General features: G+C 39.9%; 3 protein-coding genes across 7 annotated transcripts; all 3 read left to right on the forward strand.

Annotated features, from left to right (window-relative positions):
• Positions 1-5,532: 5,532 nt before the first annotated feature.
• PKIB (cAMP-dependent protein kinase inhibitor beta) lies at positions 5,533-58,611 on the forward strand. 5 transcript variants are annotated; one of them, XM_079297757.1, is made up of 4 exons: positions 38,697-38,823; positions 38,922-38,999; positions 53,901-54,075; positions 57,746-58,611. In XM_079297757.1, the coding sequence occupies exons 3-4, from the start codon at positions 53,928-53,930 to the stop codon at positions 57,829-57,831; spliced, it is 234 nt and encodes a 77-aa protein (XP_079153883.1). In that variant the 5' UTR covers positions 38,697-38,823; positions 38,922-38,999; positions 53,901-53,927; the 3' UTR covers positions 57,832-58,611. The 5 variants fall into 5 exon arrangements, with proteins under 5 accessions (XP_079153886.1, XP_079153885.1, XP_079153884.1 ...); XM_079297760.1 differs by lacking the exons at positions 38,697-38,823; positions 38,922-38,999 and adding an exon at positions 5,533-5,632; XM_079297759.1 differs by lacking the exons at positions 38,697-38,823; positions 38,922-38,999 and adding an exon at positions 6,240-6,360.
• Positions 58,612-68,945: 10,334 nt separating this feature from the next.
• FABP7 (fatty acid binding protein 7) lies at positions 68,946-72,476 on the forward strand. The gene is made up of 4 exons (XM_079299093.1): positions 68,946-69,146; positions 69,760-69,932; positions 70,570-70,671; positions 72,112-72,476. The coding sequence occupies exons 1-4, from the start codon at positions 69,074-69,076 to the stop codon at positions 72,160-72,162; spliced, it is 399 nt and encodes a 132-aa protein (XP_079155219.1). The 5' UTR covers positions 68,946-69,073; the 3' UTR covers positions 72,163-72,476.
• Positions 72,477-74,678: 2,202 nt separating this feature from the next.
• SMPDL3A (sphingomyelin phosphodiesterase acid like 3A) lies at positions 74,679-87,099 on the forward strand. Its single transcript, XM_079333435.1, has 8 exons — positions 74,679-74,990; positions 76,510-76,723; positions 77,789-77,933; positions 80,621-80,717; positions 81,988-82,166; positions 83,261-83,441; positions 85,315-85,439; positions 86,601-87,099. The coding sequence occupies exons 1-8, from the start codon at positions 74,900-74,902 to the stop codon at positions 86,910-86,912; spliced, it is 1,344 nt and encodes a 447-aa protein (XP_079189561.1). The 5' UTR covers positions 74,679-74,899; the 3' UTR covers positions 86,913-87,099.
• The last annotated feature ends 56,831 nt before the right edge of the window (positions 87,100-143,930 follow it).

Raw genomic sequence — 143,930 nt, forward strand, 5'->3', positions numbered from 1 at the left:
AAAAAAAGAAAATAATCTAAATGAAGGCAACACACAATATGAATATGAAAAGAGAACAGTTTGGAAATGGAAATACAGCACACTTGGAATTAATGTAGACTCTTTCAAGGCCCAGTGTGATTCATGCAGTGCCAACAGGCTGCACAATTTGCATCAGTATCTGTGTTTCAATACAATTTTGTAACCAGGCTATTTAAATCCTCTAGGGCTTTTATGAATTCTTGTGCAAGCCTGGACATGAGGAGGGGCAGGAGGCAGGAACTGGATATCTGCAAGGCACATCTCACATGCAACCTGTCAGGGCCAACTCTGGGCTGAAAAAGCAGCACCTCTGTTCAAACCCTGGCTTTGTCATCATGATACAAACGCACATTTCAGCTGCAGATCCTCTGGGCAATGTAATCTCCTCCCTTCTCCTTAGAGTGCTTTAACTCAAAGTGCATTTAGAGCTGTCAGTTCTGCTCGAGGTCGCAGCAAGACTGTGGCTCAGTGCTGTGTCACAGCCCACGGGATGTCTGCATGTGGAAGTTTCCATGTGTTTTGGATGCATGCATGTAATCAACCTCATGAATCACAAGTGTGATTTTTGCTTCACAGTTGCTTTCAACTTCTGTGGAGTTCACTCTTGTTTTTGCTGGAGGCCAGCATGTTGGAGGCCCTGTCCTGTTTCTGATCAATGTGAGGGTATGATGGCAACAAGAACAAGATGCTGTCATTTAGAGTAATTGTGCTATGCAAACTAGGGAGGGCTCCATGCAGTGCTCATGCTGCAGGTATTTTAATGGAAATATCGGTTAAAAAAAATTAATTAAAAACCTGGTATTCCTAGTGAACACCTTTCCCAACTAACACTCTCCCTGAGAAGATTTCTGAATGTCTCCAGAGTCCGTGCTTTCCTCAAGAAAAGACCATAGGTGTTAAAGCTGCAAGAAGCTGAGACACAGATGACACACTTGCTTTTCTGTTTCTGTGCCCTATTATAAACATTGTTGTTTTGGGTCATTTATTAGAGGTCTCATATATATAAAGAACTGAGGATCTCAATTTTTGCCTTTAATTGCACCTGATAAATATTTCTCCCATATTATTTTTTACCCATTTATGATTTTTGTTTCTACTTATTCTCTAATCATGTGGGCAAAGTGTCATTTAATAATATGTGACATAGAACAAGTACTTATTTTTATTTGTTTCAAACACACTGCCCAAAGGTTTCATTAAGTGACTCTTTTCTTTTTTTTGTGAGACAGAAGTTGAATCTGGATGGCTTTATTTAATATCCTGTGATCAACCTTTAAGTAGTTATTAATCCTTTTAATCTCAAGAAAGTTGAGGCTCCTTATAAAGGTCTTCACAGTTCTTTCCAGAAAGACCTAGACAGAAGTATTAATGAAATTTAAAAGTCTATATGAAGTGGATAATTTACATATGAAGGAGTTTGATGAAGCCTCGGGGAGATGGGAAGAGGCACAGCTTCCTCATAAGAATTATACAATAGAATCATACAATAAGATCACAGAATCATTTAGAATCATTGGAAAAGACCTTTGAGATCATTGAGTCAGCCATTAACCCAGCCATGCCAAGTGCACCACTAAACTGTGTCCCTAAGCATTACATCTCCACATCTTTGAAACATCTCCAGGGATGGGGACACAGCCACTTCCCTGGGCAGCTTCTTCCAATGCTAAATGGCCTTTTTGGTGAAGGAAGTTTTCCTGATATCCAGTCTAAATCTCCTGGTGCAGCTTGAGACCTTTTCCTCTCATCCTACTGCTTGTTTCCTGGGAGAACAGATCAAACTCCACCTGGCTACAGCCTCCTTCCAGGTTGTTGTAGAGAGTGATAAGGTCCCCCCTAGAACCTCCTTTTCTCCAGGCTAAACAACTCCAGCTCCCTCAGCTGCTCCTCACAGGACTTGTGCTCCAGATCTTCAGCAGCTCCAGTGACCTTCTCTGGACTCATTCCAGCACTTAAATGTCATTTTTGTAGTAAAGGGCCCAAAACTGAATACAGAATTTGAGGTGTGGCCTCACCAGTGCTGAGTACAGGGAATAACCACTGCCTTGGTGCTGCTGGCCACACTATTGCTGGTACAAGATGGTACAAGATTAGTTCAGAGTTATTCATATGCCAAGTAATACTTTTTTTAGGTATTTTAAAGTGGATTGTGTCAAATACAAATACCCTCTGGACCCCTTCTCAAGATTTTGTACCTATTTGACTGAGTTCAAAAAGTATTTGGATGGTAAATTTACTTCAAACTTAGTGGGCCAGTTGTTCAATACCTGAACCCTCAAGATACTTCCAGGTGAATAGGACTCAGGCAAGCTGATTTTATTATCCATTTTCCTTATATGAGTTTTTTTTCCTCCTTACAACTATTCAATATGGGATAACTCTGCAGATCTGATTTTTACAAAGAAAGTGAATGGATAATAATGTCTCCAAGCTCTTTGGTAGAGAAACTGCAAATAAAGAGTTGCATTAGCACCCTTTCATGGCCTTTTTTGAGATCCTCCTACTCCTTGGTAATGCCTCAGCTCTGCAGAACTTCCTAGTTCTTGTGGTCTAAGGTTTTATGAGTAACTTTTATACTTGCCTTTAGCAAGTTGTTCTACAAACTCTTCATTTATATTTTTAAGCCTAATTTGTTTAGTTTTAGGATCTGTGTAAGCTCCCTTGTTTGCACATAATTTCCATCTCTGAAAAAATATCTTTTACCTTCAGATAAAATATCTTCTATTTAACTTTGTCATCTTATTTATCAAAGCACTTCTTTTCTTTTCCCCAAGGAATTTTCATTTATTTTGCACCTCTTAGGCTGATGCTTTTAAGGAGTCCAAAGCTTTCTAAAATCAGTGCTCTAGCAGAAGGGAGAGAGTTCAGAAGCCTTTACTGTGGCAGGATTCTGCTCCAGCTTCCAAGGCAGCCTCAGCCTCTGAGACATTGCTACACACCCAGTACCACAGCTGCTCAGGTCCTGTGAAAACCCAACTCAGCAAAGCTCAATCCCCAGGGAAGGGCCACTGGCAGGACATTTTCTATATGGCCCATCCAGTGAGGTGGCCTACAGAGAAGGATGGTGCTCCTGCAGCTCCCCACTGCTCCCCAGGTATAATCCTCTTCCTCTCCTGGCTGTACTGCCAGTGCCCTCTGCAGAGAGCAAAACTGTCATAAAGTCTGAATTGTGGTTTTGTTTCATTTTTACTTCATTTATGTCCTGTTTATCTTAAAAATTTTATATGCCAAGTGGTATATGGAGCATGGTCACAGCAGTAGCAAGGATCTGGGCCACTGACTTCATTCCCTGTCTCCTAGGCACCACAGTAAACCATAATATTCTTCATAAATTTTGCAACTGGAATTCAAAAACAGTCATCTGCATTATTTTCCTCACTGGTTTGTTTCTTGTGATAGCAACATATTTCATTAGAAACATCTTTGGGAATCTAAAACTCCCAACAATATGTCCAATATAATATAAAGAAAGACAGGTTTGGCATAGATACTATTAAAGAACACTACATTTTTTTCTTAGTCCTCCAGATATTTAAAAATATAGAAACTGCACAGGGCCACAACATTAAAAGTTTCTCAGCAAGACTTAAAAATACAAAATCTCTTTTTCAAGTGGCATTGATTTTGCTACAAGAAAGGAGAAAATAAAATAAAGAAATGGCAGTTTATCATAAAGAAATGAAAGAGAAACTTAGTTGTGGCTCTAAGTGGGGAAGCTCCCCATTTCTGTCAAGGCATGCCCACAGCTTTCCACTGCTGAACACCACTGAGGTAACTGATTCACTCCTTGGCAGAGAGGATTTTTCTCAGTGCCACTCTGGGAACATGCACATCCCTGAAGAACTCGTTGTCATGGATAATCCTCTTGCTCACAGGTACCAGTGGTTCCTCCAGGTTTGTGCTGGATCTGATTCAGAGCAGGTGTCTGAAGTGCTCCCCTCCAAACCCACACACGAAATCCCACATACACACAGCATATGCCAGCTGCATCAGGAAAGGTGAGGAGCATCTTCTGCTACCTCAGAACTGCCACTGCCTCAGCCTGAAGGAGTTCACTGGCTGGATTTTCCCTCAAAGATATACAGGTGGGCTAGAAGGATGTCAAGGCTGCACATTACCAAGCTAAGTGCAGGGCAGGACCTTGGCACTGATACCTGTGTATTCTCCTTAGCTCAGGTGTTCTCACACAGACAAAGCCCTGAAGGTGACCAGCACACTGAATTTCACATTCTGCTGGAAAGAGCAGCTGATGAATGTACATCTGTAGCATGGATGCTAGTTTTGTGAGAGAATAACTGCAGGATTGTTCTTCTGAATAAACCTTCCTTGTAATCTGGAAAAGGGAACACACCTAGCAGTTATTTTTGTCATTAAGCTAAAAATAGTAGTCATAAGAGGGTTTTTTGAGAAATCAAGCCATCTGCCCAAATAATGAAATAAATGCAAAGAGACTAATCATTAAAGGAGATACAGCAAATATTCTAAGAAAAATATTTTAGAGGGAGTATTGGCAGGACTCCAAACTACAGCTCGTGTACTTTAAGAGGACATTTAAAAAGATCTGATAAAAATGCAACGTAATCAACCAATTCTAAGCCATCACCTGAGTTATTTGGTATTTAAAGTTCCCATTGTAAATAGGATTACTTTAATAGCATGGCTTAAATAATGTTAAAAATAGATCCTAAGTATTCTAGGTCATGCCAGAAATATGTAAGAAGTAAAACCAAGGGATTTTAGGTTCATGAAAGCCAACCTCATTTTCAAAACGGAATACAATTCTAATCCTCTGTTTCTACTTATTTGCTATCATAAATAAATATGATTAAAAGCTTGACATGGTTTGTAGTGTAAACACTGAAAAACACAGGTAAGATACCCACCTTTGTCTGCATTTGTCCAGTTCTCAGAACATAAATGGAAAATTTCTGAGTGTAAATGGAAAAACCTCACTGCAGATTTTCATTTGGCTCTGTCTGGATCTAGGGAAGCAGCTGGATGAAGTCTCACATATGTATCTATATGTGTATATATAGAGAGATAGATTGCAGTGTGATTTTCAAAACAGTTTAAAGTGATTTCAAAATAGGTAGTCTAGAGTCCTTTTGGTACAATTAAAAAAACAAAAAACAACTAACAAATCTACGCTATGTTCAAAATATCTAGATCTTTTGAAAAGCTTTCAAAGCCAGTTTGGTATAATGTGGTAGAATATGCCTGGAAATGTTAATTTTGTGTTTCCACTGAAACAGTCTTTAAGATAGAGAACTTGCAGAGTTCTTCATCATTTTAAGTGGAAAACAGCAGACACTTCTGATTTCAGGCCAAGGCTGGATTTTTCCAAACTCCTGCATGAAAGCGTGTCCCAGAGGCCAGCAGCCTTGACAGAGGCGTGCAGCTGCACCACGGCCTCTCCCTGTGCGACGTAACAAGGCTCGGAGCCAAAAAGGGTCACATATGGCTGCATCCAGGTGCCAACTTTTTGTCACACGCCCGCTGCTTGCGTCGGGCAGGAGTGGGAGGATGTCCTGTGTCATTTTGCCGGTGCAGTTTGAGGGACTGCGGCCAAAAAAACGGAAAAGTAAAGGGAGTAAAGTCAGCAAGGCTCCAGGTAAGAGCTGTTTTCCCTGTTGTTTTTAGGGCACCGGGACCTGCTCTTCATCAGTTTGCGGGGGACAGCTCTGAGCGGGGTGAGGGACACGGGGGACAGGGACCCTGGGCAGGTGCGTCCCTCCGCGCTGGCTGCAGGGGACGGGGGTGTCCCAGCCGGGTCCCCTCTCCCGGCGGCAGCGCCAGCCCGAGCCAGCCCGCGCCCGGTATTTTGGGGAATGGTGCCCCACGCCCGCCACCTCCACGTCTGGCAGCCCCTGGGGCGCGCCCCCCGCGCTGCTCCCCGCCGGGACGGGCTGCGGGGCCGGGCGCGCCGGGGGGGCGGGCACGGCATCCCGCCGCCTCCGGGCACGGCATCCTGCCACATCCCGGCACAACATCCCGGGGCATCCCGGCACGGCATCCCGGCACAACATCCCGGGGCATCCCGGCACGGCATCCCGCCATAACATCCCGGGGCATCCCGGCACGACCCCCGCCGCATCCCGCAGCCCCCGGGCGCGGCCGCGGCTGCCGGCGCAGCGCGGTCCGAGGGCAGGAGCTCCGGCGCCGGGTGAGGGCGGCGGCGGCGGGCGGGGGAAGCGGGGGCCGGGCGGGGCCGGCTGCCGGGGCTGGATCGGCCGCCGGGGCCGGCTGCCGACAGGGAACATCCCGCAGGAGCGGCGGGGTCGCGGGAGGGGCGGCCCCCGCTGCGCTCACCGCCCGGAGCTCACAACGCCGAGTGCCCAGGTACCGTGCGCGTCCCTCCCGGCTCGGACACCGCTTCGGGCATGGAGGGGAACCGGGAGAAGTTTGGAGCAGGGGGCAGGCGACCCGGCAGCTCCGGGAGAGGAGCGGTGGAGCTGCTGGGGAGGGTGGTCTCGGGGACGCGATGTCCCCTGCCCGACCACCGTGTCCAGGCGTTCTTCGGGATAGGTCACGGGTGATGTGCCGGTACCTTCCTGCCCTGGATGCTTCCGGACTGACCAGGTGTAAAGCTTCTTAGCGCCAGGTATTATTAACCTTTAGGGAAAGCCGCTAATCGGTGTCATACATAGGCTGCCTCTCATCGGGAAGGAAACCGAAATACTTTTTCTCCAGCAGAAGAGCAATCAGAAGTGCGCCAGGTGCGATTTTTAAGCGCGTCTCCTTCCTGAAATTATGTTTATATGGTCGAATTAATCAGTGGTGACAACACGAAGGCTAGAGTAATTTACTGCTTAGGTATATTACAACACATATTTGTAACGTAATCGTTGTGCATGAAGCCCATAATTTTAGTTGCACGGACAAGATAATGAACAACTGACATAATGATAATGAACAACTAAGAAAATGAACAACTAAGCAGTTTGTGGATGCAAATATACTCCTAAAAAATCAGCTAAAATACATCACTGACTTTCAGCTTTCTGTGCTTGCAAGGAATGTCCTTGTACTTAGATCACGCGCGAGGCAGGAATTTTTTTCTTTCTGATTGCCACAAAATTTTGGCAGTAAGGGAATTGTTTCTTAATCCAGTTATAAATAATACTTCTCAGCATTTGTTGAAGTTATTTGTGGACTCTGCAGAGCAGGCAAGTGTTTTTAGTAAAGAGAAAAGTAAAAGAGTATTAAGAATCCCTGAAGCAATAGATAAAATTACTGTCCACCTTTGGAGACATTGTGGTTAGAATTGGTTAATGTGGAATATATATAGGACATACTGACTTACACAGTATAACTTCATAACTTTCTGTATCTAGGAAAAAAAAAATTCTTGATTAAAAAGAAAAGGATCAAAACAGAGACCTTAAAAACAGCAGAAGGAAAGACAATGGCACTTTGTTTACCTTTTCTGACTGAAGAAGTCATGGGGATGAGAATGGTCTGAGTTATAGAGTTTTTTGTTTCAACTTATAATATTCCTTTTGAAGTTTTAAACTTGAATGTTCATGCCATGACGGTTTTGAAATATTACATTGTGGTTGATAGCAAATACTAACATATATAATTTGAAACTGAGCTATAAATACCCATGTAACTTCTAAAAACACACACTTCACTATTAGAGTGAAGGTTTAGTTCTGTACCTTGGTTTTGTATTACACCCTGTTGGAACAGAGACCAATCTCTTCACCTTTCCTTTTCTTTTCTTTTCTTTTCTTTTCTTTTCTTTTCTTTTCTTTTCTTTTCTTTTCTTTTCTTTTCTTTTCTTTTCTTTTCTTTTCTTTTCTTTTCTTTTCTTTTCTTTTCTTTTCTTTTCTTTTCTTTTCTTTTCTTTTTTCTTCTCTTTTCATTAGATGTGTCATGACAGTTACAAACTAAGGCAAAACAGTATAACACATCAGTATGCTATAAAAATATGCATGAACTTCAAAATAATGAGAAATTAAAAATATATTGATGCAAATCATGAATTGCAGAGAACTAGAAACTCAGTCAGGTCATGTTGTTAATCTGTCTGAAAGTGCAGAATTGTTCCTTTGTGTCCATTCACTGACTATCCTGTAAACAAATAATATTTTCTGTTAGTAATCTGATTAGGGTTTTTAATTAGCCTTTCATAATGTAACTGTTTCTTTCAATGTCTAAAACCTGGGATGGAAAATATGTGAAGAATCATTTGTATAGTTATCTCCACCAGCTCAAGAACACGTTCCCCAAACTCCTGCTGGCCTTTTTGCTGTATTTTATTGATTTCTCCTCCTGGTGAAGATGCTTCAGGATCACACTTTGTTCTCTGGGCATGGCTTTCTCTTCACTGCCTTTGGAGGGAAAGTGAGGAAAATTGGTGTGTTCTTTCCACTTCTTGATGTGCCAGGAGCCTCCATGCACTGCAGAGTCTCCCTAGAGTGCACCTTGTTCTCTCTAATAGTTTTGTGAGCAGTGGAAGAATTCAGGATTTTGGATTACTTATTTGCACTCTGTGACATCCAGACTGGCCACTCAGACCCATGGGATCACCCACAGCACTGAAAGGAGAGAATTAAAAAAGTAAATCCAAGTTGTCTGGTAGAAGTATTTAGACAGTCAAACATCTGTGTTAGAATGGATTAAGATTCTGGTGTTTGTGTTTTTACAAGGGAATCATCCAGATTTTCATTGCAGCTAAAAGTATGGCTTAGCAGAAATCCTAGAAAGTTAGAAATGGTGAACTGTTTCTGAAAAACTCCCCAATCTATCTTTCTTCACGTGAAATAATGTCTTCTGTACTTGACTTAAAAATTCTGGTTTTAGAAGTTTTTTCTGTTTCAGATTTATGTTTGTTATTTCTTTCCTTCTGCCCTGACTATATTAATTTCAGCCCAGTTTCCTAAGGAGATGAAGCTGAAACAATAATAATGCTGTCTGACTGATAGCTCCTCTCATTGCCTTGGCGTAATTTTTTTTACCCTTAGGGATTAATTTCTGCCAACATAAACTGAAGAGCAGAGATTTCAAAGTGATGAAATATTACAAACCTCAAGACTTCTGGTGACCAGGAAGATGAGGGAGATGTGGTTGATACCCCCACTGAAGGAAGAGCTGTAGCAAGCATCCAGCTTAACAGACATCAGAAAACTTGTGCAGATGCTACATAGGATGCTGAGCTTTGTAACTTCTGCTGCTCAAGGCTTGGTGATTACATTTTTCAATTTCTTTGCTCCGTGGGAGTGCACAGTTGTGGATGCTTTGGTCGTGCCTTTTTTACTCCATAGTCTTCTCAAAATAAGCTCAATAGGTCTGAGATGTTTCTGATAATGAGTTATGAATGCAGACACTGTCATTCCTCAACTTCATAAGCTGATGTGTTGCTTTCCTTGTCCATAATTTAATGCTTATTGATAGAGGGTTGATAGCCAGTGGTGCAGTATTTTTTTTTTTAATCTTGACTCAGTGCAAACACTGGATTACTGTGGTCACAATAAAACCTAGCTTCTTCCACAATCAGTTTCTCTCAATTGCTTACAAGTTTTTTATTAGACTTTATTAGCTTCTTACTGCTACTGCTGTTTCTTCTGGTTAAGGCTTCATCTGAATGTCCTCTTCTGCTTTCTTCGCACAGCACGATGCTGTAACACTCTCCCCATGTCATGAGAAGGATAATGGAGGAGAAATATGAAAGATTTTGAGAGTTTATCTTGCAAGACCTTTATGAATACATGTGCTTTTGTTGACTTCTAAGTGGTGGTTTTTGTTCTCATTATCTGTTCTATCACACGACTGAGAAGCTGTGTTTACAGGTAATTGCCTATTTTCTCCCTCCTTGTCTTGCCAACATTAATAGCCTCACAATACTTGTCTGTCTTTTCTCTTTCATTATCTCCCTGTAAAATTACTGTGGGTGGGTTTTTTTGAGGTGGTTGGGTTTTGTTGTTTTCTTGGGTTTTTTAATTTTTTTTTTCTTGAGAAAGATTTAATAGTGTATTAAGTTGATTTGCTATCTTTTTTCTTGTTGTAGAAATTGTATCAACTGGCCTTGCTCTCTGAGCATGAATGTACATATATAAATGAAATTGATTTAGTAAAGCACTCACTGGATGATGTTAATTTCTTTGAAAATATTTTTCTGCATTACGTTGCACATAGCTCTCCTCTACATCTTTTACAATTATTTATATACATTAAAGCCTTCATTCCCCACTGAAGAAAGAGCACCACCATGCTTGCATAGCAATTGCATTTGACTTTATTCTCTCATTTGATATTAGCAAGAGAAAGGATGAGATGCACAGTGATGTCTTTTTCTCTGGGAACAAGCATGAATGCTTATGTAGTGTCTTGCCCTGCCTCATCCTCTTGCACTTGGATGGAGCCAAGCATCCTTCCCTGCTGCAAGCACCTGGCCTCCTGGCAGCCCCACACAGCTGTCCCTGTGCTCAGGGACACAGGCTGGGTGCCTCCCAGCTGGTGTCAGAGACAGCTCCCACAGCAGTTTGTCACCAGTGGTTGCATCGCTCCCCGAAATGTGGGATGCAGCATCATGTGTAGGTGCTACCAGTCTGCTTCAGTTCCAAGAGATGGATCTTAAAACCCTGCCAGTGGAAGTGTTTAGGTTGTGCTGTGGTGAAAGATTGGGTAGGACGTGCAGACTTGTGCCCTTACCTTGCCAGAGCAGAGAAGGGCAGTGACATCCTGCAGAGAGGGAGTGTGGCCTCTGCCCGGAGACCAGGGTTGGGCTGGGGTGGGCTGGGGGCAGGAGTCCTTCACATGGTTTAGCTGTGGCTGAGGCAGCTCATCTGGCTACAGCCAAAAAAGCCACTGTCACCAAAGGGAGGTGATGATTTTTCCAGGGCCAGGTTTGCACTGTACATAGGGAGACAGACCTTGGGCAGCCTTTGGCTGTGGAGCTCTGGCCAGATGTACCCAGGCTGAAGCATTTTGACAGGAGGATGTCAGCTGGCTTCCCAGAGCACGAAAAGCACTGAACATACATAGCAGAAGTTTTCTGCATGTCTTTGCTTTTGTACATGGCACATATCTTTCTGTGCTGAACCCAGAGGTCGGGGCAGTTTCTGTGCTGGGTTGTGCTGCAAAGGATGAAGCTCTGAATTAAAAATCTTCTATTTTTTTCTGTCTCTAAGAAGATCTTTTTGCTTCTTCTTTGATTATGCAGTACTAACTACATACATAATAATAACAAAGCTGTCTCTTCTGTCTTTCCCCATCCTGTCCACACATTCCATCCAGCAGAGGAAGGTGAACTGGGTTTACAGTACACAGTGGTGTTTATGCCTGCAGTTCTGAACACCTGCTGAGGCAGAACAGAGGGAATAATTTATACTGTTTTCCAGCCCCCATGGACAAATGGGTAGCCTTTTATTTTAGCCTTTTTCAATTACCTTTGCAACCAATTCACAACATTCTGTTGGAAATACAGAAGTTTGTCCAAAACCAGGAACTGTGATTAGTAATGCAGCTTTGGAGCTTTTGAAATGCCCTTGGAAGATGTGCACCATTCAACACCACATAACTTGGTGTTCTGTCTGTATAAAGTACTGCCCTTTGCTCAGGCTCAACATCCCTTTTAAGTTTCGTTTTACCTCCTTTGGAATCTTGTGTCATTTGTATCCTTTAACTGAGCACCTGACCCATCGATATTTTATATCTTCTTCATTACAAGATACCTCAGTCTTGCTCAGACAGATGCAGAAGCATTGTCAGCTCTTAAATATTTCATACTAACTGATGAAAGTGCTCTGTGGTATTTCACTGAGTGATGACAAAGAGATTGTCATTGGGATGACTCTGTACCCTTCCTCTGCCTCATCAAAAATAGCTTTAGTTCATGGGCAATACAAGGTATGCTTTGTTCATAAGCAATTTCTACCTACAAAGGTGGATTTTATAGTCCTCAATTAAGGGAGTTTCCATTAAATAGAGTTGCTAAGATTTGTCCTGGAAGTATATATGTGGAGACCTTTCTGTGTCTCTTCCGTCTATTGTGGATGAGGTTTGGTTGGGTAAGAGGGCTAAAGCAAGCAGAAGATGGGCAGATGGTATCTAGAAATTCTGTCTCTGAGTGCACAAGCAGTTCTGATAATAGTGTTTGAACTAGAATTTTCCCATAGTAGCAAACAGAAGGACATGGTTTGCCTGAAGTGTACATATTTCTCAGGACTTAGGTTGTGAATAGCATTGTTTGCTTTGGCAGGTGACACAAAAAGGTGTTAAACAATCATATGGCACCTCATCTTGATTTAAGTCCACAATACAGTGGGAGTGCTGAAGATTTTCTGCCATTTGTATTAATAGAAATTTTGAGGACTGGCTTTATAAACTGCTCTGAAGAAAAAGGAAAACCACCCTGGAATGGAGGAGCAGGGCAGAGGTCTGCAATTCTGTTGCCACTTCTTCCCAGGAATGAATGGGATGCTCCTAGAGAGACGACTTGTAATGGGAAGACACTGATTTAGCTGTAACCCTGCCTGTAGCAGAGCCAGGTTTGGACACAGGATTGTGGTTCCCTGGACACAGGGAATCAGATGAGGCTGTGGAGTGTGTCAGCGTAGTTCACCTTTCCTGTTTCCTTGCAAAACAGGATACACTCTCCTCCAGGGACAGAGCCATTTTCTAGAGTATCAAAAGCATGATGGTCATGGCTGGAGCAGTTGCCCCATGAGGAAGGGCTGAGGGCCAGGCTGGCTCAGTGTGGAAGGAGATGGCTCTGGAGGTGGTGAAAGCAGCTCCTGCTACCATGGAGGGGAGGTGGTCAAAAAGTGAGAGCCAAAGACACAGGAGACATCAGCTGGACCAAGCCAGAGGGGTTCAGATGGTGCACGAGGAGAAGAATCCAAGGAAGCAGAGGTATGGGCTGCCCACAGTGACTGTGCCAGTTCTGCTCTGGGCAGTTCCAGCCCCAAGGGAGCACAGCTGTGATCTGACCTTGTGCTGGGCTGGAGCAGGGAATCCTGAGTCCTGCCCTACCTGAGTTGTCCTGTGACCCTGTCATTCCAGCTCAAAGCTGAGCCTCTGAAAAGTTGCTGTGAAGCCTTTGTTAACCATCTATGCATGTAAAACATAACAGGGAAGAGAAACCTTATTTAGCAGACTGAAAGAAGGCCAGTTGACAGTACCTTTAGTAAGAAATAACAAACAGATGCCAACAACAGCATAGTGGTTTGCAGTCCCTGCATAAAGATTTCTTTCTAATATAGTCTGCATTAGATACAGTTAAATTCAGTATTGTAAAACAATTTCTAAGTGTACATGTGATCTGTTTCAAGCTTCAAGTCTAATTTAGTCTGCTGCAGCTTTTGTTCACTTAAGAAAAGCTTTCTCCAAGGCACAATACAGTATAATAAAAATGCAGGGACTTCTGTAAACATGTTTTGCTAAAGCTTTAATGTGATAGTTATGTTCTGTGCTCAGAAATGAAACACTGAGCCTACTGCTTTTTTGGAGATAGGCATCATGTGCAATGGTGTGACTGATGTTTAAAAAAAAGGTCCCTAAGTGAGGATGGGGTTCTTCTAATATGTCTCACTTGTTTTTCTTCTTGGAAAGGTCAGGTATTAGAAATTCTGTTGTTGCTACCCTTCTGATATTTTCTCTAAATTTCTTCTCAGATGAGCTGGATTACAATGAAACCTCTTGGTAACAAAGCCTCCAGAGAAGACAGTCATCGACTAGTCTGTTATTAAGACTGTGAGTTGCTTCTGTTTAACAAAAAAAAAAATACTAAAGAACCATGCCAAAAAGTAAACTACAAGCAATTGCTTCTGCAATAGAGTTTCATTTAAGCAAACATCAAGCAAAAAGCTCCTCTCCATGTTGTCAAAGCTTTTTCATAAGCAATGATTGAACATGTGTTCCCTGAGTAACATAAAAGAGTTGGCATTAAGAAGCCAGTGGCGCTTTCAACCACTTCCCCTCTGTTCCCCATCATTACTCAGAAACTGTCACTAAAAGTGCTTGCTGTTTACCTCAGAGAGCTTAAAAAAGCTGAAAAAGATGACTGTGTGAGGGTTGGAGGAATATTTGTTTTCTTTCCCCTTGAACTTGCATTTGTTTGCTGGAAGAGCTAGAACTGTGGAAGGAATTCAATTGAATAAAAATAATTCTCAACCAATTTCTAATGGAAACAACCTATTATTGATGTGATAGGAAGGTATCCACTTGAACATAGAAGGTGTTTATCATAAGGCATGATGCTTTTAGGAAAAAGCATCACTGAAAAGGCAATGCTGGCTTTTTTTGGTTTCAATTGGTAGTTTTATTATTTACAGTTTGAAGAGAGAATACATGCTGTCCAAGCAGTTCCTTTTATCAATGAATAACTTTTATGTTCCTTCTCTCCTTCTGGATTCTCGTTAGTTACAGGTAGCTGGAAGTAACACTCCAGAGTAAAACAGGATAAATTGGATGGTGTGTTTCTCAAACAGATTTCCCAAGAGACTCAGTGTGTTCTGTTCTGGCAAGTTTTGAAGCTAAAAAAATAAATACTAAGATATTCTAATATTATTATACTAATACATTTAGCTTTACTGAGTATTAAAATTAATTCCAAATGGAAATCTACTTGCTGTAATACCATTTAAGGAGAGACAATTTCTTGGTTTAATTCAACTATGATAAATCACACATCTTAGGTTGGAATTTGAATGTTGTTACAGAAACTTAGCTATCTTGAAGGGATGTAATGAGACATTCAGCTGTTTATTCATTGTGTTAATTGACTAGTTAACAATCCAGCCTTTGTGGAGAGTTAAATTCTGTCATATAAAGGGAGAATGAAAAAAGGTGGAAGCCTCTTTAGTAGCAGCTGGTGGTCTACAGAACATAGAAGAAAGCTGAACAAGTTTATACAGCTGATCAATATTTTATCCTCATGGAGTGATATCCATCTCATGATTCTGGCAACCAAAAAAATAAATTAAAACTTTGCACCTTAATGATTTTAAAAGTTACTTGTTCTTTAGATCTTCGTAAAACCTAGAACCCAAAGTTCTATTGCTTAAAATTAAATAAATACTCTGCAGAAACTGGAAGATGAGATTTAGAGATGCATCTTTCTTTAAAAATGAAGCTTTTTATGGCTTAATGGCTTGATTAGTCCTTACTATAAATATTTTAACTACACAATTTTTCTAGGCATACATTTTGAGAGGGAATGGTTTTGGTTTTGTTTTTTTTTTTAATCTGTACCTTGGCCTCATTTCTGTATCTTTTCAGAATCCAGGAAAAAGCATATAAGATTAGAGGTGAATCAAAGCAAATTTTAAAAAGGCCAATTTTAATTTGAATGGCTCAGTACCTCCCCACCCCCACTTTCACCTCCCAGTGCTGTTCCATTCTATGAAAGCCACCAAAAAGCGGTGATGCCCAGCCCAGGCCTCTCAGAGTGGCTGTCTCTCAGTGCAGGATGAGTGCATGTGTTGCTGCTCTGTTCCTGGCTGAGAGCTGGGGAGCAGAGAACAGCCGGCGACGCCGTCTCCGGGGCAAAGGATGTCTCCCGCCATCCCGTCTTCCTTGCTCAGACTTTCCAGCATTTCGTGGAGGAGGAGGAGCGAGGCTGGCAGCCCAAGCTGCCATCTGACAGGAGTCCCATTTGATGTATGGATGGCAGCAGATCCCTCGGCTGTGGCTGTCATGGGGGGAGGTCCGGCCATCAGGCTTGGGAAAGCAGGAGCCCCTCGGAGGAGAGACGTAATCAGCACTTGACATGAGGCTGTTCCCAAAGTGGGGTATTTGTTCAGATGTCTTACCAGGAGCTGGCAGGGGGATCTGGCTTCCCTCCTCCTGTGCCAGTCTGAGCTGCTCCAGCAAGGCAGCAGGCCCAGTCTATTTATACAACTGAGCCAGAGAGGTGCAGCATAAGACCTCCTTCTGATTTTGGGGCAAAGGCCTTGACAGCAGAACACATAGAGACATGTCCTTTTGTTGGAGCATGTCTTTTTAAGGCTCTGTCTCCCAAGAGAGAATGTAGCATTCAAAAGCATGAGGATAGATGGCTCATCACTAAATGGGATGTGATGAGGGGGAAGATGCTCAGCCTCAGGCAGCATGGGAGCTAAAAACAGCTCAGTGGTGTGGTGAGCTGTGTCTGCACAGTGCCAGCACAGCCAGTGCTGAACCTGGGACAGGCTGGAGATAGTCTGGAAATGTTCAGAGGAGCAAAATCCATGGGGAAAATAGCCCTGAAACTGAGGAAGGAATGTTATGGCATGTTCGTGTCTGGTATCAGTTTGGGAGTTTCAAAGGTTGTTAAGAAAATAAGCATATGGACTGTAAAGAAGTCACATAAGCTTATTTTGGGTGAGGAATAGACATTATGCTGTTCTCCTTTTCCCATCTCTTCAGCAAGTATCTTGGCATGTTTTCTGTAGATTTGTGTCTCTGAATTTAGAGGGGGAGGATGAAGAAGGCAGGGAAGCTGAGGTGAGGAGGAATGGAAGCTGAGAAGAGAGCACTGCTGAGATATGGCAGTTTAGCACCAGTTTGTTTGCAAGTAGAAGATGCAGAAGAGCTGCAGGGATGTGTTATATTGTTAATTATGTTTCAGTGCAGCTCTGGAGTTGTAGATCCTAGAAATGCCACTCTGAACAAATATGGCATTCAGAATTTGCTGGTGAACTGTAACATCTAAAGTGATACTTCTCTAGATAAAAATAGAGCTTAACTTGCTAAACATTCAACAAACACTTATTACAACTCCAATTTGAATGTTTAAACTGTGAACAAAATACCAGGAAACATTCTCTAATAATTATGCTTTCTGGAGGAAATTGTGCTGTCCTTTTCTAAATTAGAAGGACAAAAAAAAACCAGTTAGTTCTTTTTTCCTCAGGTCATGCGGCACTTGGTAATAAGCCATTGTTAAACAGCTTATGAACTGTCTGTGCTTCTCATCTTGGGTGTTGAGTTTACAGGATGTTCATTTGGAAGCCTTGTGAAAGGCAGCCACCACTGGGAGAGGGGGCAGAGCTGAAGTGACAGAGCAGAGAGAGCTTAGGGAAAAAGGTCTGTGGCACATGCAAAAGGGATTGAGGACCCCTGACTGTGCACTTTGACACTAAGCATCAACATTACTGAGCAGAGGACTGAGATAAAAGGTCAGGATGGTTTTGTTTTGTAACCAAAATGGGCAGGATTTAGGTCTGTTGAGGAGAATGGTGGCTGACTAAATTAATGTACCTTGGCAACAGGAGTTGAACCCAGCAGTTGTTAATGTTGTCTCATCTTTATTGGGGCTGTGGCACAGTATTCCAATGCAGGTTACTTTTCTTCTTCAAGGTAGAGGACACTAAATGCCATTTTAAATCTTGGGTAGCTCCATCCTCCATTAAAAAATAAATGTATGCTATAAAAATACCAAGGCTGGAATATTTCCTTTGGTCATAAATGTCCCATAGGAAAACTGATCTGTATTCAACAATTTAATGCTGGGGTTGCTACTGATGCTTGGGTTTAACAGGTTTTATTAAAGTATCTTCATTATTTGGAAGAATAAAACAGTTCAGGTGATTTTGCACAATTTTGCACCACATAAGCAATACTGTTGTGGTCTGGTAAAGACTGTCTTACCTTTGTTTCCACAATTCAGGAAGAGCTGGGATGTTACAGTGTACTGGTGGAACTGCATAACCAGAAAATAAACTGGTAATCAAACACAAATATCTGTAGGAAAGGTCATCTTAGTTATCAGATACATATGCCCTTTTCCCTTCCACCAGCTTGCTGTTTTAATGGCTCTGGGATAGCACAGATTTGTGACTAATCCTTGCTTTGAATCAGCAGTGCCTACTGAGATAATTTAGGAATTGTTCAGAGGTTTAGAGGGATGGATGGTTCAGAATTAAAAAAAAAAAAAAACAACCTAGAAACAAAAAAGCCAAACAGACCAAAAGAGCTTTTCTATTACACCATCAAATCAATTACTTCTAATTCAGAAATTAAGTCATTCTTATTTTTCATAACTTGATCTTGAAGAAGCATTTTTACCATGTAACCCTTGCTTTTTCCTGTGTTTTTTTTTTTTTCCCCTAGGACTGAGTAGTGAGGGCAACTATCCAATCAATCCAGAATGAGATTCAATAAAGCCTAGATGTGTGGGCTCCCAGTGCTATAGGCAGCATAGCAAGTGCCACCTTATCCAAGGATATGAACATCACAGCCTTTGGCCTCACACCTCCACTTGGCTTGGTGGATTTGTGGCCATTTGTGGCCACAATTTCTGCTCCTTGTCAGCCTTTACTTCAGCCTGATGATGAGCCACATCTTGCTGCCAGAGTTGTTTTGTGCCACAGTCTAGGCTGTGGCACCTGGAAGATCCTCTCCACTGTGTGGTTTTGTGCCATGGATGGTTGTGGGGCATCCTGCATTGGAAGTGCTCTTCTGTGGCTGGAGGCCATCCTTCCTTTGGGGATATTTGAGGTAGGAGCAGGTTTTCTCATGAATCTCCAGCTTGTCCCTGCTAAAATGGGGAAACATTACCTTCTGAGTTGTGAGATGAAGCCTTCAAAGCACAGAATAGACAACAGTGTCACCAGGCAGGCTTCTTGAAAGGCTGAGCAGCTCATGTCTTCTAGTGAGGCAAATGAGTGATGTGGCCTGGATTTAGCTGTGCCTACCAGGTGATGATAGCAATTCATTGTGAAATGTTTATGATCCCAGAAACACGTACTGACATGCTGCACAGAGCAAGGGTTCTGTCACTGCACAGACTGGACAATGTTTTTTCACTCAATTAGTTTTTTCCTACAACCCCTGACTCCAGGTCCATTCAACTATTTCAGGTCACTTTGTAAGCAACCTGAAACCACACTCTACTAAATACAGCTTTCCTGGATATGTAGGTTCAGCACATTTTCTTGTTGCATGAAATCTCAGAAAGGCTATTAGTAAATCCTGACTTTGATTTTTCTTTTTAGAGTAGTTTACAATTTCAGATAAAATTCCACTTGCACTGGTAAAGGACTTAGTGTGAACTTGCAGCTCACTCTCTTTTGACTGGGTTATTTTATCTGTGTCAGTTTGTGGTATCTCATACCTGTTTTTCAGCTTCCAGTTCTGTAGCTCAAAGATTAAAATTTTAGGAGAGTAGTTTATTTGTAGAAGTTGCATCCTTTCTATTCATGCAGATATAATTTTCATATGAATATCAAGTATTTTGACAATCAGCTCCCAGATCAAAGCACACATCTCTAAAGAGTCAAGTATTAGCTCATGGAAATCATTGACCATGAAAATTGGGAAGATGGTATAGGACTGGTTAGCTGATAGATCCTAAGAGTATGTGGTAGGAAGAGGATTAGGCAGAAACCCCTGACTGATGGTATTTGGGGCAGAGTAGCTTTTGTGCTACTAACAGACATGATAGTTCTGCTAAATACTTTGTGTCCCCTCTCCTTCATGCTGCCCTGAGAATTCTTTGGAGAAGCAAAACATTACTAAGGACAGACAGAGAAAACTCAGAGCATTTTATGATAATTTGACTATAGACCCTGGACATCCTTCAGTGGGAATGGACATGCTTGAATTTCTGTGCATGAATATTTTTATGATATTGAATAAAACTCTGGAAGGAACTTGGCTGAATGCAGGGAATCTTGAGGCCCTATGCCATATCTCTTCCCTTCTGTGAGATGTATCCTACCCTATTTCTATTTCAAGGGGATTTTATGCAATTGTTTGGAAGCAGTGTGTCCTTGGAAGAACTGTTTAACAGCTCTTGAAAGAACAGTTTCCTTTCTCAGAGGGTATTTTTAGCCAGCTTAGACCCACAGCACATCAAAACCTGAGGAATGGACTACCCAGGACTTGAAGGATAGAGTTTTGTGTTGGTACCTCTGCCCTGTGGAAGTTGAAGGTAAATTAGGGTGAATTTGGTTTCCAGTATATATCAGAACATCTGTCACAAATCATGCCTGGCTACAGTAGCCTCTCAGATGGATCTCTGCAGCACAGTGGTACACTGGCCCTGCTTTTTTTTTTTTTTTTTTTTTTTGAGGTGTCCTCCATACCAAGGGCAAATAAAAAAATCTATAGATCTGCCTGCTTGTTGCTGTAAAGCTGCATGGTTAATTGATGTGTGGCCTAACCTTGTGCTTATACACAGTTTTGACATGTGAACTGTGTTCAGAATAAGCATAAGTGCATTCATCCTTTCCTTCAGTACAGGTGAAGGGAAGAATTCACTCCTGGAATGAACAGAAGAAATGTTGTTGCTGTTCATAACTGATAGAGAGATGGACTCGGAAAAATAGCTGGTAAATTAATATCAGGATTATGTTCACTCCCAGGCTGCTAAAAGCTGCACAGGTAGTCTCCCATCATTTCAGTGTACACCCACAGCAGAGAGAAGAGCAAGAACACCACCACATTACCCCAGGTTTGGTGCCACAGCACACTGAGTCTGGAGGTGACCTTCAGTTCTCATCCACATGATATCCCATATGCCAAAGCTCTCTTCCATTGTTTTACTTCAAGTTTGATCTCTGTGACTCCAAACCTGGAATATCACATGGTCAGCCACAGCCTATGAGGTCAAAGGAAGCATTAGCAGATGCAGTTACAGAGCCTGTCTTTGTGCTGACAGACACGGGTGTTCTTGTGCAGGACACTGCCTGGGGACAAGGCAGAGAAGGTGCAGTGACAATGTGACATGAAATTAGAGAGGGCAGCAGTGTTTGAAGACATTTCCCTTGAAGTTTTTCATCCAAGCTTCAGGCTTATCATTCTGCCATTAATATCAGTTATGCATCTTACTGTTGTTTGCATGGTATATAAATACCATGTTTTCACGACATGTAAAATTGCGTTCCCTTACTGATAGCAGTAAGGAATCTTGCAGAGAAGATTGCAAAGCACTTGTAAAAATCCTGATTATTGAATTAAGTTATAATGAAGTATGCTGAGGTTAGGGCTGGGGTTAAATGATTCCTGCTCTTCTTCTCCTGCTCTTTGCAGAGATGACATTGTTCCAGGGAGGGCTAAAATGTGAAGTTCTAACCCTCATGGAACCCCTTGGGCTCCAGCTGTATCTGGCTTGCACAATGCGAGAATAAAGACTGAAGAAAGCCCTTTTCCACTTCTGCTGCCCCTCTGCATCTCTTTAAGGATCAGATATGATTCATTATCTTCCCTGGGACAGCCTTCCCCTCATGTCCAAATGCCATTCAGCTCTTGGAGAACCCTGGTGTGAAAGCAGATTGCTTTAGTTAAACATTGGCAAGTGACCACATCCTGCAGCTGGGGGTCTGTCTGGGCTTCTGACCCCTTTTGCTTCTTGACAGAGGTTTTAAAAAGGGATTTAGTTTTGGAACTGCTGACTTCAGCTCTCACATCTATGCTTATGGCTTTATTAATGGTAGAGACGTCACATAAACTGTCATCTCCTGCTCTTGACTGCCCAATGTCAGGGTTGTCTCTGGAGATGTCTCTGTAGACAGGAAAGCAGGTGTTGATTCTTTGGGGCATTTGACTTTTAAATTTCCTCATCATCACCTTGCTTTCAAGGGCACTGTTACAGGGTTTGGTTACTTGTGTTGGTGCCCTTTCAGAAGGGCATCCTGCAGCACTGCAGGCTGCCTCTGCAGCCACCAGCCCAGAGTTGCTGGGCTTACAGGGTGATCAGTATGGAAAAAACTGTGTATTCATCTCTTTGTGCACCGTGAAACTTTCCATTTTACCATTCAAGCAGAGTTTAGCCCAAGTGGAGGGCTAACACAATTTCAATAGGAAGATAAAATTTATAATCTTAGATTCTTTTCTGATTGAGCTCTTTCAGTCTTTAGAGTGCTTTTTCATTGTCTAATGCTTCTTTGAAATAATAAAAAAAACCTAAACTGAATGAACAGTTATTAAGATCCTTTCCCATTTCCATCAGAAAGCTGATGATGTCTTATTAGTACAGAATACCCTTGTAATTTTCCACTTTCAGATTCTGCTCTCTACCTCTCCAAAATCACAGTAGAGAGTAGAGTAGAGCATTCTCTCCTTCTTACCATAGGAGTGAATAGTCCTTCCCTTCTGCAGGAGATCATTGTGGGGCTAGTGGGAGGTTATCTCACATGCCAGCTTCTGGAGGTTGAAATCAAAACTGAAAATATTTTTTGTAGTATTCTCTCTGCCAGAAACCAGATGTTCTGCCTTGTCACACAAAGGAATGCTTTAACCAATGTTTAAGAATGACTTGGACTTCTTTTTGGTATGGAAAGGAAGTTTTTCTTTTGCTTAGAACTGAGTTAATGGGGATTTCTTTTGGGGAGTTTGTTTTAGTTTCTATACTTTCATCCAGAACAGTTGGGAACAGTTGAGTTGGTTGTTATCAAATGGGTGTCCAGTGTCTTGTTGCTATGAACATATGAGGGTGCTTCCCACTGTATAGTCTCCATGTGTCCTGTACTCAGCAGCTCATGGGTTACTTCAGTGAAACATAGTATTTTTGTGTGTAATAGTTTTTGATAGATTTTGCTTCCTTCAGGTTTTTTATTGCGTCCTCAGCATTATTGATTAGCTCCTGAACCTCTCACTCAGCTCTTTATATTGAGCACAGTTTTCAAATCCAGGGTAGGTTTGCCACAGATATCCAGAAACTGCTCCCTGAAGCCACCTTCATGACATCAAACAGGTTCTGTATTGGAAACTATATTTGTTGCTTCCAAATTCTGTGAATGTTTGAAATACTAAGATTATGTGTAATGGAAAGCAAACCATAAATCTGTGGAGGTATGTGAATTTGCAGTGTTGGTTTCTGATAGAGATCCTGGCTGAGTGACAGGACATCTGGAATTATTGCACAATCTTCCCAAAGCAATTGCTGCCATATTTCACCTCTCTTTTGGGTGTTACTGTTGTCTCACTGTCTGGTGGGATACTCTCCTTGTCCCTAGCACAGCTGCAGCCCTTGCTTCCTTGTCCACTTCAGGTATGTAGAGGTGCTGCCAGTGCATTGCAGGCTGAGCAGTTTTGAAGGCAAAAGCATTGCTGCTGTGCCTCAGCACACACAAAATAGTGTGAGAAGTGGTGTATGTGCAGTGAACACCCCTCAGATGATCTGTCTATTGATTATACCAGTGCTTTACACTGAGGTGTCCCAGGAGGAAAAAATGAAACAGGAACTAGTTACAGCTCTGGAAGAAACAGGAACTCTGCTCTGTTGAGGAGAGCAGAGTTACTATTGTTGTATTTGAAGATCTGAAGAAAATGTATGTTAACAAACCATCTGAACTTGTGAAACTAATACTTAAAGCCTAATTACAGCAGATTATTTTTACACTCCATCATTTAATTCAAATTCTTAGAGATTTCACATGAAAAGTGCAGATACTCATCAGTTCTGCAAATGTGTAAGTAATTCAGTGTGTACTTACAGCCAAGACTGTTAAGGAAATGTTGCTTAATTAAACCTCATTAATACAGACAGATTTGTTTTTAGAACTTTTTCTGCTGCTCAAAACAATCTTAATTTATTGCTCATTCCTGAATGTTTAGAACAGATTTAGAGTTTTAAATGATTATCAATAAATATTAATTACACTGTGTATGGAAAGTTTTGGGGTTCTTTTCCCTGCATCTGTGAAATTTCTTTTGAAAGTAGTAGGATGACCTTATGCAAGTTGCTGGTGGAGCAAAGAACTGCAGCTGTAAGCAGATTTGGCTTAAGCATAAGATAACCTAACAAGTAGGAATAGATTTTTTTAACCTTGAAAAAGGGACTCATGAAATGTCATTTTTTTACATATTTCACTGCAGATGATGCTTATGGCATAAATTGTTTAGCTTAATAGTTGCAACAATGGGTTCGGAAATTGAATTGACCTCCAATATCTGTTCAGATGTAGAGCCCACCTCTCTTTGTGTATGGGAATGGAAAAAATGTGCAAATTGATAAGCTCCATCCATTTTTGAAAGATAAACTTCTCAAATATGGGTTTACAGTGTGGACATCACGCCTGCCAACGTCCTTCATGTTCAGCAGAGGCTGTGTGAGGAGGATTAAGTCATTGTGCATCCTCTCAGGTTTCAAAGATGCTTCACAGAAGGCAGAATTAGCTGCTGCTAGTCCAAACCTGGACAAAGTCCCCTTCTTTTGACCCCTGTCCGGCATTTGAGATCCTGGAAATGTTCCCACTGACGTAAGCATGAGTTGGGTAAAGTATTCAATCCACCTTAACATCACATCCTTATTTCTTCAACATTTTTTTACTTCAAAGCTTCCAGAGGCTGGGTTCCACTCTGAAGTTGGGAAACAATGCTCCAGATCGATATAATTACACAGTACACAATCTAAATTGGTGCCATATTTGTGTATTTCAGAAGAAAGAGCAAGTTGGCCTCTTCTAGCCCGTAAGATGCTGTAATTGCAGTAGTGGAAACAGGAAGCATAAAGGCTGAAGTCTGGTCCCTTCCCTGCAGTGTCTGAGTTCAGCCAGCATCCTGTGCCTCTCAACAACTGGCATAAAATGTGTCTTAGCAGAGGTCAGCACTGAGGAGACTGCTCCTAATACAGATAGAAACTCAACTGAAGGCAGAATGTGGCAACAGTTACCATGATTTCTCTCTTAGGAGACTGTCACAGATGGGTGGTTTAGGTCACGTAAGGAATCACTGCCAATGGTAGTAGCAGCAGCGGGTTTAATCTGAATTTGGGAAGGTGCATCTTGACAAAATTCAGTGGCAAGGTTCATTCTATGACTGGCTACACAGAAAAAGCCTGTGCTTTGCTACAGAGCAAACTTGGATTAGAACCAAATTTTAAATTATTTACATGGAGAACAAGGATGGAATAGGATAAAGATCTAAAAGGTAAGGGAGATGATCCCAATAAGTCATGGGGCTCAAAGAGGAACCCCTTGCTTTCTAAATTTCTGTTGCAGTGTAGGTGCAGCTGTGTCCAGTCTTAGTCCCTGGCTTGGTCAATGGATTATTTCTAAAGGATTTAATTGTAAAATGCAAGGAGTAGGACAGAGCATCTGTCTCCAAAGGTTGTTGAGCCTTTTTAAGCAATTTCAGGCCATGCTGCCAGCAGCAAGGAGGTGAATTTGTGCCTTTCTTCCACACTGCTTCAGAGAGATGTTCTGTTGTGATGTTTCCGAGAGAAAATTCAGTAAAGCAGATTAACCTCATTAATCACAGTGTGAAGAAAAACCCTGTCAGAGAATCTAGGCTTTATCTTTTGCTTTTTGAGACACTGAAAGGAGGAGAAAAAAAGACATCAGATGTATCAGTGATAGCACTGAGACTCAGAAATTGTAACTGGACTAGGGGAAAAAACCTTTACCATAAGTGCCAGAAGTCTGAATCTGAAAGAGGAACTTGAAAGGCAGACTGTCTGACCTTTTTTGCTGGAAAGGTCTGCTGTTCTGATCCTGTTTTCTTGCCATGGACCAAATTTTTATCTAGTTGTTTTTATTTCACTACTATCATATTCAAGTGTAAAAGGAAAATATATTATTAAATCTAGTGGGTTTGTGTTTGTACTTGTATAAATAATTCTTTAGCAAGCTATTTATTAGTTATTGCTACTGCACAGCATCAAGGGATAAAAAAGACTCCCAGTGTAGATACGCCTACACAAAGATTGTGTTTGTAAGGGAGCAGTAAAAATGGACACCAGCCTAACAGGTGCATGCCATGCCCACTATCTGGAATTTGTTATTTGAAGTTGTCTTGGTTTGAATTGCAACCTAAAACCAAAGTTCATACACATAAAGATATCAGTCTTATCAGAAAGAATCAGTTTAGCATATATTTCAAAATTTGCTGTACTGACAGCTCCTACAGCACTGATAAGTCTGCTGCATAGAGGTGAATTTTTCCTGTCAGCAAAAACATATGTAGACCTGATAGAGAAGGTAATGAAAATATTCATGGCAGTTTTGACCCACACTGCCACTTTTTTGTGCTGACCCTTCATTTATAAATGGATATGGGAAACAAGTGAATCATCATTTTGTGGTGGCAAGTATAAGGTTCAGCTTCCAGGCTGAAGTGCGTAGGTAATTAGTTATTTACGACAATGCTCTTTCGGAGTGAGGGCAGACTGCATTTGTGTGTTTCACTGCATGGATTATGTTGTTGTCTTTAAATCAAGAATTTGAGAAGGGCAAGTTTGACTACTGTTTTACAGGGTAATCAAACACAGGAAGCCACAAGAGCTTTCTCAAATCCTGCAACCTCAATCTCTTGCATTTGCCTGATATTGCCTTGCAGAAGATATTAGGCATAGCTGAAGTATGGTTTCTGATCCCAGCCAAAATCAATGGAATCAGCTGATCTCTTCTGTCATTGATTATGTGCAGATTGAAAGCCATAATTAGGCCCTGCTGTAGATTAAAACCCAATACACTGTTATGGGCATCTTCATTTTGATTTTAGAGCTTTATATTTCTATTGGAGTCTGTTGGCCTGTTGAGCAATAATACCATTTACTGTGAGACACATGTCAGAGCCACAGCTGAATAAATGCAACTTCTACACTATGAAAGCAGATTTAAAGCCAGACTTCCTCATATTAACAAGACTTCATGACAGCTAGTGCTGACTTGTAGCGCATCACAGACAGTACAAATACCTGGTACAGTTGCTGGGAGTTATTTGCATAACATATTGAGGACAGAGAACAGCTCCCACAAATTTTACGTATCATCAATTGCCTTTATTTTTCTAGCTTCAAAGCAACATGCCTTGCTTTTCTCCTGAAACACACCTGTAGGTAGAGGCCAATATTTTACTAAAATTAGAGACAATTGGATTTTTTTTACCTACCTGAGCTAAAGAAGTGCAATTTGACATTTCAGTTGGATATATGCACATCCAAAGTGATATATATAAATCATAACCACCCAGTTACTGCATTTTCTTTATGAAAAAAAATACTTATAACACTATACTTGAACAGCAATAGTCACATCTTTTTTCTAACTAAGTGGTCATCTGATGAGTTAAGCAGTTAGTTCTGGGTATAACCAGAACTCCGGAAATAAGTTTTGGAAGCATTTTCCTAATCAGTTTTTGTGTACAGAGTAGGCATGAGCTCAAACAGCCTGTGGCAGCAGTTTCTGTGCTCATAGTCTGTTGTGGTTGCCCAGCAGTGAGGAGGGCATGGCAGAGGGGGCCTGTTCCAGGGATTTCACTGAGATTGTGAAAGGATGTCTCTTTACCCCCTTGGACTCATGCAGTGTCTACTGCTGCTGTTTTTCTACACATCTCTGGGATGCTGGGAGAATTTCTGTGCAGATTTGTTGCCAGTTCCATGGCAGTTGGATATCCAGGTTTTGTCAGTCAATGGTATTTGACAATTCAGTGGCTCTCCTGTTCTATAATTGTATTCAGTAAAGGAGAGGCACTGTCAGAATAGATGATTATAGCTCTGAATTACTTGGAAAAATGAATTTAGAGGGAATGGAAGATGGCAAAGATGGAAGCCATCTGAAAATAAAGTATTTTTCAAAGGAAAATTAAGAGGCAAACTTTCAAATAATGAAAGTATCAATAAATTGAGATAGAATTAAATAGAAAATAACAAGACTATGTTGGAAATAATGCTGAGGCTGTTGAACTATGTGCATGAGGTATTTTCTGGGATTATTTGCCCTTACTGGGATAACAGGAGGCAGCACTGTTGAAAGAGGCAGAGGAGCAGCCACAGTACAGAGAACCCAAAGACAGTTGGGGTGGAACAGAGCTGAAATAAAAACCAACCTCCCAAAAAAACCAGATACTTTACCAACTACATCTGCACTTTGGCTGCTGGATGTGTCTGGAGGGCTGGTGGCAGAATGCACTTCAGAAATCCAGTGCCAAACTGAGTGCAAACATCACTTCCTTAAATGGATTTTTATTCTTATACCCCCATGAAGGAATACAACTCTAATCAATGATATTGAATTGCAGATTTGGAAAGCAAAAAGGGAGAAAGAAGTTGATGACATTCCTGGGGTTTTTTAACATTTGAAGGAAATCTGTTGTACTGGGGAGGTGTGGACCACTACAAGTAGGCACATTTCTATTTTGTTTTAGCAACCAGATCATTACCATATTTCCAAAAGCCACAGTTCGTGCTCTGGGGGAAAAATACAAGATATCATTTACATGCCAGCTGTACTACAATGTTTGTCACTCTTCTCAATGCAGAACCACTACCCTTTTTATTTTCTGTAACTTTTATAAACTGATACAGAATAGGATTTTATGGAGGGAGAGTCAGATGAAAAGGAAGTAAGGTAAAACTTTAATTTTTGTTATAAGAGAGCATCTTCTTAGTTTCAGCAAGCAATCTCCATCTGTGTTTTTCCAGGAGGCTGTTTCTTTAAAAAGATGTTTTCCAGATTGATTGGTATCAGGTGTTCACTGCCATGTGCTGCAGGTGTTACCATGGTGACCACTCCACTCCTTTAGGTAGGATGTCAGCAGCTGTAATTGTGCTTTAAAAATCCTGTGTGCAGTACCATAACCTGCATGGAAATAAGCTGCAGCCTTGCTCAGACACAAGTCTGTCTCTGAATTTGCTGATTTGTGACTGCAAGCCACAGAAGACTGTAGGCTGATGTTTGGGGGAGATTTCTTTCCTTTCTCCCTTTCCATGTGAGAAACAGGCACAATAGGCTCTACAATATAAAGGGAAAGATTAAATTCTTCTAGCCACGCTTTGTCCCCAGCCTCATTTGAGTCTGTGGCTCTTTCTGGTCTCAGGCCAGGAGATAAAGCAGGTTGGAGCTCTACTGTGTCTATGTGGCTCTGCTTGTGTCTGCCTTCTGCTGGGGCACGTGAAAAAAGGTGGTTTACTGACACACTGGTGTCTGTGTGGCTGTACTCCAGACAGTGGCAAGCCTGAAATGCTTTCTCTGCCTTTGGCAAATCTCTGACCAGAGATTAAAATTGCATTACCCTTCAAAACATTGCTTGCTGACTCTTGTGTTTCATGGGTCCTAATGCTGCAACCACACACTTGCCTTTTTACAGTGCAGCTGGCAGCAATGCTACACTTGTTCCTTAGCTTCTGCAGGGTTAGGGATGCAGGTGCCCCTCTTCCTGCTGTGTCTGTGCAAAGGTAGTTTGCCATTTTGGCTGCCTCATTCTGTAGATGCCTGCATTTCTGCATCAAGCCAAGTTGAAGTTGACACAAAGAAAGTAATAAGATTGCAATGCTTATTATTAGTTAAGATGGAAGGTAAAGAGAAAAGTTGGTAAAGAGTGAGGAACCTATAAGGATGCACTGAAGGTCAAGAGGCAAAGGCTGAAAGCGTAGCAGAGTCAGAGGCTATTGTGCATCCTGCCCCAAATTCCTCTGTATCCCAGCTACTGTTTCTCAGCAACAGCCAAAAGCCCCAGGTCCTATGGATTCCCTTGGATTCCTATGGATGCCCTTATGCAGGATGATATACTGGGAACCCTGTTTTTTCTAACTGGCTGTATCTTTGCTCTGTTAGTCTCCTCATAGAGCACAAGACCACAGCCCTACAAGAACAACCCAGTCTGTTGCAGGAGATCAGGTGGCAGGGTAAAGTCTTACTGTTAGAAAAGTAAATTTGCCCAATTAAATAAATCTTTCTGATTAAGTCTTTCACATTTCTTTAATTTTAATGGGGCTCAGTCCTTTAAGTTGCCAAAAAGCTTTACCTCTCCACAGCAGAGGTAGAGAATTGTGGATATCAGCAGTGCTCAGTACTCTGCAGAGTTAAGAACAGAAACTTGACCATTTGGACCTTCTGTGTCATGGTAGTCTCTCTTAAGCCTCCAACTGCTATTTTGAAAGACAAAATTAGGAAATAAGATGAAATAAGTATTTATGGCCCCAGTTGTACAGAGTGCTTAAGAATTTTTTTTTTAAGGAGGCAGCTATGAGAACTGGACATGCAATCAAGTGCTCATGTGTACTGGAGCTGTTCAGTACAATGGTGTGTAGTGCTACACTTGGATTTCAAATGACATTTGATTGTATAGTGTGCTTCTGTTTATTGATTTTACATTTTCCTCTATTTGAGTTATCTTTTGCTAGGTATTAAGTGGGCTCTAATACCAAAAATAAATGGAACACCTACACATAGCTGAAGGTGAGTGTAGTTAGCAGTTCTTAGGTCAACATTATCATGTCCCCACTGTATTAAGTATGTGCCTTGCAGCTGGGCATCTTTTAGAAGCCACGGCTACTCCAGGGTTCAAATTCTTGAACTGAAATTTCCCATTGGCTTTTAATTAGATGAATAAATGAATGTGCAATCAGTGAGCTGTAAGGAAAATTTCCAAATATGGAAACAACTAAACCAGACCCTAATGCAGTCATCGAGCAGTTTGGATAATTAAATATCAAAAACAGATAAAGAACAAAAGAAGTCAGGCTTTGTATAGCATAGAGCATCAACATTGATATGAAGACTGACTGAAACCTGAAGGGATGGTAAACAAGAGCATCTGTCCTTTCAAACACCACATTTATTAATAAATAACAAGCATTTTAATGGCTTGCTTTGCATCTAACTGTATAAATAAAACTGGAAAATGTCAGCCAAAGCTGCTGCAGACAGCAGAATCTAACACTGAATCCTTTGGCATAAAAGTGAGAGCTTCCATGGGTGGTTCCTTAGTGGAGAAAAGAAACACAGAAAGTGATGTAACTTACTAATTATTGACTCATTCTTCATGTTTTTACTTCTGTTTTCCTGATTCCTTCCTTCTTTGTGGGGAAGGGCTTCCCCTTCTGCTTTTACTGTGTTCCTCTAAGCAACAGAAACACGCAACAGAAAACCATCTGGAAATTGGACTTGGTGCCAGCCCTATTGAGAATAAAAAAGCTGATTTTTGATGCCTGATTTGGAGTACCACATGCTCTGTTCTATATGTCTCACAGCTGAACTGGAAATCTGTCACCATGCCCAGTTTCCAAAACATGGAGACTCTTACAATATGGATTTTTGCTCTATCAGTGGAGAGTTGCCCATCTTTCTCACACCTCTTGGGGTGAGCAGCTCAACCTGAAAACTCTTGGTAACTGCAACCATCTTACCCTGCTCTGTGCATTGCCCACAGCAAACTAAACTTTACTCATTGAGGGAGGCATAACAACATCCTGGGCAGCACTCATTAGACGTGGTGTGTAAGATGGTCCAGTTTTGCTTCTGCCTCACCAAAAGGATGTTGATAAACTGGAGCAGGAGTTGGTCAGGAAGGAACACTTGAGGAGATGATGAGGGCCTGGGACTTGCTCAGCTTGGAGAACACGTGGGGGGACCTATGACCAACCTTCTCTTATGCTGCTGAGAAGGTGGAGGCAGGCTCTTTACAGAGTTGCACAGCAGGAGAGCAAGAGACTGGTGATGAGAGACTATGGTTATGAAATAGAAGAGGACAGATTCAGATCTGAGGTAAGGAAGATTCTTTTCTTCATGATGACAGTGAAACCCTGGCACAGAGAGGTTGTGGAGTTCCTATCCTTGAAAATATTCAATAGCTGAAAGGACAAAATCCCCGAGAAGTGTGATCTGAATTAGTTATTGACTTTGCTTTGAGTAGGAGGTTGCATTAGGTGAGGCAGTGAGTAGGTGACCTCCTGAGGTCATCTCCAACCTGAATTATTCTATGATTTTATAACACTGAGATTTCAGCCATGATTTGTCCTCTACTTTGGACTCTGACCCAGTCACCTCCTCCTGTCCTGCTCTCAGAGACCTACAAGCAATGCAGGGTAACACTGCTGTACTCCACCAAGTGACCACTTGATGACATGATGAAAAGTGTGCTGGTTTTGAGATGTGGACAAACTCCCATTTTGACAAAACTCTACCTTGTCTTCATAAGAGAGTGGCTTAGCCAGGTTTAGGCAGCTCTCCCAGCAAGAAAATGTTTGCTTTCATTTCAGGCTGCCATCTATTTTATTTAGAATGATTCTTTGTTGTCATTTACATTGCTGCTCATCTGGAAGCAGGTATTTGACTTTTCAAAATGGTGGCTGGCAAGAAGCCACAGCAGTAATTAGCAGGAAGGCAAAACAGAATTCCAACATTTAACTGAAGTATTTTAGTATTACAAAAGGGGTATTTTCTGCTTCAGCAAATGAAGAAATAATACTGTCTGGTGTTCCAGCCTCAAGCAAGTTCAAAGAACTTGTATACAGGGTCCAAAATAAAGTGGAGCAATTTCTGGGAGCAGAAAATGAGCCAAAGACTGTGGATACATGTTCATTTAGGCAAAAAGACAGATGGAAAAAGAAAATTTAAGCCACATACAGCAAACCCAGGTGTCATTGGCAAGAGACTGAGTGACTTCTTGCATGAGAAAAGTGTAAAACATATTTCACACCCAGTCAACACCTTGACTGATTCTGTGCCAGAGTTCAAACCTATGCCAGCCTGTCCCTGTGGCCTTGTAAATCTGCTTGGGGAAGGAGATGGTTATGACCAATGCTGAAGTTTAAGAGTTTAAGCTACTGATTTCTACCTGACTACCTCATCCATTTTCTCCCATCTGAACAAAATAACTTTGTTTTGTTTTCAAAAGATTTGAAAGAGTTGATTGTTATTTTTTTTTTCTTCCAGTATACAGACATTTTAGCTTATTCCTAAATTTATTGGTGTTGAAATTCTGAAGCAAGCATCAGTGGGTTGTGGCCTCTGAGAAGCCACCAGAGTCTGCTTCCTCCCAGACCTTTCTTCATGTCTCATGTACCCCATCTGTTCAGGAAACACTCAGTAAAGTCAGGCAGAATTCCTTGCTTTGATTTAAATAGGTTTTTTTTTTTAGTTGTCCCAGAAGCAGTGACCTTAATTCATTTCTTTATGCAGAACTCCTTTTTAGAAGACTAAACAGAATAAAGTTGAACTACTTTTTACTCTTCCTAATGATATTACTTGTTCCCTTCTCCTCCTCAGTTGACTTTGAGAAATGCTCAGAAAGCTCATTCTTTTCTCCAGCAGCAGAGTCAGAATTCATACAGAATGGGCAGATGCAAAGACATCATCCAACGTGTGCCTATAAGTTGTCTGAAATAATGACTTAATAATAAATCTGAAATAATGTTAGGAAAATTCTGGAATTTATTTTCTTTCCTAAAACTGAGGGAGCTGCAAGGTCAAATTTCTAATGTGGATTAATTAGTATAAAGTTTCTAAAATTGTTTTGAAGTATATGGCAAGAACACTTCTTTTTTTGGCAGCTGTTGAATGCTTGGTATTGCATTTTTGCCCTAAAAATGTTACTTTGAAGAGGAAACTTGCTAAATTGGCTTACAATAAGGAGAGCAAAGAGTCTCTCCCAGAAAACACAGGGCCTTGAGTTGACAGAGAGGTGAAATGACAAGTTTGTCTATCCGAAGTCACTTCATTTCTTCCAGTTATGGCACTTGAGAATTCGTGTTCACTGTTTCGTAGAAGTTGCAGAATTCACTAACTTTAAATTCAGTTACTAACTTGGGATGTACCTGAGAATTCTCTCCAAAGAGAAGCCATGTGAACAAGGCTTTCCAGAACTTGGGCAAATGAGCTTTCTGTTTGGTGAGGGGAACAAAACAAGGGCCATTTTGTGGTGTGTGCTGAAGGACATGTTGGTATCAGTTCAGCCCTCACTGTGTGATGATCCAGCTCTTGAACTTGATGTGGTTTGTCATTGTTTGGGGATTGAGGTGACAGCAGGAGACACACAATAAACACAAAAATTGATGCCCAGGGAGTCTACAATAATTGCATAAATAACTTCTGCTTCTTTTGTTTGTGGTCTCTTTATCTCTAGAACTGTGTGTGTCTAACAGCTTACCCTCATCTCCTTTAGTATTTTCAGAATTCTAACTCCAGTATTCTTTACAAACTAATGTATGCCATGCACTTAAACTTCACCAAAGGCTGGCAAGAGGCATAAGACTTTTTTTCCTGAGTATATTTGTGTTAAAACTGTCTAATTACTCTTTCCAGTGTAAACAATCACTGTTTGAGTTTGGTACATGCTAATAATATAAACAACTGAAAACTGACACTTTAATGCTGTTGCTTTCTTTATAGGCATTGTAACTCCTCACTGGCAGGGAGTCACCATTCCCCCAGGGAGATCAGAAAATCAAACTATTAGGTGTGGTGAGTCAACATAGCATGTAAAAAGAGAAATAATTACAACTATCCTGTCATCAAAATCAGCAAATGTTTTGTGATTGATCTCATTCACTTCCAGTTGCAAGAAGCATATAAATGTCATAAGATGCTTTGCCACTCTTGCCCCCAAGAGAACAGTGTCTTGTTGGGGTCCTTTTTTGTGCTCTATTAGCATTTTGGTAACGTAATGTTGGCAATACAAGGGAAATATTATTTCAGAGAAACATTCAGCAGTTCCTTGCATCATAGTCAATGTTATTAGTGTCAAGTCTTACTTTAATAAACAATGTTTTGGTTTGATTTTGTTTTGGTTTTGCTCATGTTTGGTTTAACCCTTGCTGAAAGTTCTGTGCTTCTGACAGTTTTTAGCTTCCAGTTTTTAGCTGGGAGCTAAATGGAGAAAAGGACAGGTAAGAATTCATTGCTTGTGGGGAGAAAACAAGCACAGTCATTATAGTACTCAGCTGGAAATGTAGAAGTTATGAATGTTGGCCTGGTTCCAAGGCCTCTTCTTGTATAAGAAATAGTCACCACATAAATTAGAGAAACAGGTTTCTTTAGGTTACAAGAATAATATTTTTGCTTTGTATTTTCTGACAAATGCCAGTCCTGACCACCAAATTTTGTGAAATGCTGGATGTTTGTTTGTTTGTTTGTTTTTTCACTCAGTAAAAGCATTGCCTTAGAGGTTAAAGTGTAAAGACTAAGGCAAAACTTGTGTTGACATTAAAAAAAAAACCAAAAAAAAAACCACACAGAATTTTAGTTACAATGCTTTTGCACAGTGGAAAGTGCTTTTGCCCAACTTAATTTCTTCCCTGGGGATCAAAGCATTCACCTAGAGACAGCAGCTCTAGGCAGTTTTTCTTCAAATCCCAAGTTTTCAAAAGGAGGAATGAGTTGTGCCTGGTGGTTTGAAGGAGTCGTTGCAGAGGTGATGATTTCTTTATCTGCTGAAGTGAGCAGTGAGTAGATGCAGGTGCTGCCTGGCAACCCAAAGCAGGGAAAAGTGTGATGGGTGGGATCCCCAGGCAGGCCCTTCTCCCAGGTGTTACCTGTGGGTTAGTTCCAGGTGGCTCTTCCTTCATCTATGAAATCTGTAGGTTGAAGTAATTTTCTGAAGCATCAGCTTGGGAGAAGAAACTTTGGCATCTACTTCTTCAGCTTGGCTTGTCTGTACTTTGCAGATCTGCTGCTACCTGAAACAAAGGTGGCACAGCACCTGTCATACATAGACATGTTCTTGGCTGAAGAATGAAGAAAATCCACTCCCAGATGCTGTGAAGAATTGTGATGTGTGAAACAAGAAAAAAAGGCACAATCAGTGCCAGGGACAATTCATGACAGTCCACAAAAGGTTTTACTTTGCAAATGGATTCTTGCACTGGGCTTAACTCCACCTTTATTCACTTTAGACAAAGGTGTGGGTTTATTCCTTCTAGGATAACCCCAAACAGTTTCATATCCAATGAAATTCAGAGAACTTTTCATCCCTAATTATATCACCTTAATGGCAATGGCAAGAGCATTCAGAGATAAAAGAAATTAGATAACACATCTCCTCAGACATCAGTGCAGGGATATCCACACCTAGTAATACAAAATTAATGCATGATACAAATAAGCTGAAGTGCCTTTATCTGTGTCTCATAAACCTGAGAACATTCTGGACATCAATCCAATAATATATTTCGTGGTCTAATTTTGATTTCTTTAAAAATTTCATACAAGATAACTTGTTTGGTCTTGAAGAAGACTTACCTGAGCTTCTCAAATGCACTAAATTCAAGTTCAGAATACTTTGTTCATATGTTAACAAATCAATAAATAGAACTTCTTATTGTTGAAAAAGTCAGCAAGTAAGAATCTCAGAAGTATTATCTGAGAAATAAATGTCTTGAAATGCAGAAGTGGTTTCATAAATGATGATGTGCCAGGGTGGACTTTACACTGCCCAAGTATGTTTGGGAGACTCTGAATGCACTCATTGCTGAATGACTAACAAAGTTTATCCAAGCTTACAGCAAATAACCTGTCCTTGCATATGTAATGGACAAGCTTTCATTAAAGCCTCCTGCTGTGTGTTAGGAAGCTCTTAGATCATTATTTTATCTGGCACCAAGCCACTTACTAAACTTCCAAGTGTGAAAGTTTGATTTTCAAGTCACAGTTTTGGAAGCTGCAGTAACTGCTCAGAAAAAAAAAATCTATCCTTTAGCTGGTAGAAGCTCTGAAGAGCTGCAAAGATGTGCAATATATATGATTTTGTTCTTCAGAATAGAATAGAGAGAAGCCATCAACAGGTCTTTTGTATGTGCATGGTGTTTTCTTCCTCTCTTCAGCGCTTAGATACCTAAAGCAGCTAAAATCAATACCCAAAATGTCAGGTTTGAAAGGGCATGTGTGCAAAGAAAGCATTTTGGGCTAAGAATGTGGTTTAAAGCAGTGACTGTACTAACAATTTATCCAGTAATGTAGTAAAAGCATGGGTTTTGGTCTTCAAGTGAGCAACAGATTTGGAACAAGGCAGCATTTTAACTTGAGATAACATTCACAATTTGATGCTTCCCTGCTGATACCAGGCATGATTTAATGAAGGGGGGGATGATGGAAGGGAAGACAATAGCTTGGGAAAAGGGCTAATGGTGCTGTTGCCATTGCATTACCCCATCTGGGCTGTGTGTGAGCATCAGCATGGCATCAACCACGTACCTCCTTTCTGAGACTGTAGAACAGGTAGTGTGTCTCTGATAATATTTTCTGTCTCCTCTGATAACATTTTCTGTCTCCCTGTATGCATATTACTTTCTTCAGATCCTGGTTCTTAATTAGAAATCCATTCTTGCTTTGCCTTGCCAGCTGTACTAAAATAAATGAAGCATATTTTGCAGCTAGTGGCCAAGGACAGGTACATCACTGAATTTTCTTCTGGATGATGTTAATTGAGCAAAACCAATAAAACAGGTATAGCTGATATGCACAAGAAGAAAACTAATTTTACAGAGTGCTAAAAGCTTCAGGCAAGATTGTGGTTTTCTTGTAAATGTGCTGTCTTTATTGTATTAGCTACTGTGGCAGAAATGTTGAGGTGGAAGCTGAAAAGTAGCACAACTTATTTTGAAGTATTTTGAAATCAAATAATCTTTCTGTGATGAACCCATATCTACTTCAAAATGCTGACCTTTGTTAATACTCTAATAACTTTCTGGATTAGCATTTTTATTACTAGTAAATGTGAAACAAGCAGGAACTCTCTGAGCCCTTCACAAAGTTTGTACTGTTTCATGAAGTGATTTCATTATTTCTCAACATGAAAGTGCAGTGAAAAGAATATTCTTCCAAGAGAGAATCTGGGGAAGGAAAGGTTATACTTGCCAAGAGCTGAATTGTTGAATACATTTGTATAGATTTTAGTGTGGTTTTATATTGTACCCAAATTATTACATAAGTTGCTTGAAGGCTAAATTAATATAACCATTTAAAGAAACTGATTTCTTTTTAAACCTTCTTTTCCACTCTACATTAAATATTTGAAATAGAGATGGCACTGCACAGAAAAGGAATATGTATGTAGGCAAATTATTTTCTATTTCTTCTACCTCACTTTATGTGTCCACTGACATTCACTGAAATTTCCCTTTTGCACTCTAGTAAATAAGTAACCAGCTGATGTGAACAGTTCGTGGTAAGACCCCGATCTCAGTAGCCCCAGTGCACATCTAGAGAAACATAACACCTGTGGGATTGCTTTAGATTTACAGAAGCTGAATTTTATTCAGCTTGGATCTTCTGTGTTGGAAGAAACTTATTCAGTGGTAAATAAATCCCCACCTCCTCTCCAGCCCCCTCCATTTGTAAGTGAGTGGCTTTTGAAAAATGTCAGATAGGGGCAACTTTGATTTGGTACCGAACATTGAATCATTTCCTCCATGAAGAAGTTAATTTTCCCTGATTGTTTCTTACCTTTCTTTTCCCTGCTACTGACATACATGGCACACAAGATATGTGTGGCTTCAAATTGCTACAGCCTTTCTGATTTTTACAAGCAGGGAGGCTTTTCCAGTGGCAGTTTGCTTCTTTGGTAGTTAGGTGATGGCAGGTTATTTTTCTGGAGACAGTGGAATCTGGAGCTGCAGTGGCTTTCTCCTGCAGCTCATGCTGGCCCCTCGAGGCTGTGGGGCTGAAGGCATACCTGAGCCATGAACATTAAGGTACTTAGCATTTGGGGGGGCAGAGCTGTGAAAATTGCCAAGAAGCCATACTAAATGACCCTTCTCTTGTAGGCTGCTTGATTCTTCATCCAAATCAACTAACAGCTAATACAGAATCAGGCAGTGTGGTTATTTCCAACTCGTCTTCTTCTCTGCTGTGAATCTGTGTTTAGATGCTGAAATATGAACTCTGTTTCAGCTGTTTGCTGTAAATGTGTTGGCAAGGCAGTATTTATCTCAGAGCAGTGTGAAAGCAGTTTTTATGCCACAGTTGAGTGTTCTCTGTTTGGATAGCAGAGTGCCACGGAACAGCCACGGCTTGTTGCTTACTCGGTGTCCAGGCAGCAGTTGCCACCTTTGGGGTGAACGTAACAGCACTGCTGGTGCAGAGAGGTTTGCCTTCTGTTAGGAGAGGATGGAGAATGCCTTTAATGGCACTGTTAAGGGTTTGGTTTTGTACCAGAAGTGCCTTGAATTAAAAGGCTGAAGTCCAGAAGTCTACCTGCATTGCATGCTCTCCTGTATGTGAATTTGCAATCTGTTCATTTATTTTAAATGCATGCAAGTTTATCTTCCTTCTTGGCAACGGTTCAGCTTTCCCTTGGTGTTTTTGCTGTAGTCAGCTGAGAAGACAGACATTGAGATCACTTTCCAGTTGTTTCTGGCTGTCTGTGGTATTCATCAGCCTCTTTTTCCTGTAAGTAGCTTTTTTCTTATGCTCTCCGTTGCTGTTTTGTGTTCTGTATCTCTTTTGAGCTGTTTTAAAAACATTTTAACAGGGTTTCATTAGCATTTGCCACTCCTAAAGAACTTAAATTAACAATCTGTGCTTGTTTTCTTACTACTTTGAACAGACTAAGCAAACAGAGAAGTTCCCCTTTATTTAAATGTTCATAGCCTTGCCAGTGTTCTCCTGCTGCTGAGTTTTACACATTGTGGGGATCATCCTTGTCTTTCTAGGCTCTCCTTTGAAACACTAGAGATAGCTTATTGTTTGGTATAATAAATGTGGTTAGATTAAAAGCCAAAAACCCCTCCATATTATATGTTAAAATTATGTTCTTTGGCTGTGACTATTAGTGTGTTAGGGAGTTCCCTGCTGAGAAGCATAGAAATGAGTTCAGTTTCTCTGTGGTGCATCTTTGCCTCCTTCAGAGAGGAAGAGGCATTTGTTGGGTGAAACTATTTATTTGGCACTTAAAATGCAGAGTGTCAGGTCAGCCCCTGCAGAGACATCTGTATCAGAGCCAAGTTTCTGGAGCTGTTTTTGACCATGAGGAGTCTGAGATGGAGTACTGGACACAAACAGCTCTGAACTGAGCAAGAATAGCTGGTTTTGCTTGTCCTTGGCCTTCACACAGTCATCACAAATGTGAGGATGAGGGACTCTATGGTTGAGGGAGGAGTGCTGAAACTTCTCAGGCAGGAACAAATCTTGCTCTTATTTTTTCCCTCTATCAGCACACGTGAGCAAGGATTTTGTGGAGGGGTATCTGCAGGGGTTTATTTTCTGACAATGCTCTCCTAAAGCTCCACTTCATTGAACAAAGCTGTAGTGGTTTGGTTGATGTTGTGAGGAACAGAATGTGACCCATGGTTTTAAAATGAGACTAGCATACAGGTCCTGTTCAGTGAAAGGTTGTGCCTGTTCATCTGCAATCAAGAAAATGCAGAATTATTTCTGCACTTTTTTTAGAGAAAAACAAAAGTTAGAAATAAATATTTCAGCTGCTCATTTTAACTTGAGACATAAAGATGTAGCAGAGAAGACCAGATAAAAATGTTATTATCTTGTAATCTTCAGTAGCCCTTCAAGGACAAGATATCATCTGCAGAAAGAGTCCCTTGAAATCTCTCTATCTGCAGTTTTCCATCCAGATTCATGCAATGCTCTAGAGAGGAGATGTTGGTTCTATTCATCTCCAGTGCTGAATGAAGTTTAGAAAAAGAGAATCGACCATCTCTAAGGATATGCACTCACTGGGAGACCATGACAAGCACCTTCTTATTTTTGACCTTTTGAACTGAATCCCAATATATAAACCAAATAATCCCTCAATGATCTGCACTTGCCAGTATCACTTCTAGGCTTTCTTTTGAAATGTTCAATTCATACTTCCAAAGAAAAAAAAACAAAAAACCAAAACCAACAAAACAAGAAACCCTCCTATGGAATTTCCATTAAGCAATGCACTTAGGTCTGTGTGTGTGTGGAAAAGACACATCTTTGCAGAACATGCCCTCTAAAATGGTCTTGGTGTTGGTTTCAATCTATCTAGAAACAGAAGTATCAGCTTGCAGAAAGATTCACTCAGTGATAATACCTATCTGTCTTTTGCCTTTTTTCTCTTTCTGTGCTTAATAAGACAAAATGGGGAAAAAGAAAAAAAAAGAAAAAGAAAAAAAAACCCAAAAACAGTTTCTGAGGAATTTGCATGAAAAATAAAAAAAAAATAAAAGAAGACATTAATTTACACTGTCAGGTGTCAGGCTGTAATATGATTATGCTGACAAAACTAAAATGTTCAGAAATGTTCAAAGCTCATAGGCGTTTTATGAGAGGCCATTAGCTTAGCAGATGGGAAAAAATCTGTTTCTGAGCATTCTGCAGTTCCTGAATTCAGACATGACACAGGTAGATACACACTCTGACCAAATGCCCTGAAGACTTCAAAGCCTTAAGAGGACGTTGCCAGGGGGCTGTCATTTCCAGTTAAACATAAAGTCTGAAGGCTACAAAATGTCAGTGCTGAGCACCAATCTTTATACAAAGGGAAATGGGTCCTTTTGGGTTCCTCATCCCCTGCAGCAGAGTGCCTCCAGTGAGGGATTGAAATGGTAGGTGTGAGTAACTCCAAATGGCACGTGTAACTCCAAATGGCACGAGTAACTCCCCCTCTGCAGGTTGTGTTGCTCATTCTTCTGTCTTTCTGTGGGGAGATTCACCTGTGGTGTTGCCTGGGGAAGAGCCTCTGCAGGGATGATGCAGACTTTTGCCATGGTCCTTCTGTGGGCAGGGTGGGAGAGGCTAAGCACCTTCTGCATGGAGAGAGATGTCTGTGAGTGTGTGAATTTGCTGCTGTAGGACAGGGCAAGAGGGAGAAGGCATTTGCTGCCAAGAGAGGGCAGGAAGAGGGGAGGCAGGCTGCTGCTGTCTCTTTCAGGGTAAGAGAAGGAGCTGAGGTGAAGGATGTCCCATCTCCTGCACGACCTCTGTGGCTGCCAGGGTTTGGCTGCTTTTGTCTCAGTGCTGGATGAGAGCACAAAGGAACAAACCTCCTGTGATAAAACCAAGCAAAGTCTAGGATTTCCTTGCTTCCTAACCTTCTAGGAAATGTCCTGTATCACTGGGGCTGTGTACAGGCTCTTCCTAGAGCAAGAAACCCCAGTGAAGTTGTGTTTGTGGGCTTCCAGGCGTGAAACCAGAAAGTGAAAATTTTGGAGGGGTCCAGAGCCTGGTGATTGAAGCAGTCACCATATCCATAGCAACTCAAGCTGACTCTCCTCCCCCCTTGCCAGTCCCTGAATACTGGGAAGCAACTCTTCCAGACCAGTCAGAGGTCTCTCTTTTGTCTGGGACACCAGCAACAAGATCAGGTTGCTCAGAGGCCCATCCAACCTGACCTAGAATGTTTAGTGTGATGGGGCATCCACCATCTCTCTGGGCAACCTGTGCCAGTATTTTACCACCTCCTGTAAAAAACTTTTCCTTATGTCTAATCTAAATCAATTGTGCTTCAGTTTAAAACCATTATCTCTCACAACAGGCCCTGATAAAAAGATTTTATTCTAGGCCCGCTTTCAGTACTAAAAGTCTGACTGTTTCATTCAAATAATTTATAAAAAGTACACTTTAATTTTCTACTGTCATCTTTTAAATCATCCTATATGTTCTAGTGATTTCCACAGCCTCCTTATCATTGAGCTATAAATACACCTTTTCTGGGCCCCATTTAAAGCACTTAATCCAGGTGTTTCAATAGCATAGCATGTTTACTGAAGGGTCATTTATCAAAATGGAAAGGGTTCTTTGAAAGCCATCTGCCTTAATTAGAGATAATTTTAATTGAATTAATTTAAAATACATTAATTCAACTGTGTGGAAATGACCTGCCTGCCAGCCTCATACTTGCCTTGGAAAGGTCTGTTTGGTTCTTATTTTTTTGCAAAATAGATATGCTATTATAATTGGAGGTAGGGATTTGCTTCTAGGGCATAGATTTTTTGAGAGAAAATAATTTTTCTTTATTGCCAAGTTAGCTTGCTGAGACCATAAAATAATTTCCTTAGTAGAATTTTGATTGAAATATGTCTTCTTTTTTATGAAACTAGCCTATAACTGTGAAGCCCTAAGATAGGAAGGCTGGTTTAGTGTCCCAGACTAAGGTCATCAGAGTGTAATAGAGATGATTCATACTTTCATAAAGTAGAAGTATACTGAAAGGCTAAAGAAATTAAATCAAATTAATCCCATGTGTTCTTTACTGACTTGTTTAGGCCTGTAACTACTATGAATTTTACCTATTAGACCTATTCTCTTAGGAAAAAGAGACACTCTGAAACAGCATGAAAGTCAGGGAGGTTTATAAATTGCTGTGATCAATGATATCTTTTGAGCAGAGATGCAGAGGAAACAAATAGTTATCTAAAAGTAGGAAGAGGAAAGCAAGTGTAGTACTGCAGATAAACCATTCACCTGAAGTGTAAAATTAATCCAAAATAAGTTTTAAGGAAAAATTTCCTAATGTGTATTATGAATAATCATATAACCTATTTGTTTCCTTCATTATTCCTCAAGAGATTGTAGGATTATGGATTTTTGATTTATTTAATTTCTTTCATCAGTGTTACTCAGTGGAGCAGTGTTTAGCTGCCTCATTTCCAAAACAATTAAGATGCTCTCAAATACTTATGCCCCTATATTCCTTATTCTGTGAAAAAAGCTTTCCCCCAGTCTCAGAACATTCTGGCAGAGGATTAAATCCAAGGGTTTCTTATTCTGATCCTTTGTATCTGTGGGTGTAAATACCCTGTGGCCTCTGACTGTGGTGCAGTCACAGATTTTCTGTCACAGGTAACTAGAGACAGTATCATCAGGTGTCCTATCCCCTGGAGATAACTTTTATCACCAGATCTGAGTGGGACAAATCTGACTCATGAATGTCAAAGTGCTCATTCCTAGTACTGTGTCCTGACTGTATTATTAAATTTCAGCAGAAGCAACATAAACCTTGCAATTAGATGAAGTACATGGGGAACTACAGGGTCAAATTGTAAACCTGTACTATCAGGATATATCTCAGTGAATTGTAATTGATTTAATTTATTTGTTTTACTTGCAATTTAAAGTCTGTTGTAAATATAATTGAGAAAGTTGTGAATCAGGGTCATTATTTAACTTGAATTATAAGCCTAAAAGAAGTCAGATTTCTCAAATCTCAATCTGTTTTCTTGGTGAGTCACCATGGAGGGGGGGCAAATTTTCCTAGCTGTAATTTTATTAAAATCAGTAAATAGGACTAGTGCCAAGATTGAACAGGTAATCTGTGACCTCAGTGAAATTGTATTAGAGTAAGCATGATGTATGCTGAAGAATGAAATGAAAATTAAAAATTATTCATTGAATATTGAAGAAATACTGTTTCTGAGACAGAAAAAAATATGCTAAAGCATAAATACAGTATAAATGGAACATACGGAGCAAGGAACAGAGGGTGCTCATTTAAAATGCAATTGTTGAAGACAGTGCAGCAAAGTCATATAACTTCTCAAAATGTATCCATGTGTCCTATTGATTTTTCATCTTTGTGAATGTTAAAGGCACTGACATGTCAAGGAGAGCAGTAGGAAACTTAAGTAACTCATTAAAGGCAGTTTCATGGCACCAGGTTGACATGCAGCTGGAGGTTAGCTGCATTTTCCTTGTGTTAGGCTTCACTTGCCCAATGGCTGTTTCCTGCCTGGGATCACTTTAACAGTCACCAGGTCATTCTGAAGAGCACAGTGTTCTCTTTTCTGTTGGTTCATCTTCCCCTGAGGGCAAGCTGAACCAGAATGATTTTGCAGAATTTTCCAGCACCTCTGGTGGTCTAAGGACATGGTCAACACAAAGTTTTTAGGGAAAGAAATTATATTTTATTAGTTAGAAAAATGTAATTGGAAAAACCTTTGGGCAGACCAGAAGAGAGAGAGCTTTATAGAATTATGCTGCAATAGTTACTTATACAAACAAAATCAAAGACCTTTTACTGCCCTTGAACTGAGTTAATAAAATAATATTTTATTAACTATTTCAACATTTATTGAATTGAGCAAATATGATTTTCTTTCCACCATCCTATTTTGTGAAGAATGCCAAATAAGGTATTTTGGATTGGATTTCCAGGAGTATTCTTGGATGAGTCAGAAGAATAGTTCAGGAAGCCTAGATCATCTGTGGAGTATGAGACACAACTGAAGTGTGAAATAGATTAAAAATTACAGGGGAAACAGTTATGCAGAGCTTCATGGAAAAAGCCAAAAGGGCTGAGACCCCACGAACTGTGTTTGAGAGAAGTGTTGGGGTGATGTCTGCAAGGTATCGTAGGGACTCAGACTGATATTTGCTGAAGAGGGTGGTAGAGATGCTCCCATCAACAATAAGCACTCCTGAAATATCTGAAGTTTTCAACTGCTTTACCTTTTTGATGCCTAAGGAAGCAAGCAGAATAATAAACTTGAAGTGTTATATTTACAGACTCTTTATGACAAAGGCAGGGAGGCTTTCTTGCAGCTTTCTGTGGTAAAGAAAATAAAATTAGCCTTTATTAATACGTTACTACTTTTACTACTCAGTAAAGAATAGATTTAAGCTTACGTTGTTTTAAATGCTGTTTCCATTCTTCTATGAGTAAGTAGCAATTGAATACTAAGTTTCACTTCATTTGTGCTGGTTTGGTTTGTGCTGGGATTTTATTTTTTTTTTTAATTAGAACAGACTGCTATGAGTAATTCTTGTTCTGGAAATTACAACTCCTCCTTGTGTGTGTTTACACTATGAAACCAGAATGCAGAAATGAAAAACTTAAATAAGAAAGTTTTACTTAGGGAGAAGAATGGTGCTTGCATTTGGTTGGACTTTTAAGTTTTGCAAAGTGTTCTTCAGACATAACTACATAACTATAAGACAAGAGAGTATCCTCTCCTATGCTCAGGTGAAATGCTGAGGTGTGTGACTGCAAAACTGGCTGAACCTAAGTATTTCCACATCAGCCAGGTAAAACAGAGATGAGCAGGGAAGAAGTCCATGACAATCAGATGGTCTCCTGGTCTGATCCAGGCTACAAAAATACAGTTTGTATGTTTGAAGAAGGAAGAATCGTACAAATAAATTAAAATTAATCTGTTTCTATATGATTATGGGATGTTACCTGGCTGTGACGAAGATAAAATAAAATGCCAGCTTTTATTTGCATAGCTAAATTAATAAAGTACTTCTAAGGGCCTGTCCTTGGTTTTTAATGGAAATGGTCTCAGTCCCCTGCTTTGAAGGCTGAGGAACAAAGCAAGGTGCCTGCAGCTATTCACACTGCAATTCCTGCTGGCTGCCAGGCTGTTATCACCTGACTGCTGAATGAAAAGAAGCATAAGCTTCTGTCACTCACCAGTTTCCTAATGGAAAGGTAACCCCTTCACCAAATACACTTCTACCTCCAAGGGACACTGTGGGGGGTCTTAATATGAAATAAACAGGTACTTTTCTCCCTAGAAGGGTGCTGCCTGCAGGGCAAAGAAAATGCACTTCTGTGCAGAAACTCTTATTGGAGCTGCTTGTTCTTTTGAGGGCTCCAAACAATATCAGTCTGTAAAGCTTGTCACAAGTACTACATCTTTGATGGCCAATGTGTTGTAGCACGTTATATTAGTACAATAATTTATCCCCCTCAAAAAAACCCTGAGAAGAAAGATCCTTGGTGTAGTAAAGTTATTTTAAAATTAAAAAAACAAACAAATCTGTTTTACTGTTACCTAGCTAGTTTGTTGCTAAGCATAGGGTCTCCACTGCACCCAGAGCTGGTCTTCTGCAGTGTTTCCCAGAACTGAACAAACCTCTCCCTCTCATCTTGCTTGCCTTCCAGAGAAACTCCCCACTACTGATTTTGTTCCTCTTCCTCAGTAAGGTTCCAGAGCTCTCCTTTCTTCCTGTGTCCCTTTAGCTTCCCATGTAATTTCTTTGTCTCACACAGACCCTCAGGTCATCTCTCTTCTCTACATAGAAGCACAGTTACAGCTCTCCTTGGTTTTTACTTCTCTGTCAGCCTTATACTCCCTGCTTTCATTCTTTTGTGGCCACATGTTGCTACCAGGTAATTCCTCTTGCTCTGCAACTCTTCTGTAAGCACTTCTACAAGGACTTCCCTTCCTGGAACATCCTGTATGTGCAGGTACACTCAGATTCACTCTGGGCAGATGGAAACCTTCCTCATTCATGTCAGTAAAGCTCTCAAGGAGCTTTGGGCCTTCCCCAGTGAGAGACTTTGGGTACTCACCATATTGGTCACATGCATGGGATTGTTCCATTCTCATATATCTGCTAAACTGTAAATTCATCTTCTCACAAAAGCATTTTACATTTCATGGGGCTGATTCCTTTACTGGAGTGCATTGTATAAATGGGCTCCAGGATGCTTCTAGCCCTTTTGTTGCCTCAGCTTTCCCAGTGGTTTTGTCAGAATAGTTTTCTTCCACAGAGCTGGCGAGTAAAGAACTAAATCCCTCACTGCTTCTAACGAAGAATACAGATTGATGTACATATGCTGGCTTATGTAGATGACTTGTCTGTGTTACAGGAAGTGTTTGTGGAATGTGGGGGCAGCAGATATCAAAGCAGAGGGGAAAAAATTCTTTGATGCTTCTCTAAGGAATTCCCAGTTGAACAACTGAGGAGAAAGAAGATGAGAGATGTTAGCGGATACTCATTTCCTTGTGTGCCTTTGACAGTGCAAAAGATCATAAATAAAACTGAACTGCAATGTTGTAGTTGCAGGAATTCTCCAAGGCAAGATTAGCCATAAAAATTATTTCTAATTCTGAAATTACTCCTCATATATATTCCTGAAAATGAGCAAAGTTCTTTTGAATTTCAGACCAGATGCAAATTCTAAGAAAGGATTTAGCAGTTTGAAACTATGTGGCTGAACTCAGAAAGTAGCATGTGCGTTTGTGACAGGAAATGAAAACTCTGAGGATGAATGGACAAAATAGAGGAAGAATTAGGTAGGTCAGTCAGTTTGTAACCAATGAGCTTCATTTCTTTTTCCATAGTAGGGGATGTGTTTGATTTCTTTCCAGCATGGCCGATGAGTTAGACTTGAGCTGTGTTTCCCATGATGTCGACAAACATTTATGTCTGTGATTGCTCTTGGTCACTCACAGACATTTGGAAAGTGACATGCTTGGTTGCCTGGTATTGACTGCCTTCAGCTAATGTCACTTCATTTATTACTTGCTGCAGATAGCTTCTGATTCAGTTGTCAGTATCATGACCCCTTCTCCTCTCTCCCTTAATTTCTTTCACAAAGAGAAAATTGTGCTATTATTTAGGGCTGCTGTTAGTTCTGTAATGTGTTCTCCTGTGCATCAGAGCACCGTGTATACTCAGGGGTCAGACACATCTCACAGTCAAGCTTTCTACTCTGTAGGGTTTGTAGAGGGTGAACTGCACCATTAGTGTCTGTGCATCTCCAGAAGCTTAAAGGCAGCAGGATCAATCTTATGTTGTTTTTTTTCCCTCCTGTTTTTCCCATGAGTACAATATTGGCTTTATGGAAGTGTTAATTAGAAAATTCAAGTGGAAGTTTCAAAGTTCCATTCTGAGGAAAAAAAAAAGTCCTACAGCTTTGGCGTAATTTTTCAGATTCTGTGCCCTAAAATGATGAATTTCTGAGCAACAGGATCAAGATCTTGGGTATTTATTCAGTGCTTCTGAGAGCAGGAAATGGAGGAAATGGAGCAATTATGATATTCTGCTCTGGCCATTTTGGCATTAAGAAGATGGTGAATGGAAGCCATTTTTGCACTCTATTGATAAGGATGTTGCTTCTGGTGCAAGAGTGTAGAGCAGGTCATGCATCTAGAGCAGAAGTAACATACAATACCTTTGTGTAAAATGTCTGTACAGCTGTGTACACTGCAAAGAACCAAAAGGGAAAACCTGTTATACAATATACCAGATTTTCAAATATCATCCCAAACATATCACCTTATATGGGCTGTAACAGACAGACTGGAACAGATGTAGAGGGACATGCTTCTGCACTGTAGATTTACTGAGATGGGATATGATTAGTTTCCTTGCATAGGAAAACAAAAATTCATTAATTTTTCTGAGAACACTTTTCTGAGAAAGGCCAACTCTGTTGGTACAGGAAACCCAAATCACCCTTCTAAGGTGAAATAATAAAAAGTACTCTTGTTTCTAGTTTAGTGATAAATTAAAAAACCTGAAAGGTAACAAATTCACTTCTTTTTCCTCAGTGGATCACTTCTAACATTCATATACTTAGGTATATTGTTTCTGCATGCTAAGAAATGTGTGATTTTTTTTGTCCTAAGTTCCAAATGAAATCGAGAGCCCTGTGTTTGGATATACATATGGTAAAGGTGTATTGGTAAAGAACATTTGCTTGTCTTTCTGTATGCTTCCCAGCAGTAGGGTTGCCGGTGTGTAACAAATGTTCCTGATGTGAAAAAACATATAAGAGAAATTTTTCTCACAAAATTTGTGTGAGTGCCCAGGTTACTGCAAATCATCATCATTTTCTCAAGGCTGTCTTCCTTAAAAGCATGGATGTTCCTAGGTGGTTTTTTTTTCCCCTTTTCTATGGTCCAGAAATGGCTCAGAATAAAGCATAAGGATTACGTGAGCATATATAATGAGAATGTTCCTATTCTGAGACCTTTGGTAAAAGGAGACAAAGACATGAGGATGCAGCTGCAGCAGAAGTGGATGTGAAAGCATGGCAACTGCATAGCAAGATGTGGTTTTCATCTCAGCTGCACAGTGGGAACCACTTCATTCAATAAATGTTCTGTTCTCCTTACTTAGAAAATTTTGAACCTACAGGCTTTTGGGGTAGAGGTGCATGGAGAACACTCATTACAAGTAAATAAAGACAAACTAAACACCACTTGAAGGACCAAAGTTTTATTTCTGAATATATTAAGATGCTGAAATGCATCTTACAATAAAAAGCCCTCAAGACACAGTATCAGTCAGTCTGGCTCCAAAAGTACTACTTGACTATTGAATTTTTCATCTGTTTTGTGTGAGGATTTCATGCTTTCCAGTTTGTTTCTACTAAAGGGCTTTCAGAACAAACAGTGTTTGGGAAATGTCGCTTTCTCTGATAGGACAGGCAGAGACTATTCATACGTTTTTGACAAAAAGTGCCTTAACAGCAAGGAATAATATGCTTGGTCTTTTAGGCTCCTGCATGAAGTGGAAATGCCACAGTGCCAAAGTTGGGAACGTTTTGATATTTATTGAGGAATAGTTTGGCCTTCCAAGCAAAACAAATCTGGTGTTCTGTCTGTGTTAGACAGTAGAAAGATCAGAAGCAAAAATAGCTTTTACAAATACTGAAGGTGGTGATTTATCTATTTTCTAGCAGATAAGAGTGAAGAAGAGACAACACTGACATCAAATATGGACTGTGGCACCTGCTGCAACTGAGCACCTTGCACCTTGAAGCATTATTTCTCTTGATTCTTAACACAAATTGTTTCAGGAGAATTATTTGTTCTTTTCCTGTAATTTATTAAAAAAAGTTCTCACCAAGTTCTGTGACTCATCTTCCCCCAAAGGGATGGCTATGCTGCCAGCAAAAGAAGATTCAAAGATTAACAAACTAGCTGTCTTTTAGAGAAAATGCTCTGCTAGTTTACCTGCCATTGTTTTGTCTGGGGACACTTACCTGAATACCTGATAGATCATTAATGGAGTTTTGCTTTTGGCTGTAGTCAGTTTTCACAAGCAGAGTGTTTTCTTCCCCCATGCACACCTGAGTGGCCTGTTGTGCATTCTGGGTGATCCTGCAGGCATTTCAGAGGGATATATGAGAGGATTAATCTAATATAATCTAAAACATCCTTTACACTGTCTTGGTCCAGTAATGAGCTGCAAAGTCAGTCTTGGTGATGGAGTGCTAGCTGGGATGCCAGTCACAGCCTTCAGGGTCTTAACTGGTGGGTGAGCCCTTCTGGACATGAATCTGCCTTCCTACTATTGACCCTCTGCAGACAGCCTCCAGCCCTGTCCAACTCTCCTTTTCCATCCAGTCACCTTATACTTTTGGATGAACTGAGCTTTTGCTATGGCAGAAAGGGAGCTGGGGAAGTACAGAACTTTGTGATTTGGAAATCTGGCACTGTTATTTTGGAACTGTGCTCCATTAGTCTGGTAAGCAGTGACACAGTTGAAAAACAACAACAGTAATTTGAAAACTCAGAGAAGCAACTGCACACAGACATTGGCAACACGTGAGTATCTTTATCTTGGATAAGGCTAGAGCAAAATGAGTTCAGTGAAGCTGAAGGAGATGTTGGCAGGAGGAGGAGGAGTGGGTTTGAGAAAAATAGATGCTGTGCACATTGTAATTATTGTTTACTCAGTAAGGAGGCATGAATAACACTGTGCTTAACAGATACAAGAAGATGCCAGAAAGGTAGATTTTTTTTCCAATGAGTGTGTTAAGAAATGTAAAGGTAGAAACAGATGAAGAGCAGAGAAAATCCTTACTTGGATGCAGGCCTTAGAAAATACTGATAAGAGGGCCTCAGAATGAAACTGAAGAAATCCTTCAGAAAATTAACAAACAAAATGGCATTTCTCTCAAGTACAGCAGCAAGCTACTTTGAATAATGTCAGTCATATGTTGGGAGTTGAGCTTAAGTTTTAGGTTATATGGACCTATAAATGGACTTATGTTTTGTAATGTCAATTCTAAGCCTCTTGGGGTAGTCACTCATCTTTCAAATATACTGTGCTAGTGCAGGGTAGATAGAAAAAATAAAGGTGAAAACCCTTAATGGTAAATGTTATGTATATAAAGGGTGGTGTATTTTTAGATAGCTAAATTTGAATTACAGCTGCCAGACAGATGGATAATGATCAGGTGATTTTCTGCTGACAAATGTTCTAGATTTGTCTAGATTTGCATACTTTTTTAATCAAGTGCATAAATCAAATTCACTTACATGAAGGCACATCAGGCTGTGTCCTTCATCATCTTCCTGGGTTGTCTATCATTATGCAGTGAAGGGAGATTACATCAGAGGAGGAGATTTGCTGGAGAGGAAAGGGAGGGCTTTGAAACAAGTGCAAAAGTGCAAACTTTACTGCAAACTGTACTGCAGAAGAGTAGCTTCATGTGGCATGAGTTGTAGACCAGATTTTCTCCATTTAAAGAATAATCATTTAGGTTAAAACATCCATGCAAGAGAGAAAATGGTGGGGGGGGGGGGGGGAAGTCCACAAGGCAGACTTGAGAAAGTGTGTTTTGATGTTAATGTCATTCTGCAGATCTTACAGCAGTCTACTCACAACAGTACTTTTGTCTCCACTGTATTAATGGCTGAAATGAAATGAGCAGGAAATGCAAGCTTTCTGGTATTTTGGCACTGAGAGTAATTTTAACAATTTTACTAAGCAAAAGAAGTGTAATTTTCCGTTCTGAAGTGTAATTTGCAATCTCTTTACTTGCTGTGGTGAGTATATGAGAAAAAACATTTAGGACATCTAGAGTTTAATAAACATGAACACCCCCAAAAAAACATGAGACTGTGTATATAAACATGGATTCGTTCTCCTTATTTTCATATTTCATGCCAAGTGCTGATCTCACCCTCTGATAGTATAATACTAAATCTGAGAATGTCAAAGCATGTTTGACCATAGGACTGGCTCATCTTAAAGGTCTCTTCCAACCTTGATGACTCCATGATTTTTATGTGTTTTCTGAAAAATGTCATTCCTGAATGCCCATGTATAAGTTTCTATATTTTGCCACTAACGGAAAAGTTTCACTTGGATTTTACCTGTTTTCCTGCAGAACAGGAACCATCTGCTAGATCTCCATGTGAGACCTTTCACTTACTGCCCTTGGTTAAAGCAAGCAGTTTATTTGCATGTTCAGGTCACCTTTCAGACTTGGCAGTCCTACTCATGTCTTTGTTTCCAGCCAGGAAGGATTCATTTCGTCTATTACAAGGTACTTAGAGATACAAAGAAGATTAAGAATATTTCTTCTTGGTTTTGGATAGGCACAGCTGAAAGGCATTTTGATGGACAAAAGAAAATGTTTGTGGTAGAAATGGCAGGTCAACATCAGTAATCAAAGTTCTGCCTCTTCCCTTCTGCACATGGGAGCAAGTCATGTTGCAAGTCAAGCTTAGCAGAATTTTAAAAGGGGGACTGTAATGCTCTGCTTCTTGTATGAACAACTCTAACATGATCGACACTTTCCATATCCAGTTCTTAGTCTAAATACAGCCAGTTGTCAACCAAAAGCTGACAGCCTTCCATCAGATTGGTCTCCAGTGCCATCTGTATCCCTTCCCACACAAAGCACTGACCGTGTTTACACAGGGACAACATTCCTGCTCCAAAATTGCAAACAGACCTTCATTCATATACAAGTAACTATTGCTTTTACTTGAGTGATGGATACCTATTTATTATAAATTGCTCTGTTAATTATCACATTATTATGTAAATGATTGTTTTGTAGACTTTCGTGACTACTAATGGCAGTTTTCACACTCTGTGTGCCACTTGCAGATAAGTATGCCTCTTCTCCTCCAGGTGTTCACACTTTGTCTGTTGACTCGGTGTGTGACCATACAAACATCTCCGTTGTGGTCCGTAGCTTTCCCATTCAGTTCAATGGGCTTTGAGACAGGGGTCACAGGACCAGAATACGGTTGGTTCCCTTATTTCCAGGATTCAGGAATTTATTAGATAAAAGTCTCATGCTCAAGTGAAGGTTAAACCAGGCTAACAAGCAGCAGAGGAAAACAAATGGTTTGATATGTGAAGGATAAAGAAATTCTACGAAGAGTTGCAGTTTGTGTTTTGAGAGGTCATTTTACATAGTTTGCTCCTTTGTGAAATGAGTTTGTTCTAACAAGATTTTAAATATTAATGTGAACAAGATTCATAATAAGGAAAACATGCTTTACTTCACACAGACTGTATGACGACAAAGCTTTAGTTCTCTTCCAAGTGATTGTATGGCAAAACCGCTTAAAAAAGAGGGGAATAGGTCATAAAAGGACGTACAGATGGCTGGCAGAAAGGCCTGTTGCTGACCCTATTCACAGGTTTCTTGTTGGTGCAGAGTGTTTATTTTGTTAGTCTGATGTGCAAATAGCACAGATGTGCACAGTCTTCTGTCTTCTTCAGGGACAGAAATAAAGCTTAAACATTCAGTATTGAAATGCATGGATTTTAAAAACAAAAGAACCATAGAGCAAAGCCTCTGGCTATTGTACTTTTGAGCAGGTGATTAGCAACCATCAGGCTTCAGCTGCTTTCTTCTTCTGTTTGTTCCATATGCAGATGTTGCTATGAGGAAAGGAGTCAGCAATGACTGATGTGGAGCCTGTGGTCACAGATTTTGCAGCATCAGGACGGGCAGGCCGCCGAAACGCCTTACCAGATATCCTGGGCTCTCCTGCTGGTGCTGGGACTTCAGACCTGCCACACAAACTGGCTGAGCTCTCTGTTTCAGAAGGTAATGCATTAAGAAAAGGACATTTTTATGCAGTCATCTTTTGCTTTTTTTATTAAGACTTCCACCACCGTGCAGTTCTGATATCAATACTAATATTCCTTTCATCATCTAGAGTTAAATTCAACCTTCCAAAGCAGCTATTATTTGTGCCTCATGATGAGACAAGTTAATATCAACCCATATCCATGTCCATTCACAGATTCAATGTTAGCAGCGTAGGAAAACAGTTCAGTGCTGGGAATTGAATTCCAGTTCCCTTGAGGGCAAGAAAATGCAGTTGTATTTCCAGGCAACTTGGAAAACACATCACTCCAGCTATAAATCCCAGTGTACTACTACACTGAGATAACTTTGCATAAGACATCTGTGCTGTTAGTACAACATTAACTCAGGCATACACATTAAGAGTAGTCTTTATAGTATTTTAGTCCTGCTTAATAGACTTTCCACTTTGCTACCAGTGCCCTATTTTGCCATGTCCTTTAGTTTGATAAGGTGCTCTATGGATATACCACAGGTCTAATCAACTCCAGCTTTGTGAGTTCTTTTTACTTTCAGAGTGACTTCAGGGGAATTTTCAGATTCAGAAAAATCTGATTTCTAATGCCTAAGAAACAAAAAGTATAGACTGGCCCCGAGCATGGTCTGTCCCTACTTTTTTTAATCCGAATCAGAATTTTTTTTTCAGAAAACCTTTTCTTCTCATGCCCACCACTGTTGTTGTGGTACCACCACAACAGGTGGTCCCACATCCAGGAGCAGTGATGGTGTGAGTGCAGCAAAGGGGAAGGCAAGCCTGTGCTGAGGTGTGAACGGCCCATGAATCCAAAGTAAATAATTAAAGGGATTCCTAGTCTCCAGGGTTGCATATCCTCCTTTTACATTGCCCAAAGAAATTACAGGATGTTAGGTATACAGCCTCCTAAAGCACCATAAAGGCTGGGGGGAAGGGTTTATTTGATCTCAAATTGTTGCTATTTTGGTGATTTAATTTATAATCAGGTGTTTGGGGTTCTGTAATCTAAATCCCACACAGGCCCATCAAAGGGCTGCTAAGCAGGTAGAAATAACATTTCCTGGAGGACTGTCAAGGGCCAAATGACCATATCCTGACTTGAACTAGGAGAAGCAAAGAAAATAAGAATCTGAATGGGATCTGGAAGAAGGCACTATTTTGTCTTGAGGAGACATTCTTCCCTATGAATATGAAAATTATATCCCTACAAAATAAATAGGAAAATCTTTTTATAAGAAAAGTTACAGGATGGCATATATATCTAGCCCTCCAGATGATATAATAGGCCTCCTCTCCTGGTCTTCATCCAATTCATTAAGAATAAGAAGAAATTAAACACAGCTATGTTAGTTTTAGCAAAATGTACTGATGATTTCTTAGAAATACAGGACTGCACTGCCAGAATTTGAAGAACAATTAAGAGCATGGAATTGTCCTTGGCTTTTGTCATTGGCATATAGCTGTGCCAGAACATGTTGGAAGGCAGCAGATTCTGTTATCAGCAGTTTTACAGTAGTGATAATAGGAAGTGAATACAGCCTGCAGTCAGGTCCACTCTGACAGTTCAGGTGCTTTTTGAGGATGGGAATTCCACAAGTCTCAGATGGGAATTTCAGCCCTGTTGTAAGTTAGTTTTGATGAGACAGCAAGCAAGCAGAGGAAAATTCATCAAAATGGAAAGACAGCTTTGAAGTTCAAATGCTGTGACAGGGAAACAGTTTGTGAAACATTTGGGGCTCTAACAGGCTGTTCTTTTACCTATTTCTGACTTTAACAATAAGTCATTAAGGAGGAAGGTCATCTGCAGCTCAGAACAAAGAAATTAGATAAATGAGAGAAGTGGAGAAGATGGAACATATGGCTATATAAAGTATGCCCTATTTTGTTGCTACTCTGAAATTCAGATTCAGTGAAGGTTATGGGAAATGGTGAGGAGAACTCTCTCCATCTTGTTTCAAATTTAGCTAATGCTCATTGGATCATACATTTCCTCTTTCTAAAATGCTGTCAGCTACAGCTGTAGTGAAAAGTCAGGAACAGGAGGTACTAATGCCTTCTGGTTTAGAAGAGAAAAAAGACTTTGCTCTACTTTTTTTAATGAATACACAAAGACCATACCTGTATGATACAAATGTCCATGTACTCTGCAAGCCACATGAAGTTGATGTTCTTGTGAGATGAACAGGAGAGATTCTGGCACCAGCTATTTATCTTGCTGCCTAACTCTGAAATGCAGGCCATCTGTATCATGTCTGATCATCTCTGGTGGTGTGTTAGTTTTGGAGTTCTGAGACTTTCCACACGTGGTCTGGAACCAGGCTGAGTAGTTGATTGGTGTAACTGGTGATCCAAAGCTTGAAAAGGAGGCTGCAAGAAGTTTGAGAGCAAGAAGCTGTACCACAGCTTCCACATTTGGTAACCTGTGTTAGAGCACCATTCTGCCAATAACACTGAGCAACTTAACTAGCACCTCTTGCACATCTAAATGCCAGCAAATAAGAGATTGGATTTCCTCTAACAAACTCTACCCTGTCTGAAAGACTCCACTGATATTAGATGTCAAACCTGCCAGAAACAGCCAAGGGAGGAGATTGCTCTGTCTTCTTTCCACAACACTGCTATGCTACATAAGGCTGGAGGATGTCAAATAACTTGGTTCTTCATCACTATAGAACTCCAAAGACTCTGAATCTCTGAGCAGACTTAAAACATCAAGTAGCTTCTGCCAAGGGCTTTAGCTAATGAACTGTGTGCAGCATTATATATTTGCTGTGATATGTAGAGACCAAGATATATAACTCTATTGGGTGGTTTTGATATTTTATAGCAAGTCAGAAAATGTACAGCAGATTCTGTTATCAGTAGTTTACAGATTATGACTGTGGAGGAGATGGCAGAGTACGAAGAAGACAGTACAGCCAGATATGCTAAGCAGATCTCTCCTCATCCCCAAAAGCTGTGGACTGCCATAGATTTGGGTATGCTGTACCACTGGTACAACCATGTAGGGCTTGAAGGTAATGTGAACATTATTATTATGGTTTGCAAGGAATTTAAGACAAGAAGAATTTCTTCTTCTCAGTGAATAAACTTGATCAAAAGAATCAGCATGGAACAATACACATAATGACCAGAGACATTGGGAAACCTTTATTTATATCGGTCATATAAGCATTCAACTCTGATCTGTGAAAAAGTGAAATTCCAACTCAGAGTAACAAAAAATCCCCCATCTTGTAAAGACAGGATAACCTTCTTGTCAAAGAAGGTTAGACAGATAACTGGCATGTCCATAAACTGAAATCACACAATGCTCAAAGGAATGCAATATTCAATTTGATTTTGAAAATTACCCAGGAACAAAATAGTAACAGTAAACCAAAATTATTTCGAATGTATTTTTTACAGCCAAATGCACATTGGTCAGCCTGTGCAAGAACTGGGCAAATCAACACCAACAGGCAGCAGCTTTTAGAAAATGCCTCTCAAAGTTCTTTATCTCTTGAGTTAATCTCTCTTTCTAAAGCACCCATGACTGTGGTAGTAAAGAACCAGTCCAAACAGAGATGATTAGTGAACCCAAATACTTGGTTGCATTAAAAAAGATGTGAGAATGTGTGTCCTATAAATGTTTAAATGTCTGTCTCTGTTTAGATGCAGGAGCAGAGGGTGGAGAAGTGTCATCATCCAAAGCCTTGCTGGAAAGTCAAGAGGCAGAAGGAAAAAGCAATGATTCCTAACACCTAAGGACTTCTGGGTTAATGAATCCCATCGACAGACTTCCCAGTTTCCCTGTGTCACTCCATCTGAAGTGTGGTAGCAACTTTAGCAGCACAGACATGACTTTGCAGCACACTTGTACCTAGATATTATGTGGATGGCATACAGTTCTTCCTACTGTCATCCTTCAAAAGCAATGTTCTACATATCCAAACAGGAAGAGAACTAAGGAATGTATCTCTTGTTTTCAGTTTTCTCTCTTGTTTTGGTTGTAGTATTTGTCCTAACTAATCTTCTTTGACAGTTTCAATTAATATACCTACCAGGAACTAATCATTGTTTCAAAACAAAAATCTTGTTTCTTAATTGCCCAAACCAGCTTCTTTTTCTCTGACATAGAAATGTGTTCACTCCCCACAACATGATATTAAATATATATTAGATTACAGACACTATCTGTAATTTATCTCCTGAGATTTTTGTTCTCATTAGACATATGTAGATGGGTGTGAGAAAAAAAATACTTACATAAAATAAAATTTTCTCCTAGTCCTGTCACCAGAAGGTTTTATAAACTACTTAAACGTGAGTGCTTGTTTTCAAACTCTCTTTACCTCTATTTGATTATGGCAGATCATCTCAGTTCTCCCAGTCTTTGCTGTTTAGCCACTTTAGCCATTAGTTTTCATGCTGAATATTGTAGCTGTTCATGTGTATCTAAAGTAAAGTAGTTATGTTTGTATATGATGAAAATTGTTTAATCTCACTGTGGAAATTAAGTATCTATCATCTTTTCTGTCTTTGGTTGATTTCTTAATGTTTCTCCTGTAGGACAATATTTAAAGCCCAATAATACATATTTCCTTTATTTCATCTGGGTTTTGCTTTGTTGTTTGCTGACAATGAAGATGCTTCAACCATTGTGATTTTTACAAAGATTTTAGGCAAAGTTTTTTCTCTACTGAAAGGAGCTGTTTTGTTTTGGAGATCATGCTCCTGAAAATACTTGACATTCATTCTCTTATTGTGGGAGACTTAAGATTCAGGTACAGCCATGAACCTCCACAATTTCTTGGGCAGCAGCCACCTCTGTGCATCATGAAAATGGAGGAAGCATCTCTGATGATATATCCCACATGACTGGTATTCCATCTGTGAAATATTTGTGTAATCTAAACGTGGCAGAGAGCTTGTAAGGCACAACTTTCATTCCTATTGTGCATTTACTCATACCCTGGCTTTCGGAGACCATTCAATAAAGGATACAGTTTATTTCAACTGCATTGGCAATCAGTTCCCTCCTCTTAAACTTGTTTTCTTTTTAAAAGTGCAACATCACATTTTTTCCAGATTGGAAAGGTAAAATAACTTACTCCACTGGACCAAAACAGGTGGTTTAAAAAAAGTCTGAGAGACTGAACTAGCTGACTCTGGAGGACCAGAGCTGAAAACCACAGTGGAGAGAGACTTGGAGGTAATTGTATTTGTGATACACAGAAATGGGTGTACAACTACTGGGTTGTAGTCACATTCTCCTATACCAGCCTCTTTATAGCATCACAGTACAGAAAATTGGCAAATTAGAAGAAGCTGTTGTGATCCATCAAAATCAAGTAAATGAGTATTACTGGAACATAAGTCCTTATATGCTTAGCTCTTCTGGGTCATGGCCTATACGGAATTCTGCACTTCTTTCACAGTTGCAGCACTGGATATATTTGGTTTATTCTCTAATACAATACAGACACTGAAATTTGGCTCACAGGATAGATACTTTAGGTACTTTGTTGGTCTAAGCTAGTTTGAAATTAATTGCTATTAAAACATCAATTATGAACCAGCTGAATTTAGCAAATTATTAACATGTTAAATTCTATGTAAAAGAACCCCGTCTATGACTATATACATAAATGGCATGAAGTGCTTACAAATGTATACTTTACAACTAGTCAAGAATATTGTCAAGAATTCCCTGGGGAATTTATTGTAAGCAATCAGGTGTTTACTCTGTACTTGAGCTATATGAATCTGTTGTTGAAAATATGTTGAGTAGAAATAAGAAATTTAACAGCAAATTTCAATAAAAGCAGTAGCAAAAATTAAGATTTAAAATGCTATTTAATTAAAAGCACTACGAACACTTTTAAAATATCTATAATACATCATGTGTGCATTATCTAATTGCAAATTAACCAACCTACAAACACAGAAATGCCTCTTTGCCCTGTGCATGTACAGTTTATGTCTAAACAAGTGTTAGTCTAGACTGCATGAGAGATCTCTTTTTTAGTTAGTTGTAGCCTTAGGAATGTCTAGTTATGCCTGGAATTTAGTAGATTTCTCCAGTTGTGAGCCAAATGCATTTTTCTGACCAGTATAAACTGACTGATATGAGAGATATTGTACCATATAAACTTTGATCTTTGAGTGGAGTTTATTAGTTGTGCATGATTCCTGACTCAGGCACAAGGCAACTCGCCCCTTTAGGCCTGTCTAGGGGGCTTTATACCATGCTATCCGGTACTCTGGGGCTAGGGCAGAGTTACTGTCTTAAGCACAGCTGAAGTTGGGAAAGCTTTGGTTCATTTTCTTGTTAGTGTGCTGAAGACAGATAATAGTCCTCCTAAATTTTGTCTGAGTCTATAAAGAGCAAATGAAGTGCTTCTCAATAAGTTTGTCACTGAGCCAGTTTATCGGTGTCAACCATTATCCAGGCTGTACCACCCTCCCTTGGTCAAGTAGTGGGTAGTTGATAACAGGGCATTCTCTTGGTTCACATGGCCACAGTGATAGGCGCTGAGTCAATAGGGTATTTTAGAACATGCTTAGCTTGAAATGCAGATGGGTTTCACAGTAGAACTACTTAGGTGCCTAAAATTAGGTACATACTTAATTACCTTGATAAATGACAGCAGCAAACTTCTATTAAGGCTAATCTGGTATTACAGTGCATTAATGTCAATTGCCACTTCAGCAAATTTGGTACAGGTAATAGCATCTTTTTCATCATCTTACAGAACTATCCTAGGCTTTTGTAAAGCAAAGAATTTCATGTTAGTACCAAGCAAAAAAAAAAAAAGGTAGCTTTGTTGTCTCCATATTTTAGAACATAATGAAGCAATTATCCATTCTTATCCATTCAGTATGCTAAAAGAAACAAAAAATTAAAATAAAAATAAAAAAGCAGGAAGCACCCTTGTAATTTTTCTCGTGCATGCACAAAACATTTTGGATATATAGAAAATTTGCCTTGATGTTTTCCAGATGTCATCAAGAACTTAAAACTGCACTTGGTTACTTAAAAGTTACAAGAGACCAGTGGCTATAAGAGGCTTAAACTGCACTTTACCACTCCTACCACTTTACCTACTACCATTAATAGGCTAAATATCCTTTATGTATCACGCACATAAGGATGAATACTTCAAAATCTAGCATATTAGTATTAGTTCATATTCTTCTCTTCTGTTTTCTAGTGCTTTGTAAGTGATAAAGGCCATGAAACAGAATTGAACAAAGACTTGTTCAGAAAACCTCCATGGATTTCTCCATGTGTGTTCAGTGAACATAAGCCCCAGATGGGTCTCCCCAAGTCCAGACAGCACAGACCTGTGGGGCTGAGCCCACCGAAGTCCCAGGGCACTTGCTCTGAAGCTGAGATAGCAAAGGCTTAAACTGTCCTGCCATCTAGTGGGGTCCTGAGCCTGCCAGGTAGGCTGTGCAAGGCAGTGGAGGGAGACGAGTTTAGGAGACCTCAAACCCAGCTGCAGATTGGGCTGGTGAGAGGCAGAATGTCTCCAGCTGATCCCACACATTCTCTTCAGGAGTTTTGCTATGAGCCCAGAACCTTGGTGCCGCTGTACGCAGAAATCTGTGTGATTGCAAAAAGGAGGAATCTTGTGTTTCAACCCATAAACTCTTTGTAAAACAGGTGTCCCAGGCTGGCTTGCAGCCTACCTTGCTTTAGGTGCCCATTCTGCTATTTGGACTTGGGTGCAAACCCCCACCACAGGTGACTGTTTTGACCTTTTTTAGGGGTAATTGTGTTTCATCTTCTCAACCTGAAGCTCTTCTACTTTGGCTAGTAACTAGCAGTGATTACTGAGAGCTCTTCCTTTATGTCTTGGTTTGTTTCCCCTTCAGCCCAGTGGGGACCATCCCGATGGGTGAAATCAACAGGAAGCCTGAAGACCATCACTTCATCTTGGCATGTGCCACATCCCTATGCCAGATCTCTGGATTTAGTGCAAGACTTACATTTCATGGATGCTGTTTGTGGGGTGGTTTCTTTTTGCTGTTTGTATGGTCTTTGTTTGTTTGTTACAGGGGTGGGAATTGCTGTGTGCTTTTCTGTGTTAAACGTATTTATAATAATTAAAATAATAAGTGCAAGGGCCCTGATTGTGAGGATTTGGACAATCCCTACCAGTGCTTTATTCCTGGGGCTCTGCTGTGCAAGGATTGATACTGTAAATCCAGTGCTTATCATACAATGTATTGATGCTGTAAATCCAGTGCTTATCATACAATGTATAGAAAAGCTAATCTGTGAGACCGGCTTGACCCTGCTGTGTAGGGCTTACTGCGCTCTTATTTCCAGACTCCTCGGGCACGTTTGCCAATGACACATCAGCAGTGTAAACATAAAAAGGAGGAGCACGTGAACTGCTGCTACCGCCCAGCAGTATTCCAGGCGCTGTTACCCAGTATTGCACCCACTCTCCTCAGGGCTCCGGAGCATTCCCGAGGGATGCGCTCCGCTGCCGCCCGGCGGGCACGAGATGGCGCCCGAGCCCGCGCCAGCCGCACGGCCGGGCCCTCGCCTTCCTCACCGCCTCGGCCCTGCCCATCCCCGCTCCCGGCTCCCCGGGCACGCCGCAGTTCGGGTGTCCTTCGGGGCGATGGCTGCCGTGAGGAAGAGCGGGGCTGCGGCAGCTCCGCGGCCGGAGCGCGATGCTCCCTCCCCGCAGGGGCCGCCCTTGGTCTAGGGCGGCGGCAGCTCCGGCTCGGCCCCTCACGGGCCCGGGCACCGCGCCTCCCGCGCCTCCCGAGCAGGAGCTGGCCGGCTCAGCGATCCGGTCCTGTCCCGTTCCTTCCGCGCCTCCCGAGCAGGGACTGGCGGGCTCGGCGATCCGGTCCTGTCCCGTTCCTTCCTTCGCTCTTGATTTGTCGTCTACATCCATCTACTCCCTTCCTGTCTTCAGTGTTCAACCCTTGCTTCACTCACACCTCACGCCCAACATCCACCATTAGTGCTTTCAACACTCAATATAAGAAATGAATCTCTTTAATTAGCTCCGTATTTGCTAAAATAAGATGGTAGGAGGACAACTCATTGTTCCTCTCAGCAAGTACTGGGTAAATTTTACTTTATCAGACAGATTCGTGAGAGACCCTTGAGCCAGGCCCAGAGCAGCCCTTGTCTAACACGGAAAGAGGGAAAGCTTCTGCAGAAAACACATATGTCATTATGCAAGTAGAAATGCTGTTGCAATCTAAAAAAAGTGCTGAAATAAGTTTCTTCCAGGCATCTTCTTTCAGGCAGCCTTTGAACTCTCCATCTTTTTTTTTTTTTTTTTTTTTTTTTTTTTTTTTTTTTTTTTTTTTTTTTTCTTTTAACGTTGGCTGTTGTGACTCGAGATTTCTAGGTAAATTTATGAAGGACGAAATGAAATGCTGGAATGTAAGAAGTATATTTAAGGGAGGGAAGACAAAGGGCAATGAGGTGGAGTTAAAGGCAGGACAGTTGCACCACGCTTCCTCTCCACTGCCCTTCTTTTACCAGAACATCTGAGCCAGTCATGGTGCGAGGAATCAGCCTGGTCCTGCACCCTCCACTGGCTCTGGACTCTGGATGTTTTGAGCTTGAGGTACAAGGCTGGTCAGTCACTCAAGAAAGTTTCAAAGGTCTGGAGGAAGATGCTATTAGAAGCCTTGTTTAAATATTACAGGATTAGTTAATGATTTTGACTATAGAGGGTCTGGTTTATGTTTACTGTTGCCACACTGAGGGGGAAATCATTCATAATGTACACAGGAATGTATGAAATTAAAAGAATAGTGGCAGTATCTATACCTCCCCACTCCAAGTGTCACTTACAGTACAGTTCACAAAGTGAGTCCCATGATTATCAAGGCAGGTGCTATATATATCTACTTTCCTTTCTGTGTATATCTGTATTTTTTTCCCCACAACAGACTGGATTTGGTAAAGTGCAAACCCACACTTAGCAAGTGGGATGTGTTTTTAAGTTTCCTGGTATAGACTTGTCTATTGTAACCATCTCATGTGATTTCTTGCACAATCCAGGATATAGCACTTCTCTGAATTACTTCCTGCATCATGTCCAATAGTTGTGGTTGTTAGTATAGTTTACAATTTGCAGGATTGAAAAGTCTTGTAAGGCAGTTTGAAAGTTGGCCAAAGGTTTAAGTCTCCTCTGCTCAGCTAATATGCACTTAATTTTTAATATAAATTTCTGTAGGTTTAACTTTCAGTGGCTGGAGTTTTGTGTACCAGACTGAAGAGAACACTGTTTCTCTGGGATTGTCTCCCAACATCCAGTGTGACCAAAATTTTCCCCAAGCTTTTCTTGGTACTAGTCCTTATTTAAAGCTCGTTATGAGCTATCATAACCCTGCAATGCTTCAGGTTACCCTAAAATTTTGTGTTCCAGGAAGTTTATGCATTTAGACTCATGAAAACTCAGAAATGAATCAGTGCTTGGTCATAAACCAATATGTAAAGCAGGGATATGGTTGCACACTTGAATGAATCAAGTTAGGTATGTAATCCAAGCTAGGTCACCCAGCATGAAGTTTCATTTCAAATGCCTGATCTGTGCCAGGCATTTGTTCATCCATGACAGGCCCATACATTGATAATCTAATTAAATTATTTATCAAGACTGTGGAATTCATTTATTTCTCCAGTTGCACTAACACTGCTCTTTAGAACTACTGAGGAAATAGCTTGCTCTGGGTGAGAGATTCTTATTTAGAGGATGCAAACCCAGAGGAGTGTGGCTCCAGCTGCATATGGGAGATCATATCAGGCTCCAAAAGGCTGTAACTGTGTCCTGTCAGTTCCTAGCTCAGTGGAACAGAGGAGGACCTTAGGAATATCCAAATGCAGGTAGTTAATGAGATGAGTTTTAACTTTTCATCTGTTTTACAGATTCAGTAGTTGTTTTCTTAAATTCTTGAGTTCTTGAAATTCAGTCAAATAAACCTGATTTTACTTCTTGCCTAAATCTCAGCTGGTACTGAGAGTGATTTCAGTATATTGTAGAAAATGGAATGCTTCAGGATGGACAAACTGAATGAAAGTACATTGAACCATTCCAAAAATTTCTTAAATTCAGCCCTGCAGATTGCATAGTTGTTTCTTGTTTTACTGAAAGGATTTACCTTGGGATTGATTAGCTTGAGGTTTGTTATACTGAATTCCAAATAGCCACGCTTATTTATGTGTTTGACAGCCTCCATAGTGTATTCTAGGGCTACAGAAAGAGAACATGTTATTTATGATGTATGACAAGTTAAACTTGTACCTTTAACACTGTAATATTTATGTTGATGATGATAAAAATCATTCCTTCCTTTGCTATAATACAGAATCCTTGGACCTTAATGCAGAGAGTCCTTCTGCTCCACTAATATTCTCACTAGTTTGCCCTGAACACCAAATCTACATGTCTCTCAGAATCACTATAATAGGTCAAATGCAAGTCATCTAATCTCCTTAAACCCATGTGCTATTTTTCCATTCCTCCTAATAAGAATTATTTTAATTTAATGTGTTCATAGTATTCACATGCCTTCTAAATTTCTCTGAGTCATTATTACTCCTGAAATAGTCAGGTTGTTTATTTATACAACTTTGTTTCTTTCTTCCTTACATATGCCCATGCCAAAATTGTAAGGCTGGAAAGCTGATTTCTTGTATTGATTTTTTTACAGTAACTAAACAGGTAATGTAAGTGACACCCAGTTTCAGGCATTTCTGTTATAGTTTAAGGACTTTTATATAGTTTTTCTATTCTTAAATGTAAAAGAAAGCAAAGACAAATATTAAAATAACGAAGGCCTAATGGCACAAAATTAAAGTACCTGCATCTTCAATAAATTGAACTGGGAGCCATTAAGGTGTCTGGCTTTAATGCAGGTGAATTCTTTGAGGAGAATGTCTGACTGGAGTCATCTAAATGTAAGTGACACAGTAATATTAAACAAGAGATAACAACCTCCCAAATGCCTTTCAGAAGCAGACAACACCCTGGAGATATTTCATAGCATTTGCTTACTTTAAATCATTGTTAACCAGCTGTCCTCCCAGCTTAAACCAATCCAAATATATGTCTAAAAGTTCATAATGAGGTATTAGTAGGTCTTTACTTTCGAGGACTCTTCTAATCTCATGTCACACCAATTTGTAATGTAAGAGAGAGTCTACAAGAATGAAATGCATGATCACAGACAACTTCGTTTTCACCAATTAGCGACCAACACCAGAATTAGACCTTAACATGACTTGTATCTAATGTTAGCCTGTCCTGCCATTATCTTGCATGAGCTTTACAGTGGCAGGAAACCTGCTGAACATGTTCCTAAATTTTGCCTGTCATGCTCTTAGAAAGGATATGGTGTAAGCATGTCTTTCATGCTCCTGCCTGCATTACATTGCACCTCACCTATCATCTGGTCCAAAGCTCCAGCAAACCCCTTCCTGTGGCATTTATACAGCACAAAACTGGATTCATACAGATGCTTTGTGCCTGGGGCCATTCTGTGACCACTTGCTTGTGCAGCTGCATAATTTGGTATCTCTTCCATGAGGCATTTATCTCTTGCTGAACCTGGGATTCCTAATGAGCTATACATTGATAGAGAAAATAAACCTAGTTATTTTCTGTGACTCACTAACAGCACTGAGATGGTTTATTTTTATTAGGGTGATCAGCAAATCTCTTAGACAGCTAGGGGACATATGAGATAATTTTAGTTAAGAACATTCAACTGCCCTGTTTGACATAAGGTTTTTCTGCATCACCAACAACAAATCACACTCAGCCCTGAAATAACATCATCCCATCTGACATAACAGCTACTAAACTCTGTTCATTGCTTTATTACACTGAGATCAAAGCTGCACAAAGATTCACAGCAGGGCTTCAAACAAGCTTAAAATTTTCTGAGAATACTCTAGCATGTTGTCCATAAGTAGAGGAAACTCCTTTCAGCTGCACATTATTTTCAGTTTCCTTAACCCAAGAGTAGCCTTGCTATATGTTTCATAATACTAAGCATTTAAAGAAATGCCTAAGTGAGCTAGGACCCTGAATCCTGTTGGCTTTCAATGGAATTCAGTTCCTAAAAGGCCTCTGAATGCCTGCATTTGCTTTTGTACCAGGGGAGTTAGGCCCTGGTATCAATGCTGCCCTTTGTTGCACATATGAGTACAAGATGCTCTGCAGTTCCTGGACCTTCGTTGCCAGAAATAATTAAAAAAATGCAATCATCATTACGTTATCTGAAGGCCTTATAACATAGTATCCTCTTAACATAGTATTCCTGGCTATTGTACTACAAAGATGGTGAAAAGACAGAGATTTGACTGAATTGGTGTAGCAAGAGGTGGTACTCCCTTCCTCCCCATACCCCTCACATTCTTTTTTTTTCTTTTTCCAGAAGAAGTTTTGTTGGTTTTTTTTTTCTTTCAAGTACAGAATGAATGTTTGAGAGCATGTGAAGCAGGGATATAACGGAGAAAAGTAGCCAAAAGCAGGTTTTCTGTCCTGTATTTGAAGGCTGAAGGTTAGAGCAGTCTCACCAAATGGCCTTTGGAAGCAAGGATTACTCATTACACAGGGATATCGCGCTGCAGAATTTTCATCTTTTATGCAGACCTTGTACAGGGAATGCAAATGTGCCTATTTACACTGCTCAAGTGGTGCAAAGAGTTTAGTGCAAAAGAGAATGAATCCCTTGCTGTTCAGAATCTCCAGCGATACTATTTGTCACAGGAGTACACAGTCTGTTAAAACTAAGTGCTGATAGCACAAAAGAAACTCCAAGCTGAGCTCTTGTGCAGCAACCTAAAATGCACACCAGGTCAGTGTATTTTACACAGTGATCTCTGTTTCAGCCATAGCAAAGCATTTATGGCGGTCAAGATGACTTATACTGGTTTGTGATGTTAGCATAACCCTTGCATAAGGGTCCACAATCAAACACGGGGCATAAGATGTTGTAGAAAACATATGTGCATACTACAAGAACCTAAAAGAAATGCAAATGATGGTCAAGAACTAATTTTAAAATACTAGAAAAGTATTCCTAATTATTTGTGTTTTGTATGGCTGAACTAGGTGGGAAATTGTTGAGGTTTTGTTCCTAAATCATGTAAATTCTCTTTTACTCAGTCCCTGAATTTTGTTGCAAGAGCTGAAGTGCTCGATTCACTATTTTGGAATCTATCCAAGACATAGGTCAGGAAAAACTGACACCGTGGGATGTCCCACAGAGACCAGCTGCTTTCTGAAAAGCACTCAGGATGAGACAAGATGACCACCTAACGCCTTCAACAAATTTCAAAGAACAACTAGAAAGAACATTCCCTCTCTTGCAGAAAAGGAAAGAAAAAGAAAAAAAAAAAAAAAAAGAAAAAAAAAAAAGAAGTTCTAAGCTCTTGTCCTTTTTCTTCATTCTTAATCTCCAAATGATGACAGTTGTGGAGCCAAGATGCTGTTTCGAGCCAGGAACAGCAAATACCAAGTTCAGGCAGCATACATACAGATGCCATTGTGGGTAGAAGGATCTGCACTTGGCCAGCGCCAAAACGGCCTTGAAAATCTTCATGGGAAAACTTTAGGAGCTGGCGTTGTGCAGTAGCGTTACGATCCTGTGTTTTCACTCAGTAGCCTTTCCCGTTGGGTGCACTTTGGGTTCTCGTTTTGCCCGCGCTCTCCTTGAGCAGCGGGGCGGGCGGGAGGGCGGGGGTGCCCCCGGAGCGGTCAGGCGAGGAGCGGAGCGGGGCGGCAGGCGGAGGCAGCCCCTCTCCCTGCCCCCTCCGCGTCCCGCCGAGCGCCCGACCGGCACGCCGCGCCCCCTCCCCGGCGGCGGCAGCGCCCTCCCCCGTCGGGGGCGGACCGCGGCCACCGCCCGCCCCCGGCCCCCCGCCGGGCGCCGGCTTTAAATGCGGGGCGGCACCGCGGCTCCCGCTACTCCCGGCACCGCGCTCGGAACACGCAGCCGGCCGCCATGGTCGAGGCTTTCTGCGCCACCTGGAAGTTGGTAGACAGCCACAACTTCGATGAGTACATGAAGGCACTGGGTACGTACGGCCGGGCGGCGGCACCTTAGGAAATCTTGGAATTTTTCACCATGTGGGAAAAAAGTAAATAAATTGAAACGACTCCCCGCCATTGCCAGAGGTGTAGGTGAGACATTGGCAGACAGTGGTGGTGATAGAGGGGGTGATTTTGGCGTCTGTGCTTATAGAGCTAATTCCGTGCGACTCACTCACCTGGAGGGCCGGGTGTGTTTGTGTGGGAGAGGCTCCGGGAAATGCCCCCGGGCTAAGGGAAGCGTGTGAAAGACGAGCACGTGCTACCTGCGGATAAGTTTGAAACAGCCAAGCGAAAAAGAAATCATTGTGCTGGAGTGATAAGGAATTGAAACGCTGAGCGGCGGAAGCGATCGCGGGCGGAGTGCGGTGCCGCCGTGCTCGGCGGCGAGGGAGGGCGCGGAGCCGCAGCTGGGCGGACTAGCCATGGATACTCGCGGTACAGGGGCATGAGAGAAGCAGAAAGCAGCGTTTCACAGGGATAGCTTACAGCTGTAGAGCGGGGTGAAAGATCTCTGTACTTCGATATGTGGAAAAAACACAAAAAAGTAAAAAAAACCTCAAAGTTTGATGTATTTCTTTTTTTCCTTGAATGGTCTAGGAGTGGGGTTTGCAACACGGCAAGTGGGGAATGTGACTAAACCCACCGTGATTATCAGCAGCGAGGGGGACAAAGTAGTGATCAGAACCCAAAGCACTTTCAAAAACACAGAAATCAGCTTTAAACTCGGCGAGGAATTTGATGAAACTACCCCCGATGATAGAAACTGCAAAGTAAGTGAACTCCGGGGCTGCAGTCGCCTCTGCCTTTTGCTTCCCTCCCCCGCCCGGCAGGCTCTGTCTTTTGCTAGGGTCAAAAGAAAAAAATGTAACTTCTGCTGCTACTAGTTACAGCACCGCAAAAGACAGGAGGGGAGAGAAAAAAAAAGGCGGCAAGATTGAGTCCTGCGGACTTGCACCATGCCTTTTCTGAATATGTCATGTTGCCAGCTCCCTGTCGGTCTTCCAATGTCAATTGATTGTGTTAGTTTCCTGCTTTTCCCACAAGCTAAATATTATTAGGCATATCTTTTCCCAGTCAAAATAGTCAGGTGCCTCTTTCCTTGCACCTTTGGGGGCTTAACATCAAGTATTATTTCAATAATACATCTGAAGCGGGTTCTTGTGAGACTGGAGCTCAAAGGAAACAACTTTTTCATGCTTTGACACAAACAAGAGTTGTGTGGATTTCATGCTTAAAACTAGGATCATTCATAGCCTTGGCTTTAAAATGGCTGGGACTACTTTATCATTCTAGATCCACATCCATCTATTGAAGAGAATTCAATGGAACAGTGCATGCTGAATGTGTGAGCAGAATCCCAAGTACCCTAAATAAAGGCATGTCTTTGTGTTTCTTGGTATCTCACAGTCAGTTGTGACCCTGGATGGAGAGAAGCTAGTGCATGTACAGAAATGGGATGGCAAAGAGACAAACTTTGTGAGAGAAATAAAGGATGGCAAAATGGTAATGGTAAGTATAGAGCACTCTGAGTATTCACACGCACTGCAAAAACTCCCAACTTACCCTTATCTCAAGCTTTGTGAACAGTGTGATTCAGACACAAACCCTTAAAACCCTACTAATTGGTGGGGAAAGCTAGCAGGGGTTTTAAAAATATTTTAGATTGGTTTGTGTCTTGTTTTACTGACAATTAAAAAAATTGCTAGTGCCTTTAGGCAGGCCAGCGTGTGGATTTCCAGAGTATATATGTTGTCTTTCTAAACTTTTGTGCAAATATCCAAGAAAAAAGTCCCTGTGAGCTTGTAATGATACGAAGTTCTTGATTATATAGGAAATTATATGATGCCAGCTGCAATTTAGACTTCTTTAAAAACTTTTATGTATGCACACATTAAAAAAAGAGTATTTACTTGCACAGAATAAGTAGTTTCCTGTGAAAATAAAATTACAATATTGCAGGAGCTAATAGCATTTTCATATTTAATAATAAAGGGTTTAGTCCTCCTATCTTTTTAAAAACTATGATAAACAGCAATTGTGTGGAGTAAAGTCCAAGTTTAAATTCACCTGCTTTTCCCGACTTTTTAGAAACAAGACTATGGGGTGAATAAATGTTGTAAGTTACTATAGCTAATATCCAGGAAAGCACTTTTCATGGCACAGAGATACAGTTTTCAAAAATAAAATGTCTTCAGCTATACTAATCCATTGGACTTGGTTGTTGAAGACCAGTTATTTGGTTTCCTAATTACTTCAGAGAGTATCTGTGTGGACTAAGACTTGCAAATAAATACAGACTTTAAAACATACTGAAACCCAACCTGGCAAGTATTTCAAAGGATAAAACATGCTTTAATTTTTGAAGACAGCTATACACAAATCATGGACATACAGAAAATATTGTACTTTGGAATTTGAATACCATGAGATGCCCTGTTCTAATTTAGGAAATGCTTCCAGAATGCACACTGTAGTTTGTGTCCAGCACAAGAGTATTGTAGTTTTAGCTACACAGGGTACAGAATACATTTTTTAAGACAAGGTTCTCCTAGAGTATACATTTGTGCCTAATAGTATAGAGGCCTTGGAGTTTTCGATTGCACATCTTAGTGGGATAAGCATTGGGAAAATAAGTGTCAAGTCTGTATTAATTTTTTTAATATAGCATTATTAGAAACAGTAAGTTAAATTTTTAACAGCTGCCGTGTAAATGTGCATTGTGTTTCTTGGGTGTGAAAGCAGCAAGGAGAAAGTATCATTTCTTATAGGAACCATAGCTAAGGCTTGGCTTCCAGTTAATTTAAAATATCAGTATCCTAGATCTATTTGTTTTCCTTTAAATTGCATAATGTAAGCCAATCTTGATCTAGCATGGACTTCATAATGTATTAAACCATTACAGAAAATGGTTGAGCCTCTAACATGTCTGTCTTTTCCTTGGACTTGCAGACTCTCACCTTTGGTGATGTGGTTGCTGTTCGCCACTATGAGAAAGCATAGAGTATACCTGACTTCTGTCCAGATGTTACTTCTACTGGATGGATTAATGTCCTGTCCACGACTGATCGTAGCTAAAGTGCACATTTCTGGCATGAAAGGTTAATAAAGAATTTTTTTTGGGGGGGTGGGGGTTTTTTTATCAAAAAAAGCTGTGCCATCAAATTGGCATGCTTGTGCTGTATAGTGAAACAGGTTAAACTTGGTATTAAATTTCTGAAACACTCGCCTTTTTTTATTTTTTTTACAGTAAATGAAAAATATTTGAATTGTTTTGGAATGCAGATAAAACAAATTAAAACATTTTTTAAACCTGTGCTCATTTTGTATTTAATCAGCTAATATTCTGGTGTCCCAGAGGGAGGTGTTCAAAGTTCCCCTTTCTGAGCTAAAGGCCAGAAAAGCATGTGATACACAAGGATGCAGCAGTCTTTCTATGCAGTGTAGAGTACTTGGGGAAATGAAAAATTAACTGTGTTGGCTTTTTGGAAGTGAGATGTTCACATAAGTCACATAAGCTCTTCTCTTTACTGGGAACTTCTTATTAACTGCAGATGATGGTCCAGAGTTTGTAGAGTTTTGGTTTTAATAGTTAGAGTTTTTAATCTGTTTTGATGGGTTTATTTTTTTTATTAATATGCAAATATTGAAGACTTTCACAGGGTGGGAAGAAAGGGTCAACATGGTAACTCCCCCACATTAGTCTCCATAGGAATGGGAGGAAAACAGTACAACAGGAACCTACTGCACTTCCCTCTCTTTTCCCTCTTAGTTTAGCTAATATGTACAAGAGATAACAATTTCCACTATGAGCAATTTAAAATAAAATTCTTCTTCTAAGAGAAATTAAAACCTTATATCTGAACAATATATCCCTAAAAGGCCAGAGTAGGAAAAACTGTCTTACACTTAGGAACATTGGAATGGATTTTTGGCAGCACGGAAATGGTTCAGAGTGCTCATATTTTGTACACACGGACTCAGAACCAGAGGGAGGTGTAGCTACCTACAGCCTTGTAAACAAAGGCAAAGCTGAGCTGTGGATTTAGCTGGTCATTGCTCTGTGAGCCAGAGGTGCAGGAGGGGCATCTTGCCCAACTTCCCAGGCTTCATCTTTCAGATTGGCCATGTACATCCCTGCACAGATAGGATAACATGGGCAACTCATCTGATAGAAGTTCACACATAACTGGCCCTTACCCTACATCAATATAAAGTTAGATGTTAGCTTTAACTTTTCACAAAAACCAGCTTGAAAGGAATATTCAAGTGTGGTTTGTCTTGTGGAGAGCACTATACATCTAGAAAGCAGCCCTTAATTACAAACCTTTATAAATATATTGTATTTGGTGAACACTGATAGCTCTTAGATTTTAAAAACTATATTCTTAAAAGAAGGGGTATGGGGAGCTCCACTCACAATACTTTGGACTGTTTTACTGGTATAGTGCAAGTTATCTTTAAGCAGCACCTTCTGCCCCTGTTTTTATCAATCCGTATAATCCTCAGCTTCAGTAACCAATGCAGCCTTCATCTGCCTTCCTTTTGCTGCTGCCTGTTTGCCTGTGGGTGCATTTGTCACATGGTTGTCCTTACCAGCCACCTTTTCTCAGAAAGTTGGGAGCAGCTGCTTTTTCCTCTTCACTGGAGTAAACAGACTTGCCTTCTCAATACTGTCATTTATCTGCACAACAAATGATTTGTGGGGTCATGAATTTAGAAACCTTAGGTTTTTGGTTTTTTTTCTTAAATACTAGGAAAGGAAGGCAGAGGCAAATTGTTAACACTTGGTTTGCAAATAAACCCTGAATGGTAAATATTTTGCATTACAGTCACTTTTAAACAAAGAAGAGCAGTAACCCTTTACATAAAATCTACTTTCTCCAATTCTAAATATAACCATTATTAGTGTTAAATTAAATAGGGGAGAGAGAAAAGTGGAGAAGTGGTGCCTGTGAATTAACTGCTGCTGCTCAGAGGAGGGGAAAAGAGAGGGAATATACTGACACATGGGACTGCCACTGCTGCTGGCACAGCTCTGCAGAGCCCTGACAGAAAGAGCACAGTGACAATGGGACATTTCAGGGTAGCCACAGGATCCATGACATTATTATTGTGATCTTCTAAAACTGACACCAAGTACTCTTCTATATGGAACTACTCTGACTTCAATAAACAGCGGTTCTGAAAGCCTTGGCCAGTGGAGACCTGTATTTGCAATATACCAGATCACTCCCCTTAAACTGTATTAAAGGTGTACTTGATGGTATTTTTCATCAAGTTGGATGTTTTTGTTTTTTAAAGCCTTGCAAGTAATCGGGATCCATTTCTACGTGTAGGCCACGAGACTCCTTCCTTGCAAGAGATCCCTGAGACGGGTGCGGGGTGTCGAGCACAGCCTTCCTCCGGGCCGCCTCTCCTCATCCGGCGCCCCGACCTCAGCCCTGCCCAGCCCCAAGCGGCCGGGCTGGGCTCCTGCGCGCTCCTTAGCGCTGCCACCTCCTGGAGGTCACCCGGGCACGGCCGGCTCAAGGCGAGCCCCAGCGCCGTCCGACAGCGGGGTCGCGGCCCGGGGCGCTGCTGGCCCCGAGCGGTGCAGGCGGGGCGCGCTGGTTTCCGGGGCTCCGCCGAGGCCCGGGGCTTGCACAAGCCGTCCGGGGCTCGCCTCTCTCCCGGCCGCCGGGGCGGTGACACGAGCAGAGCCGTCGGCGGGCCGGGCGCTCCGTGCCGCACGGCCGACATGGAGCTGCGGCTGGCGCTGGGGCTGGCGCTGCTCTGCTCCGCGCTGGAGGCGGCGCCGGCCGGCCCGCAGCGGCCCCGCTCCGCCGTGGGTGAGTGGGCCGGGAGTCGGCGGCTGAGGGGCCCGGCGGGGCGGCCCGTGGAGGGCGGGGGAGGCGAGTGAGCGGCGGCCCGGTGAGGGAGGCCCGGCCGGGGCCGCTGCCAGCCCGGCGGCGGGGAGAGGGGGCGGGCTGCAGGGGCCCCGCTCGCCGCTCCTCTCCCTGCCCCGGCACCGCTCCCGCACATAACCTGCTGCCGTAGCATTCCCTATCCCAACCGGCTTCGGCCGCACGTGACTGCTAGATCAGTCAACAAGGCTCTTTTCAGGTACGGGGGGTTACACGGGGTTTATATTTAGTTGTCCGGGAAGGCCGGCGGGTGAGGTGAGGTGAGCCCTGCCCTGCTTCTGGCGCGGGGCCCGAGGCACGCACTGCAAACACCTTGTTTGGGGCTGTGCTGGGCTGAGCTGGACTGGGCTGTGCTGGACTGGGCTGAGCCGTGCTGGGCTGGACTGGGCTGTGCTGGACTGGGCTGTGCTGGGCTGGGCTGGCAGCAAGCACACAGGCTCTGCCCGGCCTCATCCCCGCTCGCGGGTGCGTGCAGGTGAGCGCTCCGAAATGGTTCCCACAGAATTCTCGTTCCATGTTACTCACACTTGCCCCGGAACAAACCTGCAACAGTGTTCCAGTGTCTTGTCTCCAATTGGAAGGCGTCACATTTTTACAGAGTTTGAAGATAGCCTCTGGTCTTTGATTCCTGAAATAAAACTCCATGGGGTACAGTTATGTGGTGCCTGCTCAGCCATAGAGTGAGAATGTGACCTTGTGAAAAATCAATTTATATCTGTCCCTGTTTCACAACCACTGCCCCAGATAGATGTTTGCCTTTACCAAGTACTAGAAACTGACAGAAAGAAATTACTCTTATTTTACATGAAACTTGAAGGCTGTTAGTCAAACACAGATTTCATTCATCTTGTTCAGCGTATTCCTACATTTCCCAGCTCCTTTATCCATGCAGTGCTATGTAACAGTGGCTGAGAAAATGTCAGCCTGGAAAGTGTAAGTAGGTAAGGCTGACACACTGCTCTATGGTCAGAAGTCCAGTCTCTGCACTCATGCTGTTTCTTGCTTTTCTTTCTAGACATCTTTCTTGTCACCTTTTACAGGTAGCTTCCAGCCAGGGAAGGTCTGGAAAAATGATTAAAATACAGGTCCATATCTTTTTTTCAAGTGGAGTGGAGAAGTTCTTCTCTTGCCTCCTCTACTATCCACTTTCCAGATTGCTATTAATGAAAAGGAGCTGATTTTTCAGTTCCTTCCAATCTCCATTTCATTTTAGGTGAATAGCATAAACCTGCTTCTCTGCTTCTGTTTTCATTTTTTCTAAGCAATCTACATGAAGGACTCTCAGGAAGAACTTGCCCACATTTATCAGATAGGCTAATCAACAATTTGCTAACTTTAAATACATGTAGCAGTTGATAAAATGTAGTAAACTTGGCATTACCCTGGTATATCCAGTTCAAATGCAAATAATGCATTTCCTTTCATCTTTGTTTTCTGAAAACAGGGCAGTTCTGGCATGTATCTGACCTACATTTAGATCCGACTTACCACATTACCCCTGATCGCACCAAAGTTTGTGCTTCTTCCAAAGGAGCCAATGCCTCCAACCCAGGCCCTTTTGGAGACTTTTTATGTGATTCTCCCTATCAACTTATTTTGTCAGCATTTTCATTCATGAAGAATTCAAAAGAGCAGGTTTCATTCATGATTTGGACAGGGTAAGTGTTCAAGTCACTCTGAAGTTAAAGCTGGATAGCCAGATGGTGTGGCAACTCACAAGTTTGTATTTGCACCAACAGATTTGAGTTCAGTAACTCACAAGTGCTAGTTGTCCCTTTGGTTGTCCAAATAGCTTCTAAGAGGAGGATTGAGTGAAAATGTAAGGCCTCAAAAACAGACTTTGATCTCTGTAATAATTGCTGTACAGTTTGTTGTGATATTCAGCATATGGCTATGTATTAGTGTGAGCTAATAGAAATGGTGCAGGGAGGGTAGGAAGTAAAAAAAGAATAAAGAAAGGTCAGGGCAGTAACTGCCTCACTGCAGGCCTCTGTTGAGTAGGAACATGTACCTTTCCTGTTCTAGTTTTCGGTAATATAAAGTGAGCTTAATAATACTCTCTCACAGAGATTGTTACCTGTGAGGCTTTGTGTGCCTTAGCAGTGGGACCAGACAAAGAAATGGGAAAGGGAGCAGCTTCATAGTACTATGCTATCAGGGCATAGTACAGTGCCTTGTTACTTTCTAGGTATTCTTAAAAGATAGTATTGATTTACCCTTCTGCCATAGCAGAACTCTCAATTCTACCATCACACAGTTTTTTAAGACATACATCAATAGATAATTTATTGAAGAGATTATTTTTTTGAGTTTGTTTATGTTATATCACTTATTTTTGCTGGGAAAGAGTGTTAAATACATGAAGGCAAGTGATGAATTTCTTTCACTTGCCTTATTGTACTTAATTTTCAACAGGATATTGTTAAAAGGGAAAAATGAAACTGATGTGCAGCTGAGCTACACAGTAGCTCAAAATGATGAATTTAATTTCTAAGAAATCTTCATTATGATAAATATGAATCATAGGACAGACATTGTCTAAACAAGTCTACTTGTTCCTTTTTTATAAAAAAAAAAGTCTTTGCAGAGAGCCTTTGATTCTGTGATTTTTAATTAAAGTGTATAGTAGTGTTATATGGTAGAATGTAGATGTGTTTGCAGACTTTTTTGTCTTTCTTGTGTTGTTAACAAACCTTTGTTAATTAAGACTTTTCCTTTTTCAGAGATAGTCCCCCTCATGTTCCTGTAAAAGAACTCTCCACAAAGTTGGTCATTAGCATCATTGGTAATCTGAGTTCTACAATTCGTCATTTCTTTCCAGATCTTCAAGTTTTCCCAGCCTTAGGCAATCATGACTACTGGCCACAGGTAAAACAAATTAGAAATTTGTTCATACATCATATTGAAATTTATTGCTAATCATTTCTCATGGCTTCTCATGGTTTTCATGAACCACCACATGTCAATGTAGTTCATACATACATACTTTTCCTTACTGTCTGTGTAATGCATATGTATACACTGACTTTGTCTACCAGAAGTGACATCATTAATGGACCTGTGAGCCTGCGCTAAGTTTCAAAGCTTACTGAAAGGCCTACTGGAAATCTGTCAGCTGGCATCACTAGGTTTTTTTTGTTCTTGTTTTTTAACTAAAGTAATGGCAGAATTTTTGTGAAGTTACCACAGTTTTGCCACTACTATTAAAAATATGTCTACTCTTCTTTCCTCACTGAACATTTAGAAATAATCACATTGATGATTCACTAGTTATGTGCAGCTGAGGATGGTGCTTTTTCACTTTGACTGTGCTGAATATTGTTCTTGGCATACTCAAAAGTAAACAGTTGCTTCATTTGTCCTTTAAAGTGTGTTGTGGGTCGATCTGGCAGCACACTGGATCAGAAGCAAAAGCTGCCATTGGATGTGAGGGGATCGGAAGGGATGTGAAGCAGGTCAACTGAAGTTTTTTGTTTGAAATTCCTCGTGGGAATTCAGTAACACCACATCCTCAAGGCTTGTATTCCAGCTTTCTGTGGTATTTATTAGCCTGTTGGTGTAGGTTGGTACAGCAGGTGATTGTGTCATTGCCCATGTCATTGCTGGAGTTTGTGGTTTCCAAATAGGGGCATAATAGAGGTGCTGAGAGACAGGGCAAAGGAAACGAGAGGCAAAATAACAGCTAGGTGTATATTGGAGGTATGAGTGCACAAACCAAACTGTGACTTCAGTCTTTTGTGCTCTTGCCGTGGTAGTAAAGCTTTGGCTTTTCACATGCACTGACATGGGGACAGGTTGATTCACTAGAAACCATTGGGAAAGTATTTCTATAAATAACACCTCAACTGAAGTGTCACGCAGTGTTTTGTGTTCACTTTGTTTCACTTTAAAAAAATAACTTAGCAGAGAATTATTGTCATTCAGCAATCTCCTTTGATAAAAAAACCAAACCTACAAAAACCTTGTAAACATAGAATGTAGGTACTTTTCAACAAATATAAATTTTTTTTGTGAAATTAAATCTGAAGACAGAAAGAAAAAATGCTCAGGGGGGCAGATAGGCAGCAAATAGGAAATTGATACAAGCTGGTACTTAGAGTAACTGGTGATTATTGTTAGTTCTCCTTGCAGAAAGCCACTCAGGAGTGTTTCTGTTATTCTTCGAAATGGCATGCTTCACCAGTGTGAAGAACTGGCATGCTTTTCAAAAAGACATGGGATCAGACAATCCCCACTACGGGGTCATTTCAACTTGTTTGATTTTTTTATGTTTGGTTTTTGCTCTTTATGACATTCTTTTTTCATATGGATAGACTTTGCAAATATCCTGTAGACTGGAAGTGATTTGGAGCAAGCCACATGCTGTAGGCTCTTCCAAAGCAAGCGTAAAAGCTGTGCTCTCACCATGAAACAAAGAATTTTATTGCTCTCTTGTGTTCTGAGCTGTCTGTCATAACTGAACAGTCGTGGGTGATTTTTCTTGCAGAACATGTTAAAAATATTTCTCAGGTTAATCAAGCATTGGGATACCTTTCAGATCATACATTTTGACCTTGGTCTTTGTGCATAGTCTTCCTTGTTTCACACCCTTGCTTAAAACAAATCCCCAAACTGCTTCTAGCAGTTCAGAGAACACTTACTTGCCTATGTCCAAAGCACCTTCAATCCATAACATGGCTTCTTATCTGGAATCAGACTTTTGCTGTGTCTGTTAGTGACTGTTAGCTCTGGCTCAAAGCTGTCCTAACAACTCGTGTCTGGGCACTGCAATCAACAAATGTCCCGACAGGCATCTGATTGCTCTGCTCCTAGACAGAGACTTACTGCCTAAACCTCTAATAACATAGGTTTAGTTTCAAAAGGTCAAATTTTATGTTTAAGAAAACATGTGCTGGAATTTTTTTCAACTCCTGTTTTTTTCCTTCTAGCACCAAGACTCCAGATACTTTGGGAAAGGAAAGGACAGGCTGATATCTTCCTGTCAGATCAGAACATAGGTCTAATCAGGCTGTAGCTCAGACTTAAGAGTGCTACAGTCCTAATTAGAGCCAGTGGGAGAAACTTTCTCTTGTACATTTTAAAATGCTTTCTTACCAGAAAAAAAGGACATCATGAAAACATCTGTGAATTTTACCAGAATATTCCTGAGGGCCAAAGTGGACTTAGGGGGAGCTGCTATGAAACCCAAGTTACTTGTAAAAGAAACTTATATTAATCCAAAATACTTTATTTTTAGACTTTGACTTGCCAGTAGATATATTTATTAATTTTGCAGAATGTATGTTTTTCTATTCTGCTGTATTCTTAAAGTTTGACATATTTCTGGCATTAGTTTCATAATGCATTAACATGGCCATGCGATCAGTTCTGTTTAGGCATTTGTTCCTGATCAGCAATACTGGATATTCAGAAGTCCTTTTTTTCATTTCTTGAATTCCTCCCGGTGATGATTGAATGCACTTACACATTATGCAAGAGGTTAGGCAGGATAATTTAGTGGTTTTTTGTCTGTGTGTCTGAATACTAAGATTTAGGCAGGTTCTCCTCTGTCACAGGATCAGTTTCCTGTAACCACCAGTGAAGTTTACAATGCTGTAGCAGATTTCTGGAAGCCTTGGCTAAGCGATGAAGCAATCAATACCTTCAGAAAAGGTAAAGTATGGCAGTAATACATTGTGAAGCTAGGGCTTAGAGAATTAATGTTTGTGTGGATTTTTCCTGTTTGTTTAGCTAAGACTCATAGGATGAGTCAGAACAATGGATTATCTGTAATACTTCTCCTGGAAGAAGTTACTTATCTTTTTGAATGGCAATGCCTGTATTCAGAATACATTTATTACTTTCTGATGCAATATTTATCACTTTTTCTAACGTTTAATGTTATTGACTTTGTACCAATGCATGTGAAATATCTTTCTTCTTTCAAGACCTCATAACCCTTTTTAGATGAAGGCGTATGATGCACACAAGAACTTTAATGGGAAAAAACTGTTAAAATTTTGTTTCTGTTTTAATGGTACATGTATTTCAAAGCATACTGAATAGGTGCACTTTTATTCAGGTTATGATAGCACATAGATGTGATGATTATGGTATTAATATTTGTGTGCAACTTACTAAACTGGCAGAATAATTATATTCTTATTAGAATTTTTCTTTTTAGCAAAGGACTGAAAAGTTGAACCCAATTTCCAATCTACTCAAACATTAGGGATCTGGAAGTTTAATTTGTGTTCTTGTGTCCTGAATGACAGTAAACTCTGGATAAGAGTGGAAGTAGAAACTTGAATAAGGATAATAAAACTCAAAGAGGAAGACCTTATGTTAAATCATATTGCTATGCTTCTGTTGCCATGGCTCCATTGAAGTTCATGAACTATGAAGTTATACCTATTGAAGAAGCTCTGCCATGGAGAATTTTTGGAGCAAGGACTGAAAAACATGATCCTTACTTTTCATCATATCATCAGTCTGAAGTTAAATGGCTTTCAAAGTACAAGGCTACTAAACTTAAACAGTTCTTCCTGAAGGAGCCTGTAGTATGTAGTATGTAGTACTTCTTCCTGAAGTATATTTGCTGTATTTCAAGAAGTGTGGACCTTTTAACAACTACTGTATCTGTCAATTTGGAGGAAAGGGTACTTTTTACATGTCTGTTGGATAAATGCATCTGAATACTGTCAAATAAACAGAAAGATAGTACAGGCAAGAATTCATAAATAATTCAGTGTCAACTTCTAGTAAAATGTGGCTAAACACATTATTAACATGTCTATTGTGATAAGGTCACTGTGGCTTTTAATAAGCATGATTTTTTATTATAAAGAGGAAGGTTGAGTATTTTGTCAGTGGTGTACTTTGATTTTAAAGTTGTGCTTTGAAACCTTTAATTTGTTATATGATGTTGGTCTTATTTACACAGGTGGCTTCTACACGCAGCTGTTTGAATCCAGTAATAGCCATCAACCACTCAGGATAATCAGCCTGAACACAAATTTATATTACAGCCCCAACAAGGTAACTGTGAATATCACTGACCCAGCTAACCAGTTTGCCTGGCTGGAGGAAATACTTGAAACCTCTTCACAAAAGGAGGAAAAGGTAGGGATCAGGAACAGAAGCCATCATTATTTGTTTAAATTTGGAAAAAAAAAAATAAAAAAGAAGGAAGAAGTAGAGATAATGAAAGTATAAACACGCTTCAAGAAGAATAATAAAGCTGCCGAAGACACCACAAAGTTTTACTTTTTAATAATTCCTCCTTTAATACACACATTTTACTGCAGCAATTAATGAACTAATTGAATGAAGTTTCTCAAATTGTACATTAAAATACCTTTTCTTTCCAACCATGTAAAATACTGTAGAAAATCAGTTTCTGACCTTTTTACACATAGCCTCTAATTTTAAAATATATGCTCTTGGCCTAAGATAAAAACTAACATATTTTATTTGCATTGTAATGTAATGTAAAGTATCAAAAATAGAAATTAGAAAAGTGTTTATCAGCCAAAAAACTTAGCTAAGCTGCAGTAATTTCTATGATTTGAGTCTTATTGTAATTTGTCTTACAGTACACAGGTTTTGAAGTGAAGGTTTAAATTGTTGGCTCCTGATTGATTGATTGATTGATTGATGTGGAGATTAGATCATCATCTGAGCAACAGTGTTTAATTTAAACACGTTTACATTTTGCTACAGTGTTGCAATATTGAAATATTATATTACTGTCAAGAGAAAGGAGAGATTTCCTTCCTCAGGAAACCCTGCAGCATATTAGTTGGTGTGTGCAGTTGGCACTAAGTCTCTGCCTCAGACAGAGGGGTTTAACCAGGTATCCATGTTTCTGGTTACTCTCTGACTCTCTGGTGCAGACTCTGTAATGCTTAAACCTAAATTTTTTCTTCTATCCCCTTTAGATACCAAGTTATAAGCCTTGCCCTAGTAACTTATTTTTTTCATTTGAAGTAATTGATAACATTTTCCTTAGGCCTAAAATCACGCATAGATTTATTGGAACATTTTTTTCTCCCCAATAAGATACTAAATTGATATTATGAACTTAAGAGATCTTACTGTTGGAATTTTTAAAAAATGGTCATGATTTACAATGCCATAACCACTTCTAGGATACAGCTAAGATGTTAAGTTTCAAATGAAGGTGCTAATTGTGCTTTCTGTATTTAATTCCTTAGGTGTATATAATAGGTCATGTCCCAGTAGGATACTTGCCATATGCAAGGAATACTACAGCTATCAGGGAGTATTACAATGAGAGACTGGTAAAGATTTTTCGCAAATACAGTAGTGTTATTGCGGGCCAGTTTTTTGGACATACACATAGAGATAGTATCATGGTGCTCCTGGATGAAGAAGGTAATGATGCTTGTTGGCTCCTGAACTTTTTCTTCCTGACTGAAAGCAAATTAATACTTTCTTGCATGTTCTTTCTAGTCAACATGTGTGAAAAATAATAATTGAAAAAAGGAAATTGGGAAATACTGTTAATTATCTGCAAGAGTTCAACTTTCACAAACTCAAATTTTATTTCCAAAGAGAACCTTGCAAGAGTGACTGTCTTTTTTTGTTGATGTCAGCAGAGACTCCCCAAGCTTCCTATTTTTTTTTTTTAATGAATGCTTGTGCCTTGACAAGAATTTCTAGTCTTTCCTCTCTGCTCTCTCAGTGACATGGGCAAATTATACCAGCCAGTTGCTATTGTGTAATGTGTCAAAGGGAATGTTCTCAGGCCAGCTAGACATGCTCTATGTTCTTGTATTTCCTGCATCATTACTGTGCCTCTCTGCTGAGTTCCCTGCTGATTCAAAGTTAATTAAGATAAGGGTAAGCAGGAGGTAGGGGAAAGAAAGTCTCTGCCTGTTGCATCTCTTAGATCAGCTAATTTCCCTTCAAGAAAATCACCCACGTTGAAAGTATTGTTTATTGCTTTAAAATCCCTTAGTTCTAAGCATGGACATGGCCATATGGAGCACTTGTAACATCTCTAACAGAATAACTAGTTTTGTCTTCACCATAGAAGTTCATTGCTTTATCTGTGTAAAATACCCAAATGTTAAATGGCTCTTCATCTATGGTTTATATAAACTCATATGAGCAATTCCCAAGATGCTGGCTAGGTAACACTATTCTAAATTTTTATCTTTTTACGTGGTGTTAATCTCTAGCAAAGAAAAAGAATCCAACCCAGTGAAAGAACTGGCTTCTTTATTATTTTTTTATAATGATGCTCAATGCAGTTTTATACCTATATTTGTTTTACACTATCCCATTAGTTCTTGAAATCATCATCTCTACTGCAAATTTCACTGGGAACAGACTGATCTTGGTGTTTGTCATTAAAGTTTGCATGTGCAAGTAACTACTTCCCAATTATGTTAGTAATTTTGCATCTTTTGACAAAATTTAAATAGTAATCAAATACACATTGTGTTTGTCTGTACAGTTTTAGACTGTCTTTTATTCAGGACATTTTCCTCTTGACAAAGTTGCAGAAAATTGAAGATGAATTCAATATTGTAGCCAATACCAGTGTACTGAAATAGAACTCAGCTGTATTTTCTCCAGAAGAATCTACTGATTTCCAAGCTTTTGAAATTTCTGCCTATATGTGGAGGCTGATATTGTGATTTCACTGCTGTGACACTGTCAGAGATGGGAATAGTTAGGGCTTCCTTTTTGTTCCACAGAGAGCTTCTCAATGTACTCACCTCCACAGTCTGTCTTAATAAAACTCACATTCATCCTCACGTTTCAGTTGCTGTAAAGGTTGGTGCTCACACAGTAGGTGCTGGGCTACTCAGCATCAGGTGATGAAACAGACCCTAGTGTTTCTAATAACATCACAAATACATAAAGCAACATGAAAAATACAGTATGAAAACAGCAACTAAAGTTTTTTATATTTCTTTAGTAGAAATACACAAAAACCAGAAACTTTACATATAGGCAAGACCATTTTGCAATTTTACACAGGCAGTAGGAATTGGTTGGGAAGCCTCTAGTATGGACAGGCTGGAGTGGAGTGGGTACTGTGGTGTTTCACACAGGGTTTGGTATATCCATTGGAAGTATGGCAGTTCACAGTGATGCAGCTAAATCAGGTGAAAAAAATTCTAATGTCTTTAAGCCTGTCACTCTTGCTTTTGCTTTGTTGGTATTCTACAAAAACATTTGTTGAAAAGGAAATGATTGAAAGGAAACTGTCTCCTCAACTTGCCTTTTTCTGCAGAAAAGCCAGTCAATTCCTTGTTTGTGGCACCTGCTGTAACGCCAGTGAAGAGTGTAGTGCAAATGGAGTCCAATAACCCTGGTGTCAGATTGTATCAATATGATCTTTTTGACTATAGCTTGCTGGTAAGTAAAGATTAAAAAGCATTATTTAAGACTTCATAGTGTCAGTAAAAATTACAGCAATATGGCAGCCTTTGTAGTACTGTGGCTGCTGGTGATGGGACTTTGATGCCTACCCTTAGTTTTTCTTCCTGGGCAAAGGAAAGGAAATTGAAACAGAACTTGGTTGTCTTTGTGTGCCTGCAGAACTACCCAGTACTTTCTGCTCTGTATCAAGTGTTCTTATGATGGAGGATGAAAGAATTTTTCTGGGCAAAATCCTAAAATATTTGCAGGGTGCTCTGCAAGGGTGCAAGAGGTTCACCTAAATTCTGGGCATGCTTAAATACCAGTGTTGTTTGCTGGAGATAGCCTGAGTTTTGGGATGCAGCCCATGAAATGTTTCTAAAGGGTGTACAAGGACTGATGAAGAAACCACTTTTAACCATATAATGTTTTTTGTAATCATGCACTTTCCTATATAGAGCTCTTATAGATAATGTTAGATAAATTTAGAAGGAAAATAAAAAGGTTTCTAGTTTGTAGTTTCATGTGATTTTTGGAGATGAAGTGAATCCTATGTAATTATTTTCACTCTGAATGGTTTAGACTTTCTCTCTGTAATTCAGGATAAAATCTTGACCCTGCCGAGTTCAGTGACAATGCACCCTGCAGCTTGATTGGGAGTGGAGTTTCTCTCTGGAGACCTGTGCTAATTCAGGCTGCTCCTTTCTTGTGCAGATTTCACTCCTGCATCGACATCCCTCCTTTTCCTTAACTTCTTCCTGGACCATTCTTTTCCTGTCCATTCTGCCCCTCAAGTAGTGCCCACAAAGAGGAAACTTGTGGATCCCACCCTTTTGCCCCACTCCTAAGGCAGACAGGAGTGCTGTGGAGTTTGGACAGGAAAGACCTCTAACACTGCCACTGCTGCCTTTGTGGCTGCTTTTTCTTCCCTGCCCATCCCCCTGCCATTACCGCTCTGCAAGTACCAGCTTTGGGTGTAAGCCCAGCTCTTGGGGTGGGACGTGACCTTCTATTCACATGTGAATAATGAGGAGTGACAGCTTCCTAATCAATATATCACTCCAGAGACTTAATGAACCAGGGAAGAAAGCAATACAGCAGTGCTTATTTTTTCTTTCTTGCTCTTTTTTTTTTTTTTTTTTTTTTCCTTAACTCTAGGATCTTTGGCAGTTTTACTTGGACCTCAGAGACGCCAACCAGAAAAATGAATCCAACTGGAAATTAGAATACATCCTGACTAAAACTTATGGCATTGAAGACTTGAAGCCAGAGAGCCTATATGAAATGGCCAGGCAGTTGTCTATGCCACACAGCACACTGTTTGAGCAGTATTACAGTAACTATATTGTGAGTTATGACAAAACTATTCTCTGTGAAGAGGGGTGCAAGACCTGCCAAATATGTGCAATCCAATATTTAGATTACTCCTCATACACAGATTGCATCAATCAGGAGGCAATGTGGAGATGAAATCTCTGTGCAGTTAATGCAGATAGTGACTTTAGCCTGTGATTTAAAGAACCTGCAAGCACTGACATGCTGACAGGGAGCCTGCTGGACTTCTCTACATTTCAGGGGAGCAGTAAAACTCCCTAGATCTTTCTTCTTGCAAATCTGTTTTCCTTTATCATCTAAATAAAAGTTTATTTGCTATGTATCAGTGGCCAAATACTTTGCTATTGTCTCAAGTGTCCTGTACCCTCTGTGACAGGCATCCCAGTGTCTGGAAATATAAGTTATTCACTCAGGTCTTTGTAATCCAGGTCTTATTTCTCAGGCATATGCCATTTCAGGTGTGGGATTTTTATGGGGGCAGGTTTCAACCATTGTCTGTCAGAATTTGCAAACAGAAGTCGGCAAAACCTGCATTTGCTGAGACTTGAATACAGTTATGTTGTTGATGCATGCCAGTATTATATCTCTCTGTGCCAAGTTTTCCTTGTTAATCCCTCAAATCCACATCTTAGGGGCATATTCTAATGATGGCATAAAAGTGATTTAGTGGAACACAAACCTCGATCCTGTAAATGCTTAATCTAATTTTTCAGAATATGTTTGTCCTGCACAGAGTGGTTTTTCCTTACGGTAGAACTATGTACATTGATGCAGCTGTCAAGGAGTGTCCTTGTATGAGATTATGCAGCAGACCACATACCAGGTTTAAATTGATCAACATCAGTAATTGGACTTAGCATATACTACATTCTCTGTGTGACACAGGTAAACATTTACTTATCATGTTATTTCTTAGGTTTCCTTTTTTTCAGAGAGCAGTCTAGTACTTAATATGAAGATTATCACATGTTCAAATTGCAAAGATTGCTTCCAACTCTTCTTATGGCTAAATATATGCACAAGATGATGCTATTAAAATGGCCCTTTATTTGGTGTGTGTATAACCGAGAAGGACCTTTACCTATTTTTCTTCCACATAAAGAGCTATACTTTTGGAAATTTGATCAATGAAATACAACACAGACCCTGCTCTATATTATCCTTGAGTAAGGGGAGCTGTAGAAGTGGCTATGAAATAAATCCAATTGATGGGTTTTATATAATGAGATTAAAGCCTTTACTGCAGCTGTTGCAGAACTTCCTGGTTTGTTTGTACTCAAGCTTGAAATATTCAGCAGAAAATTTTCAGATGAATTTTTGGAGTCTATAGCATGGGCGACTGTAGATGCATATACCTCTGATTTCTCATGCATCGATCACCCACATAGGAAATGGTTTGTTAATTTTGTATTCAGAAACAAATCCTCCATTGAACAGCAGGCAGTCCTGTGTTTTAAATTTGGTGCTATGGTGAGCGTGTAAACCCTTTAGAGCTCTCTGCTCTGCCTGGCCTCAAACAGATCTGAATATGTAAATAACCTAAATTAACGTGGGCACTGTACAGACTCTGAGTGTACAGACTGTGAGGAAGTGCCATACATTTTCTGTTCTGAAATCTCATGATTCCCTGTGTGTTGTATGTGTCTCTTGGTTGTGATTCTCATAGGCGTGTTTATTAAAAAAATGCCTGTTACCAGTACCCATTTTCCAAGGGAAGCAAGCAGAGTTGTGGGTGGATAGCATAAGGGCAATTGGAGCTGGTAGGATAGCTGAGCTTCCTCCAATTTGCCAGATGGATTTTGTTCAGTTTGGTTTTGAGCTTTCAATCATGCTGGTTTGTTTCTGTGAGTTCTGTGGCTGCTATTTAAGCTTAATACCAACAAGACATCCTGGAAACACTAAAAATTATCTAGTTGTATTCTTCCATTACAGGCTTCCAGAATTCTAGGAAGAGGGATATGCTGCTGATGGGATGTTGGGCATCCTGCTTGCTAGATTACTTATTTTGGTGTTTGTGTGTCAGTACATGTTGTTCAAAGAACATAAACAAATTAATGCCTCTGAATGTCTAAATAGCAAGCTATGATCCAAACATACCTTTTTGTGGGTTTTTTTGGTTGTTTTTTTTTTTTTTTTTTTAATGTGGGCTTGAATTGAAACTGAGTTGAATGGCACCAGTTAGGGTTTTTTTTTTTTGTTTCAGACTGAGGGTTATAGCCACTGGGGTTACATTTAGCCAGAGTATATCTCCCCCAAGATATATCCTGTTACACAGATTGGCATTCTCTGATTTTTCTGTATGTAACTATAGCTATGGAAGTGCAAGCATAACTGGACAAGAAAGATTCAGCTATATGTTTGACTGCCTCATCTTGTAATTTGAAGGTAAACCAAAGATGTTGCAGAGACGTTGCAGAGATGTTGCAGTTGAAAATACAAGAATACCTTAGATATCTAGGCAGCATGCCTGGGTTCAGGGGAAAAAGAGAGAGTGATGGGGGATTTTTGGGTTCCTATTTTATTCCTTCATGCATCTAGGAGTGTTCTACAAGAAAGTTATCCTGTGCCAACAGAAGCTTTTCTAAGAAATAATGGAAAATGTCAAAGAAGCATCACCTGATAGAGTAGCTGACCCTTGCAGACCAGATTCCCACTTCACTTTTCAGATGATATTTTTTATGGCCCCATCTTGAAATGAAGAGTTAGGGGGAGTATTTGTAAGGCTACATTTGGCAGAAAGACAAATTACACCACCTAGTGGAGTGAAAAGGTTTTAATTTACCTGCAGTTGTGCTAGAGACATAAAAACCAGGATTTTTCAAACATTCTAGGATTTAACTCCTTGCTTCTGAAGGTAACTGGTTTTCAAAGAAAGTACTGCTACTTCTTTGTAGCAGTACTGCCATGTTGCATTTCTTCTGGGTATTAAATGTTACTGGCTTCTAGAGGTCATATCACTTGATGGATCCTGGACCCTGTGGAAGGTACAGGTCTCAGCCCCTAACCAGGAATGAACTGAGTGGAATTCCACAGGGAATCCTGTGGAAGCTTATGTCTGCATTAACAGGAACTGCAGGTTAGTTGGAGTGCCTTCTTCAATAGGAGGGTTGGTGCTGAGGAACTGATCTCACTGCTGCACATTTCAGCAGCAGTTGAAGGATGTTAGATGTACCTTTGAAATGCAGTTGCCAGCTGCAGCTACATAGGAAAGAGCACTCTCCAAGAGCACTCTGCAACATGAATAAAGGCACAGTAAGTGAGTATGATCAGTAAACTGTACAAAGGTGTGCTTCTGATCCAAACCTAAGTGATACTGTGTCCAGATGGACATGTTGATTGCTTTAGATTGCACTCATTAGTGTCTGGATGTGATCTCATCACTTCTATTGTTTTCACTGTCAGCCTGAAGAAATGAAATGACTGAAGGAGATGGGACAGGAGGTGGGGCCCTCTGCATCTTGTGGATTGGAGTTTCCAAGACAGTTTAGGCATGTCTAAGGCTGCTAAAGAATAGCAGTTTCTCTATGATCTTATATAAGCCTTGAAACCCAAATCTCCAGTATTCAGTCTAGCAGGAATTTCCTTCAAGTGGGGGTGGTGATACAAGCCTGTCATTGTGTCACTCAAAATACATGCAGAAAGACTCCTCTTCCAGATGGGTAGAGTGCCTTAAACTCTTGCATGCTTCCTTGTCCTTTTTATGCATTATAAAAGCATCCGTTTTTTAAACACATCAAAAAACATTCCCTGGCCAACTTCTCATTCCTATTTTGTTGGCTGTTTTAGGCAGAACTTGTCTGATATATTAGAACATTTTACACCTATGAAGTCTGCCATCTGCCACAGAGCCAGCTGAAATTTGAGACCTTGGTAAAATACTACACTAAAATATTCTGAGGCTGTTGCAGCTGATTGCAATGGAGTGTGCATTCTTGCTCATCCTTAACTGAGTCACTGCAAAGAACATTTAACTTAGTCTCTCACAGGATATTTGATGTTGTTTTTACATCAACTTAGCTGAAACCTTCCAGCATTTCTAACAGACTTTATTGATAGCTAACAAGATGTTTCAAGCTGTCTGTTCTTAGCAAAGTCTCCTCATTTGTTGTTTCTGGTTTTGTTTTTTAAATCTGATTGAAAGTATTTACACAGAGCTTGAAATTCTATACAGGCACAGGATTTGCTCAGAATAGTTGCCAGTGTACAATGGAGGGCTTTTCTATAGTATTTTTTTTTTTATATTTCCCCTCCTCCAATCCTCTGGCCAAAGTAAATTTCTGCTAAGCAATGTAAAAAAACCATAGCAACTATCTTGTGACAGAGCTAAGGAGGTTTTGTTTGCAGAGGACCCATTAATCACTACACTGCCCCAAGCCCACAGTCTCATCCAATGCGATGCTGGGAATTCTCTGCTGAAAACAGTTAAACATTTGTATGGGTGAAGAGCTCCCCTCAAAGTGACCCATGGGAGGAAGTGGAGTGTGTTACTTGCAGTGTGTGAGACTCTAGGGATGGATGGAGGGGTTCCCATCAGCAAGAAACAGGGATTTTCCTAGTCTGGTCAGGGGAAGGAGGATTAGGATTGGGGGGGAGTGGATCAGAGGCTAGTGGGGCAGCAGGGCAGAGCAGAACACCCTCACTGGGCTCATCAGGGCATTTGTTCAGTGGTTCTCCATCGGGTGCAGGTGCTGGGGTTGGAGTGCTGCTCAGTAGGTGCCACTGCTCATGGCAGTAACAAGCTCCCTACCCTCCTCAGCAGCTCCCTGGGCGGCCTCCACCCCTCTCCTAAGCCCAAACCTCTACTCAGGATTCTAATGTCACTTTCTAAGGCCTCAGGTTTTTCCCTGTCATAGAATCATGGAATGGTTTAGCTGGAAGCTTAAAGATCATCTAGTTCCAATCACCCTGCCATGGTCAGGGGCACTTTCTATTAGACCAGGTGGCTCAAAACCCCATCCAACCTGGCCTTGAACACTTCCAGGGGTGGAATATCCACAGCTTCTTTCAGCAACCTTCTCTGTCACCCAGTCATATTTCCTTTTTTATTTAATTGGTAAATGTCACCTATTACTTGTTTTTTGCATAGTATTAGTTCAAGTTTTCAGGGGAGTCCAGCATTCAGAATATGCCTGAAATTAAGGTTTGATCCATTGAAACAGTCCAAAAATTCCCATTCAGTCCTGCATTTACTTGCTTACTTAGTCCATAAAACCTTACAGCTACAGCAGAAATCCACTCCATTGGAGTTTGTAGTAAATATATTAGCTGCACTGCCACAACCATAGTGCCTTGAATGACTTTGGAAACTTAGAATCCAGAAAATCATCAATTGGGAAATTTGTGTGTGGCTTTTCCTGTATCCCAATTATCAGTATATACCATGCATACCCAAATGATAAACTCCTTACAACCCTTATCGTATTTGCTACTTTCATGTAGTTATACAGAAAAGCAATTGCTGTGTGAACAGCTGGATAGAGGCAAGAGTGGTTGTTTGTGCATGGAAGAGGGGTGGCCCTCTGCTTCTGGAGTGCCTTTTGGATGGAAAATAGCATCCTGTCTTGCTTAATGATTTATGTGAAAACATGTCAGTGCCTCTCAATGCCTCCAAGGGGATGTTTTCCCACAGAAATTTGCATGTCTGCCCTAGTGCTGTCTTCACGTCTTTTCACCAGGCCGTGTTTTGCCGCCACTTCTCCTCACAGGACAAAGATAGCATTAACAGCCAGGGCCTCATGGTGTGCCATTTCCTTGCAGATACGTTGATTCCCTTTTTGAGGCCCCTAACTGCATTCAGGGTCTCTTTGCTTTGCTTTCCCCCACCCCCCCGAAGGAGAGCTAGGGCCATTTGAGAGAGACCTGCCCCTTCTCCTCTAAGCCAGGGTAAGTCATGTCATGACCAGGGGAGGTGAAAATCTCCTCAAATGTAGTTGCACAGCTGCTAAATAATACCTCACAATAGGTTTGGGGGTTTTTGGGCTCTGTCTCTGATATCCCTTTTCTTAGGTTTTTTTTCAGGTGATAATTTTTTTCTTAACACTTTGTTTGTAGGTGTGATGACAGACCAGTGTCCTGTGCCTGAATTGCAAAAGTTTTGCTTTGTGTAGTGTCTTGCACATTCAGATTGAAGAATAATCACACATTTCCTTTGTTTAGGTATAAGGCCCACCTCTCAGTTTATGCCAGCCTAAGGAATGTTTAGCCTGCTTTTAGAAATCCAAATTTGGGAATTTTTGTTTGTTCACATTTATGAACAATGAAAGTATATTCCTGAACACACAATTTGAAAAACAAAGTAAGGAGTGGTGAAAAATGTGTGAAAAACAATGCTAATTGGCTAGGCTGACACTGAGGTTGGCATGTTTAAAGTCTGGTGCAACTCCAGTGAGGTCAGGATGAAGTCTGCATCTACATCATCTATGTAATTTAACCCAGGATATGAGAAAGCAAATAATACATGGACTGCAAACTATGTTTTTCAGGTGAAAAAAATTATATTTGTCAGGTAAAAAAAAAAGCCTTCAACATAAATGCCAAATATAGAACTAGAAATAGTAATTATATTTTAAACTTTCTTATTGTGTGACTAGACAGGTCCCATACTTGTTGAATTCGTTGCTTCATTCAATGCTTTCAATTGTGGTTTTTAGTGTCTGGCCAGCTTTTATTTCAAGAATATCCTTTTATTTTTGCCTTTCTGAACTTAGACATTTTCATCCATTGCTATGCAAAATGATAAACCATTGCATTTAGTGGTTTGGGAGGAGATTATATACTATACTTTATGCAGACTATATGCAATGCATATAAAAGAATGAAAAATGCAATCTGTTTTCCAGTGCAGGTCTTCAGGTGCTCTGTAATAATTTTAGTTTCCTTGTACAGCTGTTACAAATTACCTGATCTCACTAGTTTACTCTCACACTCTCTGTTCTGCCTTCATCCCTCTCCCAGTTATGAATTACTAGCATTATGAAGGAGGCACACTCTCCGTTTTGTTAAATGTTGCAAAATATTCACTAGAATCATATAAGAATTTGTTCTGCTGCTGGCAAAAAGCAGCTCTACGAACAATGTGCTCCTTTGTTTGCCTGAAGCATAGTAACAAATGGATTATGTGTAACAACCATCTATAGGGCTTTTATTTCATCTCCATTCAGGCTCTGCATGTTTTGCACTGCTTTTAATGAGGCTGCCTGAACTATGGTAACCCCGTGGTACATTTGTAAGCAAGAGATATTGGATGAATCAGCCCCTTCCAGGACTGCATTATGAGGTGATCTGCTTTCATTACAGGATTTATTTTATAGGTGGTAGACCTCAGTGAGAGGATACTGCAGGCACAAGCAGCACTTATCCGCTCTGTAAGGCCAAGTTCAGGGTCTGCATGAATGTGAATCTGCTTTCCCACAGTCAAATCTTTCATTGCATGGCTTGAAACACAAGCATTTTTGTGCATGACCTCTCCTTTGCTTCCCCTCTGCTTCAGACTCATACTGGAATGATTGATAGTCCTTTGTAAAATACTCCATAAAGAACTATTTTACTTCCCCATGAGCATGAAAGCTTGGGTCCCCATACACATAACAAGTACAAAACCTAGCATCTCACAGCAGAATGAAAAGCCTCTTCTGCTTTCTGCCTTTCTGAAGTGCAAAGGTTTCCCCTCTGGAACTAGAAATGTTTATTCCCTGCAATGGAGCTCACTGTTGTCAAAACTAACCAAACACATATTTATCTAAGTACAGATAGATGGCTTTTTTTTTTTTTTTTTTTTTTTCCCCCTCTGGAGGGCTATGTAGGTTTTGCTTATCTTTTTATCTTTTTTTATTTTTTTTTTAACAGATTTTATGAATTTGTCAAAGCAATCCGTGATTCTCAAGTGGCATATTGCCCTAATTATCTTTTGTGGTTTGTTTGAATATTTTCACTACCTTCTGTTTGTTCTGCTGCTTTTCAGTCACTATCAGCATCAACACTGGGTAGTTTTTGCCTCGGAAAACCTGTTGCAATACAATTGTAAGCATGATAACAAAGTAGGTAAAACCAAAGAAACGTACTTTGTTCACAGGCCTCACCTTCCTCTTTCTAGACACATTTTCTGTATGTCACTTGAAATGTTTAGATGTTAAAAATTATAGTTCAAGCAATTCTTGACTTTGCTTAGAGGACCCAGTAATAAAAGGAAGTGGTTGGAGAAATACAAGAGATGATAGAATTACTGAATGGTTTGTCTTGGAAGAAACTTTAAAGATCATTAGTCCCACCCCTCTATAGTAGGCAGGAACACCTCACACTAGACCAGGCTGCTCAAAGCCCCTTCCAATCCATCCTTGAACACTGCCAGGGATGGGAGATCCACATTCAGAAGTCATTGGATGACACCCAGAACAGGACTAATGTTTAAGAAATCACTGTTGTTAGTTTTTTTTCAGATTTCATATTTGAAAGGTGGCTCTGGGAAGGAATTACTGGCAGTGAGGTAAAATCAGGTTGAACTGTGAATTGCCAAGTCATAATGAGAATCCTAACAGTACAGGACTGCAAGTAACACCTGTAGTCTTTGCAAGAGAGTAGAGCACTGAGATGAAAAGCATAATGAAGAAAAAGGGTGAAGTCATACAACATAGCTTGTTATAGGAAAAGAAAAAAGTCTAATGATGAAGACTAATTAGCAAAGAAAACTGCTTGGGGGAAGACTGAAATTTTCTAGGTTGTTATTTGGGTTTGGGGTTTTTTTTTTCTTTCAATAGCAAATCAACCCCAAACACTCCTCTCCCCAGCTCAGTTTTTGTTGGGAAGGATGAACCAGGAAAACCTTACATATATGAATGCTTAGATTCTGAGAATATAGAAACCATAAGCAAGATTGAAATGAAAGCCATCTTTGAGATACTGAACCTCAGTTACTAAATAACTAGAAGACAATAGGATGGCCAGTTGAAAGTAATCCCCTGTTGATAGAACAATGTCTTCTGATGGAGAGCAGGTCCAAAGGTCAGAGAAGACCCTGCTAGGGTCCAAAGAGTAGTTTTTAAAGTATAACACACTATGGTAATGTAATGATTCTTATAGGCTGTATGTAAATGCTATAGAAATTTGTATCTTGTGTTAGATTGGTTAATGGAAATTAGAATATTCATCATAGAAGAATACTTATTGTATTGTAAATGGGAAATCGCTCTCTTGCTCTTGCTCTTTCTCTTACCTCTTACTGTTATCACCCCTGTCTTACCTCACTCTCTCACTTCTTTCTTACCCCCACTCTCTCTCCGTCCTGCTCAGGGCAGTGGCTGGCAGCCCTTAGCAGGACTCTGTGTACTCACACCCTCATAATGCACTGCAAGTGTAACACCAGCTTACACAGAGTGCCTGGGTTTGTCCCCGAGGACCGTCCACCCTGATGCAAAAGACTCCCACAGTTTTCTGTAAGAACATACAGTGGCAGGCTCAAGGAGTTCACCGGCTATATTAATACAGAAATCCTTTCCAATTTCCAAGCACTTCTGATTTTACCAGTGCAATTGTAGCCCCTCTACTGCATACATTTCCTGCTGTCATAAACATCTGTGTGTGTGACATATGAGATACAGCAAGGTGAAGAGACAGAGACCCTGAATGTCCTGGTGGGTGCATGGCTTTGCTGTAAATCTCAATTTTGGCACCATCATTTTTACTTGTCAGTCTCCAAATGCCAATGAGAGACTGAACTATTCACAAGACAACTTCTGATCTCCCAAATGAAAATGTTCATTACACTTTTTTGCATGCACTGTATGTCATCGAGCTGCAGAAACAGGCAGCACCTTCATACTCTTGAGAAATGGATGTAGCACATATTAAATCGCAAATGTATTATGAAGTACTTAAAAAATCTGATGACAAACTCGGGGGGAGGGCTTCTTTTGATGAGCATTTGTGTTGCTGGGTGATAATCAGGGCTTTACTGTTTATTTTTTCTTTGTGTTTTGATGAGTATAAAGGCATGCAGGTTAGCTACCCGGGCACTTATTTTCATTACAATTAACAATTACTTAATTTACAACCTATAATTTGGCTGAATTTAAATACAGCACATTTCAAACTCAAGGCTCTGGAAGACATGTAAAACATGCATGCTGTCTGACACTCCTTATGCAAGTTTAAATGATACCACAATGTCTTGGGAAGTTGAATCTGAAAAGTACATTGACTGGTACATTGATGTTGATCCAATTTTAAGGTGAGAGATGTTTCAGATAACATGGAATACTTAATTCCTCCCACTCATCCTCCTCCTCTTCACTTAGTTCTAGTGTTTTCTCAGAAAAAATTGGCTATGTGCCTTCAGAGTCTTGCCCCTCTGAAAACACTGCAAACTCTTGCTTTTCATTCCCCATGGATCTGTCAAGAGGCTGTAAGTATTGTGAGACACGAAGTGTTTGAATGTGTCACCCCAAGAGTCAGTCTTTAGTAGGCAGAGTGAAGGCAGAATGAAGGCTGAAGAACTAGAGGCAGCTAACAAGTTTGTTAGCAAGAATAAATCCTATATTTAGTGCTTTCTAGTGTAAAGAAACCCCAAATATTTAGGGGTTTGCATTCTGTGTTGGGTATCTGGAAAGATCATACAACAAGCTTGAGAATTATTCATTGTCTTTCTGTGGCAACTTATCTCTAGTTGCAATAATGTGACTCACTTTCAAAATTAAAACTGGAAAGTTGACAAGCGATCACCAAAGGATTGACTAAGGATTATTTTTTTTTCGTTGAGAATAATAAATATTTTTAGGCAAAATGCAATTTCAAAAATGAAAAAAAAAAAAAAAAAAGCAGGCTGGTTTTAAACCTACTGCCTTAATGTTTCTGTTTAAATGTATGCAGGTAGACATTTAGCTTACTAATTGCCCAACAAGCAATTGTGCAACAGTTGTAGAGATGAGCTGCCTTCAGTCATCTGATACGGGCTTTGGTGCTGATCTGCGTGTGAGTGTATCTGCCTCTGGAGGCAATTTACGCTGATATACATCGGTTGAGACCTGCACAACCAAAACGAATTTGGTTTGTTTCCTGCCCCGGCCAGCCCCAATTTCACAAAATCGCGCTCCAGCGGCGGACAGCGATCTCCATCGGCACCGCATCCCCGGGCTCCCCGCGGGCAGCGTGCGGGCTCCGGGCAGCCTCGGCCGGGAGCCGGGAGCCGTCCCTGCGCCGAGGGGAGACCCCCTTGCGCTTCATGCTTGGCTGGCGCTTTGCTGGCCGCTGAATGCTCCCCCCGGAGCCTTTGTGCGAGGTGCGAGCGGCGGCCGCGCCATGCCTGGACAGAGCATGACCAGTCTGGCTGCAGCCACTCAGGGCCGCGCTGCCGCTTACATCACCGTCAGCCCATGGCTTGGCGAGACGCAGCCTAACAGGCTCCTCGTTGTTTTTCCCCTTTTCATGGACAAGGAGAAAGCCTGGGAAAAGAGCAGGGATTCCCAGACCTTCCTTGAGAACAGCCGAATATTGTCTGCATGGTAATGAAGGGAACAAAACCGCAAACGCGCGGAGCTGCCTCCCCCGGCCAGCCGGCACACACAAAAGCAGGGTGTGTAATCGGAAGGACGGGGGGAAGGCAGCGCAGTGTGCGGAGGAAATAACCTGCAGTAACCCCAGCGCAGAGCCCGCTGCGGCTCCTGGGAAGAGCGAGCACTTCCCTTTATCCTGTTTTTCATGGCAATGTCCTCACAATCGATTTGGAGAGTCAATGTGGTTAGCACAGCAGCCAGATCTCTTTAAAAAAAAATATTGTAACACATGGCGTGCATTTATGATTCCAGTTTTCTATTACACCCACAAAGTCACGATGGGTACGTTCGCACAGCTTGTCCTTGTTTTTGCAAGCTCCTGGTGTTTTCTTAGGAGAAAGTGATTCCTTCTTTGCTCTGTTTTGAAATTCAAAATAAGCTTAATTTTTCTGTTTGCAATGTGGTTTTCATTGTTACTTCTTTCAAAGGTGGAAAAATGGATTCACATTGTATATACTTTGGACACCATAAGCACCTGAACCATTTCCATCTGTTGGGGACAGCTCCAGCTTCTGTGCAAATTCTGTTTCTCACAAAAGCCCATCTCTTGGCAGCCAGAAAAAACACGGTTGTCATGGGAAACTGTGATCATGGAGAGAACAACAAGTCTTGTGAGCTCTTAGGGGACTCTGTACCATGAAGGCAGGCAGCAAGCTCGCCCTTCTCTGGAAACCAGAGCAGAGCTTGGCCATGGAGTGATGAGCTCTTGGAGGACTTCTGCTGTTGGACTGTTCCACCACACCTCTGCATGAGCTGTCTTCTAGGACTCTCCAGGCAGGCATTCTCCTTCATGCCTCTCTTTGTTCCCTAGTTCTGTTTCTGCTGCCTGTGATACTCCTTCTAAAATGTCCACAAGGAGGATGTCATCCAGATGGCTAAAGCATTTACCCTTTTACCCTAGAGCATCTGTTGGAGATGCTAAGTGAAAACTGTGATGCAGAGTTGGATGCTTATCATAATCAATCCCTAGGATTTGTTACATATATGTTCAGTGTATATGGGACATCCATCAACTCAAAAATTTCAGGGCTGCTTAACAGTCTTCCTCTGATATCTCTGCTCCATTTTTTAGCTTTTATATTTTTGATCAGGGTTGACCAGAACAGTGGGACCGAGATGTATGACTTACCTGTAAATTGGCATTCATGCCTCTCCATCTCTGTTAGCATTTATTTTCCTTGTGGGCACTGCATACCATTACCTTATAACTCTCCCGTGATTGACCAACACACCCAGGTTTACTCCTGCTTTATTACATGTTGCATAGTATGAAACATAGAAAAAAAAAAGCTCTATTGAAAAATACAGTATTTGTACTTTGTTGTACTATTAAATGCTGCTCATAAAGCCTTCCTGATCTCTGCAGTGAGAAATTCATCCACCAGTGCATGAGATCTGATTGTAGCCTTGCACCATGACAAATGTTACCACTGGTTACAGAATTATCCACTAATTAAAAAGAAGTTGCTATAATTAAAAGAGTCTTCATTCAGATGCTCTTGTACAAAGAAAGGCCTCAGTTCATGTTCTGAGCTGTGATAGTGGACTCTGACAGGCAGAAAATGGGAAGAATTGTCTCAGCTTCATACGCTACTCTGAGCTTTATGGTAATTAATTATGTAAATAGTTGTGTGTTGTTCATTTCTGTCGACAAAACCCACATGCACATGAAGATGAATCACTGCTTCCCATAAGGAGCTAACAAGTGCAGTAAGTTTGCAAATAATCTTGCAGGAGATTTCTCGACAGTGCAGCTATGGTTGCAGTTGATTGTCCAAACTGACACTATCCAGGAACTGAGTCCATTCTGTAGTGGCATTAGATCAGTAGACCAACATTATTATGACCAGCCCATTATGACCAACATTTTTTTTTAATCCTAAAACCTAATTTGATTGACTAGAGGCAAATAAAACTAATGCCTAAACACACTAGTCTTGCTCAAACCAGGTCTACCTCTCTCAGATTCCAACATATTCTTAGAAAACTATTGACAGGGACATATTTTTCCTTACTTGGCTGAAATATTAGATTAACTACAAAAGCAAAGCTCAGTTTCAGCAGCTTTTCCCAAAGATTAAGGAAGCAGTTCAAGCAACTAAAATAGGCTGTATCAAAGCTTTTTTTTCATGCTGAGCCTGAAATCATTGCTACATGTTGGACATTACTTCAGCTTTCAGATCTATGTATAACTCTTTAGTGCCCTCCCCTGTCCCAGTGTGGAAATGCCTGTGTTTGGTAGGGAAACTTTAAATATGGTTAAGAAAATTATATTTTGATTTTATTACTAAATTGAAATGTTACTGTTGGCTGTTTTATCTCTCAAATCAATCTGTTTGTCTTAGAAGGGGGCATTCATTTACTTAGAGAACAAGAAATCAAAACCACCAAAGGACTGTGCATGTGCCATGCTTTTATTTGACATATTGTTTTGCAGGGCTCATAATGGTATTGACTTCTCAGTGAAGTATGCCAGAGAGGCAAGTGGGGGGAAAAAAAGTTAACAATAAAATTTATCACTCTCTAGGTCAACAAGATATTCTTCCATGTGGGTCATTTAGCATTGAACATGGTGTGCATTTCTCCTGGGTGAAAGGGAGGACAGGGGTGCTATGTGTCTATCTAAATCACACATTGCTCAAAGAAAAAATGAATGTAAAGATGGTGGAGCCAGTGTACAGGGGAATGGAGTCAAATATCTACTGTGTGTGCAGATGCAGGAAACTCACCTCATCCATACTTTTACATGGCTTAACTGGTCCCATGGAGAGCCAGGGCAGCATCTCCTCAGCCTCCCTGCTCTGGGACCACATCCCTGCAGCCTCAGGGGGTGCTACTCTATGCCAGTTCCATGCAAGGATAAGAAGGTTTGATGTGCAGTCAAGAGACTCAGATTTCCTTGGACTTTTGGGAGATGTTATCTGAAATAACTGTGATCCTTGCTTGGAGAAGGTTAGTTGCTTCACACCCTTGGACCAGTACTTCTGTAGTTTTTCCTTACATAATACCCTTCTTTTCCTTCCTAGTAAACAACAATTTTCCCTAATGTAGCTCTCTCCTCTGCCTGTCACATTTTCCCTGCAGGAATTGTAATTCACTGATAAAAAAGTTGCCACACTCCTGTCTGTCCTTTCTCCTTGATAATATGTAGCTTTTGTAGCTTAGATGAGCAGGTAACCAACACTGATATGAGAAGCCTGAAGGTGGTTTTGTGGATTTGTGAGGGGGGGTTGTTTGTTTGTTTGGTGGGTGTTGTGTTGTTGTTGTTTGTTTTATCTTACTTTGTTATAATTTTCTGGGTCAATTCTGTGATTGTAATTTTTTGGGGTAGAGAGAAATTCAAGCCCTGCTTTCCACCAGTTTCCTTCTGCCATGCAATATGTGCTAAAATAAGAGTCTGTCCATCTGTCTTCCTATAGTACACAGGTACTTTTTGCATGACTAAAATTGGATCTAGTGTCCCACAAGACACTTATATGGGTTAGTCTGTCTTAATGTGCTTTAAACCAAGTAAATGGAAGAAAGAGACAGCAACTGGAATATATAGGTCAAAGATTTCTTCATCCTTCAGATAATCCAGTTATTTTAAAAAGTAGCAGAAAGTAATCCTAAAAGCTGAGCTTATCCAAATCAATTATAAACATTCTTTGAAATCTCTCATGGGTTTTATTTTAAATTTCAAAGCAGTTTTGTAAATATTTTTTAAATATTGTGTGTCTCAGTTGAAATCCAACAAAAAGCTTGTTGGTTTGTTGTGTAGAGTTCACTTTAGAATTAAGGCTTCAAGACCTTCACATCACTGCAGACACAGTCACAGATATCTAGATAGATGTCTACCCATAGCTGTTCAAAACTAAGAGGAGCAGTGGATTCTCTTCTCAGATATGGCTGGTTAGGAAAAGGGGGGATGTTGTTACAAAACAAAAACAGTATTCCAGAAGTGCAGCATGAAAGACAAGTGAGACCATGTTTCAAGGTCCTTTATCCATATTATTGTTTGGATGTTGTATATTTCACAGCATTCATCCACTGACAGGATTCCAAAGGCAGCACTGCTGTGATCTCTCCCTCCTTCTGCACCCAGCTTATCCTGTTCTGCTGTCTGTCTAGTGACTCCTGAGTCAATTCCTTTTCTGTCACTGCACCTCTTTGAAGCTGAAGCACTAAAATGTATGAGAACTATTATGCTGCTGTTTCTTTATCTCCAAACACCAGGGTAATTTATCTTTATCTGCCTTTTGCTGAAATAGATGTTGGGGCACAGGGCTGGATATGGCTGCTGTTGGCAGCAATGAGAAATTCTGTAGCTGTTGCTAAGTGTTCAAAACCTGGATGTTGTTATAGTTGGCTAGAATGTCATTAAGTGCTTCTAGGTTTAACAAAAGGTTTTTTGTGAGGGGTAAAGGTAGGAAAAGAATATGCTTCTGTAGAAAACTGAAATGAAAATAGTTTCTATCTAAAAAAGACAGAGAACAGATGGGTTTTGCAATATGATGATGTTCAAATCTGTGGGATGCAGAATGTCAGAAATAACCAAGAGAAAATCTACAAAACACAATTATAAACAGGCATGGGTGAAAACAGAGAGAGAATTCTAAGTGTTGTTCAAAAGGGCCAACCTTTATCTGTTCGATGAGAAACTTGCCCGTGTTGTTTATTTTCTCTTGCACTGAAGAAAGGTGGCTTTGAACATTTTTTGTAATAAGCTAATTTATATCCAAGATACGCTGGCCTCTGGCAGTTTTTCCTGCATTTGAAATAATTCACAAGGCCCCAGACTCTTGGGTCTTTTCTCAGGCCAGAAAGAGGTAACATCATCTTTTCTTTGAAGGAGAAATAGGATATAATTCTATATTTATCCAGAAATAATATGAATTGTGTTGTATTAGCATTCCTTACTGAACTGGAGTAAGTTTCTGTACTGTTGGATAAGTGCATGGCAAGCAGCAAATCAGTCCATTGCCTGTGCTTCACCAAAGTCTTAGCACACAGAAATCAGAGTCACAGCCATTACACTTTCCAACTCCATCTAAAAAGCAGGAAAGATTTACCAGAATCTCAGCAGATGACTATGATGTATTGGAAGGCAGTGTAGAAAACATTGTAGATTTCAAAGTATGCAAATATCTTGCTGTTAGGATTTGCAAATTAGATTCCTCAATCCTACTGGGAACATGTATATTTCCAACTGTAGGGTACTTAGACAGGCTATCCTGCTTCTACAATCTCTTTGAATTTTTAGCAGGAACAAGTTTTCAAATCGTAGTTGATTTATATTGGCAAAATGCAGCTTTACTTTTTTTTTTCTGTCAAGAAGTGCTTTTGACTTGTTGGGCTGCAGCCTGAAGCTAGGAAATTTCACACAGGAGCTTGAACAAAACTAATACACTGATGCTCAGCAGTGGTTGTGAAAGGGTTAGGCTCTCTCAGTTGCTAGATTTTTCTGCTTTGCTCAAAATTTTGCTTTTCTAGAAGAGCAACATAATTATTGAGCCACATGCTTGGGAACTTACTTTTACCCAAACTTACTTTCACAAGGCAGAAGCCCCTAAAGGTCTTTTAACTTTGTTTCAGCCTTCCTTTTCCAGGAGAGAAATATCTTCAACTTTTTCAGGTAACACTGTTGCTTGTCCCTAGTTAATGGCTAATGTTATATTCAACAACAGGAATGCAAACATGCTAGATTAAATATAATTGCATTCTTGTTTTAGGACTAATAATTCTTCTAGCTTCTGAACTCTGAAAATTTTCTGTATTTTATGTTGCATTCCTGAGGCAAAAACACCTTCACAGATAGAAGCAATTCTTTCTCTTCAAAGCTGCAAAAGTTAATGAAGGGCAAACATTTCTTGTGAAGAGATCTCTATTTTACATGCATAAATCAGGTTATCTAGAAAAAATAATTAAATATATTTGAAATTTATATTAATTAAGTATATTTAGCATGTATTTCAAGTGTTGTGCCACCAAAGGGCATCAGAAGAGCAAGGAGCTGGGCCAGGCTGCCAGGAGAGATGGTGATTGGCATATTCACTGGATGCAGCAAGGTTAAAATGAATCCATTTTAGTGCAGTACAATACAGAGCTCTTGACAAATCCCAAAAATAATAAATTGCAAGCTATCTTTTGGACACAAAATTAGCTATAATCTTTCTTTGCGTTTTAAGATTATTTGCACTCTAAGAGCCATTTGAAGATATCTAGTTGTTTGCTTAAATATTCACTTTTTTTTTTTTCTCCTTTTGACTCAGGCCATATGGTGCTTTGGGTATTTTTTCTAGCTTTTTCTCCAACAGATTTCAAAACTCTTACCAACAAATCACTTTTCTGATTTCTTCTTTGGATTGTTCATTCTGTTTCCTGTAGATTACATTTCCCACCACCAAGTTTTGTCTTTGAGAGCAGTAGTTTCTTTCCTCCAAACAAAATTTCCTTGATGTATTTTCATTTCTTTTGGGTCGTTTTGGCCAGAATTTCTGGGCTTGCTGATTTTTCCTCTGAGCTATATTTAGCAGCACACTTATATGTCTTCTCATCCTCATTCTCTTTTGCTCTGAATTTGGCCATAAAATTTCATTTTCTTCCTTTAAAGATTTTTTTGTTTTGATTCCTTAATCCATTCTTCCATCAGCCAATCCAGGATTTCTTGAGATCTTTGAAGCATTTGTTCTGTTGCACATCTTTTGCTAAAGCTCACCAGCTTTGACCTGGTGATCAACTCACTTCAGGTGCCTGTGTCTTATCTCTTTGTGCTGTATCAACTCCTGTCTCTTCTTCTTCTTTTCAGTTTCTTTCAAAGACCTTTTCTCAAAAGCCCATGAAGTCTTGCATCTGAGCAGATTATGGTTCTGGTTTGTAGTATCCTTCTCCATGATCTGCTTCTTTCTCAGATGTTTTTCATAGAAACATTTCTGGTAATCATCTTAGAGCTTTGATCCTTCCTTCCTTCCTTCCTTCCTTCCTTTCCTTCCTTCCTTCCTTCGTCCTGTCCTTCCCTTCCTTCCTTCCTTCCTTCCTTCCTTCCTTCCTTCCTTCCTCTTTCCTTCCTTCCTTACTTCCTTCCTTCCTCCTCCTTCCTTCCTTCTTCCTTACTTCCTTCCTTCCTTCCTTCTTCCTCTTCCCTTCCTTCTTCCTTCCTTCCTTCCTTCCTTTCCTGTTCCTTCCGTCCCTTCCTTCCTTCCTTCCCTTCCTTCCTTCCTTCCTTCCTTCCTTCCTTCCTTCCTTCCTTCCTTCCTTCTCTTCCTCCTTCCTTCCTTCCTTCCTTCCTTCCTTCCTTCTTCCTTCCTTCCTTCCTTCCTTCCTTCCTTCCTTCCTTCCTTTCCTTCCGTTCCTTCCTTCCTTCCTTCCTTTCCTTCCTTCCTTCCTTCCTTCCTTCCTTCCTTCCTTCCTTCTTCCTTCCTTCCTTCCTTCCTTCCTTCCTTCCTTCCTTCCTTCCTTCCTTCCTTCTTCCTTCCTTCCTTCCTTCCTCCTTCCTTCCTTCCTTCTTCCTTCCTTCCTTCCTCCTTCCTTCCTCCTTCCTTCCTTCCTTCCTTCCCTCTTCCTTCCTTCCTTCCTTCCTTCCTTCCTTCCTTCCTTCCTTCCTTCCTTCCTTCCTTCCTTCCTTCCTTCCTTCCTTCCTTCCTTCCTTCTTCCTCCTCCTTCCTTCCTTCCTTCCTTCCTTCCTTCCTTCCTTCCTTCCTTCCTTCCTTCCTTCCTTCCTTCCTTCCCTTCCTTCCTCCTTCCTTCCTTCCTTCCTTCCTTCCTTCCTTCCTTCCTTCCTTCCTTCCTTCCTTCCTTCCTTCCTTCCCTTCCTTCCTTCCTTCCTTCCTTCCTTCCTCTTCCTTCCTTCCTTCCTTCCTCTTCCTTCCTTCCTTCCTTCCTTCCTTCCTTCCTTCCTTTCCTTCTTCCTTCCTTCCTTCTTCCTTCCTCCTTCCTTCCTTCCTTCCTTCTCCTCTCCTTCCTCCTTCCTTCCTCCTTCCTTCCTCCTTCCTCCTTCCTTCCTCCTCCTTCCTTCCTTCCTTCCTTCCTTCCTTCCTTCCTTCCTTCCTTCCTTCCTTCCTTCCTTCCTTCCTTCCTTCCTTCCTTCCTTCCTTCCTTCCTTCCTTCTTCCTTCCTTCCTTCCTTCCTTCCTGTCCTTCTTCCTTCCTTCCTTCCTTCCTTACTCCTCTTCCTTCCTCCTTCCTTCCTTCCTTCCTTCCTTCCTTCCTTCCTTCCTTCCTTCCTTCCTTCCTTCCTTCCTTCCTTCCTTCCTTCTCCTTCCTTCCTTCCTATCCTCCTTCCTTCCTTCCTTTCCTTCCTTCCTTCCTTCCTTCCTTCCTTCCTTCCTTCGTCCATTCATTCCTTCTTCCTCCTTCCTTCCTTCCTTCCTTCCATTCCTTCCTTCCTTCTTCCTTCCTTCCCTTCCTTCCTTCCTATCCTTCCTTCCTTCCTTCCTCTGTCCCCTTTCCCTTCCTTCCTCCTGACCTCCTTCCTTCCTTCCTTCCTTCCTTCCTTCCCTTCCTTCCTATCCTTCCCTTCCTTCCTTCCTTTCCTTCCTTCCTTCCTTCCTATCCGTCCTTCCTTCCTTCCTATCCTTCCTTCCTTCCTTCCTTCACTGCCTTCCTTCCTTGACCTATCTTCCTTCCTTCCTTTCCTATCCTCTTCCTTCCTTCCTTCCTCCCTCACCATGGAGCTCAGCTCTGTCCCACAGAGGCTGATTGGCCTCTTTGCTTTGGAGTCATGCTAGGGAGCAAAGATCTGGGGCATCAAAGACCTGGGGCATCATGTTCTTCAAGGCTGTTACCATTACAAGAGATTTCTGGGATTTACACCAGCAGAAATGCTTTTTAATCTCAGCATGTGCATTAAGCAGTATAATGAATATTGATCCACCCTGAAGATGAAGGTTGCTGTGACTATGTCTTTAATCAAAAATCAAGAGCCATAGTCTTCTCAGAGAAGGTCTCTTAAACCCTCACTGAAAGAAGCTGTGTTTTTGTTAGTTCTATAAATGACTTTTAGCTCATTTTAACAAGAAACATTTTCTTTTCAATATTATTTTATTATAGGGATTTTAGTCAATTTTTAATCTCTGAAAATCAAAGTATTATATACATTTTCTTCAATTTATTAATGATTTCCTTTCTTTCTCAACATAAGCTCTGTTTGGTGGCTGAGGAGTCTCCATTGGATATGTTCTTAAACTTGTCTTCACCATTAAATAAATACTGCATACTGTCTTGGATGCTTTGGTGTGAATTTTCTTAGGTAACACTCAATTGTTTAAAATTCACTTCAGAAATCTTGGTTATTTCAGTATTCTGGTACAGTTTCTTTTCACATGCAGGGTTTTAAATGTGAAAAAAACTCAAACTGTGAGTGAACAATAATGCTGGCTCCTCCCTCCATTTTGTGTATATCTGTCCCTCTCCTGCAACAGTTCATAAAGAGAAGAGTTCTTGTCCTCACAAGTAACAGATAATTCAGTCTTGGGACTGTGCATTAGGCAGCTGCTAAACTTAACATCAGATCAGAGAGCACATGGAGAATGATGCAAATGAAAGCAGATTGCCTTCTCAAACTATTTATCTCTGAGTTCATAAAGTTGTGTGTGGAAATGCCATGTATGGAGATGAATTACAGAGGCACCGGTTGTTAAAATCATGTTGGTGGAAACAAGGGGAAGAAAATACAGTGTTACTAATCAAAATGCTGTCAGTGTGTTGAAAATTGGAGCATCTTTATCCTGAAAGAGCCACATTCCTCGTGGATAAACAATTTCAATGAAAAGAAAATATTTATATCAATGCCATTCATATTGCTCCTTAAGACCTCATACATCTCCCTAATGTGTCAAAAATTACATTCATCTCAGTTTTAGAGGTGAGGAACAGAGGAGGACAAATGAACACAGCAAATCTCTGCTGAGCAAACAGAGCTCCTGTCTTTCCTGACAGGTTAGCACCAATGTGCTAAACATGTGTATTTGTAACACAGTTTTGACATGTATTTGCATAACTGCACCCTGAGTTACTTGCCATACAAATGTTTACATCATCAGTGATGCCACTTGTTCTGAACTGAGTTAGCCTCCTTTCTTCATGTTGTGACAGGTGGTGGGGATATTGATATACATATTTTCTCTGCACAATATTTTCATCTGAAGCATTGAAGGATCAGCATTTTGCTGAAGATACACCTTTTTAAAAAAAGTGGTGTGAGCATTAGTTCCCTGGTCCCTTATATCGTTGAGAGGAGACAGCTTCAGAAGGGATGCTGAACTCACATACAGTGCCTTGGCCATTTGTGAGAGAGCACGAAAGCTCCTCTGCATCTTTCTTTAGCCATGACATATACTTCACTGATGTTAATATTTTGGCCAGAGTTTGTGTGCCATATCCTTTCAGTAAACTAAAACACCACATGAAACAGGCAAGAATATGTTATTTGAAGGTGATATTAATGGTAGGAATAATATAATTTACATAATAGTAGCATTTATTATGTAAAAGTACCCCTGTGTTGCCTATTTAGTCTCTTAGACTATAAAAGACTATAAGTGGTCTTGTGCTGATGACTAAAATGCACTACTAAAAATTCTCAAATCACTGTCTTTTTTAACTTTTCTGTGGGCATGGCACCATATTATTGAGATAATATGGTCTGTCATACACCAATGTCTGTAGGTACTTGAATATCAAAATATCTGTACAGATAAAGCCGAAGTAAGGGCCAAAGAAAAATATTTTGTGATATTTCATTCCTTGTACCAGCGTGGCTACATAAATAGGGAGGTCAGGCTTCCTTCTCACCTGCTTGTGAGTTGCAGCCACTCAGACACATTTATGACAAACAGCATTAGTAATATATAGCTATGAGAGCTAGAGAAATGGTTTATTGTTTCCCACTGTCACTGTTTGCTTCTCCTGCAGTTTAGCTATAACCTTTGGCTGCTGATGCTATGTGTTTGTTTTACAGGATCTGAAATAGAGTTGTTGGGCTCGTATTTTGGGTCAGATATAGCTGGCCATAAAACTTCACTGTGAAACCAGGTCACAGTTAGAATGCATCTGTCATGATGCAGTCAGATACAGTCAGTGGGGCTGAAGCAGTTAAGAGAATTCGACACTGAAATACCTTTTTTTCCCATTTATTTTCCTGAGGAAATAAATTAAGTATATGAAACAATGGCTATCTGTTATGAGAAATGTTGGAGGTGAAAGATTTCCCACACTTGGTCACATTCAGACCAAGGCAGAAGTTCAGGGTGGATTGCTTGTGTCACATGTAGTAAACAGCAGATGGCTGCAAGCATAAGGGAAAAGAACATGTATTTGGCAACCTTATATTAAAACTAAATAAAGCAGTTCTTCAGCTGGCATAGAAAGGTGTCTGTCTATTGATTTTGACAGAGATTTACTGGTGTACATGTGGCTTGTCCTGAGAAAATGTTTCTCTAAATATCAATGGATAGTAGGAGATTTTACACACAGAGATGGAGCTGATCAATACAATAAATATTTAACCTTCCTCAGAATATTTGCAGCCTGGATATTGGTTCAACTTAGGCCAGAGAAGAAACTAACTGACGTTCAGATCCCAGTGTCTGAGGGGTTTGAATCTGCTGCTATAGAGGCAGGCACTTGAAAACTGTCCTATGTTAGTGCATCTACTGAGAGAGAAGCCACCTACCAGAGCAATAAGAAACTTTTGCACCTTAAGGGTACATAAGCATGAACTGTGAATGCAAACACTCTCATTGCTGATGCTTACGCTTGCTTTGACTATCTCAAGCGTCCAAAAAAAGATGAAAATTTTGGAAGACAAGGCTGAAAGGTAGGGTTCATCAAGCAGGAATTCCTTTTTCCTAGTCCAAGCAGCTCAGCCCATGTGGGTTTTGCTATCATGCCCACCTTTTTCCTTTAAAGCTGCCTGTGGAAGCAGGAGGCATTCTGGATGGACTCCAGTAGGGAGCACTAGGAGGCTATTGCACATGCAGCTACTGGGGAATTGCACTGAGATCAAACGGCTTGAGGATTAATTTGTTTCAGCTGTTTTGTCTTTTAAAGGTGACTGCATTAATCTAGAAAACAACCGTACCTTTTATGAGTGATCAAAGCTGTCATGTAAGAAATTGCAGGGAATTTAACATATTCCAGTTATCACCATGCTGGGTCACACCACTTTCCTGAGAGAGGCACTTAAAATAAAATTTCAGTTTGAGAACACCCTATGATTGCACACAATCATTCATAACGTGATTGGGGTCAGAGATTTTATCTCAAAGTGTCCTGCTAGTAACTGGGTTTCATGTGTTATTGGTTGTGAGGAAGACTCTAATTACGTTTCTGCGCTGCGTGGGGACTGCTTAACACAAAGAAATCTCGTCTCCTTTTGTGTTGTGCTCAGCCCAGCAGTTACTTTTGTTCTAAATTGGGCCTGGCAGCCTCTAGGGTGGATGATTGACATGTCAATGTGCTAACAGAAGCCAGAACCAATTCTCTTGTCTGACACCTCCTTTCCTCCTCCGAATATTAATGATGAGTGACCCAGCTGAATGAATGAAAAGTGCACACATCCCTTGTGGCTCAGTGCAGATGCTCAGAGATGACAGCAGGATTTGCCCAGGAGAGGACACAAGCCCATAAAGCCATCTGGTATTATGTAGTGAGCTTAATGTGTTCATTGACTTGGCCAAATGTTTGGTAAATCAAAAGTTGACAGGAAAGGATTCATAATATTGATGCTTAAAATGCAGTCAAATCATCACAGACAAAAATACGATACGAGTCCTAGATGAATTCCTAGAAAAATAGAAAAAAGTACAGCTCAGATTTTGGGATGGGAAAATGGGCAAGGAAAATATAAAAATATTTTAGCTAAATATGAGTCACAAAGCAGTGATTTGCTCTAAAAGTGTCTTCAGTTACCTTGTGATTGATTTCAGATAACACAGGTTATTGATGATCACCACAGGCTTTTATAGTACATTTTCCCAAAATGTCAAAATGAGCCAGTGTTGGAAGCCATTTTGCAGTCACTTGATATTTATGAGTTTATTATTCTGATTTGGTTTAATCAAATAATCTGCTCTTTCTTTGTCTGGATTATGTAATATTTATTGTTATATTACAGACTGAGACTATTAAATGTGTAGTCAGACTGTTAAGACTAGGTGGTAAAACAAATAACCAAGGAGCTGATTTTTTTATTTAATCATGTAAATTTTATTTATTTTTTCAATGAAATAGATTCCCTTTTATAGTCTATGATTTAAGATTTTCCACATAAATGTTTCTTTTATCTCTAGCATCTCAGCCAGCAATTCTGCCTCAATAGGCAACCAGAAAAAATCCACATTAACATGCAATAGACTTTTTCTCTTTGTGAGGTTTAGATCTGGTTCAAAGACAAAAAAAATATCTTTTCACTTGATTTGGCATATCATATTTTTTATCTCCACTGCAGTAAAATGCAACCAATTTTCACCTTCAGCTCCTTCCTCATCTTCTGAAGATACTGCGGTTGAATACCCTTTGTATTTTCACAATATCCCAAAGATTGGCAATTCTCGTGCATCCATACAGGAAACTCTTATATCTGTGCATTGAGCAACTTTTGCAGCCATTATTGCAAACCTCTTCCCTAATCACTTTCTCTGTTTTCTTTTATACTGTGTGACAGCCCAGTCAGATTCACCTGGTTGCTGTGAAACCATTTTGTTTTGCTCTTCAAATCCTTTTGTGTGACCCCACTTGATTACCTAATTATGTTATTTCCCATCTTCCACATTTTTCCTATTACCCCAAAGGCCTTTTGCAGTTTCCTTTTATTTCTCAGCTGTTGATGTTGCTCCCATTTTTCACTTTGCCAGCCATATATCTCACCTCACTTTGCTGTCTAAAACTTTCATGTCTAATTTAAACCACACATTTCAGTGGAGAAATATACTGAAGAAATAAACTCCTAAAGTTAGTGGACAGAAAGGATACCTTCAGAGCACATTTATTTTGTATCAGCCTAACACCTAAGTTAATTACACCTATTTTGATGAATTGTCCTCTGGGTATTCTTTCCACACACTGGAAATCTGGACAACCAGTTTGGTTCACACCTTATGAAGTAGGGGAAAATGAACCCTGTTTTAATCAGTTTGCCCAGAGTTTTCTCAAGTACCTTATTCCCTTTTGCCTCAGTACCTTAACCCCCTCCTGGGAATCCATTTGATACCATTTTCTCCAACTAAGTGTCCTATTAAAATTTAAACCTTCAAGGAAATATGTAAACTGTTATTGCAAATATCCGCTTAGGAAAAAAAAAATTAAAATAATTTTGTGTTGACTCCACAATGCTTCATACTGAACTTTTGTTTGTAGGGCTTTGGGGTGTTGCCACATTTCTGTGAGATAGTGCCTTTCTGCTCTTGTTGTACAAAGGCTTTATTAGCAGAAGGGTGTTCAAGCTTACAAATTAAACCAGCAATTTGCAACAGAAGCCTGAGTAACACCTTTTGCAACAGTCCCCCAGAGACTGGGTACACCTGATGGCCAGCACTGTAACATGCAGACTGATGATTCTGGCCTGAGGTGGCTATGAGTTATTTAAATACAGCATGGGAAATATTTTTTTTGTATCTATTTGAACAGAACCCTTTCACTACATTTCAGCAGTATAAACAATAATTAAAAAAAACAAACCTGCCTGTAACATTTGATTTGATATTATTTTAGAAAAAAAATCTGACAAAATATTTTATGTTAAAAAGTCTTTCATCTTAAAAATAGCCAATTAGTTAATTTGTAAACAATTACAAAGAGAATCACTCTGGGCATAGACCTTTGAATGACAACATTCAGCTGTAAGTACTTCTATTATTTTTTTCTTTTTGCTGAGTAAATTAATAACTAAATAATTGTGCCACAGAAACAGTAGGTCCAAGATAAAGAAAGTAGAGCTGTACTTCACAGATTTATGACAACTCAATGATCAGTGTCACTGAAAAGCAAGAATGAACTTTTCATCTGTTGTTGCAGTCTTATGCGTTGTGTCCTCCAATCTGAAGCAAGACAAGATGATGGTATCTTTAAGTGACAAAATAATAAAGAAATTATTTTGTTAATATAGCTTCTTCTACTAGAATTAAAACATATATAATGATTATCTTATTCCAGAGGGCATTAACTTGCTTCAGTAAAAAGGTTTGGTTTCTGCTTTGAAACTCACAGGAAGGGCTTCATTTCATAGAATCACAGAATGGTTTGGGTTGAAATGGACATTTGAGATCATCTGGTTCTAACTCCCACTGCCATGGGGTAGAATGTACTTTTCACCTACTAGATTGCTCAGAGCCCCATCCAAGCTGACTCTAAACCCTCCCAGGGATGGGGCATCCACAACTTCTCTGGGCAGCCTGTTCCAGTGCCTCACCACCTTCACAGCAGAGGATTTCTTTCTAGTGTCTAATCTAAATCTAATCTCTTCCTGTTTGAGGCCATTGCCGCTTGTCCCATCACTGCATGTCCTTGGGAAAAGTCCCTCTCCAGCTCTCCTGCAGATCCCTTAGTTATTGCAAGGCTGCTCTAAGGTCTCCCTGGGCAGTGAGCAGGTTCTCTGTAGGCTCTGCCTCCACAATGTTCAGCCAAAGTAGTTCTGGTGCTGGAAACTGAATAGAGACAACTGAGTTTTCTCACACTCATGTGGACAAATTATGCCTGTGAAAGAGCAAAGTGGGTGTGTGTACATATCAATTCTTCTGGGTAAGCCACTCTCAAAAATTAAATGCAAACAAAAAATCTGGCAGGAGAACAAAGTGCAGTATGGGAAAGGTTTTCTCACAACAGAAAGCTCAGATCCCTCCAACAGAGAGTTAGTATCAGATTAGTGCCAAATTATTGAAGATTCAGCTGCATTTGTTCCCCTATTGAATGCTAAGAGAATTTGTCCTATGAGGGTTAGATTTAGGGAGGGGTGGGCGTGGGGCTGGCTGAGTTTCCAGCTGCCAGGGCCCAAGCAGAGAACCTGTGCAGCTGGGGAAGGTCTCAGCTGAATGGTAGGGGGCCTGCTGATTGTTGATGCATTTACACCGTGGGACACATCTCTGTTCCTCTGGGATGTTTAGAAAATGATTTTAGGTTGTTCACTGTCCACTGCCAGGGGAGACAAAAAATACTTGTTGCACTAGAGAGAGAGGGATGCCCCCCAAAATAGAATTAAGACAGTTTCACATGGTCTGAACCACCAGAGAAGGGGTTCCTCTTCTATTAAATGAGATCTTAATTATAAACTGTGAAGTTTGGTCTAGTAAATTTTCCCCTGAAACATTTGACTGTGAGAGCAGGAGGAGCAGTGCAGGAATACAGCTTGGGAGCAGACAGGAATGTAGCTTTGGCCATGGCTCCACATGTCTACTCACAATGAACTTTGAGACCTGTGCGGGGCCTTCCCATGCCACTAGGACACTCACTGCTCTCAGAATGCCTTTCACAGGTTTCTGGGGTGGGGGGACAGGGGTCTGTGTGTGCCATGCTAAAGCAGAGAGAGGTAGAGCAAATCCATTTGGATAAGGGTAAAGGACACAAAACCAGGAAAGGAAAAATGGGAAAATATATATTATACAGGCTAGAGAGAACTGTTTCTTCCATACAATTTTCTTCTGCTCAATAAATGTTAATTAGGTTTTGGTGTGGGGCCTTTTGAGGATATGAATGAATATATTAGCCATTGACAGCTATGAACAGACTATTTGGAGTTTAAAACGGAAATAATTTATTTGTTGGCATGATGAAACCTGGAAACCTTTAGTGAAAGACCTCAATTAAGGGACACAGCAATAAAACTGGCAGAGGGAAGGAAAGAAAAAATATTACTGAAAAAAGGGATTTTTATTCTACATTTCAAAGGGAGTAAACATGAATGATAAAACATGGAGCATGGGTTGAAGGGAGATAAGGAGCTACATCAGCAGCAACTGGTGCTGCACATACAGTCCTGTGGCATCTGATGGGGCTGAGTTTGTGTAACAAACAGGAGACGCAGGCACCAGACAGGGAAAGGAAAGCAATCCCTTTACCAGCTGGGCACACCACAAACTCTGCCTTTCCAGTTCCTCCTGCAGGTTAAATAAGAGTAATGAGAGCTTATCAATGCCTTGATTAGACACAAGGACAAGCATTATCCTTTCCCTGGCACAATTAACCTTTCTGGTGAAGAAGTGGTTTTGCCTTAGCTTACCTGAGTGGGTTGCTTTTATTTACAACTAAAGTCATTACAAGAACCACTATGAACATTTTCACTCAGGTGGAAAGCAGATTATTTCAAATGTTTAATTTTTTTCTAAGTAGAAGAAATTCTATTTCAACCAAAAATATCTTGGCTCCTACATAAGCAATGAACAAAAATCTCTTCAAAAAATGGGGGGTTTTTGTTTGTTTTTGGGGTTTATTTTATTTTATTTTATTTTTTGGTGTTAAACTGGTGTAATTTTGGGAACAGATAGGGTCTCATTCAAGGGAGAAATGTCTCAATTTCATGAGTGTCTGCATGCTAGCAAAATTCTTAGCAATAAATTACTCAGAATATAAGTTCTGCTTGAGTACTGTTTATAGAAGCAGGCTCTGGGTTTCTCTGCTGACTGTGCTAACAAGACTGTCAGCTGTGATTTTGTTTCTTGTGATATGGATTAGATCCAAGCTGAATTTGACTTTTTTCCAAGTCAATTATGAATTATCTGAGAACCAAAGCAGCAAAATGAAATTGCCCTGAACTTGGAAAAGAAATTAAATTTCTTATATGCGCAAGAAAGAGGATATTGCTATTTTTAAGAGGTAGGAAACAAATTTAGTTTTTGGTTTGGGTTGTTCATAAGAAGATGCTCAGATATTCTGTTGAAGAAGGGTCAGTTAAATAGAAAGAAATAGAAGCAGAGAGGAAGAAAATATGCAACCAAAAAATTTCATAGGCCAATTATTGTGTAACACTCCCAGCCATGCACTTTAAGTGTGTTTCCTCAGGAAAATTAAAAAACCCCAAGCAACAAACCTGCAGTGCTCAGAAAATGGTGTCTTGAGGCCTGGATGTATGGAATAGCTGGGCACCTTGGGTTTACCATAGATGAGGAAATCAGCTTCTGACTCCTTCCCAGCTCTAGTCTGCTCTGTGTCACACCACTTTCCTACCTCTGGTCTTACTATCAGTACAACTGGAATAAATAAAGTGAAAGGCTTAATGCTAATAGATTTGAATTTGCATTTGCATCTCTGACTAAGAAAATTTAACCCAGGTATATGGGTGGAATGACATGATACAACAGATGTTTTCATCCCACCCTCAGTGCCATTTTCACTGTCTGCTGCTCTGCCACTGCAAAGCAGGTGAAGTGTTCTACAGTATTTTTATTCTGAACATGGGATAAATGGCTGAAAACTTGTTGAGACATCTGTAAGTGGATTGTACTGTGTCAAAATTTTTTTTTTTACATTCACAAAGATAAAGATCTAGTTGTAGCAAGAGATGAGTATAAATGATAATCCATCCCAGCTGAAAGCAGTGATAAAATGCTCTTGGACTTCAGTGGGTGAAATTTTTATTTTAAAATGTTTTAAATTAATTTGATTTTGGTTTTGTTCTTTCAGTGGAACAAAAATGCAAGATAAAAAAACAAATTATATTCCACTTGCAGTTTAATTTATGAATCCATCGAATCTAGTTTACCTTCATTTTATTTCTTTCATATGATACTTATAAGAAGAGTTTTATTGATCATCTTTTTACCATCCTCTCTGTATTTTTCTGGGAATAGATCTGCTTCTAAATCAGGCAGATATTGCAACTGTCATCAAATACTTAATGATTTTTCTTTTCCTTATGTCTTGAAATAATTCTGAAAAAAGATTTATGTGTCCATTAATACATTATTGTTTGCTCAGGAGCAAATGGAAGTTCAAATAATGCAAGTGATGCCAAATATTGAGAAATTTTAAAAGCTGTAATTTTTCACAAGTTGAATTACTTAACTGTTATTTTATAAAGCTGTATTTATTGAAATTTCCCCCCCCCTTACATGTTGGGCTATGATACACATTTTTCTCCTCTGTTATGCACAAAATGCCATCAAAGTTTATTATTATTTAAATTTTGTTTTTATTGTCAAGAAATTATTACTTTATTTCCCTTCTGGTCTTTTCTTCTTATCAGACTTAACCATTATTAATGGAAAAATTTATTTATATTGAAATAAATGGATTTCAGCTATTGAGGGTCTTATGTCACATGAAATGACCCGAAAATACAGTTCAGGAAGGCTGCTTTAAGCTAAATTACCTCTGTCCACAGATGCTTCCCAGTAATAGATACCAATTTCCAAATTCATTCTGTGCATTAAAAAAGAACTAATTATGCCAGCAATATCCAGGTAAAATTGCCAAGATTATGGAATAATCCTGCTTTTATAAGAGGAAGGCAGCACAGACAAGCAGCCGTTGCAGCACTGATTTATGTGCAGATACCAACCTTCTCTTCAGCACAGTATGTTGTGAAGAAAAGCCAGATTTCACATCCCCAAACCCAGTCAATTCTATCATTGAAATGGATTTTATGTCTTGGCCATTCAAGACACCCTTTTGATTTCCTTGGAGAGTGAGAAGTTTAAGAATAAAAGATTCTTTCACTTCAGAATACAAAAACTTTTGCCTGTTCCAAAAGGATGAGGCGTCTGTGTGAGGTGGGATCAAATCCTTGTTTCTATTCTGAGTGAAAGACTCCATAAATAAGGATGGATTCCTCTTGGGCTAAAATAAAAAAAAAAAAAAAATAGATATAGATCTAGATATCTAGACATCTAACTTTAATGTCATCAGTTTCTTAGTGAGGGAGTTGGAGAGACAGTAAAAGGCAGCATGAAGTCTCCCACATTCCTGTTCTACTGGGGGTAATGAGCATAGCATGACATCTTGTAAGTTTTTCTGTACAGTCTCTCAGTCCCAATAATGTGATGATCAATTTAGAGAAGCAGAGAAGACCCCCTGCATGGGCTTGTGCTGTTGTCCTCCTTCTGCTAAGGTACTGTGTAATGATTTTTGACTGACACAACCCTAAGCATAACCTAGACCAACACTCCACGGCAAGGCAAACATGAGGAGGTCTTGTTTCAAACACAGGGAATTGCTCCAGAGCTATTTTATGCTATGTCTTTAATTCATTTTGGAACTGAACAGGGTGAAGTTTTTTTTACTTGAGCTTTTTAAGAGCAGACCTTAACAGAGAACTGCTAAGAACGTGAATGAGGAAAAGTAATGCTTGGGAAAGTCAGAAGCAACTGTAGCAGCTACTGAGCTTCATTAATGCTCTCACTACTGGGCACTGACAGATACTTTTCAGTTCATTTGCATGTCTTTGGCTTTTAACTCAATTCCAAAATTTTCTTGAAAGCTGCCACTCATGATTTTTGGCAGCACAGTGTTAAACAAGAGACTGTACAGGATAACCCTCATAACTGATTAGACTGTACATGTTCACTCAATGAACACTAATTGAATATTGCAACTATACTTTTGATTAGGTCAAAGTCAAAATCAGAATTAGTAACAGGATGTTAAGAACAGGAACAGAAGGATGGATGGATGGATGGATGGATGGATGGATGGATGGATGGATGGATGGATGCTTTTCCATAATACAGCAGGAAAAAGTAAAACACATCAAAATCCTGTCTTTTGCTATTAGGCTTTTCTTTGTTTTTTTCTATCCAGTGCCCAATATTTTTTCCAAACACAGTCAATCATTTTTGCTTCATTGTTTCCCCCTGTAAGTATTCAAGTTTATCCAAACAATGGTAGTACAAGAGACATCGAGAATTTCTGCATTTCTTGCTTCAGGAGCTGCTGTCTATTTCTAAATCCAAGATTTACTTTCATTCTCTGTCAGACAGTGTTGATTACCGAGTTAGAGAAATTGATTCATGAGGAAAGGTTAAGGAGCTAAATACAAATAGCTTGGCTGCACGATGACTAAGACAGATGGGAACATCATAATAGGCTGCAGAGTATGATTGCACTGAGAGGGAAGGGCCTCTGGGGGAAGGCATAAAACATAATCTGGTTCATTCTGAGTCTTCCAATTGTCACCAGAACCATTATGGTGAAAAGGGGAGCAGGTGGCTGCTTTACATACTGTTTTGAATTTAAACAAGTCTCAGCAGAAGCACTTAGTTAGTTATGGTTATCACAAGAGTGCAATATTTGCCCTGCTCCCTTGGATCAAAGCTCTGTCCAGCTGCAAATCCTGCCTCCTGCAATGCCATGAATCTGATGCTCTGGAGCTGAGCAAATGTGCAGGGTTCCTCCCCTTGGTCTTCTCCCAGTTTCCAGCAGTGTGTGGCAGAGGGTTTTCTTGTGGTTTTATTAAGACCATTACATTTAACAACTACAAATTAACCCAGCCCTCCATTATTCCTCTACTTTTAAGCCCATTATTATTTTTGACACTGGAAGTGATTTCCCCAGTTTTGTTATGCATGGAATGTAGCTGCTGTCTAATCAGTAGATTGTGTGTTCTTGGCTGTTATGTTGAAAAATTCAATGGTTGTTTTTTCAGTCTTACAGAAAAAAGGCTTTATTTCACTTGCCTTTTTTCTAGGTTGTGTGGTAATGGTCTATATGGTCACTTTTCTTAAATTCTTCCCCTAAACCACTATTCCACACTTCCCATTACATTTGTTGCCTTTTTTTCTCTTGTCCCCTTTAAAAAGCAACTATATATTTTTATTATATTGTATATTTATTTTTATTATCTGTATATCTATATATTATATTGTGTACCCACTGTTCAAGATGTGAGGCTGTCATAAACTGTGATCCTCTTATTTGTGGATTTTTTGACTGCTGCTGAGCAGGGCTGACATTCATAGTGCTATACTGTGACACAGCATCTCTTTCCTACATAGTGGTAATAAATCATGTTGTGTTTATCAGTGTGGTTGTTTTGTCCCAGGTGTTTTACCTTGAAGCACTGGATATTGAAAACAGGTTATTTTCTCTCCCAGTATAATATTTGGAGATGTGCAGCAGGGAGAGATAACTCTTCTACTTCTCTGTCACTAAGTATAAGAAAAAATATTTTTCTTTCCTTGTCCAAAGTTAAACTTTCATGGGAATGGTGGATTTTTAAAGGGTAATTCTTGCCTTGGCTCAAGAGAAAACAAGAATTCTTGTTTTCAATGTTCTTTCTCCATGTGCAACAGCTTGCTGCATTCAGGAGCAGTTATAATGTGAGAAAGATAAAGAGTGGAGGATTTGTATGGGTGGAAAAGAGGGAGAGAAGGAGCAGATTTGCAGAGGGGAAGACAGCAGCAAAGAGAAAGCAAGACCATTCACTGCAGCAATGCTTTTGGTAAAATATCTACAGGTTATTTTAGACCATGTGGGATGCAGAGAGCATTGGTAGGGTTAGAAGCTATTGAGCACTATAAAAAAAGATATAAAAGCAGATATAAAAGCAAAGTTCAGTTAAGCCCATGTACAAGTTGCCAGAGTTTACAAGGAGCTTTGTCAATCAGTGCACAAACCTTTATTTTGTAATGAGTGTAACTTTAACCTAGAAAGTAGCATACATGATTTCTAAAATCTCTCTGATAAAAGCTCTTTGAAACTGAAAGGACTCCAAGTTCCATTTACATCAATACCTTCCCAAACAAGCAGGACCTGTAGAAGAACATGTTCTACCTAAAAATAAACAGTTTCTGTTCAAAGATGTTCACAAGATTAGAAGAATACAGGAATCTGAGAAAAAGTGCATTAGTATACATACATAGTTTGTGCTATTCAGTAGCTGTCATACTATATGTAAAAAGTGATGTTCAAGCAATTAACATATTAATGGTAACATCCCAAACTCTAATTTAACTGAAGCTTTGTGGCTGAGACACAATAAAGATATGAAATTGTCAGGCACTTTCTGTTCTTTAGGAAAGGTAAAAAAGAGAATGTAACTTGAATATGACATGGCACTCATTTCACTTTATAATCTTCAGAGGCTTTCCAGAAAAAACCCTCAAATATCTATATTTTGATCTTTATGTATGTAAAAAATTATCTCCTATTGTTAAGAATGTGAGCTGGGGAGCTGTAGCTGGATGAAAAATATTTTCCTAAGTAAAAACAAAACACTGCCTAGTGTACTAATATGTGAAATTGTTAATGAAAAGCACTTTTCATATGAAATCCTAATTATAAGCTACAATTTTCAACAAAATCGTGACATGAATTTAAACACAGTCAAAATAATGCAATTTCATTGACAGTACTATGGTGGACATTGTGTGCAATATTTTCAAAGCTGCTGATAAACAACTCTGGGTAATTTTTTAAAAACTAATGGAATTGCACCTTCACATGCATGAAATACATTATAGATATCGATTTTAGCCAAAAATTTTGACATTATTTTAATGAACTCCCCTTCCCATACAGTGCAAAAGAGACATTTGTAACCTTAAAAAAAAAAAAAAAAAAGAAATCAACCTACCAAGTGTTTAGTTGCAGGGTATCAACTGCCACTTATGACAAACTGCTTTCTCTACATCTCTGCTTTCCTGTAATCAAATTACAAGTGGAGGTCATGTTTTTATTTCTTTATATGTCATTGGATTCAGAGAGAGACGCTGTAATATGATATGCTCTAAATTTCTGTGCTTTATTTCACTATTTAGCCTACTGAGGAAAAAGACAAATGTTACACCATTCCCAGATTTTTTTCTTTATTTTAGAAGGAAATTTATCTCTACAGACCTGGATGTCTTTAGTATTATGATTTTGATTTGGAATGGTGAATTAAGATACTGATGAACACGAACCCTTTTTACATGAAGGAAAAGATGTATGAGCTATTCTTCTGTTTTGCTCTGTGGGATCAATTCCAAGCTTTCCTGGATCATATACAGGACTGTGAAATAAGACAGTGTGAATACTGAATGCAATTGCTTTCCTTTTACAGTATCTTTTTTTTTTTTTTTTTTTTTTTTTTTTTTTTTTTTTTTTTTTTTGGGGGGGGGTGTCCCTCATTTTCAGGATTTGTGGACTTCATGATAAAGAAAAAAGAAAAACTAAATATTACTTTGTAACTTCCATTTTAAAATTACCTGTACTTTTATATAATGCTTCAGAAGGAAGATTAACAAAGCTCCCTTCTAATTAATGTCTTTCATGTTCCTGGAACTACAAGAAATGCTGAAATACAAGTGATATTGGGATACATTTGTGTATGCCATATCCACAATTGGCTTAGCTTTTTAACTTATGATTTTTTTTTTATGTCCTTGCTAATTCTTTTCTGTTTGAGAGAATATCAGCCAATAAATGAGGTCAAAGAAACCAATTATCTACTGTATCAACACAGCAGTATTTTGTGTATTTAATTTTTGCTCTAGACAAAGTCATGTGCTGTTCTAATTGTTTTCTTGTGCATCAGGCTTACATTACTCATCTTTGCAGCCAATCCCCTAAAAGTGTAGCTTATTTGTCATCTCTCATTTGCACTTACAATGTCAACAACTACTTTTGGTGAGCCCACAGTAACAACCTCCATTAACTTGTATTTTAAATTTAGTGACAAGTATCTTGTGCTGCCCTCTTTTTTGGAATGATACAATTTTTAGGTTGCCTTGGGATTTTTCAAGATTATTTTTTCCAGATCTATGTGCAAAGCACCTTTATTGCTCTTTTTCAGTCTCTCTTTTGTGCGTAGTGACTATCAAAGCCTACAAGAATATTTAAGACATGGTCAGCTTCTTCCATTGACCCTTGCATTGAAATGTTGAATAACTTTGCAAGGCTCAAAACATCAGCCTGACAATTGCAAGCAAAAATCAGAGCCAGAGCAAAGTGAACAAAAGACTAGCACAGAATGAACACATGAACAAAACACAAAATTGCAGCAAGTGCTGGTGAATGTATTGGATGAGACTGAAAGAGCCCAGGGGAAGTACCTTGGAGCACTGCTTTTAAAGCCAGGTTCCAGTTGTGTTAAGTTTTCAGTGAATTCTGGGGAATTCAAAGGAGAGCGTGCTGCTGGCATATTGACCTGCAGGCTAGCAGGGCCAAACCACCCTCCAGCTCTCAGGATCTCCTTTAATAGCTGACAGGACTAAAAGCACTAGCTGGGACAGAAAGCACGTGTCTCTAAGAAAAGATGTTTGTTCTTGCCAGGACATTCTCATGCTTAAGGACAAGCGTTTAAAAACCAAGCACTGTTTTCAGTGTCCAGCTTTACTGCAAGCAAGGCTAGACAGATCCACTTTGGCTCAGGGAACAGTAATTACTTTTTCTACCATAAAAGTAGCTCATTCAGCTCCCTTTTCCTGAGATACAGAGAAGCAGTTTTTCTCAAGTAAAGAGAGCTTACTTGTCTGTATGTAAATGCACCGTATTTTCCCCTGAAGCTTCTTTTCAAAGAAGCACTTGCTACAAACAGAAATCATTAGTGTGCTCAATATCTAAAAGGGTCAGCAAGGATTTGGATTTTGAATATATTTGTCTGGCTGCTATTGAAGCTGCATGCAATGTTTGTAACCTGAAGTGAGAGATCCTGACAGCTATTTTGAAAGTCATTGAAGAACAAGAACAAGAAGTGAGCTGGGATGGATGAACAGTGGGAAGATTCAGGACCTGAGGCTGCTGCTCTTAGGGGAGCTGAGTAATGGGTAGAACTACAGTGGGTGTGCTTTCAGAGTCAGTGGCCTCTTTTCTAATGGTTTTGGTGGAAATCCCAGTCAATCTCTGGGAGGAATCCCATGTAAAAAGTTGTTAGCATTTGACCTTCATATTACATACTTAATGACTAACACGTGAACAATATGAAACCCTGAGAAAGAAGCAACTTTATTTAGAGGGGGTGAATTTCACCTAGTTCTAGTATTCTAAAAGGTCAATATCTTATCTAAGCTCATTGTCTCGTTTCCTTCTTATCAGCAGACAAGGCAGCAAGAGAACCTTCTCCAAAAGTTGATCTATCCTATGTACCTTAGATATCCATCTCAGGACAGAGTGAGTGAATTGCCTCTTTTTCCCCCGTGATTCAACTGCTATTCTAGGCAAGATTTCAATTTCTGATTGGCTAAAGTTAGGCAAATGGAGTCACAGGGATATCTGTCTTAACAGCAGAACACATTTAGCTGTGTTTTCTATCATAATAACTTTTTGTACCATTCATGTGTGCCATTCACTCTTCTACAACTTCCTGAAAGGAGGGATGTACCAAGGTGGGGGTTGGCCTCTTCTGCCCAGTAACAACAGATGGGATGAGTGGAAATACCTTCAAGTTGTGCTAGGGAAGGTTTAGTTTGGGTATTAAGAAAAATTTCTTCATATAAAAGGTTGTCAAGCATTGGAACAGGTTGCTAAGGGTAGTGGTTGAGGCACCAGCCCTAGGGGTATTTAAAAGATGCATAGATGTGATGCTTACGGACATGGGACATGGGACATGGGACATGGTGTAGTGGTGCCCTTGGCATGACTGGGTTAATCGTTGGACTTGAAGATCTTAGAGGTCTTTTCTGACCTAAATTATTCTATTATTTTAGGATTTTGGTAGTATTATTGCTTATGCAATATTAAAAACTATTATTGAGCTTCATCAATGTTTTAGATTAAAATTATAGGGAATAAAATAATAATATTGATTCTTAAATTTATTGAGCTTCTTAGTTGCATTCTATGGTGTGTTTTAATGCAGATAAAGGCTTAACAGGAAGCAAAAAATAATGTGATGTGTGGAACAAGGCAAATTATGCTTGCAGGTGTCAAAAGATACAGAAGTCTTGTTTATAAAAATAACAAAAACATTGCTCTTTCTAAGCAACACATAAATATATCCTGTCATCTGCTCTAATAATTGCAAGATCTCTGAAAACCTGTGGGTATTTTACAATGAATACAAAGGATACAAAGCATTACAGCAATAACATTCCTCTCCCTTTATTTTTCCCATCAAAAAAGCTCATCTCTTTCATTTTTAAATAGGTATGATCCTCTCTTAGGCTGACTGTGGTGTACTTAAGGTGGATTTTGCCATTCACTATGATAGGACAGAATTACAGATAATCAGTCTCTTGTTGTAGGCAGTACAGTGTGGTAAGCAACCTCAGGAAATGGAATTTCCTTTCCATTGCCATGTGCTGGCAGATGGAGTCAGGTAAAGGAGCAAGTGATGCATACCTGGATCAGAGAGTGGGAGAGCACAAAATGTGCTGTACAGCTTTTTGATGGATGGGATCATGGTTGGGAATGATCACCAGCAACTGGTAAGGAACAAAGAAACAATAAAAACTAAAGACCAGGGGATTCTGTGCAAAGACTGATTAAACTTTTTTGGTTTTATGCCTTCTAAAGGGTAAAGGTTAAGCAGGCAGTCTCCCATGGAATGTATATTTGGGGAGTGAACAAGCTGTGACTGGACTCCAACAAGCATTTTGGCTGGTGTTTTCCAGCTCTCAGAGGCCACAGGGGTATGGTCTGTGCTGAGAACCCACAGCCAGGTGCTGTGGCTGGCCCATGAAGGGCTGTCCTGGGCCACCTGTGTATCTGCATCTCTTGGCAGCAGTGTTGTAAAGGACCTAGAGCTGATGCCAACCATATCACCTTACATCATACGACTGGTGAAATATTATGTAGCTCAATCACTCAACCCATTGCTTGATACTTCAAAGGGCATCTCTGATGGCTTCAGTAGTGCCAGTCATGCTACAGGTTTGAAAAGGGAAATGGTACAGAAGCTACATCTGAGCTGGGAGCATCAATGCTCCATGGAAAACTATGTATTCCTGGACTTCTCAATTTCCAGGTTGAGGGCCATGGCCACTGCACACTTTTATCTCCAGCCTTGTGAGCTCTCTCAGATGTTACTTTTTATAACCAATTTATGCAAGAATCTGTATTCCACTCACTTTGAAGTGCCTAGAGTACCTGCCTGTATAATTTCCTTGGTAGCAGGAAGAATGGGGAGAGAAGGGGCACCAGCAGCTATGACTCTCAGAGGGGGATTGTTATTACATTCTTTGAATGTTTAAGTAATGAAATAACCATTGTGATCACTTTAAAAATGTATAAAAACCCTCTTGCCTCCAGGAAAGGAATGTTCAACTTCCATTTCCTCCAGAGACAAATATCAATTCAGAGAATCAGGAGAAGATAGAATGGAATGAACCAGGTTACTGTAAGACTGTGGGGGGATCACCATGTAATTCTAGATATTATTGCAAAAGCTGGAATATTACATCTCACTGGGTGGAGACATGGATGCAGTCCAAGGGCAACCTAGAGGGAAATAAGACTGAACTAATGAAAGTCTGCTCTCTCAGTAGTATGTAAAGAATGTCTCCAATATTGTGCTCACTAAAATAGTGTCTCTGGGCAATGTGAGAACAATCATAGGTAAAAATTGCACTTCCTTCCAAAAATCACATGAAAAAGAATAAAAATGTTTGAGAAAATGTGACCTGTAGATTTCAGCAAGCTGTCTCCTCTTAATGACATTTGAGTATCTTCTGAGATTTCCTGGCATAATGAGATTTAAGACTGGGTTAGAGGATGTCTTTATTTCCTTGAATTCTGTGGAACTGCTGATTACCTTCTGATTGTCTTCCTTGTTCATATTTGGTTTTGTAGAAATTCTTTATTGAAGTTGTTAAAAGAATATATTTGACTACATCTCTTTTGACAGAGCTATGAAATATACTTTCTTTGAAAAATTTAACTAAAGTTTACTCAGGTGAAATAAGCCCTGAAGATTATCCCTTCAATTTTCAAGATAAGACTGGAACAGTAAATTTTACATTTCTCCTTAGGAAGTAGAACTTGTGGGAATTAGTATTATCCTTAAGCAAAGATCACAGGATCACAGAATAACTGAGATTGGAAGGCACCTTTGGATATCATCTGCCCCAGCTCCTTGGCTCAGAACAGGACTGGATAGACCACAATGCTCAGCACCCCTTTATAAATACCTGCTGACTGTGCCCAGTCACCATCAATATATTTGGAAATTATTTCAGGATTAATTGCTCCAGCACCTTCCTCAGGTGAGAGGTGATTCTAAAAACCCTTTAGTTCCCATAATCCTCCTTCTTGTTCCTCTTGAAGACAGAAGAGACATTTTCTTTCTTCCATTCTCAGAAAGCCTCTCCCAGTTGCAATGGCTTCCATAGGGCCTTTTGGTGACATCTGCCCCCTCCCTCAGTGTTCATGGCAGAATGGACTTGCACATGTTCAGTATGTTCAAATGTTCCCTGACCTGGTCCTCCTCCATCAAGAGCAGTTCTGCCTTTTTTTTTTTTTTTACCTCTGAAACAAGTTAGCTTTGATTCTGGCACTGTTCAGCTGTATCAGAGATTTGCTTTGCTTGCACCTTAATGATGCTTATTGCAATAGTGTGCATATTTAGCCCATTCTGACACAGGTTTTCAGCCTGTAGGCTGGCATGAGTTACAGATAACATATTCACACATGTAGACTAGACTGATAAAAAAAAAAAAAAAAAAAAAAAAAAAAAAAAAAAAAAAAAAAAAAAAAAGAAAAGTACTGAAAACAGGAAAAATAACAGTATTTTCCCCACAAGTTTTAGAAATGGGTTAATAAGACACTAATTAGGTGCATGTCTACATTTTTGATAAAGGAAATGGCCAAAAAAGCTGTATCAAATTGGCCTCTTTGTAGAAAAAATAATTCAAGGTCGTGGTCTCAGCTAAAGGCAAATACTTAAATGGCAGGATGATGAGGCATCTAATTTCTTGGACATCTGAGCAGAATTAACAAACTTGAACTAATTGTTTGATGCCACTTAGTGACTTCCTGGACCAATCTATAAAAACTTCTTGATTATTTGCCACCAGTCATATAAGTATGTTTATTCATCTTACTGAAAATGTTTTGGTGAATTATGATTTGTCTCATTGAGTGCCACAGTTCACTACACCATTGTACCATGCTATTAACTGAAAAATGAAACTTCAACCCCTCTTGAAAAAACTTTCAGTGTTGTCTTTGTCATATCTGTTTTATACCATTGCCCATTTCACCTTATCCTTCCACACTATATTACCATTTATTTCCATAATGCATAGTGAAATAGAGTGCTCCATTTCTTTTTAGAGATTATAAGACACCTTGATAGCAGCCCTCTCATGTCTGCCAGAGCCCTGCTCTGGCCAGCAAAACTCTCCCAAATGGAAACTCCTTCCTAGAAATGACAAGTGTTTTAATGTGCAGTTACTTGCTGTGTAATATGATGAAATCTTTCCTGCCCTTTCCAAAGGAAGAGACCACTAATGATCTTTGTACACCTTTCTTCCCAACAAGTCACAGGCATTTGAAATGGGACTGTAGACAGAAACATCATTTACTCATTCATTTTTAGTAAGTACAATTCAAATATATTTCCTCCCTCTTGTCCTATGAAGTATTTTGTATATGTCACTATCCTGATGTTTGCAAACTGACCAATATTGACTGACAAAAGTAAGAGTGGAGCCTTTTCCACCAGAAAGTTTTGATTCCAGATGAAATGCTAATGTGTCCTGATAAAAACCCCACCTATATCTTATTGCATAGAACTTATTTCCTCAATGTTCTTGTGCTGCACTGCAGTCTAGAATAGTATCCTCAAGCCACTTTGAACATACAAAATGTTACATATTATGTTACATATCCACATAATGAATAAACATGTTCTAGATTGGCCAAAATAATAGAATGTGTTCCAAATATTGCCTGAAAAAGATTGAAGTAAATCCAATTTAAAGCTTCACTGTCTAGTTCAGGACAGAAACTTTTGAAGAACATGGGGAAGCATTACTGCAATCACTTTTACACTATGTATCCATCCTCCTGTGATTGCATGAGAGCTTATTTATCTTGAGAAGAGAGTTAAGAATCTTGATTATGTGCTGTGTCATCCCCTTGTCCTTGCCTTTAAAACAGTGTATGCTGAGAAAAACCCCAAGAATCCCATACAAATTAAGAATGTTACAGTCAGTCCCTTTCAGATGTTCTGGAGCTTAAAGTATAAGCTAAATTAAGATAAATTTGCCTACTGGGTACTGCAGCAATACTAAAACAGAAAGATTTCAAGCATATTATAGAACATGAATTAGATATATAATCTAAAAGTCTAGAAGTACTAAAAATTAAAAAAAGTCCACAAAAACAAACAAACAAACAAACAAACAAACAAAAACACTTAACTAGCATGTATCCTTTCAGGGAGGATTTTCCAAGCAGAGTTAATTTCTCCACATAGAGAAAGAGCCTAACTCCTCATGATGCCCAAGAAATTCTCTTCCCTCAGTTTTCCCTCTACTTCTGTAATCTAGCTGCACTAAAGGACACCTACAAGAGTCAAGTGTCAGCTTGAGACCAGCTAGCAGAAAAAACATTGAAATGGAAAAGTGCAGTTTTGCAATTAAACTTAAGTCTCTCCTTTTGCATTGTCTCCTTCATTTCTCTTTCTGTAATTCTACTTGTATTGTTCTGACAAGGACTTCTGTAAACTCCCAAGATGCCAACCTGAAGCTGACAAGAATGGTGACAAAAATACCTAAAGCACAAATTCTTTTGACAGACTCACAGGAGTCTGTTGTCTGCTGGAATCACCTTTCATTTTTCCTGTGTGCATTTCTTCTGCTTTGCCCTCTGCAGACACCTCAGCGACAGCCTGAGGGGGCCAGGCATAATTCCTGCAAAGTCATGGAGAAGGAAAAGAAAAAGCCAAGTGTCAAGTCTATCCCATGACCTCCCACTACTATATAAACTGAAAATAGAAATCACAGGAAAGTGGCCAGTTAGCTCCTCAAGTCTTGATAAGTTTAATTGATTTCCAAGTATTTTTGTGGTTATGCTGAGAGATATGTGTTTTTGGGATACAATAAAGTGTTCACTGAAATCAATTAGGCTTTTTGCTCTGCCTTCAGTGGGCTGAAGGTTGAGTCTGGTTTCCATCATGAGAGTTCTGTAATACACATTTTTAAAGGATTGATACAAACCCCGTAATTCCACTAGAGTGTAAAAAGAGGCAACAAGGGACATTCCAAAGTTTTGTATTAGAAATACAGTAGAGCATGAAAGCACATATATGTGCTCTTATATAATAATAAAAGAAGATTTTTTTTTTTTATTTTGGCAGTTACTGATGATGTAATTTCTACTGTTACTGATCCAAGTACATTATGCTGTTCTTCTGAAGAAAATGTCTGCTGGCATCACTAACCCTGATCATTCAGTTAAATTGCCAATTAAGTCCAAAGGAACTACAGATCAGCACTCTGAAAAAGGGTAGCTATCCAAAGATAAACCACTGACTTTGATAGAAACTAAATCAAACTGCAGCATTTAGTTAACATATCCCTTTGAATTTTTGGCATTCTGAGTGGATTTTGTTTTAAAATGGAGACTCTCCACTTCAGAACTGGAAATATGACATTCTGGATCTGTGTCCATGCTATTTGACATTTCTATCATGGCAACTTACCTTCACAGCCATTTGTCACAAATGCTGATGTGGATATGTCAGCTGTCTATGGAGATATGTCATAGAAAAAAAACCCAACTGAAATAAAAGTAGATGTCAATAAAGAAACAATGATATTTCTGTGAGCATTGTGTTAAATTAGTTGATGTTATCTCTGCTTACTCATCATCAGTAGCTGGAGCTTACATGACAAATTGTAGTATGAAGTATGATGTTCCACAGGTTTGAAAGGTCAGGTTTAATTTCCCAAACATCTGTAAGTTTATTTTTGACACTTCAATGGCAAATCAAATTCACTTGAGCAAACTTGTCATGTAAACAATTTGCAGTACTGAAGATACAAATTCAGAGTAAAATGGGGAAATCATAGTCCATAGTGGTAAAAAGAGCCAGATACCCTGGAAGTCAGAAGCAGCTGGCTTGAGTGGCCACAGCATTGCTAAATGGGACCTTTTCTAAATTACCAAGAACAGGCACCTATTTTCAGTGGGAATAATGCTAATGTGCTTAATGTTATTTGGTAGTTCGGTATTTATTATTATATAACATTTGTGGAAGGAACTGCACAAGAGAGGAAAGAGTGTAGTGGCTCAGATTATGTGCAACAATTCTGGCAGTGGCTTTCACTAAGTAATTGATCACTTTGAAAGGAGAGGAACACTTTGAAAAGCACTCCCAGGGACTCTGGGACACTTCCTTATGGCCACTGACTTCAGCACAGCCATCACCATGATGGCAATTGTCATGAATTGGGAGTCCTCTTACATGGTGTAGTGGGGTCAGTGTTTGATGTGCTGCCAAAAAGGAATGGGGCCTGTAGCCTCGCCAGTGACAGGTCTGCCCTGTTTTCCTAACCCAGGACTTACTGCCTTTTGCAGTTTATAGTTATGATATTTAATATAGTGACACAGAACAGAGAAACTGTGAAACCAAGAAATTCAGAAAATACAGCTGACAAATCTTTCAGCAGATTAGGCACTTTATTTAAAAAGATTTTTCCCCCTTATATAACTTACACTATAACATGTTGAATTATCTTTTTCTTTCTTCTCAATTTTCCTTTTCTCATTCTTTTAATTCTTCTTCACCTTCATTCCTTCTTTTCCCGTGTGAGCCACCAGCCTAACTGGCAACAAAAAAAGGGATAAATGGGGCAAGAGTTAGGGACACAGAAAAGAAAGGATTATGGAATAAAAATAGGAAATAATAGGAAAAAATAGGAAATAATAAAAGAAATTATGAAGCATGAAAGCAGCACATTTCTAAATCAACACTTTTCAATAAAAGGCACAGTAGAAACTATTACAACTATTACAAAGAAATAAAAAAATGCCTAATTTCACATCAGCAGAATGCAAAGAATAGAAAAAAATTGTTCCTTTTGCAAATTCTTCATCATGAGTACAAGGTTGCTGGAGAATGGACTCTGCCTTTTAAGAGGAAATTTTTTCAGTATCCAAACTTTAACAAAAGGATCCACATAAGAATGCTAGTGGATAGAACAAGATATCTTATGCTTGTGATTTGTATGGCTGATGGAGTATTTTCAGCATTGTCCACCATTTATTACCTTAGACATTCAATTAATGCAGCTCATCTTCTCTTCTGTCAATTTTCATCAAGAACATGTCCTGATTTGTCTTTAATCTGTATTTATGTCCAAACATAACATATCCAGTTTTATTACATTTAATTTGAAATAACCCCATGAAATAGATGGGACACATATCTAACTTAAAGAAGCAATGTTTTCTTGATTCATATCTCTGGTTACTATAAATCACAGATAATTCTTCTGAGGTTAGTGTAGTTACATGAATAAAAATCCAGATAACAGAAGAAAGTGCTTGCTCCTCCTAAGCATTTGTGACTTTTCCTAAGCAAGGCTTTGATAATATAATCAGGAGCAGTGACAAACCCTTAACAGATACCTATTGTTCACAGTCAAATGACCTTTTAGGTCAGCTATTCAATTACCATGACTTACTAAACAGTGACATCTCTTCCATTCAGTGCCTGGTCTTGAGTGGTATGTTCCTGACAAGCAGAAGAAAATCCAATTATCTACTTTTCTTTATTGCTTCTTCAGGAAATGTTAGCATTTTTAATACAGCATGTGGCCATACAATACAAATGATAGTAGGGGCACCTTTAGGAGAATTCTAGTTTTGGAACTCTTTTTCATTAAGTTGTGAAAGACAGAAGCAATATGTTGCTTCAGCTATCTGAAGAAAACAGCTTTAAATCTCTGCCTAGGCAGATTCAATGGGATAATGCTGTGAAAAAGTAATAGAGAGAATGCTATTGCATTTCTTGTTCCAATCCTTTTGGACCGATCACTGCATCTTAGGAGGGTTTCTGTGTATTAAATGGCAAGGAATGCAAGCTACCTGTCATAAAGTAATTGTTTCTCTGAAGCACAAACTATTCTGTAGCCCACTGCCAAAAAATTGTACAGAATCAGAAAAATAGCCATATTCAAATCATAAGACACATTCAGCTCCTGAGAGCAGAGATATATCTGTGTCATCCATTTCTCCACAACAGACTACCTTAGAGGTTTAAGCAATGATTTTCGTAAAATCCCACCCAAACATCTCAAACCCACTTTATTTTGCTTTTTTATTATATGTATGTAACAGCATTAGAGTGTACATGAGTTCCTTGACTTTTTTTGTTGGTTTTGCCATTGCTTCATGGTAGAAACAAACTTGTCTGGTATAAACTTGTTCAAAACCACCCGTATACCTCACCCAAACTTGTAAACTTAGAAAGACTTCTGAATCACTCATTTTGATACAGACTCAGTTTGCTTTTGTGGTTACTTCCAGACTACAGTTCAGGAGAATCTGGCTGGATTATTTAAAAAAACAATGTAGTTTTCTGTACTTTATAAACCATAACAAATGCAACTCTGAGGATTTTTGGGTCTCAGCATCTTGATTTTCTGTGGCAGCATGTGACTGCCATGGGAATATGCTTCATTGTCATCAAATGCCATGGAAACCTTCTGACCTTTAAATGTAAACTTTTCAATTTGCAGGAAGAGGTTTAGCAAAATATTCTCATTACCATTTGTGGCAGCTAAGAAGCTGAACGCTTTTGTGCTAAACTGAAATTTACCTCTAGGCCACAGACTATGAAACTGTATGAGGGAAGTCAGAGATGCTGCTTATGCCAAATGTCCTTTCAGAATTAATTTTGTGAAGTTCTCTTACAACAGGCATGGGCATATCCTGGACTCATTTTGTGTGGTCCTGATAGCTTAAAATCTGATGGCATTCTGACTTGAGATATTCAAAGATTTACTTAGCAATTCTTGGTGCTAGAATATCAAATGCCTTTTGTCCAATAAATTAAAGTGCCTTTTTATATGATACAATAACCATTTTCTTGAAAGAAAAAGATCCTGTGGAAGTACACCTGCTGCTTCATCAGTAGCATTTCCTATTCATTCAGATGTCACTTCTGACAAAATATTCAGACTCTGAGAAGACATTTCATCTGATGATTCTGGTTTTACCTTTCTCTGAATTTTGCCAATTCCTTAGCAGTAGGTTTCTTAGTTAGCACTGTGGTATACATATAGTTGTTTTTATTTCATTAGTAACAGTAAGGCAGGTAAAACTTTTAATAAACATTATGCTTTAGAGAACTATGTACTTTTAAGGGGACTGCTGTGTTAGTCTAAGCTGTGTTGCAGAAAGTATTCCTGGAGAAATTTAAGAACTGTGTGAATTCCCTTACTTCTCAAAGGCAGTATGAAAAGTCCCTTGGACTTTGTGGACCAAGGCTTCATGTTGGTATAGTATTTTCATAGTGCTGATGTGTGAAAACAAGTAAATTAGTTCCAGATTTACTGCTATCATCTCAACTAAGATAATCCACTGAAACAAGCTGGGAGCTAAAGGTCAGAAAAGAACACCTGTGTTCAAAAGGACTTGGAGAGGTGGAAAAGGGCTTGGGGGCAGTTTATGGCTATACAAGATAAAAGGTAAAATGCCGATCATATTTTATTTTTATTTATGGACCTATTGGGTCAGGGCTCAGGTCGTCTCTAGGCTCTTTGGGAAACTTGGTGAGACTGAAAGAGAAGATAGCAAGGTACTTCACCTTTAGTATTGCTAGTGCAAAAAAGGTGAGGGCAAAGCCTCCTGAGCTCTGGCCACAACATGGTGTTACCTCTTGATTCCATTTATTTTCCTACACTTCCAACTGGTGACAGAGAAATGAGCTCACAATTTCTTCTCTTAGTCCTGAACATGCTCAGTCCTCTGATAATCTCAGCTGTTTGAACGTGCATCTCTTCTACCCAGTGGTCTCTCATTCACCAACAAGAACTATAGAAGATGTTGGGGTTTCTCCCTGGGTTGTCTGAGTTCAACAAAAAGGGTTCCCTTTGTTGCTGCAAATATGTCTGTGTGCCTCAGTGCAGCCCCAGCTCTTTCTTGTTCCTGTCTTTGGGGCAAAGTCACTGCAGAGAAGAAAAGTGAGCCATGCAACCTATGAATCTTCTGTTGTTTAGCCTCTGGTGTGAATCAACAGTGACTGGAAAGATCTCAGGAGTTCCTTAAAAGTGCTAAACAGCATCTAACTCTGTACTTGTCCTTCTTTGAATTTTTTAGTGATAAAGGGACCTCAGACTTAGGCAAAACTAAAAGTTGTTGCTTGTATCTCAAATTAACAGATCAGGTGTAGGTGTCCTTTTCCCCTCCTACCATTCCATAGCTCAACAAACAGTCTGATAGCCAAAGATAGCTAAGTGTTCAAGCTGGACTGCAAGTAAATGTGCAATCCTACATTGTTGCTAGTTAATAGCTCTTATTTTGCTTTTCAAAAGGCAGGTGTCCACCACCATGTGAGATTCCCTGAGATACAGATGGCACCTGCATAGGTCTGGGCTGAAGACCAAGTGCCATTACTGAAGGCATCTCAAAAAGCTCTAAATGCTTGTGGCTTTGGCAACAGAATTGAATCCTAAGTGACATTTTTAAGGTACTAAAATCAAATCACTTGCAGCAGTAGCAGAATGAACTTAATTTCCAAAACCTGAAGTGTCTACATTTGTTAGCATTGAGCTGTTTCCATCAGTGTTTTCAAAGAAAACTGAACTTTTGTTGCCTGCTACCATTATTGTTTGTAAGATGCTGTGACAACAAGCTCTTCATGTGTGTAAGTTTAGAAAATAAGGCCACCTTTCTTCCCATTCTGGTTTAATGACTTTCAATGGCTCCATTTATTTTGAAACAAGTTACAGCATAAGGCAATTTTGCCACTCGATAGCTTTTGGGTGCAATCTGTTTTTTGACTTTGTAAATAGATGAAGCTCTCAAACAGCCTGAATTCTTTAACAGGGAAAAAAAAAGGCTAGTGACAAATTTAAAAAGCAGCAAGCTTCTTCATCCTTCATGATATTTTCCAAAAACAAAATAGAAAATCACAAAATATATGGATGATGTACCAAGTTCTCAAAGAATGGAGAAAACTGGAAAATCCTAATGAAATTATATCACTAAAGAGAGCCTATGGTAGTTACATTATCTTGTGACTGAAATATCTGTGCTGTGATGGAGTGCAAGTACTTTTTGCTGAACAAGCTGAAAATGCTGCCACAGGAGAACAGGCTGACTTCAGCTTTATTCAATTGTTTTGCTTTCAAGCAGTTTCTGATATTTCAAAGTAAGTGACAGAATCAAGCCAAATTCACAAACTCAGTCATTCAAAAGGGTATAAATTATGACCTTTAAGATCAGAATGGATGTTTCTCTCCATACTGTATTGTTGTAGTAGATGAAAATAATTGAATTCTACAGAGAGGAGGTGGTTTAAGGCTGTTGTGTGTGAAAGGGTGATGCGAATGTTTACAAAGAGCTCACCTGCAGGTTGCACCAGGTAACCTGATCAGTGGCTGCAACCAAGTCAACAATGACAGATTTGTTATTGCATCTAGAGGCTGGGGATCAAACAGTGCCAGAAATGGTGTGGTGATATTGTAGGATTAATGTCAGACATCACATCCAGCTTGTGACTGGCAGAGTCACATATATCATTATTGCAGTGGGTATGACTTGAATTAAGCTTGTCCAGAGAACACTAAGAATAATACTGTACCAAGAAGCAGCTATGGAACTGTTTATGAAACTACATATCAAGGGAAAAATATCCTTCAGGAGATGCTATGTTAAAGAGAAAAAAAATTCTGTGCGTCTTATCAAGAAATTTGCTGTGGTACAAAGTGCCACCTCTAGAGATAAAATGTGATGCAGTGTATGCCAGCAGGGATCCATGTCACACAGCAAGTAGAACAGACTTCCAGGGAGGAACTACAGAGTTCCCTAACCATGTGGACAAAGCAGGTGCTAAAAATATTATAAAGAAATATCAGGAAGTGAGAGCTTGAAGCCAGGATGTAATAGGAGATATTTACTTGTTTGGTAGCAAATGAGCTCTAAACAAGATAAATAGAAAAACACACAGGTAGACAGAAAAGTAAGCCAAGAGAATAATAAGACAATGACAACTTTTCAAAGGCTGGATTTTCAGGAACAGAAGACCATTCTCTATGAAACAAAGCAAGGTAGTATTTCCAGTGAGATGAAAGCTGCAACTTACTCTAAAAGAAGATCCAATGAGAGATTTTAAAGTTGGAGATAGTGAAATTTCCCACAACCACACTTAAAAAGATTGAAACATGTCCCCAGATTTGGTAAAGGAATTTTCTTAGTACCTTCACAGCACTGAATCAGCACCTCTCCCATCAGGATTTGAAGAAAATAGCTGATACTAGCTTGTAAAGTACTCAGCTTCCTGAGTACCTGAATGAAGCATATGGAAATCACAAGCACACATAGTTGGTGCAGCCAAAGCAGACATTAGCTGGTTTTCCAATTACGTGAATTTGCAGTTATACTGGCATAGGTAATGCCAGTATAATCAAAGAACTGAGATTTGTCATTCTACATTGCATCCTAAGTTGAGGTTCTCATCCATCTGATGCACGTGATGGGATGTGTTCAAGGACAAAACTGATCACCTACTTTGGTATGCAAGTCTGAATACTGACTTCAAGAAACCCAAGGCACAGCTCATCATTGAAAGCCTTTCAGACTTACATGTCGTTCTCATATCTGCATTAAAAATGATTTAATGAATAATTTTGTTCAGGACTGCATTCATGCATTTTTAATAAAATGTACATTTATTCCAACCTTAGCAATTTTTAGCATTCTGTATTAATTATGTTCCAAAACTATGGAATGTTTAGTGTCCTAACTCATCATTTGACTAAGCTTCCTGGGAGTATTGGCTCAGTTATGAATTCATTATCTTTTATTCCCTACACATCTTTGTGATGCAAATTTCTATAGCAGTGAAATATTTCTATATAGTGGAATATGTCTCAGTGCTTTGCTCCCAGTTAATGTGGTATTAATATAGCAATGAAATTCATTACATTTCCAGTACCTTTTTTACTAACACTGAATTAATGTTTGAACTTGCTTGATAGAGTCTTACAGTTACCTAAGTTTGGTTTGTTTGGTTTGTTTGGTTTTGTTTTTTTTTTTTTTTCAAATTAATACAGCAGTTAAGGTATTTGTGTTGGTGATATTGCCAGGTGAAACTTTTAATTTTGTGTATCATCAGGTTGTGGGATGCCATATTTTCTAAATCACAGATTAATTATTGCTTCTTACAACTACACCTCTGGAATTTCATCTGTGCCAACAGCAAGGATTGCATAAAGAAAGAAAAGACCTCTTGTAGAAGGAAAAGCCCATCCAAATGCTGTTTCCAGGATGCTAATGCCCTCCTGACACCCATCCCCTCACCCTGTACATCTGAAGTGTTTTAAAGGCCAGAACAAAGGCTATGCAGCTAAGAAAAGGAGGAGATTTTACCTTAGACTTAATATCAGTCTCCAAATAAATAAATAAATAAATAAATCTGTCCATCTACAGTATATAAGATTAAAAAAAAAAAGAGGGCTAAATTGCAGCAAGTGATAGATAAGCCCAACATGTAAAAAAAAAAAAAATGTACTGAACAAATAGTGAAACTCTGGGATAGACTGTCTAGAAAAGCTGTGGATATCTGCTGCTGGAGGTTTTAAATGCCATTCAGACAAACATCCATCAGGATGGGGGATAGATAAACTAGGCAATCTCTTAAAATACCTGCTACCTTTATTTTTTTTTATGATTCTGTGAGTAGGCTTGTCATACTGAAATATTTCTCTGATTAGGGTCTGATGCTATACCTTGTCTCCTGTAAAGCTATTTTCCTCATGTTGTTAGAGACATATGATGATGAATAAAAGACAGATGCCTAGTTTGTTCTCATAAGCCAATTTTTCATCCAGTTGGCATCTGGAGTTGCAGATAGATTTCCTAAAAAGCTCAGTTCTAGAAGTTCCTTTGTTTCAGATATAATGGGACTTTCTAGGTCAAGCATCCTGACATTTTCTACAGATATGTTTAAATATGCATCTCATCATGCTCAGGTACAGGGCTGCATTCCTATAACTCAGTTACAGAATGAGATCTGAACTAACCCTCAACTTCATGTGGCTTCCACTGAGATTAAAACTGGGAAGTTTTGTTAGTTATTTGTAGTGAGACAAGGTAATGAACAAAATCATTAAGGTTCTGGGAAGACCTTCCAGTACTAAAGGAGGTCTGGAGGAGCTGGAGAGGGTCTTTTGAGGGATTAAGGATCACTTTTCACAAGTGATAGAGCAAGGGGTAATGGCATTAGACTGAAAGAGGAGGGGTTTAGATTAAATATTAGGAAGAAATTCTCTCCTGTGAGGGTGATGAGACTGGAGTATGCTGCTCAGAGGTGTCGTGGATGCCTCATCCCTGGAAGTGTTCAAGGCCCATTTGGATAGGACTTTGAACAACCTCATCTGGTGTGTGGCATCCCTGCCCATGGAATGAGAGTTGGAACTAGATGATCTTTAAGATACCTTCTGACCCAATCATTCTATGATTTTATAACCAGTTGCCAAGTCCCAGTTGTAATATAGGAACTTCTCAAGTCCTATATTACAGCAGACTTCAAAGATTAACTCACACTGAAGAAAACATTTCAGGAGACACAGATCCAAACATTAGCTGATACTGTTCCCAAGTCTTCCACAAGAAGCCACTCTGGAGGCACACTATGAACTGACAAAGATGCTTGCTCAGACCACCTATAAGTGTTCTTATGCTCTTAAAATGCTTGAATGAAGTTTCTAAATTGATTATGAAAATGGGACCCAGAGTTTGAATTTAGCTGGTTTTGATTTAGGTGTCATTTAGGTGCTTTTGACAAAGTTGTATTTAGCACTTTTCAAAAGCTTCAAGGACACACTTAATATGTACCCAAAAAAACCACTGTTGAAGAGGATATACATTCCTGGTTATATGTACTTTCAAACATATTTCTTAACTCTTTAGCTATATCAGAGCTGCATAAGACTAACTGTCTTGGAAATTTGATCCTAAGTGAAAAACTGTCCTGAAGGAATGTCCAGAGCACGATGTTGAGTGTGACTCTAAATCAAGGACAACAGCAAGAACTGTCTAGGATCTTAAACCAGTTCAGAGAAAGCGTGGTATCAATGTTCATTTTAATACAGTTATTTTCTTATCCACAGTATGGTTTTTAATCTCATTTCTGCATTCTATTTTTGTTCCTGAATACACTGGTTCGTCGCCAATTTTAAACAATTTATTTCTGAACATGAGTTAAGATCTCTGATATCAAACACCCACACAAGCACCTTTGGGCCTTATTTGTGTTTATTTAAAATCAGGTGCCTAACTGCAGTGCTTGTAGAATTGCAGAGCACTTGGATTTTAATTATACCAAGTTCAGGCAAAAGTGACTATAAAAGCCTCAAAGAAAAATATTTTCTAAGTGCAAGTGAAAAGATGCTGAGGTCTACATAATGGATTTAGTCAGACACCCCTACTGTTTTATAGAGGGAAAAGTGCATGTGCACAATAAATAAATTACACTCTGCCATCATAGGTTTCATCTAATTGCATTGGTGTCTCCATTTTTCCCCTCATGACTTAGGTGGGGTAACATGTTGGAAGGCACATATTTTTTCATTATCCTATTTATATTGGTTTGATAAATCTTCTTATAGATGACTGAGTTTTTTATTGCTTTGACCAAATTTCTTATATTTAAACAAGATCTTTTGTGTGTTTACATGCAAGATCTCAAAATATTGGGAAAAAAAAGCTATTATTGTCTGTGGCTCAGACAGAACATGACCAATGTCTTGTTTTGTCCCCTACTCTGCCTTCAGGCTGCCTTGCTATGTGTATTTTTCATAGTGTCTACCTCCTAAATCTACTCCCTTCAAGAAAGAGCTGGCTAAAGCACCTCCTTCCATCTCTACACTGCCCTCCATGAGGGTGTTTTGAACTATCTTTCAACAATTCATTGCCAAAATGATTTTCTTGAAATGTTGTTCAAATTCAGTGAATCTCATTTTAATATGGCAAAGTACAATTTAGAAATTGTTAAATTATTAAATCCATTTTTATGGTGATGGAATATTTCTTTAAAAAGACAATGTATAGAAAATGGAGAGTTTTTGATTAATTTAATATATTTGGCGTCAATATTTCTTTATCCTCTTCCTTTATACTTTTCCCTGTGTTTTTCTGGACCTGTTTTTTTTTATTTCATTTTATTTTGTTTTATTTTATTTTAAAAAGGGTAATAAGAATGGCTTGAATATGGTCAAAATGGGGAAAACAAAAAATGGAACAATAATGAAAGTTTACAGATAATTTTTCTCCCCTCTTCTCTGATTAAGAACTTTTAGAAATAGCCTTTCCTGTCAAAATTTTTAACATTTTAATTTTGGCCAGCTTGCTTCTTTTCTCTGTTCAGTGCATTTATGCTCTGGAATAAAGGACAAAATCTAATGTATTTGTCATGTTTCCATTTGTAAAATAAACTAAAGCAGATAAAGAATTGTGTTACTAGAAGTCTGTGTTGGGTTTGTACAGCCAAGTTTTGGTAGCAGGGGAGCTACAGGGATGGCTTCCGTGAGAAGCTGCCAGAAGCTTTCTCTATGTCCAGCAGAGCCAATGCCAGCCAGCTCCAGGATGGATGTGCTGCTGGCCAGGGCTGGGCCCATCAGAAACACCTTTGGGATAACAGATTTAACAGGAGAAACAAAGTTACTGTGCAGTTGTGTCTGCAGCTGGAGAAGAGCAGGGTGAGAATATGTGGGAGGAACAGCTCTGCAGACACCAAGGTCAGTGCAGAAGGAGGGGCAGGAGATGCTCCAGGCACCAAAACTGGGATTTCTCCACAGCCCAGGGAGAGCCACAGGGATGCAGAAATCCACCTCCAGCCCATGGAGGACCCAAGCTGGAGCAGGGGGATGCCTGAGAGGGGGCTGTGACACCATGGGAGGCCTGTGCTGGAGCAGGCTCCTGACAGAGCCCTTTAGACCTGTGGAGAGGAGGCCACACTGGAGCAGGTTTCCTGGTAGTTTCCTGGTGACCCCATGGGAATCCACACCAGAGCAGCCTGTCCTTGAAGGACTGCACCCCATGGAAGAGTGACCCATGTTACAGAGTGACTGTGCCTGTGGGATGGGCTCACACTGGAGTAGTTCATGGAGAACTGTCTGCTGTGGGAGGAGACCCATGGAGAGGGGCAGGGGGAGGACTCCTCTCCCTGAGCAGCGGCAGAAACAGTGTGTGATGAACTGAGCATAACACTCATTCCCTGTCTCCCTGTGGCACTGGGGGAAGAGGTAGAGCTGGGAAGGAGGGAAGGGTGCAGAGAAGGTCTTATTTTACTTCTCATTATCCTGCTCTGATTTTCTTAGCAATAAATTCAATTAATATCTGTAATTTGAGCCTGTTTTGCGCATGACAGTATTTGATGAGTGATCTCTCCTGGTCCCTATCTCAGCTCATGAACCCTTTGTTATATTTTCTCTCCCTTGTCCAACTGTGAGGGGGAGGGAGAAGTGGCTTTGGAGGGTATCTGGCATCCAGCCAGCATGAACCCACTACAAGGTCACAGACAGGATATATTATGGACTTGATTTTGCCAGACACTGGATGCCTGCGGCTCGCCTTGCACCGAGTGAATTTAAGGCACTTGTCACATGACCTACTCTTTTATTAGCTTAGTTGCAATGGAAAAGGCAGAGCAGAAGCATCAGAAATGGAAAATGATGGCAGGAAAAGTCTGGCAGTTTGTTCCACAGGGGTGATGGAAACTGCTCTTCTGAAAGGCTCTGCGGAGGTAATGTAGAGGAAGATAGCAAGAGCAAAAGGAAATGAAGATTTCAGAATAATAGAAAATAATAAAAAAAGTGCACAAACTATTTCTGGAGCAATAACTGCTCTAAGAAAAAGGTATCAACGCAGATGAATCACATCAAGAAAAGGGGGGTAATTTAAAGTCATTTTATCAGACAAAGAGAGATAAGCATTTTTAGAGAGTGATTCAGCCGTTAGATAGATAGCATGTCTTTCTCTAGCGAGACATCTCAAATCACATCATGAAATTTAGATTGAACAGAGCTAGGGCACAATGACTGGGCATTATTAGATTGGTCCTTCCAAAAGTTTCCCCTTAAGCTAGGACATGAGAAGTCTGGTCCCAGTACAGGAACCCATAAAAATGCAGTAAACCCAAAAAGCTCTCTTCAGCCTCCAAAGGAATGACAATTTTGCTTTCTAAGCATTGCTCACTGCTTAGACTTTGCTCATTGCAGAGGGCTCCCTACTGTTGCCAAGCAGGTGATGGCCTGCAGACCATGCAGGTTATCACTGAAATGTTTCTATGAGCCCTGTTATTTGTCTGAGAAGCCATCCTATGCTTTGTTCTGGTGTATTCCCCACGTATACCCTCTGAACGGAGCAGTGACCTCAGTGCCTTTTCAGTAATTCAGCCTGTGTACTCTGGCTTTGTTACCTTGGGAAAGGAGCCCAGTGCAGTACCAGAGCTGCCCTTCCCATAGGAAGGAGGAGGAGGTACAGGTTTTAGGCTTTCCCATGTTTGCCGTGCCTTTTGTATAAGCTTGATTTTCACAGGTGTATTTGCATCGGGGAGGTCCACTCCTACAGACAAAGGTCAAATATTTTTCAGTCGAAACTTTTCCCCAAAAGAG

The sequence above is a fragment of the Erithacus rubecula genome, assembly GCF_903797595.1.
Source record: "Erithacus rubecula genome assembly, chromosome: 2".
NCBI classification, from domain to species: domain Eukaryota; kingdom Metazoa; phylum Chordata; class Aves; order Passeriformes; family Muscicapidae; genus Erithacus; species Erithacus rubecula.

What these genes read in the sequence shown, in the direction of transcription:
- PKIB (XM_079297760.1), top strand. Translation starts at nt 53,928, where the DNA reads ATGACTGATGTGGAGCCTGTGGTCACAGATTTTGCAGCATCAGGACGG. An exon ending in TGAGCTCTCTGTTTCAGAAG is followed by an intron (nt 54,076 to 57,745) that starts GTAATGCATTAA and finishes GTCTCTGTTTAG; the next exon opens with ATGCAGGAGCAGAGGGTGGA.
- FABP7 (XM_079299093.1), top strand. Translation starts at nt 69,074, where the DNA reads ATGGTCGAGGCTTTCTGCGCCACCTGGAAGTTGGTAGACAGCCACAAC. An exon ending in CCGATGATAGAAACTGCAAA is followed by an intron (nt 69,933 to 70,569) that starts GTAAGTGAACTC and finishes GGTATCTCACAG; the next exon opens with TCAGTTGTGACCCTGGATGG. An exon ending in AGGATGGCAAAATGGTAATG is followed by an intron (nt 70,672 to 72,111) that starts GTAAGTATAGAG and finishes TTGGACTTGCAG; the next exon opens with ACTCTCACCTTTGGTGATGT.
- SMPDL3A (XM_079333435.1), top strand. Translation starts at nt 74,900, where the DNA reads ATGGAGCTGCGGCTGGCGCTGGGGCTGGCGCTGCTCTGCTCCGCGCTG. An exon ending in GGTGCTCCTGGATGAAGAAG is followed by an intron (nt 83,442 to 85,314) that starts GTAATGATGCTT and finishes CTTTTTCTGCAG; the next exon opens with AAAAGCCAGTCAATTCCTTG. An exon ending in TTTTTGACTATAGCTTGCTG is followed by an intron (nt 85,440 to 86,600) that starts GTAAGTAAAGAT and finishes CCTTAACTCTAG; the next exon opens with GATCTTTGGCAGTTTTACTT.